Consider the following 144,179-nt stretch of genomic DNA (forward strand, 5'->3'; position numbering starts at 1 on the left):
AACCCTCGAAACCACTAGAATGGACTATGGACTGTCAAGCCGCTTTCGAAAAATTGAAACGGCTGTTTGCGACTGAACCTGTGCTCAAACACCCCGACATGGAACAACCTTTTGTAGTACAAGCTGATGCCAGCGACGTAGCTGTAGGAGCAATACTCTTGCAAAAGAATGAAAACGGGATCTTACAACCCTGTCCTTACACGTCCTGTAAACTATCAGATACAGAAAGGAGATGGGCCATATGGGAGAAGGAGGCGTTTGCAGTTAGATGGGCGCTGTTAACATGAAGACAATTCTTAGAAGGGGTGAAACACCCTTTCGAGGTGTGGACTGATCATAAGAATCTAGAAGCATTAAAAACACCACGCAAACTATCACCAAAACAGGCTCGTTGGGCCCAACATTTCAAGTGTTTCAATTTCACTTTACGTTACCTTCCTGGTGGAAAAAATTTCATGGCGGACGCACTTTCCAGATTGCCGCAGTACAACAGCATCAAGAAGTGGTTCAACCAATGATCCCCTTGACACAATTGGCAACACCTGTCACTACCAGAGCGCAGAGTAAAACCGAACCAGAACTCTCGGGGGATTTGCTCGAAAAATTACGAGAAGCACTAAAAACTGATGAGTGGTTTAAGAACCACTCGAATGAATGCACACTTCGTGACGGACTAGCTTGGGTTGGATCGAAATTGTATGTTCCAACCACATTAAGGACAACCGTATTGAAATATGCTCATGATGCCAAGGCCACAGGACACTTTGCGTTTGTCAAGACTCTACATCTTGTTAAGAGAGAATTTTGGTGGCCTGCACTTAAAAAGGACATAGAGGCATATGTGGCTGAGTCTGGGTTTTTCTTTCATGGATATTGAAGGAAGCATACCTGACATTTTATTTTTTTTATTCCATTTTAAAACTTTATTGTGCATACATTTTTTCTGCTTTCTTCTTAATTGCACTGAAAATTTTTCAAAACACATAAAATATATCCCTTTGCTAAACATTTTTGTTCTTAAATTACAAAAAGTTTGACATTTCACAGTCACAATGTTAAGTACATTAATCTAAATCATTTTTATCCATCAAATTCTTTTCATCATTTAGAATGCTGAGCCTAGAAAATAATATATTCCATAAATATAATCACTATACCACTAAAATAATGGGTAGCAGTTGAATTAAAATAAAATACAGTGGAAAAAATAAAGCAGAGATTGAAAGGGAAAGGGTTTTTTCAAGTAAAATACTGGTATAATTTGGCAGAATGATTGTAGAGGTATTGGTCATTGCCTGCAACATCTCTATAAGTAAACAAAATAAATTGAGAATGTGCAAATGTTTGTAAAATGCAAACTGCAACAGTGAATGAACAAAGGGCAAAAGTACCAAAATGGACTTGGTAGGGTTGTAGTGCTTCATTATCAAAAATAAGAATCAAACCTCAGAGAAAATACATACAATGACTACTTTACTTTCAGCAATTTGACAGTTCTTGATACAAAACCATTTCAATATTGCTTGGAGTCCAAGATCACTTCTCAATTTTAAATTTAGTTACAATTTTAAATTGTAACTAAAATGAATCCTTTTCCATGGGCATTGGTAAGTAATGAAACAACATCTTAGATAATTTGAATTGGAATATTTCATTAAAAATATTACAATTGTTAGCTACAATTGGAAATAAGTTGTTAGAAGAATCACCCCCAAAATATTGCTTAATTCGGTAAAGGAAATTTTAGACTACACAGTTGTTAAACTTAAACCTAATAATGCAATTAATACATCTCTTGGAATTTTGAAAGATCCATGTTGTTGACTTATTACCAGGCAAATAACTTGGATAATTTAAATTGCTCTATTAGCAACAATTTTTCTTCTGAATTTTACCTGAATTTGTATTTTCCTAGAAATGTTTTCAGTTAGATTTTAACTGAGACAGTCTTTTTTGTTGTTGTTGTTGTTAAAGAACAAGTTTCCTCGGTTGGGTATGAGTGAAGGGGTGAGGTTGGGCATTCGGTTTTGTTTAACAACACTCCTTCAAGATCTTTAATATATAATAACAAAGTTACAATCTGGTTCATTTTCAATATTTTGATGTCTACCACAGGGGTAAAATGCTCTGAAGTCTAATACTGGTTCACTTTGCTACTGGTTTGCTGCATGCGCGCATGCACAGTGCGTGCCAAATGTGCGCTTTATGCACATGCACACTGCAGGCACTAGCGCGCAGTGCTGAAAAAGGATTAAGAAGCCTTTTCTAAGGTAAGTAGAACAGCGAGAGAGGGAACAGCTGTGCCGCGCGATTTAGATTCGCTAGAAAGTGCGGCACAGCTGATCGTTGGAAATACTGGTCCGGCCAAACCTGTAGCATTTTTTTTTTATTACCAGTTCACCCGAACCGGTAGCATTTCACCCCTAGTATAGCATCATTACTTTTAAGGTAGTCTTCCTCAGCTTGTTTTGTTCCATATGTGCTGGACAAGTCTTCCAAAGCCCCAAATGACCAAAATTCAAAGTAACCCAAATACTAATTTGGTAAATATAGACTAGTATATCTGAAGAAACATGCTCTAAATAATAATAAACTCTATAATAGAATTAATTATTGGAGTATTATTTCACATGCATTCATCTAGAAGGGATGTTATGTAAGTCTTAGCTAGGTTTTGCTAACACAGTGGAATTTTCTCAAGTAAAAAAGAGAGATACCATTTGATGCCTCTCTGTTGATATTGGCAAGATTTCATTTGTAATCTAATAACACAAGGCATGAAATCCACTCCAACTCTATCATATGCAGAAATTGCAGGAACTGATACACTTCCTTCAATAGTATATTGTTCTAGAAGACCAAATTCTTTGCAAAGGTTTATAAATAGCTGCCACTTAAATTCATCTGGATATTACTCAAAGACATATATAAAATACACTTCTTGGGGTGGGGGAGAGAACCATTGTTGACTCAAAGCAATCTTGAACAAGATCAAAACTTTGAAGAAGCTCTGCAGCAATAGAGATGGAAGGAAACTTAAGTGTCAACTTAAATTTCTGAATTTAGTTAAGTGAGTCAATGTTGCTTGGTTTGCATTAGATTGACATGACTACATTTTTTTTAATTGTCCTGACTAGGAGTTTTGGTATTTCCAGGAAGTATTTGGTAGCCATTACAATATTAAGACAGATCTATTACAAAGATATGTATAATTGGCTTCCATATGTTATTTTTATATAAGGATGTCACTGCTCCTGGAAAAACACAAGGCAGTCAATTTTAAGACTACTTTTGAAGATATTGCTAATGGATATATTATTGTGGGGAGGGTGTCAAGGGATGGACTGACAAAAGCAATATTACACTGTCATGATGCAAACCCTATCCCTTTTATACATATGGCATAAGATCACATCTACTTCCAAAAGAGGTGGATTTTGTGGTACAATTGCATGATGTTGCTTTCATAACTGATGAAAAACAGGAAGCTTCTACAGATACCCATGTTTTTCTTTATGCAAATTAAGTAGCAACTGCAAAGAACTAATGTAAAATCACAACACTGGAATTGAATCTGTATTGTCTAGTATTAGATTACTGTAAAACTAGTGATATCCTTTCTAAGGTAGGTAAATTGAGGACCCAGTTTGTGGGGGCAATAAGCTGACTTTGTATAAAATATACAAAAGTATGAAGGCTATTGCTTAATGCATTGTAAGCTGCCCTGAGTCTCCGGAGAAGGGCGGCATATAAATCAAATTTTAAAAAAAAAATTATAGAAAAAGAGTAAAAAGGAGTAACTGCACAGATAATGTATTAGTGGTGAATACATACAATTCTGCTACTGACTGTTCTGACCCATTTTTATGCCCAGGTGTCTAATAAGGCTATAATAAAATACAATGTGTCCATATGGTAGAGCAGTGGTCCCAACCTTTCCAGCTCCATGGACCAGCAGCGGCAGTAGCGGCAGGCGAAGAGGGGATGGTTTCACGTATATAACCTAGTTCCTGTGCATGTGCAAATGAAACTTCGCACGTTTGCCCACCGTTTGTGTGGCCTAGTTCCCAATGGGCCACAGACCAATACCGGTCTACAGCCTGGGGATTGGGGACCCTGTGGTAGAGCAATATAAAAACTAAACCTGTACTTTTAATTACCTAGTGAGACAATTTGCATCTAAAGAGGGTTTAAGTGGTGGAAGTGAGGAATATGTTAAAGCAAAACGAAGACAAACAACACAACAGCACATTTTTGCATACACATGCTACATTAGAAAGTGATGATGAACCAGTGACAGTATTTTACCCAGAAAACACTGATTTCACATATGTGAATGAAATGAAACATCAATAGTGACCCACATTAAGAATTACTTGAACTGAAAAATACATACTGTGAATGCAGAAATACATTCTGTGTAATAGCCACTTCCCGATTTCTATATGCAGTTGAAAAGACTATATACTATGAAATGTTGTTTATAACAGTTTCATGAAGCCTACTATAAAATACATTATTGCATACATATTTAGAGATGTCATAGATTATCTTTTTAACTGTTCAGTTATAGATTCAAACTTATTTACAGTAGCACTATCCTACTGAGGGAAACGTTTGTATTGATGCAAAGACAGTATATGAAATGCCTGTCCCACAAAAAATATCAACATAATACTATGAAGATGGGAAAATGTTAAAGAAAAATGGTATGGAAACAAATAGAACCATTTTCTTGTTATGCTAAAAGCTTCTTTTTTGGAAAATATTTGAGATCTCTCAAAAGTTGATCTCTTATTTTCCAGCCATATCGTTTACTTTTTAAATGGCATAGAATGTGCTACTGGATTTCTTGATTGAGATTATACCTGAGGAATCCAACTCAAGCATCTAATTCCAGAAGAGGTGGCTTGCATTATGTATGTATAATTATGAATACTTTGCTTGAGTAAGTTTCTTACTGGAATATTTATTCCTATCTATTTTGATATTTTATTAATATTGACAATTACAAACGAACTAATGAAGCTTGTTCTTCAGAAATTCTTGCTATACTACATGGATTTATAATTTACATTTTACCTACTACATCCTGGCAATGGAATACAATAGAAGCAGTAAAAGAAATTAATGCTCAAAGAGTACAGTAGGAAAATGGGAGAAGCTTATTGTTCTAAAGGAATGTTCTAATATTCACTAGCATTAAATAGCTAAAGAAAAAAATAAGACAAACATTTATCCAGTACATCCAAATCAACAGTATTTGTAGGGAAATTCTTTCAATAGGAATACCATATCCTATTGAAAGAGGAGACCAAAGTATCTAAAGCATGAAAAATCTGATAACAAATAAATATTAACTAAAATAACCTCCCAGTCTGCTACATCATAGCTACACACTCGACAAAAAGTTAACACAAAAATAGATTTACCACCCAACATTTCTCTATTCTCTTAGGCAATTTTAATAACAGCTGCTAGACTGAAACCAGAAAAAAGCTAATTTCACCACCCAAGCACATAGAAAAACTATACATTTTTCATTACAGTGAAGAGGGAAAAAATCTTGAATTAATATGCATAAACAAAATTCTAGAACCTCTCCACTGAAACATCACTACCTTCAGCAAACAATACCTAAGTAGATACCAGCTTTTCTAACTTTAGTAATTATAAATTACTTCTAACTTAAAGTCAGCTAGCACAGAAATTGGGGAAATAAAGGCTGCCTATCCAGTTTCAATTATGGTCTTCCCAATTCACATCTCATTTAGCATTCTAGGCTACATTAAACTGGGAAAAATAAATTCAATTAGATCACAACAGTGTCCTCACCAGGAGGGACATTAAAAAGAAAGCACTAAATATACTAGCAGCACTGAAGTTCTGGTCCTGATATGTACCAATAATATAAATTTAGGGAAGCTGCAACCTCTAAGAGATTATGTGCAAATCAGCCCTAGCTTTCAAGTACAAAGAGATCAGGTTACCCAAGCTTAAGAGAATGTTTGAACCACTACTTTCATTTATCAGAAGACTGTCTTTTCCAAAGGACCTGTTAATAATCAAACATTTCCTGTTACTAGCACTGATGCTGCTTTTACAAGAGTTTATTTCCATGTATTAAAGGGATGACGTAGACTGAAATGTCATCTCCTGAGCCCAGTCGGTCATTGGATATCCTCCAGCCTCTGTCCTTCAGCACTCCCCTAGCTCGCATTACCAAATCCTGAGCTGCTAGTGTGTACCTGTGGGCAAAGAAGGAAAAGCCAATATTGAAAACTGCTGTTAAAAAGATTCTTTATTGTTTGGTAGATGGGCCATATTAATCACCATAAATTTGCTTTATCAACATTCAGATTTCACTACCTTATTCATAGTCTTCAGCCAGGACCAAATGTTCTGACTATTTTGAAAAAAGTTATAAACTCAACAGATGAAAACATAGTTTGCACACAATTTCCAATGTGAAAGGAAAAAGTATTCCAATCTAAACATTGCAAAGCTATTATCCTTGGGATCTTAGGCAAGGTAGGATAAGTCTGACTACGCACTAGGAAACTTAATTATGATTACATGAGGCAAAGCTGCAAACCTGAAGTCCCAAGATTTTTTCCAAGAGGAGCAGGAAAAGAGCATTTATCCTCCATCATATAGCAGAAGACCAAAGTATAATTTACACAGGCCAAGAGGCAACTAATCTGTCATAAACAACCACAGATATATATGCAACAACATACTGATATATATATAGCAGAGTATTCATCTATTTCAGATATTCTGGGCTTTATTTCCCACACTTTCTATTCTTGCCCATACTAGTTGAAGCTAACAAATTCAAAGCATCAGAAACACGGGCCTGGTGGCTCAGCAGACTGATAGCATTGTGATTAACACCAGTTGTCTGCAATTACTGTAAATTCAAATCTCACCAGGTTCAAGGTTGACTCAGCCTTCCATCCTTTCTAAGGTAGGTAAATTGAGGACCCAGTTTGTGGGGGCAATAAACTGACTTTGTATAAATATACAAAAGTATGAAGGCTATTACTTAACGCATTGTAAGCCACCCTGAGTCTCAGGAGAAGGGCGGCATATAAATTAAAGCAAAAAAAACCCCAAAAAACCCAAACCAAGTTGACTATTTGTGATCTAGAGTAAGTATAACCAGTACAGTGGAACTACCAGTAGAAAAGGCTTGTAATCTTTCATCCTTTAAATATGGCTGCTTTAAGTATAGTGAAAATTAAGGAACATAGGGGACTTCTGGTTGACGTCGCAGCGGGAACAGACTGGAAAATAGTGGGCTCTGATGAGCTGCATGAAATCTAGCCAGATGAACCGCTGCCGGGAGGCTTTTGAGCCATAGCCATCCTGTAGGGATGATGAAGAAAGGAGAGGCATTTCATGGACCATGAGGAATTGGCAATTTCCTCGCTGGAACAGAAACAGCTCTCCAGAAGCAGCAGCGGGAGTGGCGGCCATCTTAAGGTGGCCACCTTGAAGCTGGGACAACCAAACCAAAGAATTGTGCAGGAGTAGCGTTTGGACAGAGTGTTAGAACTGGGTGAGATAAATGCCAAATTATACTAAGAAAAGTTGAAATTGAAGTTTTAAAAGAATTCCGGAGCTTGGACTAGCGGCTATCTGGCATTATGGGGGGGGGGAATCACACATGCAAAACAAAGACAAAGCGTGAACTGTAATATAAAGAATCTAAGAGAAAGTCTTGGATTTGGAAAATTGGGAAAAGCAAGATTTTAAAAGAGAAAAAAATGATTTTCGGAAGATAACAATAATTCACAAGAGAACTTTAAAAAATTACTGGATAAACAATTGGTAACAGAGTAGAAATGGAGAGTGCCATCTGCTGGAGGAAAAAAAAAGTACTGTAATTTTCTATTCAAATAAATAAAACAGAAGAAATAGCAGCTGGAAATTTCGACCTTGGCCATATAGAAGAAGATAAATTGGACATTGTGAGAATATTTAAGGAATGACTGTGTTTTATATCTGGGTGGTTGTTTTATTTTCCTTCTCTTCTGGAAGATAGCTTCATAATTGGATTTGACTGTTGCTGAATTTGGATAATAATTAATAATTGAGAAGAACATTTTAATTTTAACGAACAAAACGAATAATTGAAGAAGGAAAGAAGAAAAGAAGCAGAGATACAAGAAAATTATATAGACTTTAAATTCTGGTCAAGTGCATAGAGATATAATTGGGGAGGTATTAAATTGTTATAAAATGGAGTTGCAGATGTATGAAGAGTACTTTTGATGTTTAAAAGCATGCGCGAATCTTTAATAGGCAAAAAAGAAATAGAAAATTCATTTAAAAATACAGAAAAAGAAAAGGAAGAAGAGTTGGAAGAGGGAAACTTAAATGAGAAACAAGAAATTAACAATGTTGAAAAGAAAGTATCAAAAAATAGAAATCAAATATTACAGAAATGTTTGGGAATGTTAAAAGAGCAGAGAAGCAAGGGGGAAAATCCCCTCTAAAAAAGAAACAGATAAAAGGGAAAAGGGGGAATATCTGGAAGAGACAATGGAAAACTTTGTAGTGAGGGATGTTCAAACAATTCAACAAAATAAGATAAAAGGATGCAGAAGATGAAATGTAACATATGTAAAAAGAAAAAAAGAGAATTGAGAAATTAGAGTGAGATAAAGGGTCGTGCAAAAAACCATTAGACAAGGGAATGCTAAAAAGATTTCGAGATGATGGTTAAAGATGAAGGATGATGAGGTAACATTAGCAAATATACATAAAATAGATTAATAAATGGGAATGGGAAAGTAGACAATACAATAATAGTAGTGTTTTTGATAGCTTTTTAAATTAGAATGAAATTTTAATTGTTATAGTAGTGGTAAGAGAGGATTTTTGCAAAGAAGAAGAAATAGAACATGTTTGTGATAAACCACAGCACATGGAAAGATGAAAATAAGTATTTAATATTTAAATTTTGATAACAATGCAAATTAAGATGAATGTTTGACTGTTAATGATTGGGAAAAAGGAATTAGAGAGACACCTCCAGAAATGAAGAAAGATTGTAAACAACTGGAGCAATTGTAATTGAAAAGAAATATAAGGCGTAAAGTGATGTTATTCGAATATAAAATTGAAAATAATAAAAAATAATGGGGGGGAAATTAATATGGCAGAAGTTGAAATAATAAGATATGGAGAAAAATGATAAATTTGTGATAAAGGATTACACAAAAGATTATTTCCAAAATATTGGAAAAAATGGGAAGATTAAGAAGTATTATAATGATGATTTTGATTATATATAAAATGTATAAGATGTGACCCGGTCAACACTCTGTTCATAAAATATGGATGATGAAAGAAATTTTTTAAAATAAAATTTGTCTAAAAAAGAAAAAAAGAAAATTAAGGAACATAGTATTAGAGATTTTCAATAATTAAAATAAAAATATACAGGTATTACAAAAGAAACTAAAATGCTAAAATTATACAAGAGCAGGCAAATGGAAGTAAAAAATATGATAGAAAATATATAAAGCATGTAAATAATGAAGACTGCTTTTCTTTCTTGAGCAGTACATAAGCAAGATGTTCCAAGTAATCTGAGGATTAATATCAATAACATTACATCATGCTTTCTCCTCTAATGTAGTGAATTTGAGATGCAACTTTTAAAGCAACTTTACAAAATTGCTGAAGTATCTTTCAAGCAATCAGTCGTCCCTAATGAAGTACCTAATTGGTATAGCACTTCAGAATATACATTTGCTTCTCCCTGAAACGTATTGATCGTGGAACTACTGCAAAGACAACAAAAGGCACTTTGGGCAAGCAATCTGAACTGTCAATTTTTATTTACTACATTGAAAAAGAAACACTGCAAACAATAATATGGAAAGAGCAGAAAGAAAAATGAGACACAGCTCTCATTTGAACTCTCCTTAAGATCTACTCCTATAATATCACTAATAAATAACAATATATGAGTGGATCTTAAGGACAATTTAAGAAAAAAATTGATCAAAAGATGTACTCAAATTTCAAATATCTTGAGCAAGGTTGTTGCTTTATTGAGACCTAGGATATCTTCTACTAAATAAGATTGTGGACCTCATCAAGTGTGTTTGTGCACATGAACACATCTATGTGTTTATGCATGCATGCATAGGTACAGACAATATTGACAAGAATATCGTTTAAGAAATAGTTTGTCAGAAATAACTGTGTTTTATTTCATGAAATAAAAGAAGTTCGTAAATCTAAAAGAATGCATGTGAACAAGTGATCTAGTTGAAAAGTTGCAGAAATACCTCTTATATCTAAACATTTTCTTGTTTTCAAATCTAATAACTGCCTTGAGGTACAGTAACTTGCTTAGGGTCTAGGTCAGTGATGGTGAACCTTTTCGGCACCGAGTGCCGAAACCAGAATGTGTGTGTGCACTGGAGTGCCAAAAACCCGAAGACCAGCTGGCCAGCGCACGCACCTTGTTTTCAGGTTTCTGGCGCGTACATGCATGCTGGCCAGCTGGTCTTTGCGCATGCCAGAGCACTGGAAACCCGAAGACCCGAAGACTTTCCAGCGCTCCGCCACACACAAAGACCAGCTGGCTGGCATGCATGTACGCGCCAGAAACCAGAAGAGCAGCTGGCAATAGTGCGCATGCCCACAGAAAGGGCTCTGCATGCCACCTCTGGCACACGTGCCATAGGTTCGCCATCACGGGCTAGGTAGTGTATTAAAGCTAGATGTTTACTAGGAATTAAGTTGAATTGTGCATTGCAGTACAAAGTCTACAAAACAGAACTTGCACAATTTATTCATTTTGATATAGATTAGGATTACGAAAGTGCTCAACTGTCAGTATACCTTTTTAAGATCTGCAGTTCTGAATCAATTCAGATATTACTTCCTGTTTAATAACTCTTTCCTACCCAAACTGACAGTTATTACAAATTCACATACTAGAACTATTAGCAAGATGTTTGTCCATATTCCAGGATTTCTGTTTGCTTGCATTTTTCAGAATATGACCATACAATCAGTCCATCAATCACTGCCATATGCAGGCATTCATCTTTGTCTTTACAAAGTGAGTGAATATCAGAGATGGAAAGCAGATCAGCTTAAATGTTTTTAAAAATGATCTTCTTCCCTACAGGTCATAGAATAGCTTTGGTCAGCTTTTAAGCAATAGCTGAACTTCCTAAATCTATACTTCACAAAAGCGCATCTCTTAAATGCAGCATATGCAGACAGTAATAAATAATTTATTTTGTTGTTTAACTTTTCAGAATTCAGTAAAATTTGCTTTGGTGCAAACTGAACTGATTCCATCACATTTTTGTTTACAATCACTTTTTTATTTGTATATATTTGTATTCACTTTAAAATTTTAGAACTAAAATTAGCCTCTTCTGAAATACAGCACGAAAACCATGCTGAAAAATGCTTTTTGTTCTAAGTGGTAAGCAAATGTTATAACAAAATACCCTCAGGACCCTGAGGATCCTGTTATCCTCAGAAAAAAGCAGGACAATTTCAAAGATAGCCTACAGAAGAGAGGTTACATGCCTGTGTGGATCATCAGGGTCACAGTTTGGCAGGAAATTAGTGATGGCTTCTGCTACTTCTTCATTTAATAGTACATCCCAGAGTCCATCAGTAGCTAAGATAAGCACATCATCTGGTCCATGTTCATACTGGAGAAGATTATAAACTCTTACCTGAAAAATAATCCATGGAAAGGAAAAAGAGAAGAGCTTTTAGGGAATTGCCATTATGTTTACCTGTTTCTAGAAATAGTGCTTTATTCCACTATCAATAAATGAAAATTTGGGCATATAATTCTCTTCCAAAATTCTAAGCTGTCCCCAGTCTGTTCCAATTTACTTTCCTCTGGATGTTTTGTAGGTCTAATCCTTGTAATTTCAGCCTTTGACCAAGTTGACTTTGGGGGGGGGGGAGGGAGTAGTCAAAATCAAAAAGGAAAACACAGTTCTTCACAGAAGAATGGAAGAAAGAATTCAGGGACTAGAATCTGTTTTTTTAAAAAAAAAAATTTCCACCTCAAAAATAAATTTATCAGAACATTACAAAGTTTAGATTACACATACATGTTGAAAAAATAGAGATTCTTTTAAAATTATTCTCACATGCAGATTATATTCTATGTTTTTCAGTTGTCTGTTTTGTAAAATACTAGTTTTTAATTGCCTAGACATACTCCTTCATTGTCAAATCATCTGGTTCCTTGATTTAAAAAAAATCACTGAATTATCAAGGATTTTAATTACTTCATCACTGACTATTTTTAAAGAAGTGAAGTAACCTTATCACAGCAAGTAATAGGAATACTTCCTAGACCAGGATTCAGAAAAACATGCACCTGGTCTGTAATATTACATTAACCTTGTAGTTGACAACTGGCGGCTTGGGATATATTTTGACAATGCAAGAAAAGAGCTATTCATCATATTTTGTGTTTTTTACATATTTGTAATCGAGGATAGAAAAACAGAACTTCAACATTTTAAGAAATTTGGTTTCAATACTTACTTTTTGTTTTCCTGTTAAATAACCCCAAATAGAGTTTAAAAGAATTGTCATTTTAATTTGATTTGCTGAAATGGGAAAATCAATAAAGGATTTAAATGCTGATGAACTAAAGGTAAAAGTTTCCCTGTCAGTCGTATCCTAGGCACAATGCTCATCTCTGTTTCTTGGCTGAGGGAGCCAGCATTGTCCAAAAACAATTTCCGTAGTCATGTGACCAACATATGCCAAAAGTGCATGGAATGCTGTTATCTTCCACCGAAGTGATACCTATTAATCTACTCTATATCAGTGGTGGGATCCTTCCAGTTTAACAGCCGGTTCGGTGATTGCACGCTTTGTGCACACCCGCACCAGATGCGCGCTATGTGCACATGCACAATTCAACTAAAAATCACCTTTTGCGTTAGTGCTAGGGAATTAAAACAGCGGCAATCTGCTCTGCCGCACTAATCAGCTGCGAAGATAAAGGTAAGTAAAGCGCAGGGCCAGGCGGGTGGGCCCAGCTGACTGTCGGAGCGAATGGTTCCCTCCCAGCTGATCGTCGGAGCTACCGGTTTGTCCGAACCAGTAGAATCCAACCCCTGCTCTACATGCATATAATTATTCAATCCTCATTAAAAATATCAAAAGGTAGAACTATAATCCAGAAGTTGGAAAGCTCAGTACTAACACACATAACTTGTATCTTTTCTCCCCTTCAAGAATCTACTTAGTTTCCTAGAACCCAGAGAGACACCATATTGAGGGCATATTTGCTTTAGCCTTTTCATAGCAGTATAGTGTAATATGCTGACTAATGCAAAATTGGTCAAGAACCCTCATTTCAATTCAAGGTTTTTATTTAAAGGATGTATGAAATTTGAACATAGGAAAACAAAACCAAACACAAACCAGGAAAGTGAAGGCATCTAATAATGTGATTAAGCTGCAACATCTTGGAGAATTGTATTACAGCTTTGGGCTTTCTAATTAACCCTGGCATAAATAGTGTATATGCAATATCTAAATGCTAGTCTGCAAGGCAAAATATGAAGTGAATTAAGAGGTCAAAATGAATACCAAATATTCAACTCATTTAAATACCGTGTTTCCTCAAAAATAAGCCCTCCCCTGAAAATAAGCCCTCCCCGAAAATATTTAAATGCATGCACAGCTGGTCCCTGCCGTATAGAGAAGAGAAAGAAGAAGCCACTTACACTGATGGCCTGCTTTTGATAATCTAGTAGGCAATTGGGAGTATTGTGTCTTAGCGGCAAAAAACTGTAATATATTTCTTTACTATTTCATTGATTCTAGGTCACTCTTGGCAGAAAACAATTCATAAAAATAGAAGTTTTTCATCTTATGCCCACCCTTTCAACCTTAAAACATCAGTTTCAATAGCCTGAAGGAATAGAAAAAGCTATGATGTCTATGACTAGCCTTCTATACTATGTGTACAGTATGTCAGAGCCTTTCAAGGCATTTAGCTCCATTTTTTAAAAAAAGAAATGGGCTTTCTAAATGACTTCATATCTATTTACTTACATATATATATATCTTCCTTTTCAATTGGAAAGGCTCATAAAGATTTTTATGAGCCTTGGTAGTACAGTGGTTTAAAGCACCCTGTTATTAACATAGCTGCCTGCAATTACTGCAGGTTCGAATCTTACCAGGCTCAAGGTTGACTCAGCCTTCCATCCTTTCTAAGGTAGGTTAAATGAGGACCCAGTTTGTGGGGGCAATAAGCTGACTTTGTATAAAATATACAAAAGTATGAAGGCTATTGCTTAACGCATTGTAAGCCGCCCTGAGTCTCCGGAGAAGGGCGGCATATAAATCAAATTTTAAAAAAAACAAAAAAAACCCCACCAATATAATTTTTTTTTTTAAAAAAAGAGAGAGATTAAGCTGGCAGATTTACAATAAAAAAAGATGTGACTCGCTTACTTGCTCTTAATAGTTTTAGGTTAAAAAACCTACACTATATAAGTCCCACTAAATACTTGGTTTGATCATTTGTTTCTTAAATAATAATATTTCTTAACTCAAGTATTTTTCATGTGGACTCACTTTAAATATTTTACACGCACAATAATAATACAAAGGAAGCTTATACATGTTTCATTGGTTTTTAAAGAAAATATTGGTTTAATTCATGTTCCCCTATAACAGATATATGAATGTTCTACCTCTGGTGAGGAGGACAAAAAAGGTTTGATGTAGATGTTCGAGTCATGCACCTTCAGGTCATGATCTCCAAGTCCTCTTGTAACCCCAATAGTTGCCATGACACGAGCCTAGGAAGAGATAAAAACCATAAAAGCATGGGGATACTGGAGAAGACTAGGGGGAAAAAAGGTTGCAGAAATACTGTTGAAAAAACAAAATTCTCATCAAAACATACAGGTAAGCTGCAGCAGAACTGACCAGAGCAGCCAGACCAACATAGAAGTTCATATGATTAATTGAAATAAGCAATCAAGCCACTAGAGAATGTGATGAGGAAGCAAAAGCAATCTTGAGATCACAGAGTCCTCACATCTTCAGAATTGTAGGGGTCAGTGCTAATAATTTATTTTCTAATTCTGTATTTGGCAATCAGTTGCTATTTTGACAAAATTATTTCTCAGTCTCTGATTCACATCCCTGAATGAACTGTGAACGCAGCTAAAAAAGAAAAACCCTAGTAACTAGAAATCCAGCAGGCATCCTTATTGCCTTAAACTTATTTGATCTCCACAACTGTTCAAAACTGCACAAATCCAAAAAAGTTTTTCATTTTTCCCAGTTTAAAAGATCACGTATAACAGTACAATCAAACTGCAGAACTGCCTATCCAAACTTTTTTTTTCTTTCCAAAATCTCTCCATCCTAACTGCCTTCAAATATATATTTATATAAAGCAAACAAAAATCAAAATAAGACAGTTCAGCAATAAAAGTAATGAAACTGCTTTTCTCTGAAACGGCCTTGTTTGTCATGGAACCTAGGAACTGAATTATTAGAGACCAAATATTCTTTTAAGTTGTCAGAAAAATAAAATAAAGTGAAGAAAGTAGAAAACCCCAAAAAATTTAGGGCTAACTTGAGTAGTAATTATGATGCAGCACTCAGGTTCCTTTCACACAAGGCTTATTCCCACCTTCTTTCCTTCTCCATATATAAGGGGAAACTTCAAATCATCCTCTTCAATGGTTTTGTATGCCCTGAGGAAGGAATAAAGTAACTTTATAAAACTTGGACTCAATTATCAATCCAGTCCTTTACCACAGTTTTCTCCCTGTTCTTTCTCTGCGTATTTATTTGCTTCAACTTTGCAACATATTCCCACGTTTTTCTCTCCTCTTTTGAGCCCCCGCCCCGCAGCTTATACTGCTTCTACAAATTATAAGAAGCATGATGAATATTTTACAAATAAATATACAAATATACATATATATAAATATACTTATATAATAATATAAATATTATATAAATAAATAATAAATATTTGGTAAAATAAAAGATGGGAAACTAAGTGGGATCCCTTCCTATTATCCCAACTGCTGGCCCAGCATCCCTCAATCAGTAATACAAACGCATAAAAGATGAAGATCAAAGAGGGTGATGAAAAAAGTTAGCAAGAGACTGAAGTAACAGCAGAAACAGGAGGAGGATGAAGGCAAAGAAAAAGCAAGAGAGAGTTCAAGAGGCCAAAAAAATATATTTTAGCGTTAAACTGGTTAAATGGCCACAAATGTGTAGTCAGTTAGTAATCCTTCTTAATATGATTATGAAAAAGAACAAGAAATAATCCCGGAGTTCTCATTTGGGGAGCTGTTACCCATTTTTTTTACCAACTTCCTCATCCAAGTAGAGTCTGTTTTTCACCAATCCAGTCTGGCTTTCTAAATAGGTGAAATGATAGATTTATCACTGACAAATTCCTTGCAGCCCTTTAGGATGTTATCAGTTACGTTTTCCTCCAAATTACAATTGTTTTAACTGGGATTGTCTGTTCTGCTCAATCCATAAAAGAAAGAAAGCAAAAGAAGCTGTGAATAAGCATCTAGATAGCATGATAGATCTCCCCTGCAATAGTACAGCAACCCAAAGAAACACGAATCTTTCTATGTTTGATCTATGTAACTATAATAATTAGATTTTAAACCACAATAGTACAGCCTATCTATCCTTTCTACTTCTTTACAGGATGAGCTTTTCTATAAAACATAGTCCTACTACCACCTAATTAGCAAGTCAGACAAACACAAGAAGGTTCTTTTAAAAGATGACAGCAGGACCCCTTAGGAAAGATTGATTTAATCCCTCTGGCATTTTTTTACCTATTGGCAAACTACCCCAAGGTGTTCAGCTTAATGAGAAACACATCACTATTCTTCATTAGCATGAAGGTAATTCTTTTAGTTATAGGCAACTCAAACCTAGTGTTATTCAAGATCTATTGAAGTTCATGTTTTAATAAAGGATTAGAAACTAGTCTATTCTCATTATATTTTCTTAGGGAAACATTGTACAAACTGATGTAAAATATTAAATATTAAATAAAATACAACTTACAAAATATATTAAAAATAAGATCAGAGAGCGAAGAACAGACTCCTCTGCATAATTTTTCTACTCTTTGCTCCAACAGTTTCTGCATATCCTCTAAACTTGTTCTCTGCACTCAATTTTGAAATAGGGCATGTAAGAGGAAATACTACTACTTCCCCATTCTATAAGGAAATCATCAAAATTTCTCATAAATGTAGAAACTGAAGTGTTGATTCCCAATGTAATCATATCAATGAAATATTTTCTTTCCCCCCACACTTTGTAGAGCAGAGAGATTACAGAGAAAGGAATTGCAAGGAAGTAAGCTGTTTCTTCTTCTTTACATCGAAAGCAATATATAATTTTTTTTTTATCTGCGCATGCCCAAGATGGCGACTTCCCTGTGATCCCGGTGATCTTGGGGGGTGGGGGTGATTATGGCTCCAGGGGGCCTTTGGAGGGCTGAATTTCGATCGTTGCAGCCCTGGCCCAGCTGGAGGAGTGTCGGAGCTCTCTTTTGAGGGGTCTCTGGCTTCTCACGATGTCCTCGAGGCTCGTGGAGGCTCGCGGAGGCTCGCGGAGATCGTAGGACGGCGAGAGCGGCCCGAAGGAGGAGGGGCGGCGGCTGACTCTCTATTGCGAAGGCGGCAGAGCCAGGATGACAGCGTCAGCGCCGCAGTGGTGGCGGCGGTGCGGCACCCTCGTCGGGATCCTCGCCAGCCCAATCCGCCCTGGACATGTACTAGGGGCAGAGGGGGGGGGGCGAGGTGAGGACGGGAAGGCTGGCGGCGGCGGTGGCGGCAATGCTGGCGGCGTGGAAATGGGGGCTGCCGGGACAAGGAAGGAGCCGCCGCAGTTTGATGTATGGGAATGTCAGAGATGTTAGCAGCTGCTCGCTTGCTGTGTTGGACCTCCTGGGTGATCGTGGGGCGTTGTTTGACCCCTTGGTCGTCCCAGAGACCTCCATGAGGATTTATGGAGGCTGGGCGAGGCAAGCAGCATGGTCATAAAGAAGATCTGGGAGGGGCTGGGGAGAGCTGGACCATGACTGAGGGGTTTCCCCCCTGTGGCGTTTGTTGCCTCTGCTCTCCTTTTTCACCTCCCATTCCCCTGAATGTGGTGATACCATGCTGCGCATGCTTGCTGGACAATCATCTCCTGGTGTAGGTGTCATTCTTGACCTCCCCGGAGTTATGACTGTTATGATCTCCGCCGACTTGAACCTGTTTTTGGACTATGTGGACTGACCTGATCCCATTCTTTCCCTCTACTGAATTGAGGTTTACATCTGGGGACTCAAGTCTTGGTGGAGTGGGTCTACAGCTGCTGTCTCAATTCCGGCTTTTTGGACGATCGTGGTTGACCAGCCGCCGTGAGAGGGGGGCTGGGTCACCCTTTACCGAATCAAAACAGCATTTTACTCCCGCCATTGCCATGAGAGGGCAATGAGGTCCCACGTGTTCCATTGGAATTCTATTGAAGTCCGGCATTTCAGTCCTTCTGACTGTGATAACATCAAATTGTCCCCTGGCTATTGGCCATGGGTTATTACCTCCCCTTGATGTCCAGATGTACTCGGTGAATGAACTTTGTGCCCTGCGAGATTCCCCCCTCTCGCAGGTTTGGCCCTCTTCGTTATCGAGGGCCTATCTTGATGACGGGCTTTGGAGCCCCGAGAGATGGCATGCGGCAAAGAAGAGTTTGAGGGGTTTTTTAAGTGGGTTTTTTAGTGGGTTTTTAACAAAAATTTTAAGGGGTTCGGGGGGGATCAGGGTGGGTTCTGGGGGAAATCCACCGGGTTCAAGACCAGCCTCAGCGAAGGGCTGCAACATTAGAGACGTAGAACCGGAGGTCGGGGAGGGGGTTGGAGTTCGATGCAAAGAGGGCTGTTCCATCAGTATAGTGAGTGGGAGGGGCAGATATGGCGGAAGCTGGGGACCACATCATGTTCGGGGAATGCGCACTCGCTATCTTAGAGCAATTGCGCACTCCGGTCCCCAATGCTTTTTTCGTTCCCCAGGCTGTTCAGATTCTCAGGGCCAGAGCCTTCGGCTGATGTTATGCAATGCCAGGTCCATTGTTAATAAAGCCCCCCTCATTCACGATCTTATTCAGGAAGGGGAGGCAGACCTAGCGGGCATTACGGAGACCTGGTTGGGCCAGGAGGGGGGAGATCCCGTCGTGGATATATGCCCACCAGGCTTCCGTGCATTTCATCAGCCGAGGGCTCAGGGTAGGGGCAAGGGGGTGGCGGTTATTATAAAGGAAGGTCTGGATCCAAAGGCAACCACTGTTCCACAGATAGCTGGATGTGAGTCCCTCTTTGTGAAGTGGAGTCGTGGAGTACAGATGGGCTTGTTGGTCACGTACCTGGCTCCCTGCCACGTGGCAACGGCCCTGCCCGAGCTGCTTAACATTATAGCCGAGGTGGCGGTTGATACCCCCAGACTTGCTGTCATGGGGGATTTCAACCTGCCATCTATCGGTGAAACGTCTGAGGTGGCTCGAGAGTTCATGGCTTCCATGACGGCCATGGACCTTACTCAGTTAATTCATGACCCCACTCACATAGGTGGACACACTCTGGACTTAGTTTTTGTCTCTGGTCAGTGGTTGAGTGGTCTTGATAAGGGGATATAGCCATCGAACCCTTGTCATGGTCTGACCACTCGCTCCTTCGACTGGACTTTCTAACCGCTGGATCCCGCCGCAGGGAGGCGGGACCGACCAGGTGGTTCCGCCCCAGGCGCCTGATGGACCCTGATAGGTTCCAGATGGAGCTTGGGCCATTTCCTGAGTCTCTGACTCATGACTCGGCTGAAGACCTGATGGCCGCCTGGGATAGTGCGGCCGCCGGGGCCTTGGACCGTGTCGTGCCTTTGCGGCCTCTGACCCGGCACCAAACTCACCTAGCTCCTTGGTTCTCCGAGGAGCTGAGGGAGATGAAGCGCCGGAAAAGACGCTTGGAGAGTAGTTGGAGGACCAGCCGCTCCGAATCCGACCGAACACGGGTGAGGTCTCATATTAAGACTTACCTAGTGGCGATAAAAGCGGCGAAATCTAGCTATTTTGCCGCTCTTATTGCGTCATCAGATAATCGCCCGGCCGCCTTGTTTAGGGTGACCCGCTCCCTCCTCCATTTGGAAGTGCGGGATGACCCCTTGCAGGGCCGAGCCGAGGATTTTGTGCAGTATCTGTATGACAAAATCGCTCAGATTCGGGAAGGGCTGGCCTCTGACTGGGTATGTCCGGACGGGATGACTGAGGCAGGTCTTGAGAGTGTTATCTGGGAGGAGTTCGATCCTGTGGCTCCCGAGGACATGGATAGGATCCTGGGACGGCTGAACGCGACCACATGTTTATTGGACCCGTGTCCCTCCTGGTTGGTAGTGGCTTCCCGGGAGGTGACACGAGGCTGGCTCCAGAGAATTGTTAATGCTTCTCTGAGTGAGGGGGTCCTGCCGGCCGCTTTGAAAGAAGCGGTGGTGAGGCCCCTCCTCAAGAAGCCCTCTCTGGATCTGGCTGTTTTGGCTAACTATAGTCCAGTCTCCAACCTTCGCTTTGTTGCGAAGGTTGTTGAGAGTGTGGTGGCGCAGCAGCTTCCCCGGTACCTGGATGAAGCTGTCTATCTAGACCCGCTACAGTCCGGCTTCCGGCCTGGGTACAGCACGGAAATGGCATTGGTCGCGTTGGTGGATGATCTCTGGAGGGCTCGGGATAGGGGTTGCTCCTCTATCCTGGTCCTGTTAGACCTCTCAGCGGCTTTTGATACCATCGACCATGGTATCATGTTGCGCCGATTGGAGGGGCTGGGGATGGGGGGCACCATTCTGCGGTGGTTCTCCTCCTACCTCTCTGACCGGTCGCAATCTGTGTTGACAGGGGGGCAGCAGTCAACCCCGAGGCACCTTGCTTGTGGGGTGCCACAAGGGTCGGTCCTCTCGCCCCTTCTGTTCAACATTTATGTAAAGCCACTGGGTGAGATCATCCGTGGCTTTGGGGTGGAGTTCCATCAGTATGCTGATGACACCCAGCTGTACATCTCCACCCCAGGCCACCCCAACCATGCCCTTGAAGTGATGTCCCGGTGTCTGTAGGCCGTGCAGATCTGGATGGGGAGGAACAGGCTCAGGCTCAACCCATCCAAGACCGAGCGCTCCATGGCTTAGGGCCAGGGTATTTACGAGACCGCCTTCTGCCACCAATAGCCTCCCACCGGCCAGTACGCTTGCACAGAGTGGGCCTCCTCAGGGTGCCATCCGCCAGACAGTGTCGGCTGGCGACCCCCAGGGGGAGAGCCTTCTCTGTGGCGGCGCCCACCCTCTGGAACAACCTCCCCTCAGAGATACGTACAATAACAGACCTCCGGATTTTTCGTCGGGCCCTGAAAACTTATTATTTCAACTACCTGGGCTGGCTTGATCCCACAGTTTTGAGTTAAATTTTAACTGATTTTAAATTGGGTTGTTTTAAATTACGGCCAAAAAAAATATTTAATCATTTTAAACTGCTTTTAAATTTTGTATGTTCTGTTTTTATTTCGGCTGTTCACCGCCCTGAGTCCTATTGGAGAAGGGCGGTATATAAATGGAAACAAATAAATAAATAAATAAAATAAAAATATTCAGCAGTAAAAGAGGACAGGGAAAAAATAGTCTCTAAGCCATGAGGAATTGTAGCAAGACAGAGGTATGATACAGATAGTCCTCGACTTATAACCACAATTGAGCCTAAAATATCTATTGCTAAACAAGACAGTAAGTGAGTGAGTTAAGTGAGTTTTGCCCCATTTTAAAACCTTTCTTGCTTGAATCACTGCAATAGTCAAATTAGTAACACAATTGTTAGAGGAATCCGGCTTCCCCACTGACTTTGCTTGTCAGAAGGTCGCAAAAGGTGATCTTGTGACTCTGAGACACTGCAACTGTCATAAATACATGCCAGTTGTCAAGCGTCCAAATTCTGATCACTTGACCATGGGGGTGATGCAACAGTCTTAAGTGTAAAAAACAGTCATAAGTCACTTTTTTCAGTGACGTTATAACTTCAAACAGTCACTAAATAAATGGTTGTAAATTGAGGAACGCGACCACATGTTTATTGGACTCGTGCCCCTCCTGCTTAGTGCTGGCTTCCCGGGAGGTGACGCGAGGCTGACTCCAGGGGATTATAAATGCTTCGTTGGGTGAGGGTGACTTCCCCGCCGCCTTGAAAGAGGCGGTGGTGAGGCCTCTCCTCAAGAAGCCTTTCCTGGACCCGGCAGTGTTGGCTAATTATCGTCCGGTCTCCAACCTTCGTTTTGTTGCGAAGGTTGTTGAGAGTGTGGTTGCGCGACAGCTCCCCCAGTACCTGGATGAAACTACATATCTGGATCCATTCCAGTTGGGCTTCAGGCCTTGGTACAGCACGGAAACGGCATTGGTCACGCTGGTTGATGATCTCTGGAGGGCTCGGGACAGGGGTTGCTCCTCTGTCCTGGTCCTATTAGACCTCTCAGCGGCTTTTGATACCATCGACCATGGTATCATGCTGCACCGGTTGGAAGAGTTAGGGTTGGGGGGCACTGTATTACGGTGGTTCTCCTCCTTTCTCTCCGACCGGTTGCAGTCTGTGTTGGCAGGGGGCAGAGGTCGACCCCGAGGCCCCTCATATGTGGGGTGCCACAAAGGTTGGTCCTCTCGCCCCTTTTGTTCAACATTTATGTAAAGCCGCTGGGTGAGATCATCCGTGGTTTCGGGGTGAAGTACCATCAGTACGTTGATGACACCCAGCTGTACATCTCCACCCCGGACCACCCCAACGATGCCCTTGAAGTGATGTCCCGGTGTCTGGAGGCCGTGCAGATCTGGATGGGGAGGAACAGGCTCAGGCTCAACCCATCCAAGACCGAGTGGCTGTGGTTTCCGACGTCCCGATATAGACAGTTGACGCCATCGCTGACTATTGGGGGCGAATCGCTGGCCCCCACAGAGAGGGCTCGCAACTTGGGTGTCCTCCTGGATTTACGGCTGTCTTTAGAAGAGCACTTGACGGCCATGAACAGGAGGATTTTTCATCAGGTTCGCCTGATTCGTCAGTTGCGTCCCTTTCTGGATCAGGACTCCCTACACTCAGTCACTCATGCCCTCGTCACTTCCTGCCTGGACTACTGCAACACTCTCTACATGGGGCTCCCCTTGAGGAGCACCCGGAGGCTCCAACTGGCGCAGAGTGCGGCCGCGCGGGTGGTTATGGGAGCAACATGGCGCTCCCGTGTGACACCTCTCCTGCGCGAGCTGCACTGGCTCCCGGTGGTCTTCCGGGTGCGCTTCAAGGTTTTGGTTACCACCTTTAGAGCGCTCCATGGCTTAGGACCTGGTTATTACAGGACCGCCTAGTACCACAAGCAGCCTCCCACCGGCCGGTACACTCTCATAGAGAGGGGCTCCTCCGGGTGCCGTCAGCTAAACAATGTCGACTGGCGGCCCCCAGGGGGAGGGCCTTCTCTGTGGGGGCACCCACTATCTGGAACGAGCTCCCCCCAGAGATATGGAGGATCCCGGATCTATGCACTTTCCGCCGTGCTCTTAAGATTCTTCTATTCCACAAGCCGGCCTGGCCTAATTTTCTCCCCTGTTTTAAAATTCTTTTAAATTGAAATTTTAATCTGTTTTAAATTATTGGGATTTTTTAATTGTCTCGGGCTAAATTATTTAATCTGGTTTTAATTATATCTTTTAACTTTTGTATCTATGTATTTTATTTTGTGCCTGTTCACCGCTCTGAGTCCTTCGGGAGTAGGGCGGTATATAAATCTAATAAAAGAAAGAAAAGAAAGAAGAAAGGTAGGAATTATTTAAAAAAAATAGAAAAAGAATATAGCATAGAGGTACCTCTTTAATGAGATAGATAAAAGAGGGCAGGAACAAAACCAATCAGCTACTTCACTGAATGAGAATCTGAATCTGTTTTTTCCAGCTGCTCAGCCTAGCTATGGCATTACACTGATCTCCAAAAAAAATAAGCAGAGATTGACAGTGCATTTCAAAGGCAAAACCGAAATATGTAAAAAAAAAAAAGATTCCATGCCCTAAAACAACTTGGAAGTAAAAGCAAAATCTTTCATGATGAAGCAATGCAAGGACCCAAACAGGAAGTATTGTATAGCTCCAATCTAGGCATAGCCAGATAGCCACCTTAGTGTTTTCTTGCAGTCTTGGGCATGGCAGCCTAAATTTTGTGCTCCCCTCATTGCTAATCCCTGTTTTGTCTCAAGACCTGCAAGTGTCCTGTCCTTATGTTTTTTAATGTGAGACAAGTTAAGGGAAGTGAATTTCCACAACTTCATCCTCAGCTAATCCCACAAGGAAATAACATCATGTCTAACAACTCATGGAAGCAACCAAAAGATAGCCAAAAAATGGAGAAGGAGTAGAAAAAAAGAGGACATTCATACCCACTCAAAGTAACAAATAGCATGGCCATGTAAAACCTTGCTGGAGACATAGCCAGCAACATCTAGCTGACAGGAACCATCACTGGCTCCAGGTTTAAATCAAATTTCCAAACAGGATGTTGTTTTTTAAACATTTAGTCTCATTCTTTCAAAAGAGACTAAACTCTAATGTTAAATTAATATACAGTAAGGATGCTCCATTAAAACTGGAAAGGGCTTCAGAAGGCACCAGGCTGCCATACCAGGGCCAGGTGCTTCTGCTCAAGTGAGGCTCTATCCCCAGCTGAAATGGTCATGGACAGCAGCAGCAGCAGCAGCAGCAGCAGCAGCAGCAGCAGCAGCAACCATGGGAATGGAGCCTCAAATAGACATTTGGGCTTGGAAGTTGCTTGAGCTGCGGGTCAGGGATGAGTGTAGATGTGATCATGAACTCATAGAAAAAAGTATTACGTATTCATGCCAGTTTGGCAGGATGGTGGTGAAGTTGAGCCCTAAATTTTAAACGATTAACTTGTTCCTCATCAATTGAGGGAGGTATCTGTGAGGTTTGTTGTTTTTTTCCAGCTCATCCTGCCCAAATGCCACTGTTTCTGTTCCTCTGCCATATGTGCAATTACAGAAAACAAGCTCATTTGTCACTGCCAAGAGATGTGCAGAATACACAGCAGGTCAAATCCCCCTCCTTGTTTTTATTGGAGCCACGGCTGCAAATCTTGAGCAAAATGCAGAAAATGCATGTTGTACGAACCCATTTATCATCACTAAACCAGGCTCCAAAAAAATCCATGAAGCTCTATGCCACCTGCATACATAGTCAGAAATCAAAAAAGACCTGGAGCCCAATTATCTCCATATAACCTAATATTTCTGGGGAGGTTATTTCTCTGTTTGTTTGCCAGTTGGTGGAAGCTGTAGCTACATTACATTAAAAAAAATCATCCAATTACACGTTTGTCTAAGAGGGAAGTTCAGCTGTCCACCTAAATAGCTTTTTAAAAAGGGAACTACAGGTAGTTCTCGACTTACAACCATAATTGAGCTCAAAATTTCTGTTGCTAAGTGAGACACTTGTTAAGTGAGTTTTGCCCCATTTGATGACCTTTTTTACCACTGTTGTTAAGTGGAGTTGTTAAGTTAGTAACATGGTTGATAAGTGAATGGCTTTCCCATTGACTTTGCTTGTCAGAAGGTTGCAAAAGGTGATCATGTGACTCCTGGACACTGCAACTGTCATAAATATGAGTCAGTTGCCAAGTGTTTGAATTCTGATCATATGACCATGGGGATGCTGCAAGGATTGTAACGGTGAAAAACTGTCATGGGTCACTTTTTCCAGTGCCACTGTAACTTTGAATGCTCACTAAATTAACTGTTGTAAGTTGAGGACTAGCTGTACATGGATAAAATTGTATGCATAACTGAAGAGAAAGGTTTAGTTACATCATTAAGAGAAAATCACTGCTCTTTTGCAGACTTCTAAGAGAGTATGCTGGCTGGGAAATTCTGGGAGTTGAAGTCTATGCATCTTAGTTGCTGATGTTGAGAAACATCAGTCTAATACACACCCATGCATTATATATTATCTGGGTGACTGAACCACAGTTCATATTGGGAACTGATGTGGATTTGGAAACAAAGCACAGCTCAATAAGTGAAAACAGAACACAGACAACCGCTCAGTAGTCTTTATAGCTGACACTCTTTTCAATCTAGCAGGAAAGACCATTGCCCTTAATAGGGCAAAGCAACAACTAATGAAGTCCCTTGTTATAGACTGAAGATAAATCCAGGCCAGGGAAAGGGACGCTGCCACTTTAAATTTTATTTTGGTATTTGTGGCAAAACTAATAGTGGAGTCTCTTTTATTAGATGACTCTCAAGATGAAGTGGAGTCAGTGGAGTCTCTTTTATTAGATGACTCTCAAGATAAAGCCTAATAGGACTTTAATGCTTGACTCTATAAAGCTATTTATATCAGAGGACTGGAAAGGACAAGATTGGCCTTGCCTTCATCTACCATTCCCCTTATCTCCTTGTGAGCCACACACAACATTCTGTGGAACTATGAAAGCTGAAGGCCTACAGTAACTATATTTGCAAAGCAGTTTCTAAATTACACAAAGGAAAAGCTCCATCAGGTGTCATATTCAGCAGGCATGTTAGGAAAACCAACTTGATTAAAATATAATGTTTCCAGAGAAAAGTAAGCACCACCTCAATTTAAAAAAAAAAAATCAGAAAAAAATAAAGATTTAGAGGGAGATGTAAACAAAGTGCTAATTTGTCACTTACGTTTTAAGACTTAAGTCTTAAAAAGACAGGTCTTTTTACAGTTACCAAAAGCTACTTATGATCCAAAGTTACAGCCATTACAGCACCCCTTATGGTCCTTCACCCTTATGACTGGCCCCAGGGATGCTGCAGCGCCCCCACACCTATCAACCCCCCCATCCTCCCCCACCAGGGAAAAAAATTACAAGACTGAACTTTTGTTTTCACCCGCTCTCCCACGTTTTGACACAACCAGTTTTCCACATCTGGGTTCCAATATAGTCTCTTTAGTTTTGTAACTGAAATGTATATTATTATCATACCCTTATATTTCTAGATGTTGTATATGTACGACCACATCTGTAGGGAAGTTTTTAAAACATATTTTTCATTTTTCCAAAAAGGGGTATGTACCTACCAGCCAATCATGCTGAAATCTCGATAAAGCATTCTTTTCCCAACTTCCTTCCGCTGAACTCTCCTTGGAAATTCCAAGTGTGTAAATTCATTTCCCAGCAAATGGGGTTGCATATATGCCTGTAAATTAAAAGAGGACATTGACTGGGCAATCATCCCAGAAATCTCACATCCTTGTCTCGTCAAACGATCCCAAAACCCCTGTTACACCTTTTAATTGTTGAGCTTGCACAATTGCTGCACTTTCTTCTAGCATTTATAATCGGGAGAAGTTGCTTATACATTTGATCCTATACTGAGCTAGGGCAGAGCGTCACAATTTAGTAATATTAATTTGTATTTTCTCATCTTACATAAGAGCTGTTGGCAGACTGCTAGACTAATAGATTGCCAATACCCTCAGCTTTTCTTGGAAGATGAAACTATTGGGGAAAGTGATATCTAGACTCAGTCTCACTTGACTGCCCAAACAGAAGAGTCTCATTGCCAACAATCTGTATCAGCCAATCTCAAATACCAACTTTCTTTAATAAAACTGAATGAACAATTTAAAAAGCATACAAATCATTTGCTTAATTAGTGGAAAATCCATAGATTCATAAACTTAGCAGACAATAGATTTCTGCCTAAAACAAATTTTTAAAGAAATTAATGAGAGAGCTGTTCATAAACTGCTGTATCAAAACTTTCATCTTCCTCTTTCTGAGTGCTGCTGTTTTTACTCTCACAAATCTGGTAAGGCAGTTACATTTTTCTGGTCTTCAAAATTGTTTCTTTTACAAAAGAACAAAGTAGAAGACCTATTTTGTAAAAATATATATGCTACTGATGCTGAAATCTGACATGGTTTCAGTGCATGTTCATTATAAATTTAGTAGCATGTAGCTAATATCCCTAAAACAAAAACAAAACTGCTGGGTTTTTTTGGGGGGGGGGACTGCATGTGTCATCCCAACATCTTGTGGTAAGCAGCATTAAGACTGGGGAACAAAAAGATTAAGTACTGTATAACGTGACATTTCTTCTCATTACATACAGTACAGTATAACTTCCATCGCTTTTGAAACTCTCTCTAATGCAATTTCACCTTTATTATACATTTGCTACATATGGAAACGAACTAAATACATACGTTTTAGGGAAATAACAGAAGCATTTTAAGTCCAATCAGAAAAAAAGGAAGTAATGTTATGATTCTGGTTCCTTCAGGTAAGATCATATTCTAAAAATGCCACAGAACTTCCTTGATTTTAAAGGCACACAAATTATTTAAATGACAGAGGCATGAATGTTCATGATATTTGCTTTGCAATTGTTGTTGTAAACCTGCATACTCTTAAAGTAGTTCTATCTTCCAAAACGTTTAAAACACTTGTGAAAAACAGTCCGCTCTTCCTATGTCCTTCATTCCTGCTTTTACAGCCAGCAACCTATGTTCTGAAGAGCAAGTATTTGTAAAAAGGAAAAGCCATCTGGTCTCTCAAACCTGCCCCAATCAGTCTCAGTGGGAGGAAAGGCCACTAAAATGATGGTGCACTAGAGACTACAGGAGAAAGCAAGGGACACAAGGGAGGAAGGGGGGAGAAATAAATCTATGTGTAGCATTTGCTTGAGGTGTTAGCTAATTTTTCTGGAAATTTATATAAAAGCCACACTTGGCAGACCTGATAAAGAAATGGCTCTTCTTGCCTTAAGAAATGGATATAGGAAGAACAGAAATCGCCATCAATATTCTCATAACTACGAAGACACAGAGGGAATAATATATCAGACCACTCTGAATTTGACAAATAAAAATATAGTAGTATTTAGTGTAATGCAGGGATAGTACATGAATGTTTTATTATACTGGTCTGTTAGTGATTAATGTCACAGATTCTCTATTGCTTTGCAGTATGTTCTGCCATAGATCTTGACTGCAATGAGGGTCGAGTGATGATGATTGCTTTGTAAGTTTTGCCACGTTGGAGAAGAGTCCTAAGAATACCACGAACATCCAAGAAAATAAACAAATGTATTATCAAACAAATTAACCCAGGGTTTACACTCAAAGCACAAATGATTAGGCTAAAATTATCCTACTTCAGATACATTAGGCAAAGAACTAGCTCTAATACTGGGAAAGGTGGAAGGAAGGGGAAGAAGAACAGTAAGATGGATGGACTCAGTTATAGTGGCATGAGGGGTATTGTTAGAAGACCTGAAAGGCCAGGTTAGGACAGATTGTCATAGAGAAAATCTATCTATATGATCACTAAGAGAGGACACCAATTTGATGGCACATAGTGTTGTGCAACAGCTTTTTTAGGAACTGGACATGTTTCTAAAGTCAGGGAACTTTAGAGCCGAGGTAGCACAGTGGTTAGAGTGCCGTACTGCAGCTACTTCAGCTGACTGCTAGTTCAGCAGATCAGCAGATCAAATCTCACCGGCTCAAGGTTGACTCAGCCTTCCATCCTTCCGAGGTGGGTAAAATGAGGACCCAGATTGTTGGGGGCAATATGCTAATGCTAATGCAATATGCTAATATGCAATATGCAATATGCAATATGCTATATGCTAACTTTGTAAACCGCTTAGAGAGGGTTGTAAAGCACTATGAAGCGGTATAGAAGTCTAAACAACAACAACAACAACAACAATAATAATAACAACTTCAGCAGTTAGTATGCATAGTCTTCACGTATTTAATCATCTCCAGATATATTAAAAAGCAATAATTTGGCAACAATTCTGGGCTTTGGGGAGTTTGCAGTCCTGGAATTTGAAGTTGTTTACCTTGGTTTAAAAAATCCATTCTTATCATCTTCTAATATAAGGATTTAGGCCTCTTACCAGATACTGAAGCCGCTGACGCTCTGTTTCTGGTGTGAATTCTGAAGACATTGGAATGACCTCTCCATTTCTAATTATTATGGCTCTGAAAAATCCAAACACATAGTAAGAGTGTGGAGAGCAGTCCCTAAAAAAAGATGGCTTTCTTTAAGAAACCATAGTGTTGATTTGTTCTATGTATTGAATCAAAAAATAAAAGAAGCACATTTTCCTATGCCACAGGAAACATATAGCACAACTCACACTGTTGAACAGCTCTCTGCAGGCTAGGATCTCATATGAGGATTGAGGGGTCTTCAATCTCTGGCTCCACATGACTTATACAAATAGATTACTTATTCAGAATGCACATGTCATTTCAGGAAAAAAACATTTTACCAGAAATTAATGCATGCTTAGCAGAAACAACGCCATGTTTAGACAAAAAAAAAAAAAAAACTAACTAGATTTCTGCTAACAGAAAGAATGAGTGCATACTGCTTAATATGTAATGTTATAGTTAAAACCGCTTAGAGAAGTTGTAAAGCACTAAGTGCTATTGCTATTGCTATCTCTTCCCTTCTCTGCACTTTTGGCCCCCGCCATTCCACAGCCCCTCCCACCCTACTCTCTGTTATCCCCAACTGACCTTTGCCAATTTCTGGCTGCCATTGTTGATGAAGCAAACTAGGCTTGGTCCTTCAGAATGCAGATGCAGGCCTTCGTCCTGAGGTAACACACAGCAGTTTCCTTGTGAGACCTTGAGAAGAAAGCTTTGTGTGGCTAGTAGCTGCCTTGCAAAAGACAGGCAAACCTCAGCAGCAGTGGGAACAAGAAGATGGCAAAGATCAGCTAGGTAGCAGAGTGCAATACGACAGGAGCCTCAGACTCTAACGTGAATGGGGCAGGGATGTTGCACCACAGTGCCATTCTAGGGCTTTGGGGGCACCTGGGATGGGGCACCTGCAGTTTTGTGCTGGGCTACTAGGCTAGCTAAGGTTGCCTGGGGACTCATGGTAGTCTGCAGCTCAGGCTTCTTAAGAGTAGTGCAGCTCTGAGGCTACCCATGGATCCCAAACTGACTAGTTCAAGTTTGCAACTGTCATATCTTGAGCAAGCACCTTAGATGCAGAGAGCACAAAGTTGAACTCCCCATCAGGCATTAATGTGCTGGTGATAATAACATATACATTGTGTGCACAATTATTAGGCAAGTTGTATTTTGGAGGATTAATTTTATTATTGAACAACTACAGTGCTCTTGGTCAATCCAAAATGTTAATAAACTTCAAACCTGAATATTTAAGAAAGTAAAAGAGAGGTTTTGGCTTTCTTAGGAGAATATCTGTGTCCATAATTATTGGGCAACTATTAGTGTGAAGAATTATTATGCAACTAAACATAAAATGAAAAATTTGCCCATCTCACTCATTTATTTGCATCTGTTAAAGTGAGAATAATAAACAAACAACTAAAATGGACAAATAAGCATTTCTGACATTTCAAAAAAAAAAAAAAATCAGTAACCAATATAGCCACCCTTCTTTTCAGTAACAGTCATAAGCCTTCTATTCATGGAGTCTGTCAGTTTCCTGATCTGCTGACAATCAACTTTTTGTGCAGCAACAACCACAGCACCACAGACACTGTTCAGAGAGGTGTACTGTTTTCCTTCACCGTAAATCTCCCATTTAAGAAGGACCCACAAGTTCTCAATAGGGTTTAGGTCAGGTGAAGAAGGGGGCCATGTCATTATTCTTTCATCTTTAAGGCCTTTACTGGTTAGGTCCGCAGTGGAGTACTTCAATGCATGCGATGGAGCATTGTCCAGCATAAAAATCATGGTCTTCTTGAAAGATGCAGACTTTTTCCTGTATCACTGTTTGAAGAAAGTGTCTCCTAAACACTGGTAGTAGGTTTGGGAGTTGATTTTGAGTCCATCTTCAACCCAAGAAGGTCCAACTAGTTCATCTTCAATTATACCAGCCCATACCAGAACCACACTTCCACCTTGTTGGTGTCTGAGTCGAAGTGGAGCTCTGTGCCCATTACCAATTCAACCATGGGCCCATCCATCTGGTCCATCAAGGGTCATTCTCATCTCATTAGTCCATAAAACCTTTGAAAAATCTGTCTTCGGATATTTCTTGGCTCAGTCTTGCCATTTCAATTTATGTGTTTTGTTCAGTGGTGGTAGGATTTCAGCCTTCCTTACCTTGGCCATGTCTCTGAGCACTGAGCACTGAACACCTTGTACTTCTGGGCACTGCAGTATAGGGTTATTACAATGCTCATCCGTATGGTTTTTGGAACTGTGGTTACATGAAATTGCAAACATCAGCAATTCTCATCTTTGAGCAGTGTTTCTAGCATGTACAAGGACACAGGGTGAAACAATGTATAACCTGAAACATTTGCTGCTTTCAGTATATCTTTCATTGTGTGTGAATACATGCATATTCTCATGAAAACCAATGATGTAATTACTAACCAATTACTGTACCTTGGAGATTTGTTAACCAATAATGAAATAACACGTATAGTAGATGAGAACTGAGAAACTGAGAAACTATATGAACTATGTCTGATGCTCAATAAAGTTGCTGTTGATTCTGCTATCCGTGGATGTTTTTCTTTCACTCATCTCACTCATCTTCAGCCTCCGGGAAACAAATGCAACACCGCAGGTAGGTTGCAGTTCTGGAATATGACAGCAGCGGAGGATAATGGGTCACTGGTAGCTTCACGTTTGATTCTTCTCAAATCTTTGGCAAATCTTTCTCAAATGGGTGTCTTTTTTTCTCAACACGTTTCTTGCGACCCTGTTGACTATTTGCAACAATACGTTTGATGGTTCTGTGATCAAACCCCAATATCCTAGCAATTTCAAGAATGCTGCATCCCTCTAACTTTTTACAATTTTTGACTTTTCAGAGTCAGTGGGTCCCTGCTGGCTGGCTGGCCCCGCCCCTCGACCTCCCCTCCCAATCACTCCTCATGTAGTCTGAGAAGGTAAGAGTGACGGCGGGGATGGAGACTCGCTCCATATTCCAGAGCAGGAGGGAAGCGCCCCTGTACTTACCTCTGATCTTGCGGGCACTTCTTCCGGCGCTTCTTGGTGCTGCATGCACCTCAGTCGCCTAGGGAGACACACGACTTTCTCTCTGCCCTGAGACACTGGCCCAGCCTGGCTATGGCCGATGCTCCGCATCGTAATGGGCTCCAGGAGGAGGAGGGACGCCGTCTCCACTATTGTGAAATGCACTAAATTTAAGGGTGCTTAACCCCAGGCAACCAAGGTGCGTGCAGCACTAAGCACCGGAAGAAGCAATCACGAGATGAGAGGGAAATACAGGGGCACCTCCTGCTTTGGAACATGGAGCGAGTCTCCATCCCCGCTGTCGCCCTTACCTTCTCAGGTCATGCGAAGAGTGACTGGGAGGATGAGGGGAGGGGCCAGCCTGCCAACAGGGAGCCACAGCAGGGGGACGAAAGAGCTTCATTTATCTGGGAACCTGAAATGACTCTTGATTTAAATCATATAGTAAAACGCACCCAAAGAAGAAGAAAAAACATCAGCAAAAAAAAAAGAGAAAAGAACCAACCCTCGCCTGTTTTTGGAAATGATTCAAGAGGGAACAAATGCACGAGAGAAAGAGAGGGGGGAAAGAGAGAGATGAGAGAGAGAAAAGAGGGAAAAGAGAGAGAGAGAGAAATGAGAAAATGATGGAGGGAGAGAATGAGAGAGAGGAAAAAGAGAAACAAATGAGAGAGAAAGAGGGAGGAAGAGGGACACAGAAATGAGAGAGCTAGAGGGAGAAAACAAGGGGGAAAAGAGGGAAATGAGAGAGAGAGAAGGGGAGAGAAAGAAAGAAAGAAAAGAAAGAGAGGAAGGAGGGAGAGGGAGAGGAAAAAGAGAAAAGCAAGAGAGAGGGAGGGAGGGAGGGAGGGAGGGAGGGAGGGAGGGAGGAAGAGAGAGAGACCCATTTCCCACAGAAAACCCCTGGAGACACAAAACCTGGTTAGGCATGGCTGGGGGGGTCATGTGACCAGTGGGAGTGGTTGAGTTGGCCACGCCCACCCAGATTTTGTGATTTACAGTGTTTTCTTTTCTGTGGGAAACGGGTCCAAATGGCTCTTTGAGTGTTTAAGGTTGCAGACCCGATATAGGGTGTTGATCTCCATAGGCCACACCCTCATTACACAAATACATATCACCTGATATACTTATATCCACTAAACATTCAAGTTTATACAGCTTGGAAGTAGAAAACAGCATAAAAATGATTATATGGTCAAAATACTCATTTGCCTGATAAATGTGCAGACGGTGTATTAGAGGGAGGCATGAAGAGAACACTTCCAAGTGTTTTTACATGTATAACAGGGGTGGGTTCTACTTACCTTTACTATCAGTGTGCAATGGGGCCACGCGTGCACTCGCTTTGCTCGCGCACATGCTCTTCTGCACATGCGCAGAAACATTTTCATGATGTCAGGGTCAGTGGGTGGAGCCTCTTGCCGGTTTTACTACCGGTTCTATAGAACTGGTGCGAACCGGGGGCAACCCACCACTGATGTATACCATATACGATGAAACATTCCATCTATGTCATGGCATTTCCAAGGTATATGGTTTGACCATCTTAAATATTATTAATGAAGTTGTATAGCATCTGTAAAACATTTTGTATCAATTTTCTTAGTTATGATAGTGTAAATGTTAGAGATTTAGTTCATAGTTTATCCCATTGTTATAATTTAATTGCTTCTTTGAAATACTGCATCTGAAGTGAGATTGTCTGAAATTAGCCACCAATGGAGGAATTCTCTAACTCAAGGCAGAATTGAGAGAAAGGGTTGTCTTATGTCCATGCTGGAGAAATGAAACAGAAGTAAAAGGAGTATAAGGAACACATTCAAAGACAAGAGTGGGAAACAACAGATGTCATAGCCACCATGTGGTCCAGTAATTGAAGAAAAATGCAGGCCTGACTCTTATTAGAGAGATCTTGTGTACAAGTAGCTGAAGTGCAGGGTGTCATGGCAACAGTAGGAAAGCAATTCCTAAGATGTTATCTATTTTTGTACTATAAATTTGATGCACAAGGTTTATTCAAGAAAGAAAGAATTCTTATACTGAAATAGAGACCAAGATGCTGAAGAAACAAAAGGAGTTGAACAATATGGCAAGAAAACTTGGTATATTATATGCAATTAGGAGCCAGTTCTTTAGTTAAACACATAATATGGGCGTTGTACTTACCTGATATGCCCCTTCTCTGTTCCACTGTCACGGCAGTCATGCATGGGTATGTTGTCCTATAGGACCGAGTCTACTAGAAGTTTAAGCACTGCCTCCTCCTGCTTGGCTCCAGTTTTGAGGCGAAGGTATACAGTAGACTGGCATGTCTATAGAGATAAAATGGTAGAAGTGAAAGGACCTCCCGCCCCGGGAAACTCCCCTGTTACCGACCAGGGTGGGGCTGACTGCCGTGACAGCGGAACAGAGGAGGGGCGTATCAGGTAAGTACAACGCCCATTCTCCTATTGGCTGTCATGGCAGTCATGCATGGGACATACCAAAGCTCTTGTCCTATAGGGTGGGTTTCGGTCGGACCCTTTGCAGCACTCTCCTGCCGAAGGCGGCGTCAGCGGAAGCGTAAGTGTCCAGGTGGTAATGCCAGATAAACAGGGTCACCGAAGTCCACGTAGCCGCCCGACAGACCTCCTCCAGTAGAGCCTGGGTAGCCCATGCAGCGGAAGTGGCCGCACTTCTGGTGGAGTGTGCCGTGATACGACGTGGAACAGGTAAGGACTGCGACTCATACGCTGTAGCAATTGTAGCCCGTAACCAAGAACCTACTGTGGAAGCCGAGATACGAGCACCCATGGTCAATGGCTGGAAAGAGATGAAGAGGGCTTCGGTCCTCCGGAACGAAGAAGTACGGGATAAGTATATTTTCAGAGCCCTGCGCACGTCCAGGGTGTGCCAGACTTTTTCCAAGTGGTGACTGGGTTGAGGACAAAAGTTGGGCAGGATGAGCTCCTGAGATCTATGAAAGGTGGAATTAATCTTCGGGATGAAGGCGGGATCCAAGCGGAGCACCACCCTGTCCTTGTGGAAGATGCAGAGGTCAGAGCAAACTGAAAGGGATGCCAATTCCAATATACGTCGTGCGGAGGTAATAGCCACCAAAAAAGAAACCTTGAAGGACAGAAATTTCAGATTGACCTCCCGGAGGGGTTCGAAGGGAGGTTTTGTGAGAGCAGTGAGAACCTTGTTAAGGTCCCAGGTGGAACCTGTGGATTACCGGAGGGCGTAGATTGGTGGCACCTCACAAGAAGGCACTGATTAGAGGCTCCTTGGAGAGAGGAACTTCAGGCCCGAAGGACAGAATGGATGACAATGCTGCCACCTGGCAGCACAGAGTGTTGGGCGAAAGGCCCGAGGCAAAACCTTCCTGTAGAAAATCCACCAGTTGGGCCACGGAAACTGATGAAGGGTCCAAATGATGTCTAGAACTCCAACGAAGGAAGGATTTCCACGTGGAGTCATAAATACGAGCGGTTGAAGGTCTGCAAGCTGCCAGGATGATCGAGATGGCGGCAGGAGACACGTTGGAATTAATTATATGTTGCCACTCAACCTCCAGGCGGTCAGATGATAAGCCTGAGGGTCCGGGTGGATGAGGTCGCCTTGTTGCAGCACGATCTGATTGTCCGGAATCTGCCATGGCGGTGTTACGGAAAGGGATACGAGATTCGCAAACCATGGTCTGCAGGGCCAGTGAGGAGCTAGGAGGATGAGCTCCGCCCGTTCTTGCAACAGCTTGCGAACCACCTTGGCCACCAGAGGAAAGGGAGGGAACGCATAAAGCAGCAGACCCTGAGGCCAAGGGCTGCGAAGAGCGTCTACTGCTTCTGCTCCCGCCGAGGGAAAACGAGAGTAGAAACGAGGCAGGAGGTGGTTTCTGCTGGAAGCAAATAGGTCACCTGAGGTATGCCGAACCGAGGAGACAGTTGTTTGAAGAGACGATGAGGAATGCTCCATTCTGTGTGATCTCTCCGATAGCGGCTGAGAGCGTCGGCCTGGATGTTGTCCTTCCCAGCAATGTAATCCGCCAGAAGAGAGCTCAGGTGAAATTCAGCCCACAGCCCCAGGTGAAGAGCCTCCTTCATCAGTGTCTTTGAGCGAGTTCCGCCCAGTCTGTTTATATGAGGCTTGGCCGAGATGTTGTCCGTGTGGACCAACACATCCCGGCCTCGGACATAAGACTCGAAGCTCCGGAGGGCCAGGTAGACTGCTCGCAGCTCGAGAACGTTGATGCTGAGGGATCATTCACGCGTGGACCACAGACCCTGCGCCGAGCGAGACTCGAGATGAGCTCCCCAGCCGAGGAGACTTGCATCGATAGTTATGACCATCCTCCAAGGCTCGAAGAATTTGCAGCCCTTGGATACCGCCGGCGAGGTCCACCAAAGGAGGGAGGTGACCACAGGAGGAGGGAGCTGTATCGTCCGGAAGGTTGGCGTGGGGAAACTCCATTGAAAGGGGAGCAACAGCCACTGAAGCTCCCCGCTGTGGAGGCGAGACCAAGGGACGATCCCATAAACCGACACCATTTTCCCCAGCAAGGTGGAAAGATCCGCCAAAGATGCCGACCTTCGGCGTCGGACACAGTCCGCTAAGGCGGTCAGACTGGTCTTGGGACAAGGAAATCTCCACTGTGACTGTGTTTATGACTGCCCCCAAATGCTGAATGCGGGTAGAAGGCGCTAAATGGCTCTTCGCCCAATTTATGGAAAAGCCATGGGATTGCAATATGTGGACGGTACTGTTGACATCTAGGAGAGCCTGGTCAGGGGAGCGGGAGAGGATGATGATATCATCCAAGTAAAACATGGCTCGGATAGGGATGGAACAGATATGTGCCATAAGGGCAGCCATCACCTTAGTGAAAACCCTAGAGGCGGAGGACAAACCAAAGGGGAGTGTTGTGTATTGAAAATGGCATCCATTGTGACAAAACCGGAGGAATTTGCGGTGGGCCAGCCGAATTGGGATGTGGAGGTAGGCCTCCATTAAATCTATCGATGCCATGTAGTCCCCTTGTCTAATACCCAGCAGAATAGTCTGAAGTGACTGCATCTTAAACCGGCGATAGACTATGTGCCGGTTTAAGGATTTTAAGTCAAGTATGGCCCTCCACCCCCCGAGGACTTGGGAACTAGAAAGAGACGGGAGTAGAACCCCTGAGCCCACTCGGAGAGGGGGACAGGCTCAATGGCCTTAATATCTAAGAGGTGTTGGATGGCCGAATTGATGCGAGCAGTCTTGACGCGATCCCAAGAGGTAGGGCATCACAGAAAAAAATTTTGGGGAGTGGATCGGAACTCCAAGGAGAGACCGAAACGAATGGTAGACCTGACCCAGACATCTGAGACAGTAGTGTCCCATTGATCAGAGAATCGGGCAATTGATTGATCAAGGGAAGACCTATCGGGCCCTACGGAAGGGATAACCCCTACCCCCTCGAAAGGGCCGCTTGAAGCCAAATCTGGCCCTGTGCCTAACCTGGTTGTCCTGATGGGCCGATCCTCTGGAGGAGAAGGTACGTTGAGATTGCTGGGCTGCGAAGGACGACTCCGGGCTGCGAAAGGAAGACGAACCAAAAAAGGGTTGAGCCCTGTTATCAGGGCGATGATTAAGGGAAGGAAGTACCTTGCGGTGATCTTTAGTTTCAACGAGGAGCGGATCCAGTTGCGAACCAAAAAGCTTCTCGCCGGAAAACGGGGAAGATGCCAGACGCCACTTGCTTCTGATGTCAGCTTGCCAGTTACAGAGCCATAAGAGGCGACGTGAGATGACCGAAGATCCTATGGCCTTGGCAGAGAAGCGGGCTGCACTGAGGATGGCATCGGCAGAAAATTCCACCACTGCTAAAATCTTATTCAGATCCTGATGAGAACGATGATCTGAAGAGGGTAAGCGAGCTTGCAGTTGCATCAGCCAGAGGATGGTCGCTCTATTAAAAAATGACGCTGCAGAAGAGGCCTGCACCGACCAGGCCGAGGCCTGGTGCCCCTTAATCAAGGTTCATTCGGCCTTCTTTTCCTCCAGGTGCAAACACTCTTCAGGAGGACCTGTGAGAGGAGAGGGAGAAGACAGCGCCAAAACAAGAGAGTCAACTGAAGGAATCTGCAATAGATGAGAGAAATCAGGGGCCATGTTATAAAAGCATTTGTCCAGATTATTGGGGACAGGTCCAGAACCTGGAAAAGACCATTGCCTGAGAACCACATCCGAAAACAATTTTGGAGCAGGAACCACTTCCTTCTGAACTGAAGGTTCCTGGAATAGCGAATTGGCCGGATCCATGGAAGTAGAAGTAGCAGCATCTGCAGAAGAAGAAGAGGAAGCCACCCCAAGACCAGTGACATTTTGGGCCTTGTGAAGTAACGAACGAAACATTTGTGGCCGGAAGAGGCCAATGAATGCGGGTTGGTCAGGTTCCAGGCCCTCATCATCTGAGAGGTCTTGATCAGCCACAATTTCGCCCTCTGAAAGGGAATCTTGGTTAACTGAATCATCAGCATCACAAGCCTCAGTGACACCCTCCACTTCATCCTGGCAGGATAGACCTCCAGAGTGATGATGCTGACTGGAATGAGCAGAAGCCTCAGAGGGTGTGACATATTTTTGTTGAAGCCCTTGAGAAATGCCCTGGCGAATGGCTTCTGAAATTATTGCAGCTAATGCAGGTGGGATATCAGGTAAGGATTGAGAAACCTGATTAGGAACCTGAGCAGGAGGACTCTGTGAAACCTGAATCTCAGGCCCAGGAGAAGGAGAAGCCTCATGGGTCACAGGAAAAACAGAAGCTGTTTCTGTATCGCAAGCAGTGTCTCCAATAACTGATCTGTCTGGGGATAAGGCTGGAGTAGGCCTCTGCAGAGGTGGATTGGAAGAAGCCTTGTCAGAGGGAGGCACGTTGGTAAGGGCCTCAGCCTGGTTAGGGTTGCCCTGTAGGCCAGAGGCTGCTTGGGCCTTGTGGAAGGCTTTTTCAATGGCCTTAAGGCGCCTCTCCTCTTCCCGCGACGGCTTGGACGAACTAGACCGGGAAGAGGTCCCTGCGCTAACGGCCCTGGACTTGCTGGGGCGACCTTTAGAAGTCCCCTCTTCAGGATCCTCCACCTGGGGTCTCTTTCCCCTGTTGCGGGCCTGGCAGGAAGAACGAGATTTAGAGGCATCCGCCATCTTGGATTACTAGCCACGCAGTTCAAAGGGGCCTACTTAGAAGTTTTAGGAATCCCCGGTACTTGCAATTGAGAAGGTCGATCCTTGAAGCAGAGACCTTGGAGGAGTCGCTAGCCTGATGGCTGAAAAGCGCGACTTGCGGCTTGAAAAGGGCAAGCATTGAAAACCGCTTGAGATGCGAAGGAAAACTCGCACCGAAAATAGCTGCAGAGCTGAAAGCACCGCCGCCGCTGTCAAAGCCAAAATTGCCCGGAACAGACCCCAATATAATATTGAAGGGGTCTGCAATTAGGACCTCCGCAATTCAATTCACCTTGCGGGAAAGCCGGGAAGCGTGACAGAGCTAGCTCGTGCTCGCGCCTAAATTAGCTGCCAGACGGCAGCACAGCCAGAATATTAGCGAACAATCCAGAGGAGCAAACAAAGAGAAATCAGTCCGTTCCGAGTCAAAAAGCCAAGTTAAATAATTAGAAAGAAGAGAACTCTATAGACACGACTTGTCCTGACAGACCGAGTCGAAAAACTGGAGCCAAGCAGAAGGAGGCGGTGCTTAAACTTCCAGTAGACTCGGTCCTATAGGACAACAACTGATGTCATACCCATGCATGACTGCCGTGACAGCCAATAGGAGAAAATGGCAAGAAAACTTGGTATATTATATGCAATTAGGAGCCAGTTCTTTAGTTAAACACATAATATGATGATGTTCTGCCTTAATAAAGCATTCTATTTTTTATCTCTGGCTTTTTTATGATGTTTTCATTCTCATACATGTTCTAAAGGTTGAATTTGCTTTCCAGAAACCACAAATTTTTGACACTAGCCTTTTGGTACTTTTCTCTACTTCAGTGTTTGTTTATTTATTATGAAATTTATTTGATGCCCATCTTGAATAAATTATTTCATGTATATGTTTAAGAAATGACAGAATTTGTACATATTGAAATCAGTTTATCATCTTCTTCTGCAACAATTCCACCTATTCATAGTACCTAACAGAATTTTATTTTTTTTTCTTAGATCACATGTACTCAAAATGTTGGGCAATGTTACCAAGCATCATATCTAATTCTTTAATTCACCTTTAATCAGATATATAAGTACTCAGTAATCTATAGGCTCCGATTGTACTTTCATATGCATTTATATCAACCTAGATGACACTTCTTCTGACATACCTGTTAGCAATAGCTATGTCATTCATAATTAAAACTACACTTTATTTCTCAGCATATATTGAACTCTATTCCACAAGACCAGATTACTTGTCTTTTTAAAAAAAAAAAAACTTTTATTTCATAGTCAACATACATCTTAAACAAAAAATCAATCATATATATATATATATATATATATATATATATATATATATATATATATATATATATATATTTCCCCCCCTCCCTTCCCCCCTCCCATCCCAACCCCCAACCCGGACTTCCCAGAACAAGTACAGGGTAAAAACATTTAACAAACCTTAATGAAAAACCCCACAAACTAACTATCTATAGATTTATCTATCACTTGTACTTTAACTCTCCTTGTTCAAAACAAAATATAACTTTTCTTGCTTAAAGGTAGTTAATCCCAATTAATTCAACAATAAACAAACAATTTAAAGCCCTTGAAAATATATTGAAAAATCTATAGCCTTGAATTTAACATCCCCCCAAAAAATTCTCATTTAATCCATTACTTAAAATAATGTTTAGATATAATCCATCCAATCATAACCAAAGAGATCATATCCTTGTTCATGTTTATATAACAGTTGAAACATCCAGTCATTTAACATCCAAAAGAAAATTTCTTTTTTAAAAAATCCGTTTTTATAACAGTTGAAACACCCAGTCATAAGTAAAGAAAAAAAAAATTTCAACCAAACAAATCATATCCTTAATAAAAATCTTAAATACCAATACAATCATTCACCATGTTATCCTGCCTAACAAAGAGGAATAAAATTCTTCCACTTCCATTTCCCCCTGGTTTTTTTCTGAGCCTTCTTCTTCCGCTTTATTCCACCATCTTTTATTTTTACAAGCTTTTGTGTATTCAACTGTAATTTTATCTTCCAATCCTGTGCAGCTCGCAAAGTAATTCCTTTTAAGCAACACACCTCTTTAAATAGGATTAAAAGTCCATTTTTGTAAAGAAATTGTAATGTTCCATTTCTAATCCTTCTTGATATCTTGAAAATCCAAGCTTCTCCCAGCACTTTTCCTCTCATCTGCGTCAGAACCTCTGGATAGATCTCTCTCCATATCTCCGGATTAACCTCCTTCAAGCCCGTCAGTTTATTCATAGTTTGAAAAACATCCCTTCCATGTTCTTCAGCCGCTTTTTGTTCTTCCTCCTCTTTCAACATTGCAACTTTGTTAGCAATTTGAGTAATAAACTTCTCAAAGATCTCATCCAGTCTTTCCATAAATGATTTTTGCCATGCATCCACAAAATCCACTGTCAGTATTTGTACACTTGTTGAATTATCTGCTGAAAAACCTCCATTCTCTTCAAAAATCTTTACTTCTGCCATCTTTTCTTATGCTGCAAACTTCATTCAGCAAAGCTTCAAAGTACTGACAGCTATAACGACCTTAACAAGCGCAAACAAGCTTTAACAATCACTTTCCTCTTAAGCTTCCGTCCTCAATCAGCGCCATTTTGGATCACTTTAAAGCTTTCATTCAAATCTGAAAGGACTCATTATTCATCAGAGTTAAAGAAAGAAAAATACTCGCGAGAAGCTCTCCTGTTTTGTTCTGCCTGCGTGAAAATCAATCCTTGAAATCACTTGTTTCACAGGGATGGTCGCGACGCCTTAATCTGTCAAAGACAGAATCCCGAGTCTGGAGCTGCTTTCCAGGCGTTTGGAGAGCCCTCACCCTCTGCGCCTCCAGGGTTAATCCTGGAGGTTCTGGGGGGCTCTACCCTATACACCTGAGCACTCACCCCCCCCTCTTTGCCCGAGGGGGAAGTTCCAGCCGCCAAACCAGTTGATTTACACTGTTTTGGCGGTTTTACAGATCCCGGGAGTAGCAGCTCGCAAAGGAGCTGCAGCAGCGCCGGCGGTGCCAGCGGAAGTCCCAGATTACTTGTCTTCAGATTTGCTATATTCTTTCTTTATTCTTCAATTCAGAGACATACAATATGTCTATTTTTCTTTCTTTAATTTCATTTGTTAAATTAAACTCTTCATAATGTACTTCCCTAATATACTAAACCCAATTTTCCACAGACCTACAGATACTAACTTTAATTTCATTACTTTAATCAATCAAGTCTATCATATAATGCTTTTTAGTAAAACACAGGAGTAGACTCAATTTGGAGACTTAAGTCATATCCAGGCTACATGAAGAATTCTCTGATAATAAAAGCTAAGAAATCACACTTTGTCTAGTATGCCAAAACTATAATCCAAATCCAATTTTTCCCAGGGCACCTTCATAAGAAAGGTAAGGAAAAAATCTGTATTCTAGCATACCTTGGTTCATAAACCATCAAATAGGAAAGTTACATGCAGGGTACTAAAACACTAAAGATATTTTAGCAGCTCTGTGATATAGCTTAGATTTCAAGCTTCTTGTAAAGAGGGAAAGCTGAAATCCAAATACTATAGGAGAAAGTCATCCTGCTTAAGCTGCAGAGCAAATACTACCATGCTGCAGAGTTGAAAGAGTAATTTCATTACTACAAGGTCATCTGGCATTTGAATGCTCTAAGGCAGGGCTGTCAAACTCGAGGCCTGTAGGTTGGATGCATCACATGCTGGCCACACCCAGTTTAGCGAAGAGGGAGAAAGTTGCGATACGGCACATGATGCCGCCGAGTTTAACACTCCTGCTCTAAAGGAAAAAGAAAAGCACTCTCTTCCTGCTATGAAAAAGTATTCATAGGATGCCCTGATTCTATTACATACTTTTCAACCAGAAATTATTTGAAACACAGCAATAAACTGCATATCTCTATAACGGATTCAACAATCTGCTAAGAAATGACGCAGAGAAATCATTTACCAACTCCTTTTTGACAGTTGTTAGGAATTTGAAACCACAGGAAGTATGTGCTCATTTTATCAAAAGGTTCCAGACATTAGGAATTTCACATAGGTGAGGCAGAAACATATGCATGTTTGAAGAAGTATTTTGAATGTGATATAGGCAGAGACGGGACAGATACAATGAACAAACAAGAGTTTACTATATCCTCAGCAAGAAGTTATTTATTAAATGGATCAGAAAGCAGCAACAGTAGGAAAGGAACAAAGGAAAAGAAATTGTATAAGTATGATTCTTCCCCATTGACTCCTACAATTAAATACACTAGTTCTAGTGCATCTATTAACTGTTTGCATAAATAGCTAAACATAATGTTAGTATTTTCTAGAAATGGCTTAAAAATAATTATGTAGTAAATATGTACATTTCTAATATGACTAGTACCAGTCATAATATGTACACCTACAGAAGTTCTGGGCTGGATTTCTTTTTTAAAAATTGTTTTATTTGGATTTACTGACTATTGCTGCTATGCCTGGCCACTTCCCTATTAGCATCTGGATTGCTCTAACATTGCAGTTACTGAAATAATTTTCTTATACAGACATAGAAGGTCTAGTCATTTTCATAATAGTCTAGTATGTTAGGCTCAGATGAATAAATCAGTCAAAGAAGTTTTATTCTTATATTCTTCTGAAGAAATTCTTATAAAAGAAACGATTATGGAGTTAAAAGTAAAATTTATATATTGATCCATACAAATCTTTGGCTGAGAATTTTGCTGTAAATTCTGTATTATCAGAATAGTTTTAGAGATTGGCAGCCAATGCACTTGATATGCATTATGCTTAATGCATTGTATTTATGTTGTAATGTACTGCTGAAACATTAGCAGAACTAATAAAAATGCTATTGCACAACAGCAATGGAACCTTGTGCAAACAATGCTAAAATCCGCGCTTTAAAAAAAGGAATTTAAAAAAAAAATCATTAAAAATTAGAGTATACAAACCACAACAGAGAGAGAAGTATAGAAGTATTGTTCAAGTGGGGATGGGGAATTGGCCTGGCCTTCACACAAGGACTTGATCCCATTTTAAGGACACTTTAACATATGAATTTGCCAAATGAATCAAAGTTTTATTTTCAAGGTAAAAAAAAAAAAATAATTACAAGTTATTTCAGTACTTCAGATTAATGCATTCACTCTGGATTGCTAGCCTATTTGCTTCAACTGACAAAAAAAAAAAAGACGAACACTGAAACATGTTTAACTTGTGATGCAGCAAGAAGAAATGGTAGAGCATTAAAAGGAAGGGGAAGAAAAATTTCAGAGATTCTCCCAGAAACTTCAAGTCAGCTAAGACACTGGCAGAAGAAAAGATTTAGCATCAGAAAGTGGCAAAGAACATAACTTCATTCAGAATTAGTTAATTTTTGTGAAAACTGAAATTCATGAAAGAGGATAGAAATACATTTTATGTTTTAGTTGAACACACACAAATGTAAATATTAAAAAACTTTGCTTACAATTTTCCAGCCAAATGACAAATTTAGCTTACCTGCTATCACCTGCATTTGCCACATAGAGTTTCCCCAGTAAATACACCACCACAAGAGCTGTACAACCACCAGATATATTGAAGGCAGTTCTCTCACGTTCTATCTGCAAATCCTGAGGGGGGAGGGGAAATTACATCATAATTTAGAAAGTAATTTCAACATGTACAATAAATCTGAGTGATGCTTGGATTGAAAAGTAGGTTTTTTTCTTCTGCCTTTGGCACACTAGGAGAATAAAAATTAATGAATGCTTAACTCTTGAGCAGAAAAAGCAACTGATTAAGGAAGGTAGCAAGAAAGCAAAGTACTATTTAAAAATTATTTCAAACATACACCATGTAATCAGAGTTAACAGCATGGACTGTAATAATGTCAGCGTTCCAAGTAACACATCCGCAAAAAGCACAACCCTGAGGCAGGTAGATTCCTCAAAGAACATGTTTATTGGATACATCATATCGACACAGCTAGTGAAAAACAACTCTAAAAGTTCCTGCGGTTTTCCCTCTAATTAAAAAAGCAAATATTTTCCTCCCCAGATGTCACCAGTCACATTGTCCAATGAAAGTAGCTGGCAGGCTGCTTGGTCACTCCTCTCCTCCTTCAACTGCCAACTGTTGGGATGACCTTGGTTCCCACAAGAAAAACTTTTTGTTTTGACTGTTAGCTGGTCTATCTACTTCCCCCTCCCTTCCCCTTTTCACTGTTCACATTTTGATTCAACAATTTTTCACTAGCAGAAATAAAGAAAACTGTTGTTAACTCTTGCCCCTCAACATAACACTATACAAACTAAAACATACAGTAGCACTATTTAGCATGGTGGTAAAATGGACTATACTGATTGACTGACTGATTTGGAAGAGTTATATGAATCCTCAACTCTGGTGATCATATTTGCAGGTGGCGTAATCAATAAAACTAGAAGAAAACCCAAATTACAATTAAAACAACAAATATACCATTATGATCTTGGTATAATGTCCAGGGGGGAAAAGAGATCAGTTTTAAAGCCTTTCTAAAGGCTATCAGAGTTAGGGCCAACCACATTTTAGGAAGAGACTGTTCCAAAAATAAGCACTACAACAGAAAAGAATGGTAGATGCAGTAATATATTATTTTCAAACAAAAATCTGACAGCCAGAAAGCAGAATACAATAGTCCTCAACTTACGATCACAATTGAGCCCAAAATTTCTGTTGCTAAATGAGACAGTTGCTCAATGAGTTTTGCCCCGTTTTATGACCTTTCTTGCCACAGTTGTTACTGCAGTTATTAAATTAGTAACATAGCTGTAAAATGAATTTGGCTTCCATATTGACTTTGCTTGTCAAAAAGTCACAAAGGTGACTCCACATGATCCCTGGACTCTGCTCCCATCATAAATATGAACCAGTTACCAAGCATCTGAATTTTGTCACTGATCATGGGGATGCTGCAAGGGATGTAAGTGTGAAAAACAATGATAAATGTCTTTATTCAGTGCCGACGTAACTTTGAACGGTCACTAAAAGAATGGCTGTAAATCGAGGACTACCTGTATCCACTGTTAGAGTATACTAACAGTTTCCTTGTTGTTTCTGTTCTTTCTGTTTTGCAGCAAACTGAACAGCCTGAAATGAAAATCATCTCACTTTACCAATATAAAGAACAGGAATTGCTTTTTAAAAGACCATTTTTATATTATTTTTTCTGCTTCCAAAATCTGACAATACAAGAGTTCTGGGAGCCATCTTGACACAAACTAAGTTTGTGACTCATAAATCCTAGGCCTACATGTTGAGCACCTTTGATTAAAGTCTTTTATTAATCTGAAATCCAGAAATCCAGAGTTTTAAATCACATGGAGCAATGTACAAAGTAGAGTGGATTCCCCACTGCAGAAATGTCCATTCCAAGGTACAGAAGACTGCAGAGTAGACAACATCTATGCACATGGGATTAAAGAGAAGAATGGGGCATGCCGTGTGTGTGTGTGTGTGTGTGTGTGTGTGTGTGTGTGTGTGTGTATTTGTATATGTGTTCAGAAAAGCTGAATGTCAAACAGGCCCATGCTTCATCTACTTCCAATTCCTACAAATACACCCCTTGTACAAAAACTTGTATGAAATGCCTGTAAAAAGGTTCCCATTCAGCTTTTCCATATTCTTACACTTGAAATACAAGATTAGTGTTTCAGAAGGTCCTCGCAGTACTCTTAAAGATGATTAAAACAGAGTACAGTTGTAGTGAAAATAGCATTTCTCAAAAATAAGATCCAGCACTATTCAACACAGATGGCTTAATAGCACTTAATCAGTTACAGCTTTATGACAGTAAATGCTACACTACACAATGAGGCCACCTCCTGACTCATGTATGAACTGTGTACTTTTTGATGAAGCCAAAATATCAAGGACCAAAAGTTTCAGAGACATCTATAGTGCATTCAGAAAGTATTCAGATCCCCTTTACTTTTGTCAATCTTGTTATGCTGTAGTCCAGGGGTGGTATTCACTTACCTTCGCTACTAGTTCGCAAATGTGAGAGCATGTGCTTCCTCCACACATGTGCAGAGCCCATGCAGCGCAAAGGGTCAAAAAAGGGATGTGTTGACGTCTGGGCGGGTGAGCGGAGCCTCCCACCACCAGCGCTACCAGATCGCGCAATCCAGGATAGAGCCGGCTGAATTTTACCACTGCTGCAGTCTGATTCTACAATTGCTGAAATTCATTTTTTCTCATTAATCTACACTCAGTACCCCATATTGACAAAGTGAAAACAGAAATTTAGAAATATTGGTAAATTTATTGAAAAGAAAAAACTGAAATATCATATTGGCATAAGTATTCAGACCGTTCACTCAGTACTTTGTTTTTTGTTTTTTGTTTTTTTGTTTAATTTGATTTATATGCCGCCCTTCTCCAGAGACTCAGGGCGGCTTACAATGCGTTAAGCAATAGCCTTCATACTTTTGTATATTTTATACAAAGTCAGCTTATTGCCCCCACAATCTGGGTCCTCATTTTACCTAGTTTAGAAAGGATGGAAGGCTGAGTCAACCAAAGGTGTTGAAGCACCTTTGGCAGCAATTACAGTCTCGAGTCTTTTTGGGTATGATGCAACATGCTATGCACACCTGGATTGGGGGATTTTCTGTCATTCTTCCTTGCAAATCCTGTCAAGTTTAGTCAGGTTGGATGGCGACCATCAGTGGACAGACATTTTCAGGTCCCTCCAGAGATGTTCAATGGGGGGCTCTGGCTGGGCCACTCTGGGCCACTCACAAAGTTGTACCTAGGCCACTCCTGTATTGTTTTGGCTGTGTGCTTAGGATCATTGTCATGTTGGAAAGTGAACCTTCGGCCAGTCTGAGGTCCTGACCACTGTGGAACAGATTTTCATTGAACATATCCCTGTACTTTGCTCCATTCAGCTTTCCCTCAACCCTGACCAGGCTTCCAGTCCGTGCTGCTGAAAAGCACCCCCACAACATGATGCTGCCACCACCATGCTTCACTGTTGAGATGATGATGGGCAGGTGATGAGTGGTGCCCATTACCCTCTAGACATAACATTTAGAACCGAAGCCAAACAGTTCAATCTTGGTTTCATGGGACCAGAAAATCTTGTTCCTCATGGTCTCAGAGTCCTTCAGATGCTTTTTTGCAAACCCCAAGCAGGCTTTCATGTGTTTTGCACTGAGGAGTGGCTTCCGTCAAACCACTCTGCAATAAAGCCCAGATCCGTGGAGGTTGCAGTGATTGTTGTCCTTCTAGAATTCTGTCCCACCTCCACACAGGATCTGTGGAACTCAGTCAGTGTGACCATCAGATTATTGGTACCTTTCTTACTAAGGCCCCCGATTGCTCAGTTTGACTGGGTGACCAGCTCTTGGAAAAGTCCTGATTGTGCCAAACGTTTTCTATTTGAGAATTATGGAGGCCATTGTGCTTTTAGGAACCTTCAGTGCAGCAGAAATTATATTGTAGCCTTCCCTCCATTTGCACTTTGCAATAATCCTGTGTCTGAACTCTGCTGAAAGTTCATTTGACCTCATGGCTTTTGCTCTGCTACAGTATGCATTGTCAGCTGTGAGGCCTTCTATAGAGAGGTGTATGCCTTTCCAAATCATGACCAATCAATTTACTTTACCTAACCTAATTTACCCAATCAAGATGTGGGAACATGTCAGAAAGTATTAAGAGAAATGGAGGGCACCAGAGCTAAATTTCAAGTGTTGTTGCACTGGATCTGAATACTAATGCCAATGTGATATTTCAGTTTTTTCTTTTTAATAAATTTACAGACATTTCTAAAATTCTGTTTTCACTGTCATTATGGGGTACTAATGAGAAAAAATGATTATGATTCAAGTGAAATTTGACAAATTCTAATAAATAAAAGAAAAATAAATTTATATACACACACACCTATACATACATGCATACATACATAAATATGTATCTCCATCCTAATTGGATGCAGTTATTTTTAGTTTATATTCTGCAGCAGTGGGGGGGGGGGGTGAATAATCTAATCTATGTTGATTTTTATTTTATTTTATTTTATTTTGAATTTGTATACTGCCCTTCTCCCTGAGGACTCAGGGCGGTGAACAGCCAAATAAAAACATCAAATACAAATATTAAATACAGTTAAAAATATATATAGATTTGGCCCCATTAATTAAAACGATAAACTCTTCTAATTATAAAACAAATTCAGGTCCTAATTATTGGAAGTCATGCGATGATTAAAGGACAAAAGAGGAAGAGTTTTACAAAATCTATAAAGAGTTGACCTCCTTTTTCTCTGTAACATATATATCCCATTCCATATATATCTTCATTGGAACGCCGCTCAAAATTCTATTATGAATTTTTGTCCCGATTTTGAAGGGTGGGAGGGAAAGAAACTGGCAACAGATATATCAAATTTAAGGAAAAGAGACGTTTTCAACCTTAAAATTATTGAACCATTTCCTGAAATGTTCTAACCATAGTAGTGCCAATCCACAGAGACTTCAGCATGAGTGTATATAATAGATGAAGATGTTGATAAAGATTGGTGATAGTAATGGAATAGAATAGGAAGGTGCAAAGAGTTTTGAAACTTTTTCAATTTGAAACACTCCATTTTGAGTGCAAAATGATTGCCTGAAGTACCAAACTATACTTACCATTTCCCTGAATGCAGTTTCAATAGCTCCCATGACAAGGCATTCCTGCGAGATCTTCTTTTCTGTAAAGAAGCGAGTAGGTGGAGTGCCAGGTGAACCTAGAGCCCCAACACTTCCTCTCAATGAGGCTGCCCGGGTTAGAGTTCTGCTGTTGGCATTCATGCTTTCTGGCTCTTCTCCCAGGCAGGTTGGGGGTGGAACAGCAGAGTTTTTCAGGATGTCCACAATCTCCTGCAATTGCTCTACAATATGATGCTGCAGCAACTTGGAGGCTACCACAGCTGCTCCAGATCCAGCATGGCCATCAAATAATGACCAATAATGAAAAGAGATGCTATCTGATTCCTGTTTAAGGAAAGAATTATTTTTTAGGAAATATTTCATTGTGACTCTCCCATTAGTAGAATAAAAGTAGGTTCATACATTTCCCCAAATCATTGAGATAGTTTTGAGGGAGGAGAATATATGGGGAGAATCTAAGCATAACATACATCTTGATCTAGCTCTACAATCTACTTTGTTTTCTGCATGTACAAGAAGATTTTGTGAACAAACTCTGAAAAACATTTGAAATTGTTCTTATCCACAAGGGCAGTTTATTTTGCATAGATATAAATATGTCTATATATGATTTGGAGATTTAATCTTAAACTGTCAAATCAGCTCAACTCATCTGTTCAAGTTGAATCAGCAATTGCATTTGGTTCACATCCAATTCATATAGGTTTGTCAAGAATCCAGCACAATCTTTTCCTTAAAAACTCATTAAGCTTTTAAGGAACGTTCACTAATACGTCTAAACACCACATCTAGAATGTCTCACGTGTATTGCTACATGTTAATACAGCACACAGGAAGATCTTTAGCACACAGATAAAACAAATGCTTTAGAGTGGAGGGACTCTCACCTCCAGCAACATGTAATTGTGCATTATTATACTTTTAGTATAGTAATAATTATGCTATAATTACTTTATTCAGTTTCATCATTCCATACTTATAGTATGGACTAAAAAACAAAATGCTTGAACTTGCAGAGTAACAGTGCCCTCTAGTAGTATGTTTCACAGCAGTATTGCTCACATTTTAGGAAAGAAGATAAACTTGTTAAGAAAACACAAGGGGTGTGTATGCGTGTGTGTGTTCTTGTACCAAAATGTTTATAGGTGAACCAACTGTATTGCTGAATCACTGAGAAGATACTGAGACTTACTGAATTCTCTTTCAACTGCAATCCTTCCCCATTGGGCAATGATGATCTCCGCTTACTAGAGGAATTTCTGTTTGGTGTTGAATTAGTTGTCCCAATTTTCTTCTTCACCATAAGCACTTCGCAACTTGCTTGGTCCTCATTATGTGTACTTTTCCCTGCATTGATCACTCTATGAAGAAAAAGGAACAATCAAAAAAATATTTAAAAAAACCTAATTTGTTGTTTGTATGTATTTAACTCCTTGGAATTTAAATGCCCCCTTGAACAAAACTGCAATTTACAAAATTTGTAAGACATGAAAGAAATAGCATTTTAGGATTTACAGTAAATTCCTGGGCAAGGGAACTCAGATTTGAGAGAGACCCACTTAGCTGCAATTTGGCATTCATAAGGAGCTCTTTTTAAAACAAAAATTTCATCCAATGCTTGAGAAATCAGATCTGCAAGATTACTTCAAGTGTGACTCCCTCAAACATTAACAAGCCATTCAGAAATTCTAAAGAACGGAATGAAAATGTATCCAAAACTTATGAAAAATTTGAGATACCATTTTACAACTGTAAATTATACCTGCAGTCCCAGATATGAACACTAAAATAAAAATTTAAATGCCAGAAACTGTTAAAAATGCCAAACTTTATACACAATTAGGATTCCCCTCTAATATCTTACAAGATTTCAGCGGAGGATTTCAAATTCTAGTGATGTTTGATAATTAATTTTGTCCATTTGATACTTTTAATTGCATTATAATGAACACATAGATAGATGTTTAGACCCACCATATTAGGCCCAACTAATTTTTTCAAAATTTTAAATATGCCCCCGGTCCAAAAAATTACTATTTCAAATATGATTATGATTCAAGTATTTGTTTATTAAAACCTGACACATGAAGCTTGATAATCCACAAACTTTCTTAATAACTTACTTTAAAATATGCATTTAAATGTTTTCTTGTTTGTTTTTTTAATTCATCATTTAATCATAACAATTCATAAATACTCTATCAGAAGGCAAACTTGTGATATTGTCCACTGCTACCCTTTCTAGGTCTGTACTCTCTAACAGCCCAAGAAGTATTCTGAGTCCTATCTTTATATATTGTAATGGTACCTTCCATGGTCCCTTTTCAGATTATAATTAGATGTCACACTGTGCTATTAACCTTTCACTATCTTTGCTATGTTACTTAATATGGATTACCCTTTTGGCAACATTTCTTTTTAAAAAAACCCATATCTGTTAGTTGTATATTAATTGGTATGAGCATATCTATTTGTACAGTACTTTTTTTTACTCATTGTCCATTGTTCATAAGTAGCTTAAGTAAGGTAAAAAATAAATATTCACAGAACCTATTCTTTCTTTTATGTCATATTTAACCTACCTTGTCATACAATGGCACCACGGACTACAATGGCCAAAGCTTCTCAAGAGACTTCACATGTGGTACTTTGATTGTCTTTTTAAAACCAATAGTTACTGTATAACTTCATAGGAATGGTTCCAAATACCACCAACTATTTCTTCTTTGATATTTTTAGCATACCAAACTAGAAATACAATGATCTTTTTCTTCTAGCCACAAATTTCTTTGTATGCCTCACGTAAAAGCACCAACTACACCTACTAATTTTTTCTATACTTATGCATCAATTCTTCAGACTATACTACAATTGTCACAATTTAGCCACTAATTTCCCAAAGGTATCCAGCACAGTGTGAACATGGAAAAATATTTAGAAGTCATTTGCTCTGAACGCAAATGTTAGCTTCCAATTAACATTTTCACACAACACTTAAGTATTCCCCTCAATTTTATACTTCATGCATTCTACTTTGTTTATATTTTTCAAAGGCTAATGTAAAAAGTAATTTTTAAAAATTAACTTAAAAGTTTTGTTTTGCTTAATTCTTACAAAAATGTAGATTCCAAATACAGTAAGAAATTGCTTAACGCACTGCAAGCCGCCCTGAGTCTCCGGAGAAGGGCGGCATATAAATCAAATTAAAAAAAAAAAAAAAATAGGAATTAGTTATGCTGCACCATTTCAAATGTTCTTTTGATTTTTTTCTTCTTAAAAGCAAAGCTAGATATATTTTTTTAGAAACTGGTAATCTGATTTTTTCTTGGTGTGGATAGGTGTCTTTCAGTTTGTTAAAGTTATGCAACGAGAAGTATTTTTTGAAAACAACTTACTTTAAGTCACTTCATTAAAGCATAGGTAGGTAACTTGATGCCTCCCTGACAATTTAAACCAGCTTCCAAAGTACTTGTCATTGACAGTGATTGATGCCTACCCAGGGGTGGGTTTCAAAACCTGTCGCTATCAGTTTCCTCGTGGGTGCACGCACGACGCTTCTGCACATGCACGGAAGCTTCTGCGTATGCATGGAAGCGTCAGGGTGGGTGGGCGGAGCCTCCTGCCACCGCCGCTACCGGTTCGCCCGATCTGGTGTGAACCAGTAGCAACCCACCACTGCGCCTACCCCATTGCTCATAGCACTCACAATCTTATGTACATGATAAAAATAAACCTAATGCAGACAATTCTTGTGCACCTGAAAACATACTAAATCCTATACAGTATTAAAAACAAAAGGTTGCAAAACATCTTGCATGTAAATGATGTTGGAAGTTAAATCTGATCCGTATCTTATTTCAAGCCAGGAGAGAAACACAGACCAATAAAAACTCTGAAGCAGGCTGCAATTGGAAAGGAGGTTTATTGGCCCAGAGACAGCAATGACAACAGCAAGCATTTCTGGGGGCAGCTGGAAAACTGGTCTGATCAGTAGAAGAGTTTTTATATATTTTGGGAGCTTTGTAATTGAGATGTCTGGGTCTGTTTGTCATTTATTATTTAATTGTGTTGCGAGATTTCTATTATGATCTGCAAGGTCGTGACCGGCCCTAAAGGTAATGGGAAAAAGTGAGCTTTGCTCCATTTTACAACTTTTCTTGCAACCATTGTTAAGCGAATCCCTCCAGTGGTTATGTTAGGAACAACACTGTTAAGTGAATCTGGGTTCCCTGTTGACTATGCTTGTAAGAAGGTAACAAAAGGGGATCACATAACCCTGAGACACTGCAACCATCATAAATAGGAATCAATTGCCAAGCATCTGAATTTTAATCACGTGGCCAAGGGGATGCTGCAACGGTTATTAGTGTGAAAAACAGGCATAAGTGCAAGTCCTAGTTCTTTGTCTCCCTGATCTAGTGTCAAGCCCGACATCAGCTCGACATATTTGCCGGAGGGAGAGGTATCCAATGGCGTCCAGCGAATCCACATAAAGAAAGAGGGGGACGCTTACCAAACACTTGGGTTAGCAGTGGTGACGGGTTCGGTTACTTCTGGTGGTGGTGGTCGCTATAAGTTGTGCTTAGGCTGCGGGTCAGGTTCGCATGTGGACAGATACTCATCTGCAACACCTGAACATGGAAGTCCGAGGGCGGAGCAAACCGCGGGCTACTGCTGCTCTGGAACAAGGATCAGCTGGGAAAGAAGAATGCATGTGGGTGGGGCGTGGGCACGGTCAGCGCGCTGCTTTCAAAAAGCGCTGACGAAACTCAACATTCAGCGCTGACTTTGTACCCTCGTACTTGATTCTTCCTGATGCCTGGTTGTTGCAGATTAAACATTGATTGCCTAAACCTGGTTTTTGTTTGGTGCTTCAACGGAAGACCGCCCAGGCGAGGATCAGAAGAGCCAAGATCTAGTCCTGTCAGCCTAATCTTGTCAGTTTCCACTCTTGGTCTATTCTGCCATCTATTTGGAGATGCTTTAGCCAAATCCGGTTTTACAATGTACAACGTAGTTTCCTTAAGCTTTGCCTGCAAGTTGGTTTAGTGGAGGAAACATTGGGACTGCTTTCTGCTTCTGTTAAGGAGATTTTACGGGAAATATTATATTATATTTCTTTTCTTATTCTTTGAAATATGTTATTCTGGGGGGGGAGGGCTTCCTACAATAATATTTATTACAAATGAGGAAACTGTCTCACTCAACTAAACATGTATCTGTGTGTACTGTTCTGTATTCATACAATGTAACATAAGATGCACCAGGGAACACTTCTTGAAAAATATACACAATGGTGTCCTTTCAATATTTTATGCCTTTCAATATTTTATGCCTTTCAATATTTATCTAAATTCTAATTTCTATATTGCGTCAAATTCTTTTCTATAACTTTTGAATTGACTTCGAATTTACATTTTAAATGCAATGTTAATCCAAAAAAAACATATTTTCTGATAGTAACTCACACTTGATGAATGGGACCTATTTCAAATAATATTAATAACTAGTAATATTAAGAGATTTCAGGAGCCTAAAATAAGAAACATTCAAATCATTAGTTTCATATTTTATCTTAACAATAATTATGCATAGAATTGGTCTGAACTCATTAAGCATCATAATAATGATTACAAGACATTGGCCTAGTTCCCTCCCCTATAAAAAAAAACTTTTGATGAAGAAGCATTACTTCCATTCACCTAAATAAATTGTGTGTTCTTTCAGATATTTTCTTTGGACCTGTTCTGCCCCAGCTACGGATCACAAAGAACGCAGCACACACAAAGGCCATACAAACCTTAGCTTACTAATTAAGGACTACTAATGAGCTTTTTTAGTACAAGTACTACGTTTAGTACTAAGTACTAAATACAAGTACAGTTTAAATCAGTCTTTTCTGAACAAAGGCTGTTTTCATTAACAGCCGACAAGAGTCCAATGAATAACAACTCAATTCTGAAGCACAGTCTTTCAGATAACCGTAAGCTTACTGTGGTTGGCAGAATGCCCAGAAGCAATTTGCAGGAAAAATGACAAGAGAGAAGCAAGAGCCGATCAGACATTTCTGGAGTCAATACGCGAAGGAATATGAACGAAGTTGTTTTCTGCAAATTGCCTCAGTCATCGTCATTTCTTAAATAGGCTAGGGGAGTGGCCAATTAGCCCCAAGCCTTACTCTCGAGGAGACCTCCTCCTGAGGAGCCATTCCTGCCTTTTGGCAGCTCTGCGCGCCCGTGCATTGAGAAGAGGCTCCTCCTCTTCTTCCTCTTCACTTATGGGAGCTTCTGGAGATTCTGAAGGCCCTGACTGAATCCCCACCTCTGGCACCAAATCTTCTCCAGCCTCCTCATTGTCTGCTCCAGTCTCCAGTCTCCTCATTTTGCAGGCTGCTGCAAATCACCACACTAGCATCCTCGCTGTCGGAATCAGCTACCAGCTGCACAGGCCGCTGGTGGGCCACAACACTATCCCTCACCACAGGGCCCTTCCCCCGAGTCTGTCGGTCCAGATGTGGTCGGGATGGGAATTGCTCGTGAAAGGCACGTACAAAATCTGGAGCATGAACAGAGGTCGCATCCTCCCATGTGAAATCCTCCGGCCCATACCCCGTCCACTCGATGGGGTATTGGAACTGGCTCTTCATCCACCGGGAATCTCGAATGCTAGCAACCTCATACTCGGGCGGTTCATCTCCGTCACGGGGCGCCAGCTGGGGACAATCAAGTTGGCGGAGCGGACAGGTGGGCGGAAACCAGGAGGGATCGATGAAACACAGGGTGTATCTTCAAAGACCGAGGCACAGTCAGGGAGTAGGCCACTGGATTGATGACTACCTCCACAGGGAAAGGACCAATGTAACAATGGTCCAGTTTTCTGACTGGCCGGTCTGAGGGGAGATGCTTCATCGACAGCCACACGATCCCCCACAGCCAACGGTGGTGTGCCCGCCGAGAGCAGTCCGCCACCCTTTTATAATCTTCCTTGGCCTTGTCAAGATATCGTTTCACCAATTGGTGAACAGCCTGTAACTCAGTCAAGAATTCATCCGCTGCTGGAACCGGGGAGTCAAGGGGCATGAGCGGGAAGAAATGTGGATGATAGCCCAGATTGACTAGGAAATGGGTTGTTTGAGTGGAGGTGTGCTGGGAATTATTAAAAGCAAACTCCGCAACTGCTAAGTGCTCTGTCCAATTGTCCTGTTGCTGATTGACAAAGCAGCGCAGGTATTGCTCTAATATTCCAATGACTTTTTCAGTCCCGCCATCAGTTTCGGGATGATGAGCCGACAACAGGCAGATCTTGACATCTAAGGCCGTCATCAGCCCTTTCCAAAACTGGATGGTGAACTGGGCCCCTCTGTCCGACATGACCCTATCCGGTGGGCCGTGTAGCCAAAAGACATGTTGGATGAACATGCGGGCAGTGGCACAAGCTGTCGGCAATCCTCGACAGGGAATGAAATGTGCCATCTTCGTCAACATATCCACCACCACGAACACGGTCGTGAAGCCCAAAGACGGGGGCAAGTCCGTTAGAAAATCCATTGAGATGACACCCCAGGGTCTCTCTGGTGTCGGCAAGGGCTGAAGCAGTCCTGGGGGAGCTATCGCGGCCGACTTGGTCTGTCGACAACTGACGCAGGATGTCACGTCTGGACATCGTGACAGAGTCGAGGCCACCAGAAGGTCCGCGACACTAGGTTAAGGGTTTTAAACAGACCGAAATGTCCCACCACGGGGTTGTCGTGGCACTGGGACAATATAAGACCCCAAAGCGGCCCCGATGGTACATAAAGTCTCTCCCGGTACCTCAAGAGATTGTCAGTAAATGTCCAGGGAGAATTGTGCCCTACTTCACACTTCCGGAGATTGACATAGGCATCCTGCCGCTATGCCTCCCGGATCTGAACCTGTAAGTCAACAGGTTCCTGGATGGCAGCAAACGACTCAACTGGAAGAATTGTCCGAGGCGGAAGTGGGTCCTAAACTTGGGCATATTCGGGTTTCCTCGAGAGCACATCCACTTGTTGATTGCGGCTACTCGGGGTGTATGTCACCTTGAAGTTGAAGCAGGTAAAAAAGAAGGACCACCGGATCTGTCATTGATTGAGTTTCCATGCGGTCTGCAGAAACACCAGATTCTTGTGGTCCGTCCGGACTTCCACTTGATGTCAGACCCCCTCGAAGTGATGTCTCCAGGTCTCAAACGCGGTCTTAATGGCCAGTAGCTCTTTTTCCCAGATGGTGTAATTGCGCTCGGAAGGATTCAATTTCTGGGAATAGTATGCGCAAGGAAAAAGAGTACCGCCAGCCGCGTGAGCCTGGAGTAACACCACTCTGACCACAATATCCGATGCGTCTGCTTCCACCACAAATGGACGGTGAGGGTCAGGATGCTTCAGAATCAGCTCTTTCATGAAGGCCTGCTTTAAGGTCAGGAACGCCTGCTGCTTGGGGGTGCCCCACCGGAATGGGACTTTCTTCTGCAGGAGCCGAGTGAGGGGCGCGGTCAAAGTGGCGAAGCTAGGGATGAATGTCCGGTAGTAATTGGCGAACCCAAGGAGTCGCTGGACATCTTTCACCCGATGGGGAGGTTGCCAACTTCTCAATGCTTCGACCTTGCTCCGATCCATCACTATGCCCTCGGATGAAATGTGATGGCCCAAGAAGTTGATGGCCATCAGGTTGAATTGGCATTTTTCGAGCTTCGTATATAACTGGTGTTCCGAAGCCGTTGCAAGACCAGGCGGAGATGTTGGAGATGACTTTTCCGGGATGTTGAGTAAGTCAAGATGTCATCTAGATAGACCTCGACAAGCTGGTCCAAAATATCCCGGAAAATGCCATTCATGAAATGCTGGAAGACAGCGGGAGCATTGGTTAATCCAAACGGCATGACCGTGTATTCAAAATGGCCATACCTGGTGCCAAACGATGTCTTCCACTCATCCCCTTCTCGGACCCAAACCAGATTGTAAGAGCCGCGCAGGTCCAACTTGGTAAACACGGTAGCCACCCAAAGTCTCTCTAAGAGTTCAGGGATCAAGGGCAAAGGATACCGATTACGCACCGTAATGGCATTCAGTTTATGGTAATCACAGCATAGACGCAAGTCTCCGGTTTTCTTCTTAACAAAGAGGACCGGAGCGGACAAGGGCGATGACGAGGGCCGGATAAAACCCCGGGCCAGGTTTTTGTCCACAAAGTCCCGTAACGCGGCCAACAGGCCCTCCTGGAATGCATCCAAAACTGCTGCCTCATTCCAGGCCGAGTCCTGGCTTAGCAAACGGAATTCGCTAATGTATTCCTGTATGGGTAGCCGGCCTTGCTTCAAGGACTTTAAACATCTGGTGGATGTTTGTGCTTTGATAGGGTCCTCGTACATTTGCTGCAAGTGCTCACAGAACCCCCGAAAATCATTAAGCAATGGACTGTTCTGGACCAACAGGGGTGTGGTCCAACGAGCTGCAGAGCCAGAGAGCAGGCTGATAATGAATACAACCTTATCCGGTCATTGGGAAAGTCCTCAGCTCGCAAACTCATGAATCAATTGCATTGTCCAAGGAAAGCCGGGAACATTTCTAAATTACCAGCAAACTTATCTGGCACAGCTACCAGACAGTTTCTCCGATGAAGAGGAGGAGGAGGAGGAGCAGGTGAAGCCATCTGGGCTTGAAGCTGAGCCAGTTGGCCAGCCATCAAAGCTAACTGCTGCTGAAGCCGCGCGTTCTCTTCACGCAGCTGCTCCATCCTAATCAAGGTTTGTGTGTGTGTGTTTTGGCAGAAAACAAACTGTTCTGTCCCAACTACGGACCACAAAGAACGCAGCACACACAAAGGCCATACAAACCTTAGTTTACTAATTAAGGACTACTAATGAGCTTTTTTAGTAGTTGTTTAAACACAAGTACAGTTTAAATCAGTCTTTTCTGAACAAAGGCTGTTAATTTAACTTCATTAACACCCGACAAGAGTCCAAGGAACAATAACCCAGTTCTGAAGCACAGTCTTTCAGATAACCGTAAGCTTACTGTGGTTGGCAGAATTGCCCAGAAGCAATTTGCAGGAAAAATGACAAGAGAGAAGCAAGAGCCGATCAGACGTTTCTGGAGTCAATACGCAAAGGAATATGAACAAAGTTGTTTTCTGCTAATTGCCTCAGTGGTTGTCATTTCTTAAATAGGCTAGGGGAGTGGCCAATTAGCCCCAAGCCTTACTCTCAAGGAAACCTCCTCCTGAGGAGCCATTCCTGCCTTTTGGCAGCTCTGCACGCCCATGCATTGAGAAGAGGCTCCTCCTCTTCTTCCTCTTCACTTATGGGAGCTTCTGGAGGTTCTGAAGGCCCTGGCTGAATACCCGCCTCTGGCACCAAATCTTCTCCAGCCTCCTCATTGTCTGACTCTGGTGCCAGCTGCACAGGCTGCTGGCGAAACACCACACCAGCCTCCTCGCTGTCAGAATCAGATACCAGCTGCACAGGCCACTGGTGGGCCACAACAGGACCTAAAGCAGCTTAATTTGAAATTAGAATATTGAAGGAACTTATACATGAGGGATATAAAATGCAGTCTGACAACTTCTTTTTCAAGCCTCAAAACCTGGCTTTTTTAACATTTTGGAGGCAATTCATAATTTTAAGGAGCAAAATTGGTGTCTTAAGCTTTTGTACCTCTAACATCTCCCCAACTGGGCCAACTTTGGGCCCTGAGTCAACTCATTTGCAAGAAACACTGTTAAAACAGGACTCATCTTGAGGCAGAAGAAAGATACATTCCTGTTCTACATACTATTTTGTCTCATTCACTCCTTGTTACTTAACACAGTACTTTAAATAATATGCCCATGCATATTAGATGCACTAATAGAAATTTCAAGATAATTTTCTACAACCTGAAACAGTACTAAGATATAATTCACAATTTGCTTTGAGACAAAGTGAGTATGTACTTTATAATACTGTAGAACACTATGGTTTAAAAGACTTTGAAAGACCCAGTTCTGCATCTCTTACCTGAAAAGCCTATCAAGGGGGACGCAGTAAAACATTTGGGAGATCTGTTTTTAGTTGCTCACTCAAGGAAGTTCCAAAACACACCAAGCAACCTTTTCCTTAGACAGTATTTCTCAATGCAGCTTTGCAAATTATTCAAGAACAGATGTTACAGAAACCTATTGGTATGGATAAAGCATTTTTTTTCAAAAACATTAAAGTAGTAGGAGCCTTCTGAAGGCTCACATGGCTGCTTTGAAAGATGTTCCTACTTGTGCACACATGTGCCTGCACTAAAACACTTCTGCCACTACTCTCAGTGAAATGAAAGTACATGCATACATACCAGGGGTGGGTTTTCCTTACTTTTTTTTTTTTTTATTGCAAAAGTTTTACAATTACATTTTCACCCCTTTTTTCACCCCCCCCACCTCCCTCCCCAAACCCTCCCTAACCCTCCCTAACCCTCCCCCCCCCAGACTTCCCTATTATGTACTCATAACTAGTAACACTAATATATAAGCTTGAACCCATCCCTCCCCCTGTATAATTTTTCCTCTTTGTCTCTTTACATTAAAATATTTCTAATACATTATTTTCAAATAAAAGCTATTTGATACTTTCTAGTTTGGTATTTGCTCTGAACATATTCTATCCACCTTTTCCATTCCCATTCATAAGTCTCTTGTGAACAGTCTTTTAAATATGCTGAAATCTTCGCCATCTCTGCAAAACTAGCCATCTTCAAAGTCCATTCCTCGATAGTGGGTAAAGCTTCATTCTTCCAATATTTACCTATCAACAATCTTGCTGCTGTTATCATATACAATATCAGTTTTATCTCACCCCGTGTAAAACCCTTAACTATACCCAATAAAAACAACTGTGGAGAAAATTGAATTTTTTTCCTCAAAACATTCTGTATGACCCACCAAATTTTTATCCAAAAAGCCTTAACTTTCCTGCAGGTCCACCAAACATGATAATACGTAGCATCTAAACATTCACATCTCCAACATTTTGGCTGAACATTAGGGTACATACATGACAACTTTTTAGGATCTAAATGCCATCTATAAAACATTTTATAAAAATTTTCTCTCAGGTTTTGCAACTGTGTAAATTTAACATTCTGAACCCAAATTTTTTCCCAAGTTTCCAGCATCACTGGTTCTTCAAAATTCTGTGCCCACTTAATCATACAATCTTTAACTAATTCCGTTTCTGAATCTCTTTCTAACAATACATTATAAAGCCTTTTAATATGCATTGGACCTTTCTCTCTTATATGTCTAACCAATTCTTCCTCATGCAACATAATACCAGTTTTTTGGTCCTCTTTCCATCTCAGTTGTAATTGATTATATTGTAACCAAGTTAAATTAAACCCTTCATCCAACAGTGTCTGTAATGTCTTCAGCTGCCATCTGCCCGCATCTGTGAAAAGAACCTCTTTATATAAAAACCCCCCGAGTGACATTATATTTGTATTCCACAAAGTATGACCAAGATCCATCCATAGCGGTATTTTATAATCCCATTTGAATCGGTGCTTCTTCCAAACTCTCATCAAAGAGTCTCTAAGTATATGACTTTTAAATACTTTATCTACTTTGTCGTCATAAAATAAATAAGCATGCCATCCAAATTCAAGATCAAAACTTTCTGCATTCAATATTCCAGTCTTTTTACTTCCAAACCAATCACTTGTTAAAGTTAAAGCTGCTGCATCATAATATAACTGTAGGTTTGGGAGTTTAAGACCTCCTCTTTCTGGAACATCTTGCATAATTTTCAATTTCACTCTCGGCTTCTTCTCGTTCCAGACAAACTTATTCACACCAGACTGCCAAACTTTCAGTTGTTTATCACTTTTAAGCACCGGAATCATTTGAAACAAAAACAGAAATCTTGGCAAAATGTTCATCTTAACTGCTGCTATTCTTCCAAGTAAAGACAGTTGCAGCTTTTTCCAAGTCTCCATGTCTTTCTGAACCTCTCGCCACAACACCTCATAATTATTTTGAAACAATTTCATGTTTGATTCTGCAACCTGAACTCCAAGATATTTTACCTTAGGTACAATTTCAAAACCTGCCCTCCTTTCAAGCTCATGTTTACGATCTTGTGCCATATTTTTAACTATCATTTTAGTCTTTTTTGAATTCAATCTAAAACCTGAAACTCTACCATAGTCTTGTATAATGTCCTTCATCAGGATTGTTGATTCCATTGGTTGTGATAGGGTAACAACCAGATCATCTGCAAATGCCTTTATTCTATAATCCTCTTGCCTTATCATTATGCCTTTCAAAATTTTAGAGTCCCGTATTGTGTTTAGCAAGACTTCCAATGTTAAAATAAATAAAAGTGGGGACAACGGACATCCCTGTCTTGTTCCTTTTTCAATTTTAAACTCTGTCGTCAGACTTCCATTAATAATAATCTGTGCCTTTTGCTCTTGATAAATTGCTGAAATCGCCTGTATAAATTGGTCCCCAAAGTCCATCTTTTTTAAAGTCTTTAGTAGAAAATTCCAATCCACTCTATCAAAGGCCTTCTCTGCATCCAAAAAAACCAGCACTGCAGGAATCTGTTTATTCTTATCAAGATATTCCAATAAATCTATTACTTGCCTTACATTGTCCTTCATATACCTGCCCTCAATAAATCCCGCTTGATCCTCATGAATCACCTTTTGGATTACTGGCATCAACCTGTTGGCTAATACTTTCGCATAGATTTTATAGTCTGTATTCAAAAGAGATATTGGTCTATAATTCTCTGGTTTTTTAGGACCAACTTGTTCTTTTGGTATCAAAGATATATAAGCAGTTGTCCATGATGGGGGTATTTTACCCCCTTGTTGAATATTGCAAAATAAATCTCTAAGTTGTCCCACCATTTCAGCTTGTAAAGTTTTGTAATACACTGCGGTCAAACCATCCGTGCCAGGAGCTTTGGCTGTTTTTAACTGTTTAATTGCTGCTATTATCTCCTCCTCTGTTATAGGATAATTCATTCTTTCCTTTTGTTGATCAGTAATTTTTGTAACTCTCTTATCATTTAAATATTTTTCTATAAGTCCATTCTGCACCTCCTCTTTGGCATATAGTTTGGTATAATAGTCCACAAAAGCTTCTTTAATTAATTTTTGTTGAAAAATTTCTTTCCCTCCAATATCAATACTATCAATAGTCCGTATACTTTGTTTTTTCCTCAATGTGTAAGCCAACCATCTGCCCGGTTTGTTAGCGTTGCAAAATGTATTATGCTTCGCATATTGTAAATTTGTTGCAACTTGTTCCGCCATAAGCATTTGAAATTGGTCTTTCAAAAGTTTTATAGCATTTCGTATTCTTTCATCTGTTGGATTTTTAATAAATAACTGTTCTTTATTCTTTATTTCCGTTTCCAATTCAGATCTTTTCTTTTGTCGGAACAGTCTATGTTTAGAGTTCATGTAGATAAGTACCCCTCTCATATAAGCTTTACTTGCGTCCCAAACAATTTCAATTGGGGTACCTTTATTCAAATTTATTTCAAAAAATTCTTTCAAATGCTTTTTAAGTTCTATTATATTTTTTTCATATCTAAACAAGTTCTCATTTAATCTCCAAGAACGTCTCTCAACCTTATCCATCTCAATTTCTATCCATACAGGGCTATGGTCAGTCAAAGTTCTTGGAAAAATCCTTGTTCTTTTTGTCTTAACAAGTAGATCATTTGACAACAGGATAAAATCAATCCTAGAAAAAGATCTATGTCTATCAGAAAAGAAAGTGTAATCCAATTCTTTTGGGTTATGTATTCTCCAAACATCTTTTAGTTCCATATCTTCTTTCATATCAAAAAAAGTCTGTGGTAGTCTAATTCTAGACTTTGCCAAACTCTTTTTATCTAGTTTAGAATCAATTACTCCGTTCCAGTCTCCCATAATTAAAATAGATCTATAGTCCCATTGCAATATTTTAGTATATAACATCTTGTAAAAATAGTCCTGTTGTTGATTGGGCGCATAAATTCCAATCAAAAGAATTTGGCCTTTTACTGTAAACAGTTCAATTGCTACAAACCTACCATCTTGATCTACTTCTATAACTTTAGCTGTTAACTTTTTATTTACATAAATAACCACACCATTCTTTTTCTGCGAAGTTGAAGATATAAAATGTGCTCCTAGTTTTGAGTTTATCAAATATTTTTGATCTTGAGTTGTGATATGCGTTTCTTGTAAACATATTATATCATTATTAAATTGTTTCAAATATGTAAATATTTTCTTCCTTTTCTGTGCTGAATTCAACCCATTGACATTCCAAGATAAACACTTAAAGGTCATCAGCCTCTTTCTGGAGCACAGAGCAAAATACTTGAAGATCATCCGAAAGCTTCGATCTCGCTCCTCCCATAGCTCCACTCTCTTGTACGGTACTCTTAACTGCCTTCTTGTCTTGTCTTTCCTGTTGTTGTTGTTGCTTTTGTTTAAGTAGCTTAGATTGAGCTCTGGTTATACGTTGATCTTTAACTTCAGTCAACTGAATCAAGTCCAAAATTGGAGAAGAATCAAACAAGGGCTCACTCAGAAAACCTCCTTCTGCACCTTGCACTACTTCTGATTCCTGCTTGGACTGTTCTTGCAATTGCCTTTCTTCACTCTCTTTAATCTCCAAAACTGTAGATGTACGTGGAGATGGTGTTCTTTCCTTAAGAATAGTAGTGTAAAAGTGTTGTGCCTTCTCCACGGTATTCAACCGATATCCTTCTCCCTTATATCTGAAAATTATCCCAGCTGGTGCGTCCCACCGGAAGGGTATCTGTAGATTTTTCAATTCCTTAACAAGAAAACCAAATTCTTTTCTGGCTTTCAACATTTTAGGAGGTAATTCTTTAAAAATTTCGAGTCGTGAACCCCCCACTTGTACAGAAGTATGAAAAGATTTTTGCAGGATATCATTTCTAATTTCTCTCTCTGTAAAGTATATGACCACATCTCTAGGCAGTTGTCTTTGTCTGGCCACCCAAGAGTTCACTCTGTAGATTTTATCTATTTTGTGAAATACCACATCAGGATTAACTTGTAGAATCTTGGCCAAGGCTTCAGAACAAACTTGTCTCAAATCCTGTCTCTCCCCCTCTCGAATTCCCCGAAGCCGTATGGCGAATTCCATCGCCCGGAATTGTATCATAACAATCTCATCTTCAATTCTCTGCATTTTATTGTCAACTTCATCAATTTTATAATCATTGTCTTTCATCTTGACATTAACTTCTGATTTAAATTCTTCAACTTTAAAATCAACTTTCCCAATAAATTCTGCCAGGCCAGACGCCACTTCTGATATTTTTTTGGTCACCTTATTTTGATTCTGTTTCACCATATCTTTAACTTCATTAATTTCCTGCATAAATTCCTGATGTGATTTTTGAAGTTTGTCATCTATCTCCTGTTGAGATTTTAAAAATTTATCATCCAGAGTTTTAGAAATAAATTGTTTTAAATCTCCCACATCAAATTCTTTTTTCTGGGTCTGTAACTGCTGTGCAGAGGGAAGCTGCGTTTCTTGTTTATGTGTGGGGGATCCCCCCCCTGCTGCCTTCCCTTCCTGCTTCTTTGAAGCCATCCTGCCACGTAATCTGGATTTTCTAAAAAGGGAAGTTCCTTTTCCTTTCCCTCCTGCACAAAGACTTCTAAAAAAGTCCCCCAGATTTAATCAATTAAAAGCTAAAGTAGAACAAAGTCCAATATTAGAAAGGGAAAAATTTTCCACTTGCTTCTCTTATAGCAAACAAGGCAACTTTGCAACAACTTGGAAACTTGTAACACAAAATAACTTCACCAATCCACACTCATTGGCTCGTTAACTTTAAGGCTAAGCGCCATGTTTTTTTCAAAGCACTTTCACTCACTCAAATTTGTCTCAGTTTGAAAAATCAACAAAGCGCTGATACTTGCGTTTCCAAATTTCAGGGTTCAGATAGGTTCGCTGTTTGTTAAAGCTGATTCTTTTCAAATTACGTTTCCTGCAGCCGGCTTGTTTTGCGGAAGCAAAATCGTCCCACGTCGCCCGGAGTTTCCGCAGGTTGGGAGGGAGCCACACCCATTCTCTCCCCAGAAACAATTCCCTGGGGGACAACGGGGGCTCAACCTGTACCCTGCGATCTCTACTTCTTCAATCCTTCGGATTTTGAAGCTTTCAAGCCGCTTTCAAGCCGCTTCTAAGTAGCGAAGCGGCTCTACGGGCGGCGGGGCTGGCGGAGCTCCGAAAGGCACCGCCGTCGCCGAAGGCAGAGAAACCGGAAGTCGGTTTTCCTTACTTTTATTATCGGTTCACAACAGGAGCACGCGTGCACATGCGCAGAAGCTTCTGCACATGCGCAGATTGTCCATTATGACTTCTGGGCAGGTAGGTGGAACCTCCCGCCGCTTTTACTACTTGTTCGCAAGAACCAGACAGAACCAGGAGCAACCCACCACTGATACATACCAATATGTAGAAAGCCATACTTCTCAGAAAAACTAAAGGTGTCCTGGTTTTGTTTCTGGAATTGGGCTTTGTGGAAGAGGACCCAGAAATTCAGAAGGCATCAGAATTAGTGAAATCTGCAAATCAGAAAGTTCTGTTCTGCTTTATGCAACAACTTTGATCTCTTTTTGTTCCTTTTTAGAAGTCACTATTTCAATCCTTTGCTATTTTATCATCACATTATATGTCACTCTAAGATTAAAAGGTGGGTTTCAGAGGTGGGTTTCAGCAGGTTCTGACCAGTTCTGGAGAACCGGTAGCGGAAATTTTGAGTGGTTCGGAAAACCGGTAAATACCACCTCTGACTGGCCCATCTATTCTCTGCCTCCCGAGTCCCAGCTAATTGGGAGGAAATGGGGATTTTGCAGTAATCTTCCCCTGGAGTAGGGTGGGAATGGAGATTTTACAGTATCCTTCCCCTGCCATGCCAACCAACCCATGCCATGCCCACCAAGCCACACCCACAGAACCGGTAGTAAAAAAATTTTGAAACCCACCACTGGTACTGTATGTTTATGAGTATATATGAACAAGATTTATCCACATGTACCTTATTTTGTGTACGATTGTTGTAAAAATACATTCTGTTGTTCAATTGGGAAAATATCAGCCATGTAGTGCAATTATATGTGTGTCTACAGAGAATCAAAGCACATTAATTTCAGTGAGACTTATTTCCCAGATAAGCTGCAATCAGTCCAAGCAAGCACATTTATTTAGCTAGAAAAAACATGAAAACTAACAATAAACTTTTCTTTACAGACTAATATACAGTGGGGCAAAAAAGTATTTAGTCAGCCACCAATTGTGCAAGTTCTCCCACTTAAAAAGATGAGAGAGGCCTGTAATTTACATCATAGGTAGACCTCAACTATGAGAGACAAAATGAGAAAACAAATCCAGACAATCACATTGTCTGATTTGGAAAAAATTTATTTGCAAATTATGATGGAAAATAACTATTTGGTCACCTACAAATAAGCAAGATTTCCGGCTCTCACAGACCTGTAACTTCTTCTTTAAGAGGCTCCTCTGTCCTCCACTCATTACCTGTATTAATGGCACCTGTTTGAACTTGTCATCAGTATAAAAGACACCTGTCCACAACCTCAAACAGTCACACTCCAAACTCCACTATGGTGAAGACCAAAGAGCTGTCGAAGGACACCAGAAACAAAATTGTAGACCTGCACCAGGCTGGAAAGACTGAATCTGCAATAGGCAAGCAGCTTGGTGTGAAGAAATCAACTGTGGGAGCAATAATTAGAAAATGGAAGACATACAAGACCACTGATAATCTCCCTCGATCTGGGGCTCCATGCAAGATCTCACCCCGTGGGGTCAAAATGATCACAAGAACGGTGAGCAAAAATCCCAGAACCACACGGGGGGACCTAGTGAATGACCTGCAGAGAGCTGGGACCAATGTAACAAAGGCTACCATCAGTAACACACTACGCCGCCAGGGACTCAGATCCTGCAGTGCCAGACATGTCCTCCTGCTTAAGCCAGCACATGTCCGGGCCTGTCTGAAGTTTGCTAGAGAGCATTTGGATGATCCAGGTAGAAGATTGGGAGAATGTCATATGGTCAGATGAAACCAAAGTAGAACTGTTTGGTAGAAACACAACTCGTCATGTTTGGAGGAGAGAGAATGCTGAGTTGCATCCAAAGAACACCATACCTACTGTGAAGCATGGGGGTGGCAACATCATGCTTTGGGGCTGTTTCTCTGCAAAGGGATCAGGACGACTGATCCATGTACAGGAAAGAATGAATGGGGCCATGTATCGTGAGATTTTGAGTGCAAGCCTCCTTCCATCAGCAAGGGCATTGAAGATGAAACGTGGCTGGGTCTTTCAGCATGACAATGATCCCAAACACACTGCCCGGGCAACGAATGAGTGGCTTCGTAAGAAGCATTTCAAGGTCCTGGAGTGGCCTAGCCAGCCTCCAGATCTCAACCCCATAGAAAACCTTTGGAGGGAGTTGAAAGTCCGTGTTGCCCAGCGACAGCCCCAAAATATCACTGCTCTAGAGGAGATCTGCATGGAGGAATGGGCCAACATACCAGCAACAGTGTGTGCCAACCTTGTGAAGACTTACAGAAAACGTTTGACCTCTGTCATTGCCAACAAAGGATATATAACAAAGTATTGAGATGAACTTTTGATATTGACCAAATACTTATTTTCCACCATAATTTGCAAATAAATTCTTTCCAAATCAGACAACGTGATTGTCTGGATTTGTTTTCTCATTTTGTCTCTCATAGTTGAGGTCTACCTATGATGTCAATTACAAGCCTCTCTCATCTTTTTAAGTGGAAGAACTTGCACAATTGGTGGCTGACTAAATACTTTTTTGCCCCACTGTATATACTGCAGTTAATCACTAAAGTGCCCAAATGATAATTTGATATCATTCATATGGGGAAACAGGAATGACCGTGGTCATTGTGAAACTTTTTTTTAAGGCTATATCAAGTCCAGGTATAAGGTTCAATTTTGTAATATTAAGTTATGCGGTGAGATTTATAGCATAGGAAAAGAAATCTGAAGTTTAGCTGTAAGTATATGTACTACTTTCTATAGTCAATTTACATAACAAATTAACATAATTTGTTAATTCTCGTTGCTTTCCATTTAATGCTTTGAAAGTCTGCTCCCATCTCTTTAGTGAATTGCCTATAGCACAATTCTGCTTTATAACAAAAGATCTGGCACTGGTAGTTATGCAAGAATAAATGAGATGAGCAACAATGAAACCATGAAACCTAAATAGGCTATGAAACAACATTCCCAAACGGAACAAAAGGGCTGAGTTTGATCTCCTAGTATACTTCAGTAATGCATTATAAATAATGATGCATAATTTTTTATCCTGGACAAATTTCTAAATCAGTCTGTGTTCATTATCTTATTTTTAATACACTGCATGTACTGCCACATGAGTGGGATGAGCACAAAAATGGCTTGCAAGACATTTTCTAAATTTGAGATCCAATTCTGCAAAGAGCAGAGAGCGCATGTTAGGAATAAAACTGGATTTCAGTTGTACTTGTGGCCAAACTATGCATTAGTGACCTATACTGGGCTCACTTTAGCAGTGAATAATGTATGTCATTGATGGCAAACCTATCACATACCATGCCATTTTGATGACACGCCAGCCCTCTACAGCCTCTGGAAGTTGGACGGGAAGACCTTGCTCTTGCGCAACCTGAGGCACCTGAAAATCATGAGAGCATACTTGCACTATTTTCTAGGGCTCCGGAGCACACACTCCCCCACAAGAGTAGTATCTCTCGTAGGACTTCCAGAGGGTCTAGAGAGGTGAGTCTGGAAGAGAGGAAAAGACAGTCAGAGAAACCGCTTTTCTTCAGGGTGGGCAGGGTGAATGTAACATACCAGCAGAGTCAAGGCACGCGTTTCCTGAATTTCTGCCAAGCCCCAAAGGTTCAGCATCGTTTCTTTTTTCTTTTTTTAATTTTTTTATTATGCATTTTCCTTTGTTATACATAACGTTTACATTTCTGCAACAGCAGTGTACTGTCTGTATCAAATCTCTTTTAAATACATCTAGTTTTATACACACCATCATTATAACCATTTTTCTCATAATATATACAATGTAATCTTCCCTTCTAATCACCCTGTACAATTTAAACTATGATCAAATGTAATCCAGTGATAATGGTTCACACCAGTTCACAAGAACCGGTAGTAAAAATTTGTAATAGTTCGGAGAACCGGTAATAACATTGGCTGGCCACGCCCCCCAACCAGCCCCCTGCCCAGTTGCCACTCGCTTACCCCGCCCACCTCATCAGAGGCTTTTTTTTTTTTTTTTACTTTTAAAAGCATTTTTTCTACAACCTCTTCGGCCTTTAAAAGCCTTTGGAAATCCCAGCTGAGTTGCCTGATCGTTAGAGGCTTCTAAAAGCATTTTTTTCTGCAACCTTTTTGGCCGAAGAGGTTGTAGGAAAAAAAATGCCTTTAAAAGCCTTTGGTGATCCCAGCTGAGTTGCCTGATCGTCAGAGGCTTCTAAAAGCATTTTTTTCTGCAACCTCTTAAGGTTGTAGAAAAAATGCTTTTAAAGGTAAAAAAAAAAAAAAAAAAAAGTCACATTACCCCAAGCCACACCCACAAAATAAGCCACACCCACAGAACAGGTAGTAAAAAAATTTAGAACTCACCCAATATAGATAGATAGATAGATAGATAGATAGATAGATAGATAGATAGATATAAATTGATCGTCCTTAATTATAAATTACTAACTTCTGCTTCTATTTTCTAACCATTTATAAAGTAGGTCCCAAGTTAAATAGTACTCTGTTTCCTCTTTATCCCTAATTTCCATTGTTAACCTGTCCATTTCGGCACAGTCTAATATTTTCTTTATTATATTTTCATCTATAGATATATTTTCATTTTTCCAATTTTGTGCGTACATAATTCTTGCTGCCGTTATCACATGTAATATTAAATATGTAATTCTTTTATTATATTTTCCCGGTAATATACCTAGCAAGGACAATTCTGGTTTTAAATCTATTTGTTGTGTTATCATTTCTTTTAACCACCTTTTTATCTTAAACCAATATTTTTTCGCCATTGGACAGGTCCACCACATATGGTAATAGGAACCCAGTATCTGTTTACATTTCCAGTACTGTAGATTTGTCCATTTTTCCAAGTCTGTCTTTATTTGTTGTACTAATTTAATGTAGTTGTCTTCTTTAATGGTTATACATCTTACTGTTAACCAGATTCCCAAATATTTAACTTTTTTAGTTATCTGCATGTCCATCTTTTCTGTCAGTTCATTTTTCTGTTTATTTGTGAGATTCTTTGTCAACATCTTAGTCTTTTCCTTGTTTATTTTTAGTCCTGCTACCTCACCAAACTCTTCTATTCTTTTTATTAGTTTGGGTCTCATTTCTAGGGATTCCTCCAGAATGAATACTAAGTCATCTGCAAATGCTTGTACTTTGTACTTTTCTTTTTTTATTTCCAAGCCTTTTATTCCCGGATCTTGTCTGATCTTTCTAAGCAAGACTTCCAAAGTTAGTATGAATAATAAAGGGGATAATGGACATCCTTGTCTTGTGCCCTTGCTTATGTTAAAATTTTCTGTTATATCCCCATTTACTATCACATTCGCCATTTGATTGGAATATATTGCTTGGATCACATTTGCGAAGTTTTTGCCAAAATCCATATATTTTAGTTGTAGTATCATGAATTGCCAGTTCATATTATCAAAGGCTTTTTGTGCATCCAAGAAGATCAGCGCTGTTTTTCAGAATGAGCTTCATAATATTCCAATGCATTCACAATAATCCTCATATATAATACTTATATCTGTTATCCAATACATGCTTGATGAAATAAATAAATGAACAAACAAATAAATAAAATATTATTTTTTAAGTTGTCTTTTAGGTAGGAAACCATTCTGATCAGGGTGTGTAAATTTGTTTAGAAATCTTTTTAATCTCTCTGAAATTATAGATGCATATATTTTATAGTTACATTTAATAAGGATATTGGTCTGTAATTTTTTATTTCGTGGGGATCTGAATCTTCCTTTGGTATTAAAGTAATGTATGTTTCTGTCCATGTTTTAGGGAGTTTGGCCTTTAATAGCACTTCATTATAGACCTCCAGCATTGACAACCCTAGTGCCTCTTGTAGATTTTTATAGAGTTCTGCCGGAAGCCCGTGAGGTCCAGGTGTTTTATTGTGGTTCTTTTGCCTTTTAATTGCTTCTGTTATTTCCATTGTCGTTATTCTTTCATTTAGTATTACTCTCACTGTGCCTGATATTTTAGGCAGACCTGCTTTTTCCAAATATTGTTTTATTGTCTCTTCTAACATTTTTTCTTGGCTGTAAAGTTTCCTAAAAGATTCCTGGATTATTTTCTTTTTACCTTCATTCTGATGATGGAGAGTCCCCTTCTCATCTATCAGTTTGTATATCACTTTCTTCTATTTCTCTTTTTTCAACTTGTATGATAGCCATCTACCTGGCTTATTTGCATTTTCAAAAAAGTTTTCTTTCGCTATTTTAATTTTTTGTGCCATTTCATCTTGTACTATTAGGTTTAGTTTATGTTTATTTTTATTTTTTATCTTATTTTTTTGTGGATCATTCTGTAATTCTATTTCCAGTTTTTTAAAGTTCTTGTATGTATTTTGCTGTTGTTTCTTTTTCTTACTTTTTCTTGCTATATATGTCATTGCTAATCCTCACATGTAAGCTTTTGCCCTGCCCCAAACAGTTTGCAGTGATGTTTCTTCTTTTCTATTTTCTTTAAAGAAAAATTCCATTTCTTTTTCCATCGTTTGTGTAAACTCCTTATCTTTTAGAATAGTTTGATTCAGTGCCATCTCGGTTTTTTCCTTTGTCCCTTCCATGTAATTTTAATGGATTGTGGTCTGCTCATATATTCACTTCTATATCTACCTCCTGGATGTCTATTCTCATTTCTGACGACATCCATGCCATATCTATTCTCAACTATGATTGATGTCTATTCGAATAGAATGTATATTGGTCTGTCTTTGGGTTTAGCTCTCTCCATATATCCTGTAAGCCTAATTCTTGTGTCATTTCAAAAAAGGATTTTGGGAGTGTCCTTATTTTTTTAACTTTTTTTACTGCTTCTGTAATCTATTTTGGCATCCGCAATTGCATTGAAGTCCCCTATCATATATATGTTTTCATAGTCCATTTTGGTTATCTTTTTGTGGAGTTTTTTATAAAATTCTTCCTGCTTATTGTTTGTAGTGTATATTGTAATCAAAAGAATCTGTTTATGGTTTATTAATTAACTTTGACCATTTAAGGTCTCCCGACAGGCAAAATCAGGCGGAAATAACGGGAGCCCGTTTCCCCAGTCCGCTTCACTGTGATGTCGCTACCCAAAGTCCAGCATCATTTTTATATGTGATATAGACTGGTAACCTCTGGTAACAACCATAGTATATGGAAGATAAGACTGAAATGAAAGAGGAATAAATGGTGTAGTACGGATCAAATGAAATGAACAAAACACAGTTTCATATTAGTGAAGCTATGAGAAAATGGATTGATGTGAAAAAGAGTTCTGAAAAAAAATACTCTTGTTTTCTGTAATGGAACTGATAAATACAGATAGAAAAGTAAGCATATAGGTTTAATTAGAAATTAAGTGGCTAAAATATATGAAAGTATGTATTGGCGTCATAATGTGGTTATTGAAAGTAGGAATCAATAATTAGAGATTGCTGAATATTATATATACACCAGAGAACTGTAATAATGGAAACACTAGAGGCGGATTTGGGTGAAAATTATGCAAAATTATGATTGAATGCAATCCAAGGAAAATTATTATTCTCTTACACAATATGAACAGATGGCAACCAGTTTTGTAGCAATTTGATCTATATATTAGTTTTCAGGATGGATTTTGCCAATTGTTCATTTTATTATTTAAACATGCAAGATAATGATTAATATCTAGGTAATAATATATTCAGGACTACTGGTCATGAATGGTTTGCATTTTATTAATAATAATCTCTCATGCTGTATGTAAATACATGGTCAAAGCCACATATAAACCTCAAGTAAATGATTCCATTTACACCAAAGATGGAAAAATGTGCTGCATTCCTTTAGGAGTAATCTATCAGAAATTTCACTGGAGGGATGGCAAAAACAATATTGGACAAGGACAAAAAAGAGGCAGATCATATAGCCCTTATTTCTCTTACAGAACAAACATACCCTTTCTTTTGTATTTATTTTCTTATTCTTTATCAAAGGATCAGCTGCTTGGTAATATAAAACCACTGTTACCGAAGGAATGTAATTTTGAAATTAAGCAGAAGTCTACACTACCCACAAGGCTGTTCCCCCTCAGTCTACCTACAGCAGCGATTCTCAACCTGGGGGTCGCGACCCCTTTGGGGGTCGAACGGCCATTTCACAGGGGTCGCCAAAGCCCTCTCTCTCCCCCCCCCACGCCTTCACTCACCCTCTACCTCTGTTGGATCGCCCGGTAGCCGTTCGCTTACCCCGCCCACTTCCAATCTATTGCTGCCTCCGGAGTCCCAGCTGATGGCTAGAGGGAAAAAAAACTTTAAATTCTTGCCGCGGGGCTGCAAAGAGGTAAATTCCTGGAGCAAATTTTTTTCCCCCTACATATGCTGAAAAGCGAAATTGAAACTAAAGAAGGGTCTTTTCTGTAACGTGACAAAATGAGGCAGAGAGATTTCTTTTTCCTCACCAAAAAAGGTAGGTGCAAAACTGCAAACAATGGGAAATTTAGAGCAAGAGGAGGTTCAAGATTTTAAAACACAAAAGAAAAAAAGCTCTATTTCAGCGGTTCTCAACCTGGGGGTCGCGACCCCTTTGGGGGTCGAACGGCCATTTCCCAGGGGTCGCCAAAGCCCTCTCTCCCCCCCCTCGCCTTCACTCACCCTCTGCCTCTGCTGGATCGCCCGGTCGCCGTTCGCTTACCCCGCCCACTCCCAATCTATTGCTGCTCCGGAGTCCCAGCTGGTGGCTAGAGGGAAAAAAAACTTTAAATTCTTGCCGCGGGGCTTCAAAGAGCTAGCTGCAAAGAGGTAAATTCCTGGAGCAAGTTTTTTTCCCCCTAGCTATACTGAAAAGAGAAAGCGAAAGCAGGGTCTTAGCTGCAACGTGACAAAATGAGGCAGAGAGGTTTCTTTTTCTTTTTCCTCACCAAAAAAGGTAGGTACAAAACTGCAAACAATGGGAAATTTAGGGCAAGAGGAGGTTCAAGATTTTAAAACACAAAAGAAAAAAAGCTCTATTTAACTAGGGAATTGTAATAATTGAGATACTATTAATTGTATATTGTGTTGAAAGCAGAAATGGTTAAGTTGTGGTTTGGAGGAATATATGGGGGAAATTATTTGGTTTATTATTATTGGTAAATATAATTAATGGATTTGTAAGAAATTGGATTGCATGGAAATAATTGGAATATTCATGTTCATATTGATAAATATACAAAAAAGATAGTTATATAACTAATTGATTTATATTAAAATGTTGAATTTGTATTAAACAACTGTATTACATAATTAACCAATATGAGGAAGGATATAAAAATAGATGACAATGCAAAGGGGTATAATATAGAATAGAAGGGAAAAATTGAATTTGATTAAGATTAGAGATGCGGATGAAGAGTAATATTGTTTTTTTTAAAAAAAATAGTTGAGGAATAAATATGATAAAAAGGAAATATAGAAATTGTAAATTTAATTGAAATGACTAAATACTGTGTTGGAAGAAATATCCTTCTGGGTTCTGCTCCAAGTGGGGAAAAAGACACTGGAAACATGGAGACTGTTTGGAAAGATGTTTTAATAGTGGACAGGATCACATGGCTTGATGGGGCCCATTGTGTTAGTTTCTATTGCTATTGTGTTGCAAATGTCCTTTGACAAAGGATTGACTTTCTGCCTCTGGCCCATTAACAAAGGGGGGGGGCAGGAAGGTGGGAGCTGCTTTGTCTGTAAAATATGCTTCTCCATTTCTCATCCAGGGAAATATAATATTCTGCCTTTTTAATATTTCCCAAAATATTTCATTCTTCTAGGAAAGGGGTGGGTGCTAACCTCCTACAACTGTTTAAATTTGTGGACCTGCCAAATACTCTATTCAAAGAAAATACGTTGTATGTTTGTATGTGTGTTTCTAATTATTGCTATTTATTCCTATTTGTTCTCTTTTATTCTTTAAAGTTTAACAATTCATTCTTTATCTTTTTTTTTTTTTTTAATTTGATTTATATGCCGCCCTTCTCCGGAGACTCAGGGCAGCTTACAATGCATTAAGCAATAGCCTTCATACTTTTGTATATTTATACAAAGTCAGCTTATTGCCCCCACAAACTGGGTCCTCATTTCACCTACCTTAGAAAGGATGGAAGGCTGAGTCGACCTTGAGCCTGGTAAGATTCGAACCTGCAGAAATTGCAGGCAGCTGTGTTAATAACAGGGTGCATTAAACCACTGTACTACCAAGGCTCCTGTATCTTAATATCTTTATATTTGTTTGGGGTTGGCTTTCTTCCCTTTCATCTTTTTTATTGTACAGCAATCTTTCTCCTCAAACCTACCACCTCTGACTTTTCTTTCCTTCTTACTTTCTCTTCCCCCCCTTCTTCTTCTCCCTACTTCCTCTTCCTTTCTCCTTCCCCTCCTCTCTTCCTCCCTCTCTTACCCTCACTCCTACTCTAAATTCCCTTCCCTTCCTTCATCCCTCTCTATTGCTGTATCCTTTTATGCATATGGACTACTCAGAGGGCTGAAAAAGTTATTTCTGACTGGTCCTTGCACTTTTGACCAGTCCTCGAACTTACGGCTGTCCTCACAATTTATGTTTTTGCCCTATCTTGTCACCATGGTGAAGAGAAGCAGTTGTGAAATGAGTGACACGGTTGTTAAGAATGGTACAATGGGCATAAATGATGACCAGTCATAACTGCGAAGACCGGTCAAAAGTGTGAGGACCTGTCAGAAATCACATTTTTCAGCCCTCTGGGTAGTCCTTTTGTGCACAGGGACTACTCAGAGGGCTGAAAAAGTTATTTTTGACTGGTCCTCGCACTTTTGACCAGTCCTCGAATTTACGACTGTCCTCACATTTTACGTTTTTTGCCCTATCTTATACCATGTTGAAGAGAAGCAGTTGTGAAATGAGTGACATGGTTGTTAAGAATGCTGCACAGGCATAAATGTGAGGATGGTCATAAGTGTGAGGACCAGTCAAAAGTGCGAGGACCTGTCAGAAATGACTTTTTTTCAGCCCTCTGAGTAGTCCCTATACACATAGCCATGGCCACCCGGTCACATGACCAGCTAGCCACGCCCACTCGGTCACATGACCTCCAAGCCACGCCCACAAAATAAGCCACGCCCACAGAACCGGTAGTAAAAAAAATTTAGAACCCACCCCTGGTTGGGGGTCACCACAACATGAGGAACTGTATTAAAGGGTCGCGGCATTAGGAAGGTTGAGAACCACTGCTCTATTTAACTAGGGAATTGTAATAATTGAGATACTATTAATTGTATATTGTGTTGAAAGCAGAAACGGTTAAGTTGTGGTTTGGAGGAATACATGGGGGAAATTATTTGGTTTATTATTATTGGTAAATATAATTAATTGATTTGTAAGAAATTGGATTGCATGGAAATAATTGGAATATTCATGTTCATATTGATTAATATACAAAAAAAGATAGTTATATAACTAATTGATTTATATTAAAATGTTGAATTTGTATTAAACAACTGTATTACATAATTAACCAATGTGAGGATGGATATGAAAATAGATGACAATGTGAAGGGGTATAATATAGAAGGGAAAAATTGAATTTGATTAAGATTAGAGATGACGATGAAGGGTAATATTGTTTTTTTTTTAAAATAGATGAGGAATAAATATGGTAAAAAGGAAATATAGAAATTGTAAATTTAATTGAAATGACTAAATACTGTGTTGGAAGAAATATCCTTCTGGGTTCTGCTCCAAGTGGGAAAAAGACACTGGAAACATGGAGACTGTTTGGAAAGATGTTTTAATGGTGGACAGGATCACATGGCTTGATGGGGCCCACTGTGTTAGTTTCTGTTGCTATAAGTGTTGCAAATGTCCTTTGACAAAGGACTGACTTTCTGCCTCTGGCCCATTAACAAAGGGTGGGGGGCAGGAAGGTGGGAGCTGCTTTGTCTGTAAAATATGCTTCTCCATTTCTCATCCAGGGAAATATAATATTCTGCCTTTTTAATATTTCCCAAAATATTTCATTCTTCTAGGAAAGGGGTGGGTGCTAACCTCCTACAACTGTTTAAATTTGTGGACCTGCCAAATACTCTATTCAAAGAAAATACGTTGTATGTTTGTATGTGTGTTTCTAATTATTGCTATTTATTCCTATTTGTTCTCTTTTATTCTTTAAAGTTTAACAATTCACTCTTTATCTTTATATCTTTATATTTGTTTGGAGTTGGCTTTCTTTCCTTTCATCTTTTTTATTGTACAGCAATCTTTCTCCTCAAACCTACCACCTCTGTCTTTTCTTTCCTTCTTACTTTCTCTTCCCCCCCTTCTTCTTCTCCCTACTTCCTCTTCCTTTCTCCTTCCCCTCCTCTCTTCCTCCCTCTCTTACCCTCACTCCTACTCTAATTTCCCTTCCCTTCCTTCATCCCTCTCTATTGCTGTATCCTTTTATGCATATGGACTACTCAGAGGGCTGAAAAAGTTATTTCTGACTGGTCCTTGCACTTTTGACCAGTCCTCGAACTTACGGCTGTCCTCACAATTTATGTTTTTGCCCTATCTTGTCACCATGGTGAAGAGAAGCAGTTGTGAAATGAGTGACACGGTTGTTAAGAATGGTACAATGGGCATAAATGATGACCAGTCATAACTGCGAAGACCGGTCAAAAGTGTGAGGACCTGTCAGAAATCACATTTTTCAGCCCTCTGGGTAGTCCTTTTGTGCACAGGGACTACTCAGAGGGCTGAAAAAGTTATTTTTGACTGGTCCTCGCACTTTTGACCAGTCCTCGAATTTACGACTGTCCTCACATTTTACGTTTTTTGCCCTATCTTATACCATGTTGAAGAGAAGCAGTTGTGAAATGAGTGACATGGTTGTTAAGAATGCTGCACAGGCATAAATGTGAGGATGGTCATAAGTGCGAGGACCTGTCAGAAATGACTTTTTTCAGCCCTCTGAGTAGTCCCTATACACTTAGCCATGGCCACCTGGTCACATGACCAGCTAGCCATGCCCACCCAGTCACATGACCTCCAAGCCACGCCCACAAAATAAGCCACGCCCACAGAACCAGTAGTAAAAAAAAATTAGAACCCACCCCTGGTTGGGGGTCACCACAACATGAGGAACTGTATTAAAGGGTCGCGGCATTAGGAAGGTTGAGAACCACTGACCTACAGTTAACAGTTGAAACTGAAGCAGTAAAATTGAAGGTTTGTAAGAAATAAGCATGCTAAGCTCCATTTTTAACACTTATAAATGAAAGTACTGTACTTTTCAGAGTATATGACACACTTTTCCCGCCTCCCCAAAAGAGGGTGGAAATGTTATTGTGTCTTATACACCGAATATAGCCATTTTTGGCCTCCTGAAACCCCACCCCACGCGTCCCATTTTTGCAAAAATGGGCCTGTTTTTTGCAAAAACAGGGCCTGCAGAAGGTTTGGGAGACCTGCAGACTGCTCTTGGGGGCTGGGGAGGACAAAAACGTGATGTAGGAGGTTTGGGAGGCCAAAACAGGCCCATTTTTCATGAATGGGCCTGTTTTTTGAAAACAATGGGGCCTGCAGAAGGTTTGGGGGCCAAGGAGAGCAAAAACTTTTTTTTTTTTCTTGTTTACCTCTTTGAAATCTTGGTGCATCTTATACTCCGGTGCGTCTTATAGTCCAAAAAATACAGTAATTATACAGAAAGAAAAGCCATCAGTAATTATTCAAAATTCCAATTTTTGTAGGACTTAAAAACTTTTTTTTAGATAAAACCCATTTACCGTATAAAGGTGAGATGAATTTATAAATATCCATTATCATAAAAAATTGATAATCAAATGACCTAACCTCTTTGAGAGGTGATTATCATGTGGACTTTTAAATGAAATCCTACCATTACTTTTCTAAGATTGCATTTATTGCAGGAAAAAGGCCATGATCAACTGTAACAATAGATACCACAAAACGTAAAAAGAGAGAGATGTTATTCTTTGGGATTTGTAAACAACCAAGCTTGTCATCACCCAAGTCTTCTGATCTCACAATAAAATAAAACACAACGTTTGAGGAGGCACATTCAATTATTTATCATTAAAACAGAACTCTAATCAGCATACCTAAGTTTTTTTCAAATCTACAATATTCACAGGAACCCAATAATCACTTATAATTTTTCCTTCCTTGTCTAAAGATGAACAAAAATGTGGCCCAATCAATTACTGTTTTTCTGCAGCCATCAAGGGTTATCTCAACTTGTGCCTTTTAAAGGATTTTCTGTCTCATGATAGCAATTCAGCAAATCATATCTGCTGCGCTACTTTTTAGATGCTTATTCTAATGTTGATATTCAGCTGTAGCATCAGGGATACTAATAACTGAGAAGCAGGCAAACGGACATTGCTTACCTGAACGTCCCTTCTCGGCGCGCTGATGGAGAATCCAAAGCGTGGGTTGTTCACGGTGAGTTTGTCAGAGACTGAGTGTGTATTCCTTTCAATTTTCTGCCTCGGTTCCATCTCCTCTGCTCGGCTGATGTCAATTTAGTTCACGAAGAAAAAGGGAAAGAGCAGACGGTAGACCATAGTCCGAGCAACCGGACCTGAATCCATTAGAAAAGAGATGGGTTGGATTCTCCATCAGTGCGCCGAGAAAGGACGTTCAGGTAAGCAACGTCCGTTCTCCAGCGCGCTGCTTGGAGAATCCAAAGCTTGGGATATACCCAAGCAAGTTCCTCAGGGGGGGCCATCGGACAGGTCCAGGGTAGACACGGAGGCAGCGACCGATTGCAACACTCGGCGACCAAAGGAGGCGTCAGCCGCAGCAAAGGAGTCAATTTTATAATGCCTAATGAATGGAGACAAGGTCGTCCATGTGGTCGCTCTGCATATTTCAGAAACCGAGGCCTGAGCTGCCCACGCAGCAGACGTAGAAGCACTTCTAGTGGAATGTGGTAGGACGTTGCCTGGGAGAGGTTTGCCCAACAAAGTAAAGGCTTTACATATGCAGGCTTTCAACCATCGTCCTATAGTAGTAGCGGAAACCTTCTGGCCAAGAGACGCCGGAAGAAACGAGACAAACAGAACTTCTGAACGACGGAAGGTCGAAGTTAGCTTGCTGTATCGACATAGGGCCCTCCAAACGTCAAGGGTATGCCACTGGCCCTCCAACGGGTGTTTTGGATCTGGGCAAAAATCCGGAAGGACCAGCTCCTGCGCAAGATGGAATATCGAATTGCCTTTCGGCAGAAAGGAAGGGTCCAGCCGGAGGACGACTCGATTAGAGTGGAAAACGCACAAATCGTCCCGTACAGACAGGGCTGCCAATTCCGAAATTCGTCGTGCCGATGTTATTGCGACTAGAAATACGACTTTGAGGGTAAGGAGGCGTAATCCAATAGATCCCAAGGGTTCAAAGGGAGGGGACATAAGGGCTTGGAGGACAAGCGGAAGGTCCCAGGTAGGGTAGCGATGAACACTGGGAGGGCGGAGATTAGACGCACCCTCAGGAAGGACCTAATCCACGGGTTGCGAGAAAGGGGGACGTCAAAGCCGTCGGAAAGAACGGTGTCCAAGGCAGCCACATGCCTGCGGAGCGTGCTCACCACGAGGCCCTTAACAAAACCAGCGTGCAGGAATTCCAAGACATCGGATGCTGAGGCCGAAGTGGGATCGGAGTGCCTAGAGGCGCACCAAGAGCAGAATGAACGCCAGGTGGCGTTGTAAATCCTTGTCGTAGAAGGCCGTCTGGAGGCCTGGATGATGGAGATAACCCCTCCTGAAAGGTTGTCCTTGGTCAGGCGGATCCTCTCAAGTGCCAGACGGTCAACTGCAACCATTGGGGCTCTGGATGCAGTATGAACCCCTGGCTGAGAGAGATTTTGTGGTCCGGGATCCGCCATGGAGGGGCAACTGAGAGGCTCATCAGGTCGGCGAACCACGATCTGCGCGGCCAGCGTGGAGCGACCAGGAGGACGTCTGCTTGTTCCGGAAGAATCTTCCGGATCACCCTCGGCAGGAGCGGGAGGGGGGAAGGCGTATAACAGGCCCTGGGGCCAGGGACAGAGGAGAGCGTCAATGCCTTCTGCCGTGGGACACTGGAACCAGGAGAAGAATCTCGGTAGTTGAGCATTGGCTGGATGCACAAACAGGTCACGTACGGGCCGGCCGAACCTGGCGGACAGCTCGCGGAAGAGGGACGGATGGAGGCGCCATTCTGCGTGGTCGTTTTGCTGTCGGCTCAGCCAATCCGCTTGACGGTTGTCAGTCCCGGAAATAGGGTCCACCGTCAACGACCAAGTGTGGAGCTCTGCCCAAGCCAGAAGTCTGGTCGCCTCCGTCATCAATGGCGCAGAGCGCGTTCCTCCCTCATGATTTACATGCGCCTTCGCTGTCACGTTGTCCGTGAGGATCCGGATGTGTTGGCCCTCCACGAGAGCTTGGAAGTGAAGGAGGGCGAGTCTGATCGCACGAAGCTTGAGTCAATTGATGTCGTTGACCGCTTCTGTCGGAGACCAGCGGCCCTGCGTGACATGGGTCCAAAGGTGAGCGCCCCAGCCCATCAGGCTCACGTCCATGGTGACCGTCACTCGGGGCAGGCCTTGAAACAGACACCCGGAGAGCACGGATGGCGAGGTCCACCAGAGTAGGGAATCACGCACCCCAGGCAACCGGACCCGGGATCTGGAGTTGCTGCGACGTGTTTTCTGAAACGGCAAGAGGTACCATTGCAGAGGCCGGGAATGAAATCTGGCCCATGGGACGATGGATATACATGATATCATTTTCCCCAATAGAGTTGATAGAAGCAGCAATGGTACACGCGGGAGTGACAATATCTGGGACACCAAGGAGCAAATACTGAGATGACGGTCTTCCGACAGAAACACCATGCCCAGCTGAGAGTCCAGGACCGCCCCCAGGTGAAGAATCCGGGTGGTCAGATGGAGATGACTCTTCTCGAGGTTCAGCGTGAAGCCATGCGACCGAAGAGAGGATGTCACCGCCTCAAGATCCATTACTGCCTGGGCAGGTGACGACAAAAGGATGAGAATGTCGTCCAGGTAGCAGTAAAGTCGTACAGGGAGCAGCCGGAGGGAAGCGGCCACAGCAGCCAACATCTTTGTAAAAGTCCGGCGGGGAGACGAGAGACCAAACGGCATGGCCCGGTACTGGAAATGCCGATTGTCGTAGGTGAACCGGAGGAAGCGACAATGCGCCGCATGGATGGGAATGTGCAGGTAGGCTTCCTTCAGGTCGATGGAAGTCATCAGGTCTCCCGGACGAATACAATCCAATATCGACCGCAGCGTTTGCATTTTGAACTGATGGTACTTTATAAACTTGTTGAGCGCCTTTAAATCCAGAATCCCTCTTCATCCCCCGGAACTTTTGGCCACCAGGAAAAAAACGGAGTAGAATCCGGTCCCCGGTGTCGTAGAGGGACCGACTCTATGGCCAGGATGTCCAGGAGATGTTGGATCTCCGCCTCCATTAAGCTCCGCTTTTCCGGATTGGATGGGACGGGACACCGGATGAATCTGGGAGGAGGGAGTGAGCTGAATTCCAGCGTAAGTCCGAGATACACGGGCTGCCGGACCCACGCATCCGTAGTGGTTAGCTCCCATTGGGCCCTGAAAAGATGTAGCCGATCGCCAATGGGAGCCGAATGGGGGTAGTCACTTCCCCCTCCGGAAGGGACGGTTGCCCGAACCCCGGAAAGGTCTCTTGAAGGAAGGCTGGCGACGACCCCTGTCCCAAAAGCTGGATCTGTTGGATGGTCTGTAAAACCTTTGAGTGGTCGGACGGTACTGATAGGACCTGCTGGGTTCGGATCCGCCCGAAAGGGCGGCTGCTGCAGATATGGTGAATAACGACGATCCCGTCTATAAGAAGTCGGCATCACTTTCCGCTTGTCTTTATCCTCGACTAGGATGGGATCAAGCGCTGCACCAAACAGGTTCGCCCCCTTGAATGGGACGGAGGCCAGCTGCCATTTAGACTTATTGTCCGCCCTCCACTGGCGTAGCCACAGGAGACGGCGGGAGGCGACGGTGGCAGCGAGGGATCGGGAGGCGAACTTAGCCACGTCTAAGGACGCATCGGCGAAGTATTCAGCAGCCGCCACCAACTTGTTGATGTGTTGGTGTAGTCGCTTGTCGTCCGGAAGGAGGCGATCCTGTAACTGGCGGAGCCAGATGAGGGAGGCGCGATTGAAAAAGGACGCCGATGTTGCTGCCCTGATCACCCAAGCGGCTGCTTGATGGTTCTTGTGCAGAAGGACCTCCGCCCTCCTGTCCTCTGTTCACAACCTATCCGCGACATCACTAGTCAGAACCGAGGACACCGTCAGCTGAGCCATGGGAGCGTCTACAGATGGCAGCTGCAGCATATTCTGGAGGTTAGGTGCCGAACAGTACAATTTCTTATCCAGGCCGTTTGGAGCTGGCAAGGAAGCTTGCAGGCCCCATGGCCTTTGAATGACCTCCGAGAAAAGCTGGGGGCAGGGAATAAAGTCCTGAGCCGCAGCCTGAACATTGAAGAGGCCATCGGAAGGGAGGACGTAGATGCGGCCTGTTGGTCGGAGGGATCCGCCAAATTAGTGGAGACCTTGGCCTTATGGAGCAGTGATTTAAACAAGGCTGGGCGGAAAAGCCTGGTGAGCGGAGGTCTGTCCGGTAGGAGGCCTTCATCCTCCAAAAATTCCGATTCCCTATGGTCCTCGTACTCCCAGTTAGTGACCTCACTATGGATAAAGTCCTGGTAGCATTCGTAATCGAGGTAGTGACCAGAAGCGTTCGCTGCTGGAGACTGAGGAAGTGGCTGAGAACTCGGGGCGGCAGCAGACCAGGTGCCTGATGCCAGGAGATTGGATATTGTGGCTGCCACAATGGTTTGGACATCCAAAGGCAGATCAGGACAGGAACCCTCTCTTTGTCGGAGACCAGCAGCTATGGGGGTATAGGTCGCTGAAGGGGCAGCATGGCCGGAGGGCCGACGGGGAGCAGGCCCCGCTACAGGTTGAAGGCCACGGAAGCAGTCCCGGCCGAACCAGAAAGTGAAACGGTCTTCTCCGAACTGGGTTGAGGACCCGATTCTAGCAGGGGCTAAGCGGCCGGCGCAGGTCTGAAGACTGCGGGCAACAGTTTGGGTTCAGCGGCCAAGGCCTTTTGCTGGGCCAGACGAAATTGACGCTCCAATGCACAATGCCGCCGTTGCTCATCCTTACTTTTAGAAGGGCCGCTGGTGGTGGTCTGAGCGGAGGAAGATGGAGGAGCAGAAGCCGCACGCGAGGCACGTGCCCTTGACTTAGTAGATTTTGTGGCAGGGACTGGGTCATTGACAGACTGCCCGTCAAGAGAGGTCGAGGTCGGAGGACAGCTCCGGGTCCACCATAGGGAATGGCTCAGCAGTAACGAGGTAAGTAACTTGTAATAGTTTTGTTTGTTTTTTTTTGTTGTTGTTTTTTAAATATCACCAACAAATATGAGGCTATAGGGCAAGGGACAGCCGGTAACTGAAGGCACTAAGGAAGAGTCCGTACAAAAGGAGATGACAGAAAAGTTGCCAAAGGAAGCTCTCCGCAGCAAAAATGAGAACCACGCCGCTCTCAGTAGAAGCCCTGATGAAGCTTAACCGTCCAGGGATGACAGCTGGTGTCCGCAGGAAATTATTAGCGACTATAGCAGGCCCAAACCAGCGATCCGGCCAAAGTTTGAAAATGGCGCGAGGCAGAGGAGGGGAGGCTCCTGCGCCTGTGCTGAAGATTAGAACAGGGGCGGCCATGTGTGGGGCGGCGATCCGCAAAGCCGGCGCCTCCGCTGCCCAAAGGGACCCTCAGGAAGACGCAGATCCAGCGACGCACGGATGAAATTCCAAGGGGAGGCAATCAGCTCGTAAAAGTGGCGCAGGCCAGAAGGAAAATGGTATCCGTTCAACCGCCGCTCCCCAAAGGCTAGGATCCAAAATGGCGGCGGGCGGGAAAAAAAATGCCTCAGCTCCGCGGCGGCAATGACGGGGCAAGCAGCCAGGGCAGGTCTATCGAGGCGATGCCTCTGCGGGTCGATCAGCTGCCGAGACAATTATGGGAGGCACAATCCGGCGGTCGCGCAAGCGATTCCGCTCAGAAAGCCCAAATCCGACAGAAATTAGCCGCAAGACTCGCTAGCAAGGCACAAGAGCTTCAAGCTAAGCGGTCATAAAGTTAAGCTGCTGAGTTTGCTCCAGCCAGTAGCAGGGACTCAGAGGACACCAATCCAATCCAAGCCAGTAAGGGGGAGAGGTGGTAGTGGGAGGACCGCCAGCCAGCAATCGACACACCACCGGTGGCAAAAAAAACTTGCAGCGACGACCCTACTAGGAACAGAGCTCCAGAGGGGTTGCTGACTGATAACAAGTTTCCAAGGCGGGCCAAGGCCCCGGGAGGACTCACCACCCCTCGTAAAGTGTCAATCAGTCCAAAGTCAAGGCAGGCAAGCAGTCCAGAAAAACAAAAGGAAAGGGAGAGAAAATCCAAAGCATCCGAAGTTCAGTCTCTTCCATTCGACTGAGTGAACTAAACTGACATCAGCCGAGCAGAGGAGGTGGAACCGAGGCAGAAAATTTAAAGGAATACACACTCAGTCTCTGACAAACTCACCGTGAACAACCCACACTTTGGATTCTCCAAGCAGTGCACTGGAGAACCTCCTGTCCCAGAAGTCCTCTGAATCTTTATACCTTAGATACATTTACCTGTTTGATAACAATTTAGTAGTTTCTGCTGCCAACATCTGTCTTCCAGAGGGTGCTTCACTGGCATTCACCTGACACTAGTATATGTGAGAAGTAGCGTTGTAATAATATGTGCTGCCTTTCTGGTAGTTGAAAGGTGAAAATACAAACAATGAAATAATGTTTATAATATAATATCTTGGTCTTGTAATATACAGGAATGTAACTAAATCATTCAGCTTTTCCCTCTCGCCATAGAAGACAAGCCAAACTCAACAGACATATTCATTCAATCAATCAATCAATCACTCAATCACTCAATCAGAATAGAGCTGAGAGGGACCTTAAAGATCTTCTAGTCCAACCCCCTGCTCAAGCAGATCCTGGCCTATACTATTTCAGACAGGTGACTGTCCAGTCACTTTCTCAAGACTAGCCAAACCCAAATTCTGTAACTATTCTTCATATGTTTTAGTTTCCAGTCCTTTAATCATCTTAGTTGCTCTTCTTTGCACTATTTCCAAAGTCTCAACATTTTTTTTTGTACTGTGGTGACCAAAACTGGATGCAGTATTCCAGGTGTGGCTTTACTAAGGCTTTATAAAGTGATACTAATATTTCATTTGATTTTGATTCTATGCCTCTGTTTATACAACCAAAGATTGTATTAGCTTTTTTGGCTGCTGCCGCACACTACTAACTCATGTTTAACTGATCCAAGGTCCCTCTTACAGTTACTGTTTTTGAGCAAGGTTTCACTAATCTGTACTTGTACCTTTGGTTTTCCATGCCTAAGTATAAGTATATAAATAAAGTTCATAAATAAAATGAAACTTTGTTTTAAAAAGATAAAACACAAGCTTCTAACTTCACATATTAAAAATGCAAATATTCAATGCTGAAAAAGATAAACTATAGAATTCTCAAACTCATGATTGGAGAACAGAATTCTCAAACTGACAACTTAAGGAAATAGGTAATATCTAAATAAAATCCAATTCTCCAAGCAGACCAAAATATTGGTTACCTCTTTTACTAATTTTTTGAATAGAATGGAATGGAATGGAATGGAATGGAATGGAATGGAATGGAATGGAACGGAACGGAACGGAACGGAACGGAACGGAACAGAACAGAACAGAACTGAATTGAATTCTTTATTGGCCAAGTGTGATTGGACACACAAGGAATGTGTCTTGGTGCATATGTTCTCGGTGTACATAAAAGAAAAGATACATTCGTCAAGAATTATAAGGTATAACACTTAGTGATAATCATAGGGAAACAGTCAATACAAATTTTAAGGATACCAGCAACAAGGTTACAATCATACAATCATAAGTGGGAAGAAATGGGTGCTAGGAATGATGAGAAGATTAATAGTAATGCAGACTTAGTAACTAGTTGATAGTGTTGAGGGAATTATTTGTTTAGCAGAGTGATAGCATTCAGGAAAAAACTGTTCTTGTGTCTAGTTGTTCTGGTGTGCAGTGCTCTATAGCGTCATTTTGAGGGTAGGAGTTGAAACAGTTTATGTCCAGGATGCGAGGAGTCTGTAAATATTTTCACAGCCCTCTTTTTGATTCGTGCAGTATACAGGTCCTCAATGGAAGGCAGGTTGGTAGTAATTGTTTTTTCTGAAGTTCTAATTATCCTCTGAAGTCTGTGTCTGTCTTGTTGGGTTGCACAACCAAACCAGACAGTTATAGAGGTGCAGATGACAGATTCAATAATTCCTCTGTAGAACTGTATCAGCAGCTCCTTGGGCAGTTTGAGCTTTCTGAGTTGGCGCAGAAGAACATTCTTTGTTGTGCTTTTTTTATGATGTTTTTGATGTTGGGTGTCCATTTTAGGTTAATGTTAATGTTAATGATATTAATTTTAATTAATAATCTAAGAACAACTGGACAGATTCAAATACAGTTTTAACTGAGAAACTATTATCGCTTAGATTAAGCCAAATCAGACATCAGTAGACACATAGAGATAAACCATATTTACCCACCATTCAAAAGAGACAATAAAAAACTAGGAAAGAAACAAATCAACTAGAACACAGCCCCTCCAGCAACCAACACTCAAATAAACATGGATCAGCACCAGGCAAACATCAGGTAGAAAACAATAATCAAGGAACCACCAAAGAGGAAACTATACCCTAACCAAAATTGAGAAGGCAAACTACTGCATGTATATAGGCAGAAAATTCCATACTCCTTTACACTGATGAATAATGAATTATCTGCAAGCAAACAACCAAGCTCAGAGAGCACCAAGAACTCCACAAATTAATATTACATTTTCTAGAGTATGAATAAAAACAAATGCCTAACTTGCATAGAAAGATAGAGAATTAGATCTAAACCAACACACAAATCACACGTGGTTTAAGTTTAAGTTTAACTTTATTGTCATTGTACGTATATGCACAGTATACCCATTCAACGAAATTCACTTAACACCCAAAGACCAGGCCCAACACACATAACAATCCCCAAACACACCCCCACTCACCACAAATTCCCTGCCCAAACCACCCAAACATCCACACAACATACCAAGTAATGCTGTCCAACAGCTCACTGATGGTGGCCCTTTAGTTCATTGTTGAGTGCAATTATAGCTCTGGGATAAAAACTATTCAGAAAATGTGTGGTCCGAGTTTAATTAATTAATTTAATTAATTTATTGCCAGATACAGGATTAATATTTTCATGCCATTTTATTTGCTATTATCCTGTCCTAATTTATTCCACAATTAATTTAAAGAGAGAAAAGCCTTACCAAAGAAACAAAGAAAATAATGATTGAGCCAAGAATTAAACTCAGATTCAGCATGGAACACAGAAGTCTTCTTTCAAGCAAAAAAGGGAACAGTTTATTTCTTTTTTTCCTATGAGAATAAAATGCTAATGATCAAAGGCATACAGTTCAGCTATTTATGCAAACACTTGAACAGAACATACAGTTTGTATTTCTGTAAAATATTAAAAAGCAAGAAATATTACTGCTTTTTATGTTTAAAAAATGCAGTTAGGACCAAATCACACAGAACATAAACTATGTGTAGGATTAAATATATATATTCTCTAATTCAGAAGCATTCCTAGAGGCTACAATACTCTTTGCAAGACTCAGTAGTTCAATCGACTGTCCAGTGGTATCAGCTATACAAACTATAATTAAGGTAGAAGAAAAACATTGAAACAAATCTGGATTTGGGGCCTTTCAAATATTTGGGAAAGAATTAGATCAGACAGTGTTGATTAGTGTAGGGCACATGCATTTTCAACTCTCAGTATCTTCAATTATTCATAAGAAGCACCATAACTGAAAATTACTGAGTTTTCAGAACTGAGGCTACTTAATCAAAAAAAGAAGCCCAAAGTAGAGAGGTATAGGCAAAAGCAAAGGAAGCTGAGATCAAACCCAATTAACTGATATCCACAAAGAACTTAGAATAGAGGTAGTCCTCAGTTAAGGATAGTAATTGGGACTGGAAATTTTGTGACTTAGCAACACAGTTGTAAAACAAATGTCCTGTGGCCATGGTGACCTATGACAGCAGTACCAGTTGTCCCAATTGTCAGTTGTCATTGTTAGATAAATCCTGCACAAATGATGATCAAATGCTACATTGGCCACAACTCCAAGGATCAGCCATAAATCTCTTGATTCAGTGAAGTCATAATTTCAAATAGTTATTGAATAAATGGTTGTTAATCCAGGACTACTTATATATAAATTATATAATATTATATTACTTAGAACAGGGGTGTCAAACTCAAGGCCCGCAGGGTGCTTAGATCTGACCCATGTGGCTACCCTGGAAACAGTGGGCCCCATTTTCGCTGGCAGAGGGCTGCAAGAGGCCGTCCCAGCCAAAAATGGGGCCCAGGGGCTACACACAGGCCCCCCCAAGATCCATTTTCACTGGCAGAGGGCTTCAAGAGGCCGTTGTGGCCGAAAACAGGACCTGGGCAGGCCACGCACAACCCAACAACCCCCCTCCCAGGCTCCATTTTCGCTGGCAGAGGGCTAGCAAAACAAACTAAAAGCAAAACAAAAGGATAAATGTTTCCCTTTTTTCATTTGAGCATCCAAGAAGGGACAGGAAAGGAGAAAGGAAAAGAGGAAAGAAAAAGAAAGGAAGATGGGAAGAGAGCACGGAAGGAAAAAGAAGGAAACAGGGGCAGGAAGAAGAAAGGAGAATGAAGAGGGAGGGAAAAAGAAGAGGGAGGGAGGGAGGGAGGGAGGGAGGGAGGGAGGGAGGAAGGAAGGAAGGAAGGAAGGAAGGAAGGAAGGAAGGAATCCTGTCTCCTCCTCCTGACCTCTCCTGGTGGTCTTCCATCCTATCGCTGAGGATGCTTTGGTTACAAAGCCGGGTCTCCTTCCATGGAGAGGGAATGGGCTTCCCTCTAACCCACACACTTTGCCCTCCCACACACAACATGAGCAACCTGGCCAAGGAGAGCGAGAACAGCAGCAGCCTCAAGGAAGAGGTAAGTGCAGCCGGGCACCTCCTCTGGGAAGTGGGGCTGTGAGGGCTGTGGGGTTCCAGTGCCCTGATAGCTCGAGGGGCAGGCTGGGCACTTGCCCTCTGCTGCCTAGGGCTCTAGACAGCCTGCGCCACTGTCCAGGGGTCCTCCGCGTGGCCTGGGAGGGACAGCAAGGCTCCTCTGGTGGACAAGGATTTGGCGCTCTCCCTGGTCTTGCCTGGTCTTGCCTTCCTCCACTGGAGACAATGGATTACCCCCAGTCCATCAGAGGTACTCCCGATACCAGTGACATCGAGTTGGCCATGCCCACCCAGCCATGCCCTCCTGCCCGTCAACCCTGTTGACCTGATGATGAGAAGAGTGACAATGATGGAAATTTTCTTAAACTTGCAGTTAGTCACAAATCATGAGCCCAATATCCTGTATAAAATAGGTTGTTTACAAATAGCATGGAAACAAAATTTCTAAGAGATACCACAAGTTATGTTCATTATTTCATCATCGTACATCTATAAAAATATAATTGTTGCAAATTTCTTTGCTGTTTGTGTATCAACTTTGTGTGTTCATGTTTCATTGAACTGCAAGCAGAAACTAGGGCCAAATTATTGAACAAACTGGTATATTTTGTTTGGTACAGTGGTTAAGGCACCAAGTGGAAAGGAGCATTGGTCCTACCTGACACGTTCCTTCTCGTTGAGTGGAGACAGCAGCCAGTGTGGGTAGTGCTCGTCCAATCAGACTGAAGGACTGAGTCTGCCAATAATTATTAGTCCCGCCCTTGTTGCCGGGCAGGCCAGCTTTTGGCGAAGACTTGAAGACAGACTCGGCATGTGGGATAAGAAGGAAGCACAGGAAAGTAGAAAGTACAGTAAACAGTAAGGACCAGCCCAAGAAAGGGAGGGTCTGGCTGCTGTCTCCACTCAACGAGAAGGAATGTGTCAGGTAGGACCAATGCTCCTTCTCCATTGAGTGTGGAGACAGCAGCCAGTGTGGGACATACCCAAGTTCACTGTCCCGAAGTCAGGGGGGGACCAGGCTGGTCCGCAACACCCTCCCCGGCAACGACCCTTTGAAGAACCCGTCCAAACGCGGCCTCTGCCGATGCAAACTGGTCCAGTTTATAGTGCAGTATGAAAGGAACAGACAAAGTCCATGTGGCCACTCTACAGATTTCAAACAAAGGAGCCTGGGTTGCCCACGCTGCCGTCGTAACCACACTGCGGGTGGAATAAGCAGTCAATCGCGACGGACGTGGAAGTGACCGAAGTTCGTAGGCCGAGGCAATAGTCTGTCAAATCCAGCGATCAATGGTAGATGAGACTTTACATCTTTGGGAGACAGGCAAGAAAGAGAGAAACAGCAATTCCAAACGGCAGAAGGAAGCCGTCCTCTTAAGGTAGATCCGTAATGCCCGTCTGACATCCAGGGTGTGCCAACGTCACTCCCGTGGGTGAGAAGGCCAGGGGCAGAAATTAGGTAGTATAAGATCCTGTGAACAGTGAAAAACAGAATTGACCTTTGGCATAAAGGTAGGGTCCAAGCGGAGGACAACGAGGTCCGTGTGAAATATACAAAGATCAGAACGGGTGGACAAAGCCGCAATTTCTGAAATGCGGCGGGCCAAAGTTATGGCTACCAAGAAGGCAACCTTACAGGAGAGAAGCCTGAGACTAGTAGTCCATAACGGCTCGTATGGAGGACCCATAAGTGACTCCAACACCAGTGGAAGATCCCAAGTAGGGTATCTATGCAGCACGGGAGAGCACAAGTTCGTGGCACCACAGAGAAAACGGCAGATCAAAGGATGCTGGGCCAAGGACGACAAGGAACCGCAGGCAAGCACAGAAGACAACGCGGCCACCTGCCAACGTAAGGTGTTAGGGGAGAGACCTTGGGACAGACCCTCTTGCAAAAACATAAGAATGTTCAAAATGGAAGGTTGAAGAGAGGGCATGCCGTTCCAGAAACACAAGGTGCAGAAGGTCCTCCAGGTGGCAAAATAAATACAGTCCGTAGAAGGACGGCGGGAGGCCTGTAATGTTCGAATAACATCCGCCGGGATGTTTGCCACCCTCAACGTGCTCCGCTCAACCTCCAAGCGGTCAGGTTGAGCCAGGCCAGATCTGGATGAGTCAGAGCACCCTGGGAGAGGGTGTCGTTCTTGAGAGGAATGCGCCACGATGGGGTCACCGAGAGGGACACGAGGTCAGCAAACCAGGGCCTCCAGGGCCAATGAGGAGCCACAAGGATCACTTCCGCCCGTTCGAATAAGATCTTGTGGATGACCCTGGGAAGGAGGGACGTCGGGGGAAAGGCATACAGGAGGCCTGTCGGCCACGGAATCTGTAGAGCGTCAACGCTGGCCACATGAGGATCCGGATACCGGGCGAAAAACTGCAGAAGTTGAGCATTCTCGTGGGTTGCAAAGAGGTCGACTAATGGAGTGCCAAACCAAAGCGACAGGTTCTGGAAGATGCGTGGGTTGAGGCGCCACTCCGCATTGTCTACCCGACGGCGACTCAGCCAATCCGCCTGGACATTCTGCACACCAGAAATGTGCCCGAAGGGAACAGAAGTGGCACTCCGCCCAGAGTCCCAACTTCATTGCCACCGCGAGGAGGGATTTCAACCTGGTGCCCCCCAACTTGTTCAGGTGCGCTTTGGCGGCAATATTGTCCATCAGGACGAGAACGTGAGCTCCGGAAACAAGGTGATGAAACACCTTCAGGGCGAAGAAGACAGCCTGCAGTTCCAGCCAATTGATTGGATAACGAGACTCCGCGGAAGTCCATGTCCCTTGAGCCAGATGGCCCTGGCAGTGGGCTCCTCAGCCAAGGAGGCTGGCGTCTGTCATCACCACCACCCTCAGGGGTTCGAGGAAGAAGCAACCCGCAGCGAGCGCAGGGGAACGCCACCACCGAAGGGACCAGCATACCATAGGAGGGACCGGAATCGGCCTTGATGAAGTGCCTCTGCCCGCCTTCTGCAATGGCAAGAGAAACCATTGAAGTTCCCGGGAGTGCAGCTGTGCCCAGGGAACTATGGATATGGCAGATATCATCTTCCCCAAAAGTTGCGACAAGACATAGGGAGAAACGACCCAACACCCCTCAATCTGGGCGACTAACTTCCGCAGGCTGTCCTGCCTATCGGGGGAGAGAAAAACCTTGCCCTGGAGTGAGTCAATCAGGGACCCTAAATGAACTAAACTAGTGGAGGGAGAGAGGTGGCTCTTTTCCAAATTAATTGAAAAACCATGAGCCCCTAGAGTCTCAACAGTAAGACGAACATCTAGAGCGGCTTGCTGGGCAGAGGGAGACAACACTAGAATATCATCAAGGTAACACAAAAGTCTAACTGAACGGAGTCGAAGAAAAGCCGCCAAGGCAGCTAATACCTTCATAAAGGTACGGGGGGAGGGGGGGCGGAGGATAGGCCAAAGGGCAGAGCCCTATATTGGTAATGCACCCCACCATAACAAAACCTCAAAAACTGTCTATGGGGAGGATAGGGATGTGTAAATAGGCCTCTGTAAGGTCAATGGAAGAGAGGAAATCGCCCCTCCGGACACCTTCTAGGATAGACTTTAAGGATTGCATTTTAAATTTACGGTACACCACATACCTGTTCAATCATTTAAGGTCCAGAATAGGTCGCCACCCCCCAAAGACTTAGGAACAAGAAACAACTGGAAATAGAACCCCGTGTGCTCCTGACCAGGCGGTACCAATTGAATAGCCTTGATGGCCAGGAGATGCTAAACCGCTGCGTCCATATGGGACCTCCATTCGGGGTTACGAGAAAGAGGACAGCAGACAAAGGTGTTTGGAGGAGTGGAAACAAATTCAATGGCCAGCCCTGATTGAAAGGTGGCCTGGACCCACTTGTCTGAGGTGGACCGCTCCCAAATGGCGGCAAAGAGGGCCAATCTACCACCTATGAGAGGGCTGGGAATGCAATCAACGACGGCGCCAATAGGAACGACCCTCTCCCCCTCAAAAGGGCCGTCTAGAAACAAATGGCTTTCCCCGTAAGGACCTATCCTGAGAACCCCTTTGCCTGTTAAATTGATTAAACAGTCTAGGGGAAGAAAAGGAAGCGGACCCCCCAGTGTCAGGACCTCGAAGCTGTGAGCGAGGCGGATAAGGGGAGAAGTGAGACTCCCCCCTACGGTACACCGTAGCCAACACCTTCCTCTTGTCCTTGGTTTCAGTAAGGAAGGGGTCTAAAGCGTCACCAAAGAGACGGGACCCCCCGAAAGGGATAGATGCGAGACGCCACTTATGACGGGCATCTGCCTGCCAGTGGCGGAGCCAGACTAAACGGCGAGCCGCAATGGAAGAAGCCAGATCCTTGGAAGCAAAACGGGCGGCATTCAGGGTGGAATCCGCCGAAAACTGCAATGCGGCCACGATCTTGTTCAAGTCCTGTCTGGCACAGGAGTCCCCGGGAGACAACTTGTCCTGCAGTTGACGCAACCACAAGAGGGTTGTGCGATTGAAGGACGCTGTGGTTGCCGCCCTAATCGCCCAAGCTGAACTCAGATGAAGAACCAAGTCCAACCGTCTGAAGAACCAAGTCCAACCGTCATTCCTCAGGTCGAAGACCCTCCTCCGGATCCCTGGGAACACCGGCGTTAGGCAACAAGGCGGCGACAGGAGGGTCTACTGACGGGATTCGCGGAAGAGAATCTAAGTCCTAGGCCACCTGAAAGTTCTTACGATCATTAGAGAACGGGAGCGGTGCAGATCCCGGAGAAGTCCACTGTCGTTTCACTACATCCAGGAAGAGGGGAGGAGTAGGGATTGAAGTCATTGGCCTTGAAGGCTCTGCAAACATGGGCTCTAAGGTCACAGAAGCAGAAGAGGAAGAGGAAGAGGCAGGGGCCGGGTCAGCGTTAGGCGAAGACAAACGGACTGTATTAACGGCCTTGAAAAGCAAGGACCTAAACAACGACTGTGGAAAGAGTCCGGTGAAGGCTGGTTGATCCGGTGAAAGATTATCATCTTCCGACAGCCCAGAATCACTGTAATCTGCCTCCGTTAGAACCGATGGGCGGCTTGAGTGAGAACAAGTAGGAGAGTCGGGTGCCCGGTCCAACTGTGCACACTCCTGGACTTCCCGCTCCAGAGAAACTGAAGTGACCGAACGAGTCGAACCAAGCCCATCAGAAGAACGGCACGCTGCCGCCAAGGATTTTTGCACCGCTGCCTCAATAAGTTGCTGAAGTTGTTCCAGGAGGAGTTGGTAAGTCACCGCAGAGAAATCCGAGTCAAACACCAAATTCCAAAACGCAGGAGAATATATAAGTAGAAAAAAGCACAGAGCTAAGACCCGCACGCCCGTCCACTGAAGGACTGAGTCAAAAGCTGGCCTGCCCGGCAACAAGGGCGAGACTAATAATTATTGGCAGACTCAGTCCTTCAGTCTGATTGGACGAGCACTACCCACACTAGCTGCTGTCTCCATTCTCAATGGAGAATCAGGAGATTGTGAGTTCTATTCCAGTTTTAGGCATGAAAGCCAGGTGGGTGACTTTGAGGTAATTATTCTCTCTCTGCCCAATTCAGCTCACAAGGTTGTTGTTGTGGAGGAAATAGGAGAAAGGAGTGTTTGCCTCCCTGAGTAATTTATAAAAATAATAAAAGCAGGATATAAATAAATTAATCAACACTTTAATGCAACTGCTCATACATGAAATTAGCAATGAATCAAATTCTGCAGTAAATATAAAGGCAAGGGTATTCTAAAATCGGATAGATATTGCTTTATGTTCCATATAGTACTTTTATTATACCAAATGTAAAAGAGGTCTATGATTGCAGTTGCAGATTGTTGCTGGAGAAGAGCTATGTTAGTCCATGTTGGCAAAAATTAGGAGAAGTTTGATAGCACCTTTCAACTAATCAATTTTATTAAACAGCATAAGCATTGTTAAAAAGCATAAGCTATGCAATTTGCTTCAACAGATGTGCAGGTGATGACTGATGTAAGACTGATGTTTACATTGGGTTCAGGTGAGGAAGAAGGGAAGGGTGTTATGCAGATGAAGGTTACATATGAGACAAATTACTAGTACCTCACCAATTAATAGTTGTAATGTACTAAGAAACTATTGGGTTTGTTGTGATTTCCTGAGATTGTCTGTTGATTCTCACTCAGGGTTACTCTTGAATTTCTGCTTTTCCAACACAGTCACTAAAGATATGCCAGAGTATCCTGGCAAGCTGAAATATTTTGAAAAATGGAGTTAATAAATACCGATAACTAATGACATTAAACGTATTTGCCTTCTGTGGACAATGAATGTAAAAGTAACAAACCAAAATTGTCTGAACATGACAGTGGAAAGCAGCTCAAAGAAAATATATAGAAATCTTTGGGCTTACAACAAAGTTTTATCGAATAGTTTTGCAAATTAAATATTTCCAGTTTCAAAATAATTAATTTTAAGAAGGAAAGTACATAAACATGTGATATTTTAAACCAAGGCTTCTGCTTTCTGTTTTGTCTGTGACTTTTTAATGAAGTGCTTCCTGGACTTAGAGTGGTATCAAACTACCTATAGAGTTCAAGGTTGCTTCCTCATTAACTCTGCCAAAAAACAGTGATTGTGAGGAGAAGTTCAACAAAATTTATAATATAAAGACTACTGCTGAACAAAATTTATTCAAAATGCAAGGGAGGAAGGGGGGAAGAAAGAATCTGTTAAATTCCCCAAAATTCAACATTAAATTCTTGCTGAACACAGAGAAAATATATTCCAAAAACAGAAGTTAAAATGAACAACAGAAGTTTTTATTTATTTATTTATTTATTTATTTATTTATTTATTTATTAAATTTTTATACCGCCCCCTCTCCCGAAGGACTCGGGGCGGTGAACAGCCAGAATTAAAAACACACAATACGAATATTAAAATACATTAAAACAAAATTAAATTATCTTAGGCTTAACATGCATTTAAAGAACAATTTACAGACAAATCTCATGTTTTAAATGGATCAATGGATCCAATCCATTGATGTTTCTTTCTTAATTCAGAAAAACTCTAATTTGCAAGATGGACCAATAATGATGGATAGATCTGAAGCACAATTGTCTATTTTAGGGTAGCAAATAAGAGAGAAGTAAAAAGTGTCACAATGAATCAATTTATTGTAATAACTGAAAATATATTTCAATCAATATACTGAATTTAATTTAATTCAAGTGAACTGAATTATGACCTATTACTGTTGCCAACTGCCATCAACTTCAGGCTCTGAGTGGATAATTTCGTGCCAAATTAAGACCTAGCTAGATGCATCTAAATAGCACTGCTATACTCTCTAGAGCCCTTCTTTGACCTTGAAGCAGTGGTTAATCACTTTGCAGAACTGCAAAAGGATCAGCAGATTCAACTTCTGTAGACTGGATAAACAACAGCAACTCTTAGCTCTCTTATCTGGACAGAAATCATCTTCTTTTAATTTGTTCTGTATCCTCTTACTGACAGCCAGTTTATTCATGGATATGTCTGAACTAGCTCAAAAATAATCAAATGTATTTTTAAAGAAATCTATTCTTGTCTAACTTGTACATAAAATATCTGAATAACATTTTTGTCTGGAAACAATTTTGGGGAGGTTTTTCTTTACTATAATTTGAATTCTACTTCTTGTATGAAAAGTAAACTGCCATGCTGCCCAATATTATTTTGATCAGCAGAATTTATTTCAAAGGATGTACATTTAGGATGTACATTTAGTTTTTGCTTACTCTGAAATTCACTGTGGCCCAAGACCCCCATCAGATATAATTAAAGTTACAGTAACAGCAACAAATTGTCTTAAAGGGGATTCAATGAACATACAGATAAAGTTATCAATGGTAACTTCAAGAAAGACTATTGTACTGTTTGTGATACTCCAGGATTACATGCAATGATAAAAGGCTACTGTATTCATCACCTGCACGCTCTATAAACATCTTATTTACCATCATGGAAACAGGTTAGTGACTTAGGAAAGTCCCAAGTTTGATTAGGAGGAGTTCCTTTTATTAGATTTCTCTCTTTTCTGTCAACTATCAACAACCCTGATTTCTAATAGTACACCTGCATAACAAACATCCCTATTAAAAATGTTAATTAGAATCATGCTTTAGTGTGAAGAGAAGCTCTTCATACTTAAGATCTTCATCTTAAATAGGGCTTTTGACCCAACAGGTGCTGTTTTGTAAACTCTAGTGGGTAGACTTTAAAAGCAGATTTAGTTTCCAGATCCCTAGCTTGGTAAAATAGCAGCTGTTATTTTTTTTTTCAACAACCATCTAGGATGAAAAAAGAAAGGCATAATGCTAAGCTCTTAAACAGCATGGATTTAACTTTATAAAACAAATGAGAAAGCTCTCTTAAGCTTCCCTTGACAATAACACCTCAATAAGAGATGTCAGATTATTTTTTAAAATATGCTAGTCTCAAAAGATAATGTCTCATTTGGCTGTAATTTTGTTTACGGTGACAAATCATGTAACTCAGCAATCATTAGCAACACAGAGAAGTAGCAATAATTAATATCAAAGTTATGAATCTATAATGACAACTGGAGCATATAGTATAAGCAATATCATTGAGGAGGGAGAAAAGAAAGGTTAAAGCATGCTGACAGTGGGACAGAAATAAAAATATTACAGGAAGGTAAGGTAGAAATGAATTTTCTTTCTTGTACTGCACATCAAGATAAAGCAGCCTTCATAATTCTAAAAAGCTCAACAAACAGAACGTTGCTAAAAGATCCTGTGCAAGATGCAATGCCCAGACTAGTTCCACATCTGTGGAATTGCCAAGAATCATCATCCTAACAAAAACAATTCTGCAACACAAAGCACACATAATAAAATGCCATCTATTCTTTTTATGTAACTTTAGGAATGTTTACAGAACTTCTTGATTCAGGAGATTTTTCTGGCAATTTAAATATATTAAATATGATATAAAGATTATTCTGAAGAAATTATTCATTACATTGTAAGTTTCTGAGTTTTTTTAATCCATAGATTTAAAAACAAAAATAAAAATGGCATTATGGGAAAAAAAGGTATAAAATGATATGGGCTGAAATATATCTGACCACTTATAGACGACCAAACTTCTCCAGCATGGTCAACTCACAGATCATGAGAATTAATCTTCAACCTATCTGGAAAACAACACATTGAGGAAATCTCTTAAAGATAGATTATAAGACACTTTAGACAGCACCAACAATACAGCCAATTAAACAATGCAGTATGTGTAACAAAACCAAAGAATAATCTTATATAATAATAATTATTATAGGAGCAGCATTTGCACCTGGAACCAATAGAAAGTCAAATTCCAAAGACTTATTAGAACAGTAAAGTTTTTATAAAATACCTGGTGGTCATGAAAATGGGGGGCACCTTTGTTGTTTCAGAGAAGAGAAGCCACCACAGAAAATGCCCATTTTCAGGTGCCCTCCCCTCTTATCTCTTAGTAGCTGGAGATCATCAACAGACATTTTCTGTTCACTCAGTGTCAACAGGCAAAGCTTATCTTGGCTAGATGGTCTCATAGATACCCAGGCATTGAGTGAGATAGAACTTTATAGGCAATAAACAACACTTTGAATTGTACATGGAAGCATATCAACAGTCAATGCAGCCCCTACAACAAAATTTTGACAGTAAGGAAACTGTCCAATAGAGACACATAATTTTGTTTAATCTTCAAGGACAGCTCCAAGTATAAAGAGGTCTTGTGTGTAAAACAAACATGCTATCTAGGAAAGAACCAGGTTCTGGTAAAATACAAATTATATATGCTAAAGCTTTTCACAAAGAGTATGTATAATACTCTTTGTATAATACTCATGTATAATCAATGAGAGTAAAATGATGGAAACTATAAATTATCCAGAAAATACATAGTTTTCCTTGGAAAGGGCTCAAGGTAGTGTAGTGGTTGAGATGATGAATTAGGACTATAGAGACTCAGGATAAGTCCACATTCAGCCATGGAAACTTACACATGAGGTTGGTTGCTATAATGATAAAATAAATATTTCCATAAAAGTCATGGTGAGCTTTTGGAGGAAATGCAAAAAATAAAGACAATAACAATGAAATTCCTTTGACAATCTAAAAACTATCATGATTGGCAAACAAAAAACATGCACCAAAGATTCTGTGTTTAGTTTTTTTTTAACAAACTTGATTAAATTACTGTACTTATACAGAGGTTTTTAACAATGGTGTACAGGAAATTGTATCCAAGTAGATTATACAGTGGAAAAAATGTGTTTCTGCTGTCAAAGATATAGATTTACATTAATACATGTCCAAATTCTTCAAAATTATTTATTAAGTACTGAAACGGGTTGTGTAACTCCTTTAAGAATCCCTTAAATAATAAAGCCAGAAAAAGTTCTAAAACCCACTTAATTAAATTAACCATATATTTGTGTCAAAAATCTGTCTCCAATTAGATAAATTATTTGGTTATTACACCTAAAATGATACTTCAACAATTATACTGCATCTATTCACAAACTATGTATCTTTTGGAAGATATGAAGCCAAACCAATATGGTCAAGTACATGAAGAGAATACAAGTCTCAAATCAACCATGGTTTAACAGTTTAGTCATCGTTAGTTGCTAACTCCCCAAGCAACTTAGTGTGCATGAATTCTATACTTTCCCCAGATCTGTGCATAAAATGGATTAACTTTACAACAGAAAATAAAGGCTATTCTGAATTGTCTGTTGTTTTATTATTGTAAAATTCTCTAAAGCCAAATGTTTGTTGGCAAATCCAGGAAGAACCCTTACTAAGCAAGCTGTTTTGTCAAACAGGTTCTTAGCAAACAATCACCCATTGTAAGCATCAGTTTTATATATAAACACTACAATTTATGGCTGAATCTCTTACTACCCATTCTTAAAACGCAATACTTTCAAGGAAGCTGCATCCTTCTTCCTATGATTTACATTGATTACTTCTTGTCCTATCCTTAGTGATATGGCATTAAATTGGTTTTCTTAGCATTTTGGAAAACAGCCAATTAAAAGCCGTTCTGAGTGCACCAAATTCACCAACTGCACTTACATAAACTCTTCCATTCTCAACAGATGGAAGATCTAGCCATATGTGAACAACTCACAGTTCAGTTCAGCTTAGTGCAAAGCAACGTAGTCCCCTCAGTGGACTACTAAACAAACCTTTAAAAACACACAAACAATTTGGGCAGATTTTAATGTCTCATTATGGTAAACAAAAAACATATCCTGAACCAATTAGAGCATAAATCATAGTATATAAGAGGATCACTTATAAAAATGCATATATTTCAAATCTTTATAGTTAAAATCAGTTTAAACATCAGTATTAAAGACAAAAATAAAGAAAAGGGAGCGGGCATTAGCTCTCCTGCTTAATGCAACAAGGTTTTTTAAAAGTGAAGCAAAGTAGCCCTATCTTAATAGTCCTAATCAAAACATTACCTCCCAAAAACAGAATGCACTTGCCCATGAATTCCCCTAAAAATAAGTCACCTCTAATTTCAATGACATCATAAAGTTTTCAGCCTCAGAAAATATGGTGAAAAAAAAGAGCTGCCTGTGACAGCTGCCTGTCGCAAGTCCACATTTCTGGTATGTCAGCAAATGTGATTAAACAATTGATTCCTTACTGTTATCCATGGCAAAGCAAATAATCCAGCTGCCTTCTACATTTTAAAAATAAAATGCAGAGAAATTAGGTGTATTTGATGAGGGAGAAAACATGACATAAGAAAAGCACAATTAAAGAGCTTCATTGTCCAAATAACAATAATATCATTCTCCAGATGTGGTTGGATACAATTCTTATCACCCTCAACCAATACAGTCAATAATGGGAGTTGTAGCTAAGCAGCAGATGAGAATCAGAGTTTGACAATACACAGTCTAGATTCTAGAAAAACTTAAGAATGGTTGGATTCTTCTTCTTCTGATATTTCTTCTGATTCTTCTAAATCAGCGGTTCTCAACCTGGGGGTCGCGACCCCTTTGGGGGTCGAACGGCCATTTCACAGGGGTCGCCAAAGCCCTCTCTCACCCCCCCACGCCTTCACTAACCCTCTTCTCTGCTCTGTTGGATCGCCGGCCGTTCGCTTACTCCGCCCACTCCCAATCTATTGCTGCCTCCTGAGTCCCAGCTGATGGCTAGAGGAAAAAAAACTGTTTAAATTCTTGCCGCAGGGCTTTGTTAAATCGCTGGCTCGCCCGCCCCTCTGCACCACTATTTATTGCCAATAAATAGTGGTGGGTGAGGGGCGGGCGAGCCAGCAATTTAACAAATGGTTCGGTGTTTTTTTGTAATTTTATTGGCCCACGGAGCTTCAGCATAGGCTAATTAGCCCTTGATTAGATCGGCTCCTGACCCTCAGCTGATTTGCTCTCAGCTGTTTTGCTCAGGGCTTGCTGCTTGCTGGAGCAGATTTTTTTTTCCCCTAGCTATGCTGAAAAACGAAACTGAAACTGCTTTGCTGTTGCTGCAACGTTGGAAAATTAAGGCAGGCAGATTTCTTTTCTTTTTCCTCACCAAAAAAGGTAGGTGCAAACAATGGGAAATTTAGGGCAAAAGAGGAGAGTTCAAGATTTTAAAACACAAAAGAAAAAAAGCTCTATTTAACTAGGGAATTGTAATAATTGAGATACTATTAATTGTATATTGTGTTGAAAGCAGAAATGGTTAAGTTGTGGTTTGGAGGAATATATGGGGGAAATTATTTGGTTTATTATTATTGGTAAATATAATTAATTGATTTGTAAGAAATTGGATTGCATGGAAATAATTGAAATATTCATCTTCATATTGATTAATATACAAAAAAGATAGTTATATAACTGATTTATATTAAAATGTTGAATTTATATTAAACAACTGTAATATTACATAATTAATCAATATGAGGATGGATATAAAAATAGATGACAATGGGAAGGGGTATAATATAGAATAGAAGGGAAAAATTGAATTTGATTAAGATTAGAGATGAGGATGAAGGGTAATATTGTTTTTTTACAAAAATAGATGAGGAATAAATATGGCAAAAAGGAAATATAGAAATTGTAAATTTAATTGAAATGACTAAACACTGTTTAAATTTGTGAACCGGCCAAATACTCTGTTCAAAGAAAATACATTGTATGTTTGTATGTGTGTTTCTAATTATTGTTATTTATTCATATTTGTTCTCTTTTATTCTTTAAAGTTTAACAATTCATTCTTTATCTTAGTATCTTTATATTTGTTTGGGGTTGGCTTTCTTCCCTTTCATCTTTTTTATTGTACAGCAATCTTTCTCCTCAAACCTACCACCTCTCTTCTTTTCTTTCCTTCTTACTTTCTCTTCCTCCTCCCCCTCTTCTTCTCCTCCCTACTTCCTCTTCCTTTCTCCTTCTCTTCCTCTCTTCCTCCCTCTCTTACCCTCACTCCTACTCTAATTTCCCTTCCCTTCCTTCATCCCTCTCTATTGCTGTATCCTTTTATGCATATGGACTACTCAGAGGGCTGAAAAAGTTATTTCTGACTGGTCCTCACACTTTTGACCAGTCCTCGAACTTACGACTGTCCTCACATTTTACGTTTTTGCCCTATCTTGTCACCATGGCGAAGAGAAGCAGTTGTGAAATGAGTGACATGGTTGTTAAGAATGCTACAATGGGCATAAATGATGACCAGTCATAAGTGTGAAGACCGGTCAAAAGTGTGAGGACCTGTCAGAAATCACTTTTTTCAGCCCTCTGGGTAGTCCTTTTGTGCATATGGACTACTCAGAGGGCTGAAAAAGTTATTTTTGACTGGTCCTCGCACTTTTGGCCAGTCCTCGAACTTACGACTGTCCTCACATTTTATGTTTTTGCCCTATCTTGTCACCATGGTGAAGAGAAGCAGTTGTGAAATGAGTGACATGGTTGTTAAGAATGCTGCACAGGCATAAATGTGAGGATGGTCATAAGTGTGAGGACCAGTCAAAAGTACGAGAACCTGTGAGAAATGACTTTTTTCAGCTCTCTGAGTAGTCCCTATACACATAGCCATGGCCACCCGGTCACATGACCAGCTAGCCACGCCCACTCTGTCACATGACCTCCAAGCCACGCCCACAAAATCAGCCACACCTACAGAACCGGTAGTAAAAAAATTTAGAACCCACCCCTGGTTGGGGGTCACCACAACATGAGGAACTGTATTAAAGGGTCGTGGCATTAGGAAGGTTGAGAACCACTGTTCTAAATTCTTCTGATTGTAAGAGAAGGATGACATTACTAGTATGAATCTACTAATACCGAATGAAATTTATACCTGAGGAGGCAATAAATAAAATAGGGGTTGTGCTTCCACAAAAATATTAATGAGAAATTCAATATTTATATTGACTACATGATGAAATGTAGCTTTAAAATGTTATGTCTTTGAATGAAAGCAATTGACTTTTTTTCCTGTAACAATACTCATCTGTTACAGAACTGGCAGCTTATCTTGTACATACCGTACAAGTAGTGCAGACTCTAAAGAGATATATATTTTCATTTCATGTATACCTTTGGTGGGTGACTTTGGGCCAGTCACTCTCTCAGCCCAACCCACCTCACAAGTAGTTGTTGCAGAGAAAATAGGAAGATGTGTTGGATATATTCACCTCTTTGAGTTATTTGTAAAAATAATAAAAGCAGAATTAAACATTTTTGTGTTCTGTGGACAATAAATGTGAATAGACCGAAAATGCCAGAAAATTACAGTGGAACACACAAAATAAAAAAACTAGAAATCTTTGGGCAATTTTATCAAACAGCTGTGTAATCAAAATAAATGTTGCCAATTTTTAAAGAATTCACTTTAAGATGAAGAAAGAACAGAACATCCATTTGCTATAATTGCTGAGCCGGAGACTGCATAAAATAGATATAGAGAACTATTAATAGCCCTCAAATTATAAGAGCTATTAAAAATGGAAGTTTGACAGTAATACAGAGGATACAATACAGTAGAAAATCATCTTTCTTAAAAGCTGGAACTATGTGCTGTGAGGAGCAACAATAAAGCAGTAATAGACAAAATGGATGCATTTGCTGACAATAATGAATGTGGCTTTTCACTCATAGAAACATGGTGAGTACGTGCATTAGGTTTTCTGAACAATGGTTCTCTGGATATAGAGTTAGCCTATTATGTATGTATTTGTTCAGAATTCTGTGCTTACTTTTGAGTATATGTAGAGGAAATGTTTCCATTTTACACATTTCTATTGCAGAATCTATTATAATATGCAAAGAAATAAGTTCAAAAGGAACACTCACTGAACATAAATCTGCACAATAATAAACAGAATTATAATGAGTTCTGTCTTCAAGCAGTCAACAAGTACAGAACTCTTTCAGATGCCTGAATATGCAAGAAAGAAAGAGTAAAGGGGCAAAATTAGTATGCCTATTCCTTAGCTCTAATTGTTTAGGCAAATACCTGAAGAAATCGCTCAGAACACCAATATCCATATTAATACAATTTCAAGAGCTATCACTAACTGGGTCAAATAGAGCCATTCCTTGCATATATGTCAAGGATATGGATGAAGGAATTTTTCCACTGAATGAACAGTTAGATTCCCTCATAAAAATGCCCTCACATCTGCCTGTACTTTTTTTCTTTGTCAAACATCTTGAACAGCTTTATCTGTGATAAGAGGGAGCCCTCTGCCTCAAGTTACTCATTCATTGGTGATCTTTGAAGGTAAGCCTCTAAAACTATATCAACACTACAATGTAAGAAATCGTGTTTAAAAGAATGTGCTTGAAAAGTTCCTGAACTTTTCATTCTGCACTATTATAGTCCGAGAAAAAATGATTACTATATTTTATTACAAATTACGTATGTTACTCTTATATTAGCCACTGAGAAAGTATGATCTTTTCTACTAATTTAGCACTCCAAATTTTCAACAAAAGACACCATGCACATACAGCACATCAAATGGATCAGATTTGGTAACCATGAAATTCGAAACTATCTGCCTCTTCCTTGTGTCTTTCCTTGACTGAACTTTCAGAAATCTCTAAAGCCCCAGAAATGAAACCAGTAGACTTTCAAGGCATTTGCTACCAGTTGAAAAGCTGCATCTCATTCTCATCATATTAAAACAATTGCAATAACTTAGAACTTTAATTTTAAGGAAAGGTTATAATCAATTGAAGTCATAATTTTACAAGAATGTAGTAGAAAGGTGAAGAATGGAGAAAAGGAAAACCAGCAAAGGACTGTAGTCTCCTTCATTCCACCTTTGGAGGACACCTTCCACAGTGACAAGGGATTGTGTGAGGGAAGATGGAAAATTTTGAGAATGAAAGGGATCAATGGCAAACACTCTGGACATCATCATTGCAGCACAGGCATGAAAAGGGGATTGGAGGCTTGTTTTAGCTAAATACCATTTTGCTATTATCGAAACAGAAAACAAAGCTATATTAAATCATCCTACAAACACACAATACTCAGAACATCTTATCCACCCATAACAATTCAGGAGCTTGCACATACACCAACTGCTGGACTAAATGCTATTCTACAAAAGCAAAGGCAAAACAGTGGGCACTGCTCTATGATGTAGTTTTATAAAAATGAACCGTCTAATGACAAGATTTTTTGTTTTTGGTTCACTTTTCCCCTAATTGTATTTTCCCTCTTTAAGGGTTCCAGTAATATTACTATAATAAGTTGTACATTTGCTTGGCACATATGTGCAAAAACAACTACCCACCACATGCCAAAAGTAAGCATTTTAATGTATTACATATGCTTCTTAAGAATGTAAGAATGAGGCTTGCTTCCATGCAAGAATAGATACAGAACTGAATATCAAGGTTGCAAGACTACACACAGGTAAAGGGGCTTGCTTCAAAAGGATGAATCAAAGCCAGGAGAGCACTGCAGTGATTGATGTACCAGCTATGCTTCACACTGACTGAAGGAGAAATAAACAAAGATACAATAGCTACTCCATGACTTGTGGGGAAGGAAATTTCAACTGAACCTGATATTTAGTAAATGGGCTTGGTATATTACGCAGGTTTTTCCTAGATCTTTTGCAAGATTCTTTTTCCAAGCCGCTCTGAGCGCTTCTCATTTGAAAAGTTAAGCATTGCCTTTAGTTCAGAAAAGTAGCGCCCCGCCCCCCTTTGCTTCCAGCCCTCTTCCCACCAAGCCGGTGACCGGGCCGTCGCCTTTTCCCCCCTTCTGCTGCTGCAGCGTCCTCGCTGCCCGGAAGACGACATGCACGGGGCGCCTCCCGTAAGCCCTACTATGGCAAACCGAGGGCCCAGGGGAGCGTCTCTGCCTTCAGACACCCCCACCCGGCCCGGCCCGGCCCGGCCCACCCCCAGCGGCTACTCACTCGGCGTATCCCGTGGTCCAGGGCAAGCGCTTGGTCTCCTTGTTGAGAATGAGGATGGGTCGGGCGATGTGATCAGCGGAGCACTCGACCTCGTCCTGAGAGAGCCCCAGGAACTCGGGTCTGCCGTAAGGAAAGCGGGGAGGCAAATCCAAGCCCCCGCCGGGCTCCGAGCCCGAACTGCCAGACATGATGCCTCCCACCAAATTGGCCATGGCAGACCTCATCCGAGTGAGCATATTAGTCCCGCCGCCGCGGCACCCACGGGGCCAGGAGAAGCACCATCCAAAGCGGGCAGGCGCGCAAGGCGACGGCAAGGCAGGTCTCACGCTGCTACCGTCGTCCCTGGAGCAGAAACGCTTCCGCCGTGGAGGGGCTGCATGGAACGGATGGCGAGGAAGTCACCCGCCGTGGCCGCCGAGCCGAGGAGGAGGAGAGGCCACCGTCCACCGTGGCGCGGGCATAACAACAGCGGCGGCCACCCCGCTTGCCTCTTCCGCGGCGGGCGCCGATGCTCGAAGTCGAGCCGGCTTGCGCGGCTCCACGCGCTGCGTCATGTGACGACAGCCTGCCCTGGCTCGGTGGGCCACGGGAACTTCCTGCTCCTTGGGCTGCGGCAGCGCGCTCGCCGCCAGTGCGGTGCAGCCCCGGAGATCTTGCGGCGGTGGCCGGCCTGGTTTCGGGTAGCGAGCGTCGCCTCGCGTCGGAACTGCCAGTGGAGTAGGGAAAGCCGAGGGGGCGGGGAGGCAGAAGGAAAAACCGAAGGGAATTGGCTTAAGGGCAAACGGCGACTCCATGTCGCTTCCCGAGTAGAACGTTGCCACGCATTTCTACCTCAGCTTGGAAGTAGGCCCGCTTAAATTGAACCGCTCCCTGGAGGTGAGTGTGGGTTGCAGCCTCAGGCTTCAATATTTTAAGGAGCAGGGCAGTTTTCAAGTTGGGAGTATTTTTTAAAAAAAACCTATTTTGTAACCAGGCCTCTTCTTACTCTGTGTCGTCGTATGAGTTTTTCGTTAAACGGGCTTTATTAATAAAAGAGTTCAGTTTTACAGGCGGCGTGGTTCTTCCGGGTTACACCTACTACTACACCTATCCATTCAATGCAAAGTGCTCCAAGATGCAGGAGGGGATGCATACAGAACATCTGATCTGCTCTCTCTCTTACATTAAGTCCTGTGCTGTCCTTTTTATTATATTTATTGACCTGTGGTTGACCTCTCAGCACATATGAATTCCAAGTTAGTTTGCATATAAAAAGACAATACTTTTTAAAGAGTCGGAATGAAGTACTGCAGATGCATAAAGCACCCATCTTACTCCTAAAAGTTCCATCCCAAAGTTTGGGCCCACTCCTAGTGTGCCATCTTTGACAGCCACACAGAACCAAGCACTTGTCCAGAGTCCAATAAAAGATGCACCTGCCCAACAAATCAGCACAAAGCACAAAGCTTTGTGCTGATTTGTGCTTTGTGCTGTTCAGCACATCGGCACAAAGCTTGACAAAGAAGGAAAATCTTGAGAAGTCTGCAAAGAGAACCTCCACCAAGGCTTAGGATTGTACAGGGAAAGGGAAATATCGTGCTTTGGATCTGGGGAAATACAAAGTATGTTTTTATTATAAAAATTTAAGCAGCAAATTATTGTGAATACATGGCTTATCAGAATCTTTAATAGCCAATAACAAGGACTAGGTAATGAAAGAGAGGAAGTGTAAATTCTAAACAAGCTAGATAAGAATTATTCCAGTTTTTAAATACTAAAGCTTTAGAAAAATAAAAGTACCGGTATGTAGCATTACACACTAGATACCTGTTCTGATCACTAAGGCCTCATCTTCGTAGACTTAGAATCTTAAAACTGAAGAAGCCGTGTAGTCATAGGGTTTGTTCTTTTGTCCAATGCGAGCACCCAAATTAAATAGTGCCTTAACTAATGACTGATGGCTTCTGTTTGAATGCATCCAGTAAAGAGAAGTCTGCCAGTTCTCTGGGTAATTCCATTATCAGATTGCTCCTAATATAAAGAAAAAGTTTTCAAATGTTCTATCATAACCTACCTTCTAATAGAATAAATCCATTATTGATCATCTCTGTTTTGGAAAATAAAAACAGGTCTGACATTCTTCTGTAGCCAATCATAAACTTGAAAAGTGCTTTATCTATTAAGACTAAACATTTCTAATTTCTCCCATTTCTTTTCATGAAACCTGGTTTTCAGACCCACTTATTGCCTATCTCTTAATCTATTCCAGCTCTTAATCTATTGACTAAAAACTTTTGTGATGTTTAGAAGTAGACACAATGTTGAGGTAGAATATAGCCATCACAAATCATACTTCTCATGAATTGGATATTATGCTTGTATTGAAGCAGCCAATTTTTTTATTTTGCAGCAATATTACTTTGCTCACTCATTCTATTTGCCATAAGTACAACTGCAAGGTATTTTTCAATCCTGTCGTGAATTTGCCATTTCTGTCTCTAGTCATACTTAAGAGCTATTCTATCTCAAAGAGCAACGGTAAGCAGAAAATGCTGCTGCAACCCAATTATTGTTATCTGGTAATTTATTCCCATCAGTTTCACAGAACAGATGTGTGCTACTAGATAAGTTCTCAAATGCAATTTTAGTGGCCAACATAATATTAATACAACTTCATCCAGTGTGAACTATTACATAATGAATATTATAGGAAAGATAAAGGCTAATAAAATGAAGTATAGTAGCCAGGAGTGTTTTCTATTGCTAAAAGGTACAACAGTTCTTCCTTTTGGTAGATCAAGATAACTTAACTTTTATCTAATGAGAATGTAAGGCTCCTAATTAAGGTCAGTATTTCCTAGTGCTGTCCAATGGGCTTGCATCTGACAAAAAGTGTACAATCTGGAGGTATCCTTGGATGCACAGCTTCTGGTTGTGCATTTGGTTGCATCTGTTCCTGGACCAGAGGTCCTGCTCATACTTATTCATTTGCTAGATACCTTTTGACTACTACAGCATACTCTACATTTTTAGCTTTACGGACCAGCAGGAGGAGAGGGGATGATTCCGTATGAGTGACGGGCAAGTCCATGCACACAGCTCCATTTGCGTAGACAAATGGAGACAAAGCAGCAGACACGCATGCCCCCCACTCACACAAATGCAGCTGCGCACACTCCCCCGCCTCCCTGCTATGCACGCATGTGAAACTATGCATTGGTGCAAGCATGCCCGCCACTTCTGTGGCCCAGTTCCGAACAGGCCACTGACCAGTAGTGAGCTGCAGCCCGGGGTTTGGGGACCACTGCTCTACATGGGATTGCTCTTGAAAAGCATTTAGAAACTTCAGCTGATACAGAATGTGGTGACACAGACAGTTATTGGCACCTGTTATTTGGCACGTTTGATACTATTGTTCCACAAGTATGCTACCAGGTGCAATTCAAGGTTTGGTACTCGACTTGAAGCATTATGAATAGTTTTTAAGAGTGGGCTCTGTTAACCATCTTTCCTATACTGCATTTAATAGCTCTAGAAACTGGATAAAAGTGATAAAAAGTGATAAAAGCCTACCTTGTCAATGTCTTTGCAACCAGAGATTTTTCCAATACCTCTACAATAAGGCACAAAATGGGGAGAGGAAGAGATATTTGACAATTAAGATATAAGAGAAAATGTTGCCTTTTAGAAGATCTTATCTAAGATCTGGGCAGACCTGCAGCACTGCCAAAAACACTAAACTTTTATTCAATTCAAATATACCAAAGCAGAGCATGAAGAAAACAATTCAGAGGTTGAAAGTGGCTACCATTATGCTATCCCAGAGATCCAGAATGAGTTAAATTAAATCCAAATATCTTTTAAAGACAATTTTAAATTATTTGAGTAATAACGTAATTGATGTAAATGCATGTTATTTGCAATATAACCTTAATGAACAATCCCTCAAAGTTTGTGTATCACATTATCCTGGCAGGCATTAACCAAACAAACTTGTCATGGATTATTTTATAAGATCCAGCATGTTAAAACCCATAGGTATGTTTTTATTCTGCAAGAATAAAAAACTAAAGAGAAAGGATTGGAAATAACTTCAGAAATTCATATCCATTGTGCCAAATTTTGCAAGAAGGTATTTGTCAGGTACAGAGGCTGCAAATTGTAATTTTGTGATTTTCTCTACCACACAAATTAAGGAGTGTTTACCCAAATGTTTATGTTTGCTTCCATAAACTTTTTAATATAAAGTTAAATCATTAAATATGTTCCAATTATATTACAATTCTTCTATTAAACTAGATGGCTAGGGGAATCTGAGAATTGGTCCATACATCTTTTCCTAGTTTAAAAAGCATTGTTCTAAACAATACAGTACCAAAAGACTCACTCAGTAACTCTGGGCAACTTAAAGAAGAATATGTATGAATTCTTTCAAAGAATGTTGTTGCTGTTTTTTTTTTTTTATTATTGTATCAGAGTTCTTAACATAAGAAGAATTTCAATCTGGAAGAATGAATTCACTGGCCATGTTATGAACTATATTGATCACAGAGAATCCTGCCTTAACAATAATTTCTTTTTTTTTTTAATTGAAAAAGTTTTTCAAATACAAATTTTTCCCCTTTCCTTCTGCAAGATGAAATCCAAATTAATACCACATTATATAATACTTTACCACCCTTTTACACCACCCCCTATGTGCTAAACATTTCTTTCTAACATTATTATTATTATGTCCCCCGTATACTATACAATTCAAAACAGCATTCGGCTATAAAACTATATAATAAATCCTAATTTGACATTTATTCTACTCATAATCTACCCATTTCCTCCACCCCCATACATATATCTCTTAATTCGAATCTTTTAAGTATATTAATATCTAAACATAACATCCCTTTTCCTAAACTAAGCAATCAGTAACGTTACCTATCACCTTGTACCATATCAATTTTGTTTCACCCACTTTCCTACAGGTCTACCATACATAATATATTTAATATCTTTATTCTTCTGCCCGTATCACTAAAAGATATTTCCATATATAAATAAAATCCTCAAATGACTTTAAATTTGTATTCCATATAGTATCTTCTGTAATGTCTTTCAACTAGATTGTTAATTCCATCGACCATGTTAGGGTAACATCAAGTCCTGCTTCCAACCGTATATTCAGTATCTTCAATTACCATCTGCCCCCATCATTAATAAGTATTTCTGTATATATAAAAAAAACCCGAGTGACTTTATATTTATATTCCATATGGTATCTTCTGTAATGTCTTTTGTCTAGATTATTAATTCCAACAACCACGTTAGGGTAACAGCCAGATCATCTGCATGCCCCAATTCCATAGTTCTCTTGCCTTATAGCTCAACATATACGTAATCCATTTTTCAGAGAGTCCAAAATAGAAAGTTCCAATCCGCTCAATCACAGGCCATCTTCCACATCCCAAAAACACCAGCACTGCAGAGATCTGTTACTCTTCTCAAAATAGTATAAGTCTGTAATTTGCCTCAGCTATATTTTCATGTATCAGCCTTCTATAAATCCTGCTTATTATATTTAATCGTCTCTTAAATAACTGGCATTAATCTGTTGGCTAAAAAAGAATTGTAATTTAAAAATTTTTAGTTTTGTAGAACCTGCTTCTTCTTTTCTTAACTTGTTGTGGTTTAGATCTCCACCCTGGTTGTCTTTCTAGGACTTGTATATCAGCTGATTGAATTACATGCTGGTTTTTAACTTGATAAGACATCAAATCGAGATCCAAAGCCATCTCTCTTGTATTTATAGGTGATCCAGCTATAGCCTCTGAAGGAGAATCCAAAAGTGGCTCATCCAAAAAACCCTCTATAACTTGTCGTTTTTCCATTACCTCCATCTCCATCTGCTTGGCCTGAGTTTCAATCTCTTGTTCATTTTGCTTTTCTTTATCCCCCTCCTGTATTCCTAAGACTGATGACATACGTGGAGATGTTGGGCCCATTTTAAAAACCTTGTAGTAAAATTCTTCCGCTTTTTCAACAGTGTTTAATTGATATCTTTCTCCTTGATATCTCAATATTATACCAACTGGAGCATCCCACCTAAATGGGATGTTTTGTTTCTTTAGCTCAGTCACCAAAAATCCAAAGTCCTTTCTATCTTTTAATATCTTGGACGGCAGCTCTTTATATATCCAGATCTTCATTCCATTCATTTCAAGAGTGGAGTTAAAAGACTTTTGCATAATATCATTTCTTATTCCTTTATCAGTAAAATAAATCACCACATCTCTAGGCAATTTGCTTTGCCACCCAAGAATTTACTCTGTAGACCTTATCAATCTTACAGAATACTTCTTCAGAGCTGACCTTTAAAATCACAGCCAGAACTTCAGCAGACATCTTTCTCAAGTCCTCTCTGTTATTTTCCTGTATTCCCCTCATTCTGATCGCAAATTCCATGGATCTGAATTGCATCATTGTAACTTCATTTTCAAACCTTTGCTTTATATTATCTACATTGTAAATCTTGTGATCAGCTTCCTTTATTTTAGACTCTACTTCTGAGCCATTTTCTTGAATCATTGTCAAATCATTTTCAATTCTTTGTATTTTATTATCCAGATTATGAATCTTATAATCAGCTTCCTTCATTTTAGACTCTATTTCTAAATTGATATCTTTATCCATCTGTACAATTACTTCTGAAGAGCTTTTCAAAGCTGTTACAATATAGCGCTTCAGGTTATCATACTTTTGTTGAACCAACTCTTTAATTTCCTGTCTAAATTTTTCAAGATTCTGTTTCACAATCTTGTCATGTCTTGCCAACTCCTCCACAACAAATTCCTTTAAATCTTTAAAACCATTCTTCTGCATCTGCAAGCTCAAGAATTGCTCTTGTGATTTATAAATGGGGGAGGCCCCCCCCAGAGCTTGATTGTCTTGCTTTGTCAGTTTTAACGCCATCCTGCCACACAAACAGACTCTTTTTTAAAAAAAAAGTCTTCTCTCCACACAATATCAATATCAAGTTTCTAAGAAGGAAGAAGCATGAAACAGAAATTTTTCTCTTCTCTTGTAGCCAGCGCTATTGCTTCAAATACTTTGTAACATATTAAGCCATTCAAACGGAAAGACTTTCGCTTTCAGCTTTCTTCTCAAGCCTCAGCCAGCCGCCATTTTAAACTTTTTTTTTCCCTTTTCACTCTTTCTTCGTTCTTAAAATCAATCATAGGGTTGTTACAAATACTTGCAATTTAGAGTCCCAAATCCAGATTTCATCCTGCTTATTCAAGCAATGTGTTAGTTTTCGCTGAATAGGTTGGTCACATCGTCTAGCTCTGCAAAGCACAGAGTTCTCCCGAAGCCCGAAGCAGCAGTGAGCTGGATAGGGAACCTCATCCTGCTTCCTCCCCAAGAGTAAAAAAAAAACTCTGGGGACTTCGCAGAGGCTCTACCTGCTCTCACCGGCTCTCCTCACATTTCCTTAAAGAAACGGAGTTTTTCGAGCCGCCTCTCAGCTGTAAAGGCGGCTCTTTATGGGCGGCGGGGGTGGTGGTCCCAAAAGACCGTCTAGCGACGACGGAAGCCAAACCGGAAGCCCAACAATAATTTCTTTTGTTGTCCATATCATATCTAACCTGGACCAAGATGAATGCCTGTTAGAGTAAAAAGTATATTGTCTATTCTTCCCATTTCTGTCTCTCCATACATCTTTCAAGTTTGTTTCCTCTATCATTTTAAGAAAAGAGTTCGGAAGTGTCTTTCTATTGTGTCTTCCTGTTTTTAGTGTTTTATAATCCAATTTTTCATCTACTATTCCATTAAAATCTCCCATCATACATATATTATCATAGTCCATTTCAATTATTTTTATATGTAAATTTCGATAAAAGTCACTTTGATTGTTATTTGGCGCATATATTGCTACTAATAGTATCTTCATATTATAATCAATTATTTCCACCATCAAAATTCTGCCCTCCAAGTCTGCATATATTTGTTCCGCCTTTATTTAATTTTTAATGTACAGTGCCTACTTTACTTTACCTCTGGGGTAAAGCCCTGCATTGAACTTTATTGATTCAATATGTTAAGATAATGCTCCAACTATCTAGAATGAAACAGAACTTTCTGGAATGAGACTTAATTCCAACTTTTTTCGTATGGCAAAACAAATCTATGTCAATTATGATTAATAATATATATCTGCTTTATTAATTATAAAATTGTCTTTGGAGGCAGTGATACAGGCAGATCAGTTCACAATTAAGGTATCAATTGTGCTGTTGTACTGTGCTACTGAATCTCCATTAATTACTTGTGGCTTTTCCGATCAAATAATTGAGAGTATAGCATATAGAATACAAAGATGCATCAATTAGAGCAGTATTTTTCAAGCTTGGCAACTCTAAGTTGTGTGGACTTCAAGAATTCCCCAGCCAGTCTGTTGCAAGTTTGAAAAGTATTGATACAAAGCATGGATCCTCATATGGGCCACCTATCCTTCATTACTAGTAGGGAACATATTTGGGATAAGAATAGATATACATTTTTCATACATTTTTTTACACGCAAATGGTTAACAGACAGGGTAAGTATGAAAAACTATTGAATCATTCCTACCTTGTTTTCCCCAAAATAAAACATCCCCTGAAAATAAGTCCAATCGGACTTTTTAGTGCATGGCAATAAGGCCAAGCGTTTATTTCAGGGTTCAAAAAAATGTAAGACAGGGTCTTATTTTCGGGGAAACACGGTATTAGTAGTGATCATCACTGATCATGATTCTGCAAAGACAGCAGAAAAGGAAGGAAACAACTGTCTGGGAAAGAATATTAATATTTGCTCTGGTGTAGGAAAATCAGATATAGTAAGGTAGGTGCTGAGTTGCACCTTAATATTAAAATGTGTGCTTTAAAATATAGGTACAATTGACTTTTGGATAAGTATATTTCTGAATACTCTGACATATATGAAAGTCTAATCAGGTTTTGCTGCTAAGAAAGCTATTATGTGTACATATTGTATGGCTTAGCAACATTAAATGATTGCCTTACTGTGTTTTAGATGGTTTATCTATCTGCTGCAGATGCTTATTTATAGAAAGTCCTAAATAAACCTGGCAGCCATAAAAAAAACTTACTGGAAATAGCTCCTTTATAAAACCTCAAATCTTTAATCTGAACTCAACTGATGTGGCATTTAATGTATTGTGTTACAATAGTTGTATCAGTGATGATCACTACAAAATCTATCCTTATTTTACAAAAATTATGGGTGCATTTCATTTACACAAAATATATTTTATATCATATCAAGAAGTTAAAATTAAGTCTTTCTTCAAGTTTTGACATTGTGATGTTTAGAATATGTGATAAGAAGGCACATTTCAGAATATAGTGCCACATACAGAACAACTGTTATAAGTTATGAAAATGTAACTATTTCTACATTTTTCTTTCTTTCCTCTTTTTTCCAAACACACATCTCGTCTGGCAACAGGGCCATAGTATGGTGCCTGCCTCCCAAAATTCACATTTGCATTGTCATTGTATTGTTTCATACCTTCTCTCATATATGCCTAGTATTCTAAAAAGTAAAGAGCTGTTCTGTAAGGAAAATTTCAGTTTATTTTCTATTCTCCATAGTTATGAACAGGGAAAGCTTCTCTGCTGTGTTCATTGAAGAGTGGCAATGTTTGAAAGTTCTAAGATATAAAAAGTGTGTTTATCCTGAAGCAAAATATACTTTTACAAAGATAATCATTAGCAATGTGTTGTATAATACATAAATATTAAATACTGATGTCTAATTTGGTCTTTGGAGCTCAGAGTCTGTCTCTGCCTTAGATTTATATGTCCTAACTCAAAATGCAAATACAAATACATCAACTAAAACAAATATAAAAAATAAGAAAAACATAAAATGTCCATTGTATAAAAATAATAAAATATTAATAGCAACAACTCAATTTGTGCCCCCAAACTTGCCATTAGCTACTAGGTGGTATTTTATAGGAACATCTAAAAAAGAACCAGTAGAGTAATGTTTCAAAAGTGTTTAATTTAGTTTACAAACACACTCAGACTTGCATGGGATTGAATAAAGACCGTCCAGTCTGTCATGTTGTATTGGAGAATAAGATACAATAAAAAAAAACTCTTGAGTTATTGAAATTTTTATAACCCTAAAGATCATTCAGTTTCTCAATTCTTATTATCATCTTGAGTCTGCTAACTTTATAAGAGTAGCAATTTGTGAACCGACAACTTGCAAGGTAAATATATTAGAAGTTTGCTTATCTCTGAGAGCATACGGGAGCGGGGGGGGGGGGGGGGAATTGTAGAAACTTTTTCAATTTTATTCCATTTTGAAATGGTCAGAAAAGAGGATTCATAGGAGATAAGCTATTTCAGTCTACAAAAACCTTTCATAGTTATTACATACACAGTCAAAATGCTGGCTTGGTAACTATTTGTGTCATCTTTTGATTTTTTTAAAATTTAAAATACCTATTTTCTGTGGTCCCTGATTTTGTGTACAATAAAAAAATTTGCAGACTAGTAAAGTATATTTCAATTACTTAAGAAAACTTATTAAGCATCAATTTTAGAAGGGATGTGTCATATTACATTTAAATTAAGTTTGAATTTTAAAGCACCAGAAAATCTAATCAATGCAGGTGATAGTTCTGGGAACGATAAGAGAGATACCACCAATTTATGAGAATAAGCAGCTAATATAAATAAGTGGTATCTTAAATTTGCACCTAAGAAACTAAAAGAGCCAGAGCCAAAACAGCCTCCAGTGAGGTGGGGGATTGGCTAACTGTGAAAGTATTAGAGAAAGAACTGAGAAAGCTTATCTATATGGAAGAGGAACCTGTGCTCTTTCATATATTTCATTCCCAAGACAAGTCATAAACAGCACCCTATTCTGATTATCGGTAATTTTATATAATATTTTGAAGTGAGTCATTGAACAGGTTTGAATTTCCTCTGGAAAGGGTTCTGATGATGGAGAATACTTGGCCTCCTCAGATCATCACCTTAACTATTATTACTGTTAATGTATCAATTTTGAAATGAAGTTCCATCAAGATCCAGATGACTCCTGCTCTGCCATTATTTAGAAAAGGCATGAAAACCTTCATCCGGGACTTTGGCAATAAAAAGTGAGACCCATCGCTTCATTACATGTCTTTTCTTATTTTTATCTTTCATTGATGTTATTATAATTTCTTCTTTTTCTGCTGTCCAGAGTTGAGAGTCAGGTGACATTATTATAAATAATAATTCAATTTTGTTCTCACATGTACAAAAGACAAGATCAAATGTCAAAGGTGCACATAAAAAAAGAAGAGGGAAAATGTCTAGAATATAAAAAATTTGGTCAAACATTTGTTTTGTTGGCAGAGAAAAAGAAGAGGGGGGTGGTAATCTATGTAAAAAAAGGAATTGAAGTAGAGCAAAAGTTTAAAGATACAAAGGGCAGAATTCTCATGATTGAAATTAAGAGAGGGAATTCCAAGGTATTATTAGTGGGCATATATGCTCCAAACAAAAAAACGGAGAATTTTTCAAGAAACTTCATGAACAAATAGTAAAAATGGCATATAATGAAATCTGTATAATAGGGGATTTTAATGGCATTGTGGATTCGGAGAAGGACCACAAGACTAATAAAGTAAAAAAAAATAAAAGGACAAATTTACCGAGAGCTTTTTTTGATTTAGTTGATGAATTAGACCTAATTGGTATTTGGCGTACCCTGCACCCAAACGATAGGCAATACACTTTCTTCTCAAATGCACAAAAATCGTGGTCTAGAATTGACATGGCATGGGTCAGCAGGAGTCTGGGGTTAGAAATTGGAACGGCTGTAATTAACCCGAATGACTGGGCAGACCACAATCCAATAGAAATTAGATGGAAGTCTGTACAGAGGAAGTACCAACGGAGGTGGAGGTTTAATGCTAAACTACTGGGCGATAGAGATTGTATACAAAAACTCAAAGAAGAAGTGAATTTCTTTTTCAAGGAAAATGAAAACAAGGGCACACCCCGCGCAATAGTATGGGATACAATGAAGGCCTACTTGAGAGGAGTCGTGATTTCATATACCGTACATAAAAATAAAGAAAAAAAGAAGATCCTGGAAGACTATTTAAATCATTTAGGAGAATCAAAGAAAACTCCAAGATAATCCAGAAGATGAAACAGCCAAAGAAAATTGGATGATGTGGAAGCACAAAGTAAATATCATGGAGCAAGAAGAGCTAGCGCAAAAAATGAAAAGAACGAAACAATATCTTTTTGAGAATACTAACAAATCGGGCAGGTGGTTGGCCTATAAATTAAAAAAGGAAAATGAAAAGGGGATAATTCACATCTTAGAAGACTCTAAGGGCAAGCCATTGACTAAAGAGGAAGAAAAATTGGATAGAGCAAGAGAATACTATGAATCTCTATATAAAGAAGAGGAGGTACCAGATGACAAAATGGAGCAATATTTGACAAATGCAGAGCTCCCACAAATAACAGAAGAAGAGAGAGAAATGCTTAATAGGAAGATTACAATTGAAGAACTAAAAATAGCCCTCTCCAAACTGAAAAATAACAAAGTGCCAGGACCCGATGGATTCCCAGGGGAAATATATAAAAAATTAGAAGAAATACTACAACCGAAATTGGTAGAAATTTTTAATTATGCACTGACAGGCTATAAAATCCCAGAGTCATGGAAGGAAGCGCATGTCACACTTGTGCCGAAAGAAGGTGCCGACCTAAAACAAATTCAAAATTACAGACCAATTTCGCTCCTAAATACTGACTATTATTCATGGGCATAATGGCAGAAAGAATGAAAAAGATACTTAATAATTGGATATATAAAGATCAGAACGGATTCCTCCCGGGGAGGCAAATTAAAGACAATTTGAGAATTGTGCTAGACACCCTAGAGTACTATGAAGAACACCCCAGAAAACAGATGGCCCTAATCTTTGTTGATGTCCAAAAGGCATTCGACAATCTAAATTGGAAATTTATGACCAAACAAATTGAGATTATGAAATTTGGAACAAACTTTGAAATGATGATCAAATCTATTTATGATAATCAAAAGGCGAGTATTCTGGTGAATGGAGATAGGACTAAAACATTCCAAATTAGTAAGGGAGTAAGGCAAGGTTGCCCCCTATCTCCATTATTGTTTATTCTGGCCTTAGAAGTTCTTTTACGGAAAATTAGAATCAATGAGGAAATAAAAGTTCTGAAGATTAGGAAGGAGATTTACAAGACGCAAGCATTTGCAGACGACGTAGCCTTAATCCTTGAGGACCCCATAGAATCGGGACCAAAAGTGCTAGAGGAATTAAGCAAATATGGAGAGGTGGTAGGCTTCATACTGAACAAAACCAAAACCAAAGTATTGATTAAGAATACAACTGAGAGCCAGAAAAATGAGATAGAAGAAGTATTAGGACTACAGGTTGCCAAAAAAATTAATTACCTAGGAATTTGGATTACATCAAGATGTTCGACCTTAAAAGATGACAACTATAACCCCCTAATTAGAAAGATGAAACAAGACCTTGACAGATGGAAGAAAATAAGATTATCACTTTTGGGCAAGATAGCCGCAATTAAGATGAATATTCTTCCCAGAATATTATTCTTATTCCAAAACATACCGGTGAATTTAGATAAAAAGTTTTTTTTAGAATTAGACAAAATTATCAGAGAATTTATATGGGAGGGGAAGAAACCAAGGTTTTCTATTAAAATTTTAAGGGGCAAAAGAGAGATAGGTGGATTTGGACTCCCCGATTGGGAAATATATTACAGGGCAGCTAAGCTAGTCTGGATAAGAGATTGGATTACCCTGGAAAATGAGAGGATCCTTACCCTAGAAGGCCACGATTTGCAAAAAGGGTGGCATGCCCACATTTGGGATGTAGAGAAGAAAAGGAAGACATATTTCCATAGACATAAAATTAGAGACTCATTGATACAAACATGGACCCTGATTAGGCAAAGATATTATAAAAAAATTCCAAGTTGGCTCTCAACGATGGAGGCCCTGATTCACCCCAATAGATGGGGAATGGAGAAAATGGGCAGGTACAAAGATATCTTAGACGAAGGAGGGAATCTTAAATCAAATGATACTTTACGAGAGCAAGGAATAACTCTAGATTGGTGGACCTATTCACAAATAAAATCTAGATATCAGAAAGACAAAGAACAATACGGTGTAGAACTTGGATCAAATGGATTGGATAAAGTCCTGACGGGAACAGGTAAAAAGATTCTGGCTAAACTATACAACTATTTATTAGGTGATGACAGGTCCGAAGATATCACAAAGAATCAAATAAATGCATGGGAGAAAAATATTGGGCGTGATATAAATTTTGGGGAATGGGAGGAGGCATGGAATAGGAACCTTAAATTGACTAGAGCGGCGACATACAAGGAAAACCATTACAAAATGCTCCATAGATGGTATTTAGCCCCGGTCAGACTAGCAAAGATATACCCTAATATACATCCCAACTGTTGGAAATGTGGCCACGGTCAAGGCACCTTCTTTCACATGTGGTGGACATGCCCGGAAGCGAAAGGATATTGGAATAAGGTCAGGAGATGGTTATATGAAATAATTGACAAAGATATTGAATTAACACCAGAGATATTTCTCCTGGGAATAGTAAAGAAGCCATATGGAAAGGAAAAGATTCATTTAATGATTCATATAATTACAGCCTCCAGATTGGCATACGCACAGTATTGGAAAGAGAAAACCCAACCACCAGAAGAGCTTACAATTAGGAAAATATTGGAGTGCGCAGAGATGACTAAATTAACTCATTAATTAAACGATGAGAAGTCAGATTATTATATTGTGTGGGAAAGGTGGTATAAGTGGATGTATGATAAAATGAAAGAAAGACCAAAAGGTGTGTTAAATAACGGTAAAAAGTGATTTGAAATATCACCAAGTATTATTTTTGTATATAGTTAAAACACTGCACATCCGATATTAAATGAAAATGTCAGTACATTTATGTTTTTTTTTTAAAATCTCAATAAAGTTTTTCTAAAAAAAAAAAAAGATCAAATGTCAAAGTTAAGAGTATTAATCAGGTATTTTATATACTCCTGCTGGCTGCCTTAATTTGGATTGCATTCCAATGCTAAAGGTCATTTTATATATATATATATATAATAGCCTCATCTCATACATCAGCCTTTTCAATTTTTTTTCCAAAATCTCTAGAATGTGGGAGTTACAGTCCCACTCCCACATCTGAAAAGAAACCATATGGAAATGACTACAGTAGATGATCAGATAGTGACCACAATTTTTTGTATCACATCCTTTCATATTTATAAATATAAATATTCAAAACTCTAAATACATTGTTAAGCCTGATTATTCATGAAATTCATCCATAAGAATTAAAATGATGATTTCAGTCTATTTTTAATAACACTGTTTCCAAAATAGCCATCTTTTCCCCACTGTAATCTTCACTTTGTAATACTTCAACAGATAATTATTAAATGCAACAGAAATGGTTATTGAGAACATCCCATTAGTTCTAGTAATTATCAGCTGCAAAGTGGGCTTAATTTTGGGCCAAAGTGGGCCAAGAAGTTTTGAATGGTTCCATAATGAAAAGTTTAATACAAAGTTAAGCCTGCATCCTGCTATTTGATCTGTCAAGAAAATAGTTGTAGAATATATAATCTGAACCAGACACAATATATTTAAATATAGAAAGAGAGAAATTCCTTCTAACTGAGGAAGAAATCATTTCAAAAAATAAAAAAGACTTTTCCTAAGTAATTTAAGAGGAATTGCTTATAATTAAAACTGAATAGGAGTGTTCTAAGAAAACATTCTAGGAGTCCTAGGAATGCTTAAATAATTTGCATTTCCTCCTCTTGAGGGGTAGGAAATCTTCTGACCTTGAAAAGCCAAAGCCAAAATCTTCCTCTGCCAGCCTTTCTGGCTTTTCCTATTGGTAGGTGTAATTTTATATTCAGATGAATATGTAATTGCTTTATTAAAGTCATATAAGAGTTCCAGTTGGCTGTACATGCAGTAGCAAATAAATAAATAAATAAATCTCATATCATAATGAATTATGATAAATTCATCTTCAAGGATCATGTCAATATTGTCCTGCTGATAAATGTCATTTTGATTTTCCTGACAGAGTATTGGAGTTAGCATTTTCTTCTTCAGTAGATTATTTCTGATCTGTTCATGATCTTTCTGAGAATATATACTCCCCGTCATACAGTTCATAAAGTACAGTTCATTGGGATGTACAAGCCTCTTTACCATTGGAAGGTAATGATCCATAGAGGTAATATCTGTTAATATCCACTCTATAATGATGGTGATGACAGGAAAAGAGCAATGGTAGAGGGGATGATTGGAAAAAAAAAATAACTACAAGGTTTCCAAAGCTACATGGAAAGAACTTAATCATCATTGTCATCAGACCACTCAGCCTAACAACAATAACTGGGAAGATACTGGAAAAAATAATGAAAAAACAGATCTATGAACATCTAAAAACAAATGAAGTTATAACCAGTAGCCAACATAGGTTTGTTAAAAACAGATGATGCCAAACCAATCTTATTTCATTCTTTGACAAAGGGACTAAATTAGTAGACCATGAAATGCTATGGACATAGTATACTTAGACTTCAGCAAGGCATTTGACAAAGTAGACCACAACGTACTTCTTGGCAAACTAGAAAAATGGGATAGACAGCAGTATTACCAGATGGATTTGTAACTGGCTGACAAACCATATTCAATGAGTAGCCCTTAATGGTACTATATCTACATGGAGGGAAGTAAGATGCGGGGTACCACAAGGTTCCGTCTTAGGCCCATACTCTTTAATATCTTCATAAATTACTCAGATGAGGGAATAGAAGAGGAACTTATCAAATTTGCAGATGACACTAAGCTGTTAGGAATAGCCAACACCACAGAAGACAAACTCATTATCCAAAAAGATCTTGACAGACTTGAACAATGGGCCCTATCCAACAACATGAAATTTGATGTAGAGAAAAACAAGGTTTTACACCTAGGCAGGAAAAACCGAAGGCACAAATACAGAGAAGGTGAAATTTGTCTCAAAAACAGTAACTGTGAGAGGGACCTTGGAGTCCTAGTGGATGGTCACTTAAACATGAGCCAGCAGTGTGTGACAGCAGCCAAAAAAGCTAATACAATCCTAGGTGGTATAAACAGAGGCATAGAATCAAAACAACGTGAAATATTAGTATCACTTTATAAAGCCTTAGTAAGGCCTCACTTGGAATACTGCATCTAGTTTTGGTCACCACATTACAAAAAAGATATTGAGACTTTAGGAAAAAGTTCAAAGAAGCGCAGCTAAGATGATTAAAGCCCTGGAAACAAAAACATGAAGAACAGTTGCAGGAATTGGGTATGGCCAGGCTAGATAAAATAAAGACTGGGGTGACATGATAGTAGTATTCTAGTATTGAGGGGCTGCCACAAAGAGGAGGGGCTCAACTTATTTTCCAAAGCACCAGAAGGCAAGACAAGAAACAATGGTTGGAAACTAACCAAAGCGAAAAGCAACCTGGAATTAAGGAGAAACTTCCTAACAGTGAGGACAATTAACCAGTGGAAAACCTTGCCTTCAGAGATTGTGGGTGCTTCATCACTGGACATTTTTAAGAAAAGACTGGACAGCCACCTGTCTGAAATGGTAGAGAGTCTCCTGCTTGAGCAAGGGGTTGGACTAGAAGACCTCCAAGGCCCCTTCCAGCTCAATTCTGATTGATTGAATACAGATCGTAGTGAAAGAAAGCATATTACTTTGTAGAGATAGAATTTGAATGTATTATTTCCTAATGCAAATCATAATATATTCTCCTTAAAATAGTTACAAAAACCCAGTTTGATGTTCTCAAGCACACCCTTCAAGGGTTCTGCAACAATATTTTTCATCTTACAGAAGATACTCATATGATTCTAACGACATTCATACCAGTTTTTACAATTTGTTTATATGCATTTTGATAGAAAACAAATTGAATTTAAAACAATTGATTGAAAGAAATTGCCTTAAGTTTAAATGGTTGGAGGCTTTTTAATTTTTTTAAAATCTGTTAAATTTACTGCCTGCTCTGCCATAAATGAAATTTAAAAATTGGATGACCTTAAACTGATTTATTTTGGAGGCTTCTGAAAATAGTACTCTTACAGCATTGTTGTGTATGATATGATATGGTATGAAATGTAAGTACAGCAATATTTACCAATACCTTGCCAAACAGGTGTGTCCTATTCAACAAATGTTCCATGTTTCTTAAATTAACACATAACTGAAAACTAGTTTCTAAGCAATAACCTGAACAATGATAAGAATTTTTCTCTTAACAATGTAGCTTAACCACTTGAGGTATCTAGACCAGAGGTGGTATTCAGTAGGTTCTGACCAGTTCTGGAGAACTGGTAGCAGGAATTTTGAGTAGTTTGGAGAACCGGTAAATACTGCCTCTGACTGACCCCGCCCCCATCTATTCTCTGCCTCCAGAGTCCCAGCTGATCAGGAGGAAATGGGAATTTTGCAGTAACCTTCCCCTGGAGTGGGGTAGGAATAGAGATTTTACAGTATCCTTTCCCTGCCATGCCCACCAAGCCATGCCCATCAAGCCATGCCACGCCCACCAAGCCACACCCACGGAACCGATAATAAAAAAATTTGAATTCCACCACTGATCTAGACAGTATCCTTGCACTTACAATCTTCACATGTCTCTAAAGCAAAGGAAAACTGAAGTAAGATCATAAGTTTATGGGCTTTTGGTGGACAGGATGTGGCAATAAAATCCTATATTTGAATTCAGTCCTTCTGTCTTGCTCTTCTGACAATATTATTAACAAAGAACTCTCCATTTTTTGCACCTAAAATCATGGTTGATAACAGAACGTTTTTCATGTCTGTAGGTCTCTAGATGTTACTAAAAACAGTCTCCAATAGCTGTAATCTTCATAACTACCGATTTTTTTCACCTCTGCGCCAATGAAACTCAATTAAATAAAGCCCAGAAAGCAAAATACATGATGGGATTTGTGATGGCTTCCTGTATCTAGTAACTATGTTAACAACATTCAAGAGTTTAATCAAGTAGGCATAATTAAAGGGATGATAGGATGTAATAATTCCCATTTATTCTTGTTATACAGATGGAAGGATGTTAAAAAATAGTAGCTCGCCTTTTCACCAGAGCATCCATTACTGCCCTACCTTTATGCTGCAAATGTTACAAAAATAACATCAAACTAATTTATGGTCTGTATTTAAAGAAATTAAACGTGCTAGACATAATGAGATTCAATTTTGTATTATAACTATTGATATGCCATTGATTACTGTGAACAACTAATACTTTTTAACATTAACTGAAAACAGCTTATAAAAAAACTATTGATAAAAATATGAAGTCCATACAATAAGAAATGGAAGAGATTCATTATTCATTGGAAACTTTCATAGCCATCTGGATTCAGGAGGTAGTGGTTAAGTTCTTGCACTAGCCCTTCCTCAACCATGAAAATTTGGGTAATGGGTAATACCTGACACAGTTCTTGTGGAAAAGGAGGAATGCTACACATACCATCTTAAGCTCCTGAATGAAAGGAGGGATATGACTCAACTCAATAAACAGATTTCTCAGTTCCTTCATAGAATAAAGTCCTAAATGTGAAAAAACTGAGTTCTATGCAGTGGTGAAATCCAAATATTTATGCTACCGGTTCTGTGGGCATGGCTTGATAGGTGTGGTGTGGCTTGGTGGGCATGGCTTGGTGGGCGTGGCAGGGGAAGGATACTGCAAAACCTTCATTCCCACCCCATTCTGGGGCCAGCCAGAGATGGTATTTGCTGGTTCTCCGAACTACTCAAAATTTCTGCTACCGGTTCTCTGAACTGCTCAAAATTTCCGCTACCGGTTCTCCAGAACCTGTCAGAACCTGCTGGATTTCACCCCTGGTTCTATGTGATTTTAATATATGTTGTCAGAATTGCAGTGCAAGGGCAATGATACTTCAATAATTCCAAATTTTCTGGAAATATCTTTGCAATAAAATTAATATCCACAAGGTGGTAGTGGTGCTTTATTTTTTAAATAACCGTTCTCTCATAATTTAACAGCCTTTTTCAACTTAGTGGAGAAAATCATGCTGACTACACAGTATGGCTCCTGAGCATGTGCCTATTGTGTGAAACTTATTATATAGTCATATAGGACTATATGTATGCATATAAATGTATAGTCATAAGGACTTTATTATGTCATTATGTGATTGATTATGTCTCATCCCTGAAACAATGGAACCTGATCTGGTTATTTTGAACTGTAGGACAAATTAGAATGGGGTAAATATTCCTACTTTCTCCAAAATAATGAGGTGAACATATAGTTTTTCTGCACAGCATATTATCTTCTTTGTTAAGGTATACAGAAATAATTGTATGCAGTTATGTCACAAAGTCCATCCCATCATTCAGCTACTTTCCTGTAAGAAAGAAGCTGTGAAATCCTTTATGAGACCTGTAACCTCAGAAGCAATAGAAAAACCACTGAACCTGTGAAGCACTTCAAACAGCTACAAAATACTCAGAAGCCACAGGCTTGATTTGATTTGATTTGATTTGATTTGATTTGATTTGATTTGATTTGATTTGATTTGATTTGATTTGATGTTTCAAAGTCCTTCAATTTGCCAGTTTGTTTCCATGGTGTGATCTGATCAAAGCTTAATTAAAATGAAGGAATTCTCTGAAGCTAGCCAATCTGCAGTTCAATATTTTCAAAACGAAGATATGGCAAAAGGCAATGCCAACTCAATATCAACAGATGGAAAAGAAGTTGAAGGATTCTGCCCCGACTCAATTATTCAGATGGGCAGCTATAAAAATCAAATAAATAAAAAAAATAAATAGTTTTATTTTTTATTTTTTACTCTACTGTCACACACTGGGTACAACACATCCAGCAATCATCTGTTTAAGAATGAATTCCTTTGAGCTAATGGCAGAAATTCCAGGAGTTTATGGGCCTTTTAACTTTATAGCCAAAGCAGAGAATATGGTCATCCCAGGTCAAAGTTCTGCCGAAGCCTCTTAGGCTGGTTCTTCACAGGGGTGGAACTCTGAAGCCAGAAAGTAGCAAAGCAAAGTTGCCATGATGGGATCACAACATTTAAATCTCTTTTCTCTCCAAACATTTTCCAATCAACTGGCACCAACTTACACCTACAGCACAATAACATAGCCTCATATTCTTCCCATTATTAAATGAAAGGAAAATAGTTTTTAAGAGGGAGATAAATGAGAGCCACAAAGAAAGAATGAAAAAATAATTGCCTTTCCCCCCTTCTTTTTGTCACTCTGAAATAATCTTTGTGTGCTATGGATAAAAACAGTGCAATGTTGATAATCATATCTATTACCAGCAATGTCCAGCAACAGCCGTGAGGGACAATCAAGATAGGTAAGATGGTTCACTCAGTGTCACAATGAGAACCCTGACCCATTTGTGTAGTTATGAATACATATGTAAAAGGGAGCAGGTTTGCATGACAAAATCGTGTCTGTAATCTCACTCATTTTGACACATGCACAGACTCCAGAGACTGTTTTCTCCACTCCGCTTTTTTACATTTTCTACTCTGCAGTGTCCTACCCTAAGCAAAACAAAGGATTCTAGTTAATGTTATGCTGTCTTCAAAATCTACTGATATTTTGGGGGATCATGAGTAGTGGTGAGTTGCTACCAGTTCTCCCCGGATCTTGCGAACCGGTAGTGGAAATTTTGAGTAGTTCAGAGAACCGGTAAATACCACCTCTGCCTGGCCCCGCCCCCAATCTATTCGCTGCCTCCCAAGTCCCAGCTGATCAGCTAGAAGAAAAAAATCAGGGCTCACTTGAGAAAGAAGAGGAAAAAAAACCAAGACACCTTAGCTTTAAATTGAGAAGCCAAGAAGCCTCCCAACTGATCGGCTAGAACCAATCTCTCCTTGTAAACCGCTCAGTGGTGGTGGATTGGCAATTGAGGCCAAGCTGCCTGAAAGCGGTTTCTGATGCTCTCGGTGGTGGCAGAGCGGTAAAAAACTGTTTAAACTCTTGCTGCGGTGCTTCAAAGGGCCATCCTACAGCTGATCAGCGGTAAAAGGCAGTGTGGTGGTAGACCTGTGCACTCCAAAAACAAATGGGTAGACTGGTACGGCTCTGCAAGCAGTTAAAAGCCTGGTAGACCAGTATCTCTGCTAAATCCTAAAGAATTGTTTGTCACATGACTATCAAACCACACCCACAAAATAAGCCACACCCACAGAACTGGTAGTAAAAAATTTTAGAACCCATCCTTGATCCTGAGACTTGGATGCACCAAATGTTTTCTCCCAACTGGTTGAACAGTAGTCTGGATGGAGGCAATAGGATCATCTCAAAGTACAAGCTCATTTCTCAATTCTCATTTCTTGGTTTGCTTATCATATAATTTGCATGCCAATATCCAAGGGAAGAGAGTGTACAAATACATCAGTGTTTCATGTGTGCAGTGGAAAATATTGAGACTAATGAACAGAATAATGAACAAAAAAGGGAAGAAAGGTTATAAACATTCTAGTGTTGCTCTTTTATATTGTGGGTAATGAATGAGCACTATAAGTTGGTAAGAACAATAAAATTCTTTCAAGAAGTCAAATGTTCTCTGGTTAATAGACACAGTCTATTTGCATTCACTTACATATGTTTCCCCTTCCTTTTTCTATCCACCATATAGTTTCATTTCTTCAAAATTTTAGTATCCCAATTTATATTGTGCCTTTGTATTACATAAGAAATCATATGATAAGAGAACTTGCGGTTCTGAAAGCTATTGAATCACCCATTCCCATCAATGTTACAGCCCGAGCTAGCAGGTCACTGTACAGTATCTGATGTATGACTGGTTTCCATTTTCAAAAAGGCTGCCCTAACTCTTCCTATTTTTATGTGGAATAAAACATTTCATGTACAAGTAAGTCCCATGAGTGTTGTTAACTTGATTTCCTTATTCTTTTCCTGCCAGACTTTTGGAAATGTACACTGTGTCCTTTTCTTTTTATACAAAACATTTTTTACTAGCTTAACTTCCACACACAGTTTCATTATTGGGACATTTGTTTATTATCCATGCATTCTAATTCTAAAACAGTTTCCTTGTCCATTTTTTTGATTTAGTGTTTATGGGATAAGGGATTTTAAATGTTATCCTATTTGTCTAGATCAGAGGTCTTCAAACGTGGCAGCTTTAAGACTTGTGGACTTCAACTCCAGCATAACTGGCTGGAGAATTCTGGGAGTTGAAGTCCACACGTCTTAAAGCTGCCACGTTTGAGGACCCTTGGTCTAAACTTTATCAGTCATAAATCTCACAGGTATTGAAAACAGTATTTTAAAGAAATAATGAAGAAAAGCATCTTAGCAATGCAGAGCTTAGAAAAGTTACTGCATCTGACTGAACCTTTCAGTGAAAAGGAAACAGTCCGTGCATGGTTTTTCTTCATTCATTTTTTTTCATTCATTATTTACAACAGATAGAGTTCGTCCTTTCATTAAATATTTTATTTACAAAAGAAATAAGCACTATTTCAGTGTTGTTGTAAAAAGCACTCTCCAGCCATGAGCCATTCCAAGGATGTGCAAAGATTTGAATGATTCCTTCTTTACCTTACAATTTCTGATGAGTTTCCTATGATAATATGGTGATGAATATGAATTTTGCTTTTATTCTACTTTTTATATCCATCTTTCAAATTAGTAGCGACCTCAAGCATGGGTGCCCCCTTTCATGTTCTTTCTTTCTTTCTTTTATAATGGCATTAGCACAAAATGGGAGGACCAGAACAAATATTCAGATCCTATGATAATTAAAGATGATCATGGAATTAATTTGTTCACAGATGATTTACTTATTTTTTCTTAAGAGCACACACACACATATTTAAATTGGAAATTGAATTAGATAGCTGAATTAAATTGCAGAACTAGAAGTAAATACTGGCAAATCGTCTGTCACATTATTAATAAAGATGTAACATACAGAAGTTATGTCAAGAAAATACTCAGCTGTATATTAGCCCTGGTATATTTAAATACATAGAAATAATTATTTAAAAAGATTGACAAAACATAATTAGGTGTCTTTAGTATGTAAAGTCAGAACTGAATTAAAATTATGGCAACTGCCAATATCATTGCTCACTAATTTATTTAGATAGAGGGAATAATATTGTCTATCTAATTACAAAAAATAGAATTAGATATATCCACTATAAATGAAAGCAAAAGGAATACCAAATCTGAACATTTTTTGTTGTGTATGAATTTAGATAATAAAGTCATGTTAACATGGACATCAATTGAGATGGTATTCAGAAGTATACCATTTATTTTGGATGAAATTGTACTAATAAGAAAGTAGAATATAATAATCATTAGAAATTTGGGTAAAGTTGAAACATTTTGATCACTAATCAAATCTTTTTATCCCTTTTCTCAGCTATCCACCATTCAAATTTGAGAATAAACTTGTTCAGTTCAAGGACTGAAAAAGAGAGGACTTATCAAGTTAAAATAAATCTATCACCTCTGATATATATTGCAGAAAAAAAGGAAACAAGCCCAATTGGATAACCATTTGTCTGAAGTGGTGTAGGGTTTCCTGCATAAGCAGGGGGTTGGACTAGAAGACCTCCAAGGTTCCTTCCAACTCTGTTATTCTATTCTATTCTGTTCTAAATATTGGAATAGTGCTATTTTATTGTGCTATTTTATTGTGAGTTGGACTAAGGAGAAATTTCCTAAGGGTGAGACCAATCAAGTTGGCCATGCCCACCCAGTCACATGACCAACCAGCTGCATCCACCCAGCCAGTCATTAGGGCAGAGAACTGGTTGTTAAATTATTTGAATCCCACCACTGTGTAAGGCATTATGATAATATCTAAAATCGCCATGAAAAGCTTATGGTAAATGAGGACAAGATGCATAAAGCCTTTATTTATGACTTAAAAAACAAAACATTTCCTCTGGCTAGCATCACTCAGGCATGTTAGATATTAATGTCCATTCCCCCCCTCCAGCTGGTTTACTTTGAAGGTGATCCCTACTCCCCCATTTCTCTACATCACAATGATTGTTCTTACAAATAAACACTATGATTCACCTTGCACTGACAGTACAAGCCATGAAAAAAAGTAGGAGCGACAGAGTGGCAGTATAAGGTTAACATGGGTACAGACTGAGGAGAGGCCCCAGTCCCTAAACTACATTTTGGTAATTTAGGAACTTAAATTTTTGCACTGTAATGGGAAGATGGAGGAAGGATGCCAAGAAACAGCTCTGAGAAGGATTTGTATGACTTTAAACTCTTGACCCTTCAAAATCATTGCACTAGGATTGTTCTTCCTTGTTGTTCTGGTTTGAAGGAACAGACCAGAAGAGCAGAACTCTGACGATTGTTATTTCCACGATCACACATCACATTAAATCAGGGATTCTCAAACTTGCAATAAATAATAATTATTGCTGCTCAAGAGGAACACCAGATGTTGATTGTAAACTTGATTTAGACATCTCTTTACTGTCTATATATTTTATGTTGTGATGTGGGAATAACTCAAATGCACTTTGCCCAGTAGCATTAAACACAAAATCAGGGGGTTACCAATAACCATCATAGGGAGGAGCCAGCTGATGTAGGGAGGAACGGGTTAGTGTCGACACGAATGGGTGTGCAAGTGGGATCTCAGTGCAGCACAGCTGGTTTCTGTCCACCCGGGGGGCTCCTTGGAGCCAAAGCCGCCTGTAGGGGTGACAGGAGAGGAAGGGCACTCCATTGATCACAAGCTGATGGCGGTCAGTTTTTCTGGTCAAGAGTAATCCTTCCTGAAAAAGGCTGAGAAGAAGACAGCCATTAATGACCGAACCCAAGCGGTGACAGCTGGTCGGAGCAAGCATTGAGGAAGCAGAAGAAAGGAGTGGATTGGACCTGGAGAAAGTTTTTTCAAAACTCCACCAAAGTGAGTGAATTTCCCTATGCTGATTTAAGAAGAAAGGGGGACTCTAGAGAGAAGGAGGGAAGGGAATTTGTGTGTGTGAAGATTTGGACAGAGGTAATTTTGAACAGAGACAATTTGCAATTATATTGAGTCACCTTCCTGGACGTTGGGTTAAAATAGGGAAAGTAAAATGTCTTCCCCCCCACCCTGCATTGACATTTAAAGTACTATGAGAAGTGAAGAAAGGAGCAAGGAGGACATCTACTGGGCAAAGAGGGTACAAAACTGAAGGATTGTGGAAGTGACAAACACACACACTTCTCTTTTTTTCCCCTTTCTCTTTCTCTTTTCTGGGATATATTATAACCTCGGCTGACCTGTGGTGGATTACAAATAACGTGGACTAAAGGCTAAGTGCTGCCTGTCTCCATCTCTTTGGAATATTGAGGTACTGGAGGTTGGCAATTTAACAGGCCCTGTGGATTATAAATACTCTTGATGAACTCATAATACTATTGGACAGATAAAGCAGAAAGTTAAGGACAAGTATAGCTGTCCATCTTGGATTACAAATTTCCTCTTCTTATCCTGGTCCTATTATTATTATTATTATTATTATTATTATTATTATTATTATTATTATTATTATTATTTTCTCTTCTAATTGCATATAAGACATTGTGGATTACAAAAAGAATAGTCTAAAGGAAGGACTAAAGTGGGATTGGATCTGAAAGACTTTTTTTCTCTATACCTATAGGTTAAGTGAGATTTGGGGTGCTGGAGGGTTATATACATGTTAAAAGATGATTGGAGGTGTTGGATATTAAAAAATTTGAGGTAAAATTGTTGACCATGACAAGCACTACAAACCTAACAAAGATAGGGCTAGGGAGGAAACCTGTCTCCACACCAACATCAGCCACCTCAAGTCCATCCAGTCAGAGGTCAATAGAAGATATATTACAATTGGAGAGATCAAATCTATTTAAGGAATTGCAGGCTATGCTCCAATCGATGCAGGAGAACATGACAAAAAACCATGAAGAGGGAAATAGGAGAAGTGAGAAATGATATGGGAAAATTAAAAGAAAAGATACAAAAAATGGATGAAAAGTTTGAAAATTTCCAGCAATTGGTTACAAAAAACGAACAGAAAATACAGGAAATAGAAGAGAGGATGGAGAAAGAAAAAAAAAAGAGTAGATGAAATAAACAATAGACTAACCCAGGCAAAGAAAGAGTTAGAAATCACAGTAATATTGTTAGAGATAGAAAAAGCAGCTCATTATCTGAAATTCCAGAATATGGAAGAGGAGAAAGGAAGACTTACCAGACGTTATGGCAGAGTTACTAGCAAAGGCATTAGGGACAGAGAAAGAAGAGATGCTGATAGAAATCAATGAAACATACAGAATACATACGAACTAGCAAGGAGACACAAATTACCAAAGGAGGTGCACATAAGATTCATGAAGAAATTGATGAGGGACAAAATGCTCAACAAGACAAGAGATGAGCCAATACAGTATAAAGGGAAAAAACTGGTAGTTCTGAAACAGGTCCCAAGAAGAGTTAAAGAGTTGCAGAAACAGTACCAATTCTTAACTACGTTGTTGATTAAGTATAACGTAAATTTCAGATGGTTGACCCCGGAAGGAATGCTGGTCACATGGCATGAAAAGAGACATAAATTGGACTCATTGGATAAACTGATGGAGTTCTACAATCAGCATTTCTGTACCAAAGAGGAACTAGAGGAGAGGGAAGCAATTGAAGATAGAGATCAAGGAATGCTTGCTACAGAAGAAAAGAAACTGCAGCAAAAGGAAAGTGATAAAGAGAAAAGAGACCAAACAGAGAGCAATGGAGCAAAACCCAAAGAATCGAGAGAAATAAAAGCAACCAGGAGTATAAGACCCAGATATAGATAGAACAATGCAAGAAGAACTTAAGATACTATCATTAAACAACAATGGATTGAACTCACCTATGAAAAGGAAGAAAACCTTCAATAAATTACAAAGATTTATTTATTTATTTATTTATTTTTCATATTTGTATACCGCCCTACTCCCGAAGGACTCAGGGCGGTGAACAGCCATAATAAATACAAATACATATAGAAGTTAAAAACTATTAAGAAACAGATTAAGTAATTTAGGCTCAAAGATTAAAAAACATCCAAATTTATCTAAAGAGGTTTAAAACCCAATTTAAAAGACAGTTTAAAAGCCAATTAAAAAGGGAGAGTTAGGCCAGACCAGCTTGTTGGAATAGAAATGTTTTCAGGGCTCGGCGGAAAATGCGTAAGTCTTGGATGTTTCGTAACTCCGGGGGAAGCCCGTTCCAGATGGTAGGTGCCCCCACAGAAAAGGCTCTCCCCCTGGGGGCCGTCAGTCGACATTGTTTGGCCGACGGCACCCTGAGGAGTCCCTCTCTATGGGAGCGAACTGGTCGGTGAGAGGCTATTGGTGGCAGGAGGCGGTCTCGTAAGTACCCTGGTCCTGAGCCATGGAGCACTCTAAAGATAGTAACCAAAACCTTGAAGCGCACCCGGAAGACCACTGGGAGCCAGTGCAGCTCACGCAGGAGGGGGGTTACATGAGAGCGCCACATTGCTCCCATTACCACCCGCGCGGCCGCATTCTGGACCAGTTGGAGCCTTTGGGTGCTTCTCAAGGGGAGCCCCATGTAGAGAGCATTACAATAATCCAGGCGTGAGGTGACAAGGGCGTGAGTGACCGTGCGTAACGAGTCCCGATCCAGAAAGGGATGCAACTGACGAATCAGGCGAACCTGATAAAAAGTCCTCCTGGCTACAGCCGTCATATGCTCTTCAAAAGACAGCTGTGAGTCCAGGAGGATGCCCAAGTTGCGAACCCCATCTGTGGGGGCCAACGACTCGCCCCCAATAGTCAGAGATGGCGCCAACTGACTATATCGGGATGACGGAAACCACAGCCACTCGGTCTTGGATGGGTTGAGTCTGAGTTTGTTCCTCCCCATCCAGATCCGTACAGCCTCCAGGCACCAGGACATCACCTCGAGGGCATCATTGGGGTGGTCTGGGGTGGAGATGTACAGCTGGGTGTCATCAGCGTACTGATGGTACTTCACCCCAAAACCACGGATGATCTCACCCAGCGGCTTCACATAAATGTTGAATAGAAGGGGCGAGAGGACCGATCCTTGTGGCACCCCACATATAAGGGGCCTCGGGGTTGACCTCTGCCCCCCTGTCAACACAGACTGCGACCGGTCAGAGAGAAAGGAGGAGAACCACTGTAGAACAGTGCCCCCCACCCCCAACCCTTCCAACCGGTGCAGCATGATATCATGATCGATGGTATCAAAAGCCGCTGAGAGGTCTAATAGGACAAGGACTGAGGAGCAACCCCTGTCTCAAGCCCTCCAGAGATTATCAACCAATGCGACCAATGCTGTCTCTGTGCTGTACCCGGGCCTGAATCCCGACTGGAACGGATCTAGATAATTCGATTCATCCAGGTACTGAGGCAGTTGTCGTGCAACCACACTCTCAACAACCTTTGCAACAAAGCGAAGGTTGGAGACAGGACGATAATTTGCTAATACAGCTGGATCCAGGGAGGGCTTCTTGAGGAGGGGCCTCACCACCGTCTCTTTCAAGACGGTGGGAAAGACACCCTCACTCAAAGAAGCATTTATAATCTCCTGGAGCCAGCCTCGTGTCACCTCCCGGGAGGCCAGTACCAACCAGGATGGACACGGGTCCAATAAACATGTGGTCGCCTTTAGTCTGTTCAGTATCCTGTCCACGCTTTCGGGAGTCACAGGATCAAACTCTTCCCAAATAATATTCTCAGGACCTGCCCCTGTCATCTCCTCTGGATCAATCCAGTCAGAGTCTATCTGTTCACGAATCTGAGCAATTTTGTCATACAGATATTGTACAAAATCCTCAGCTCTACCCTCCAAGGGGTCTTCCCGCGTCTCTTGATGGAGCAGAGAGCGGGTCACCCTAAACAGGGCGGCTGGGCGATTATCTGATGACGCAATAAGAGTAGAAAAGTAGTTACTCTTCTCTACTCTTATCGCCACTAGGTAATTCTTAATATGAGATCTTACCAGTGTTCGGTCGGATTCAGAACGACTAGCCCTCCAACTGCTCTCTAGGCGTCTTTTCCGGTGCTTCATCTCCCTCAGCTCCTCAGTATACCAAGGAGCCAGGTGAGACCGGCGCCGGGTCAGAGGCCGCAAAGGCACGACTCGGTCTAAAGCATCAGCCGCCGCCCTATCCCAGGCGGCCACTAAGTCCTCAGCCGAGTCGTGTGCTAGAACCTCAGGAAATGGCCCAAGCTCCATCTGGAATCTCTCAGGATCCATCAGGCGCCTGGGCGGAACCACCTTGAATCTAGATATTGTATAATATCACTACAAGAAGTCCACATAAAAGAAAAACATAACTACTGAAGTATTCTAAATTGGGGAAACTATTTGTGTTGTTATCACAACAAAAGAAGAGAGGAGTGGTGTTATATGTTAAAGAAACAATTCAGGTCAACCAAATATATAATGATGAAGAGGGAAGGATCCTGATTGTGGAAGTAACATTAAATCAAAAGCAGGTACTCCTAGTTGCAATCTATGCACCAAATAGTGGACAAGAACAATTTTATAAAAAACTACATAATACTACGTGTAATATGGAGTGTGATCATCTTTGTCTCCTAGGAGACTTCAATGCAATAATAGACAAAAAACTGGACTATAAGTAACAGAATAAGGACAGGAATAAGAAGGATTCTACCTAGAACTTTTTTAAATGGCAGAAGAGTTAAATATATAAGATGTATGGAGAGAGAGGAACCCAGGAGAAAACCAATACACATTCTATTCTAACAGACATCAATCCTGGTCTAGAATAGGTATGGTATGGATGTCGATGGAATTAATTACTAATGTATATGAGGTAGAAATAGATACAAATCTATGGGCAGATCATAATCCAATGAGAATCAGCTGGAAAAGATGACAGAAAAGTATAAAAAGGACTCTGAATTGATTGATATTAAAAGATATAGAATTCAGGCAGATGTTGGAAAAACAAATGGGATTCTTCTTTAAAGAAAATAGGAAAGAAGAAACGTTACTACAAAACCTATGGTGTAGTGGAATGGAAGGACTAAAAAACATTCCCAGGCCAGTCAGAGACAGTTTATTGCGCAAGGTTCAGAGCCAGATTTGTACCTGAAGCTTTGAACAAAGAAAGAACTCTGATACTATGGTTTTTATACATTTCTAAGACAAAGGATTCAGTGAGATCATACGTTTTCCATATATGGTTAATCATGAGATCATACATCCGATTTTCCTTCTATGGTTACATTCACTGTTAATAAGTTCATCTAATTACTTAAAGCATTAATCTTAGTTTACAAAATTATCTTAGCCACACAACTTTTCTTAAGTGCTCAGAGTCGCTAATGGGAGAGTTACTACTGTCCTTGGGTAAATTCATTGGATTAAGTAACTCTTTGTAACATATAGGTCTTTGTGTCATTCACAGTCAGGTCACTCAGATGTTTTTCCATATAGCAGTCCTTTCCGTGACATCTAGGTATCAGAAGATATATTACCACTTAAAGGGGTTTAATTGTTTGTTAATGTAATTTCCAACAAGCACTTTCCTCTCTTATAATAATGTGAATAGATAGGGTCTCTCAGAGTTCATGTATCCAAGCACGTCTTCCCCTTATAATAATGTGAATAGAGATATGCCCATATATCTGACTCTGTATGATTCCTATTTTATTCACATTATTTCTTTTATCTACATTATTCTTTATTTGCTATTTACCTCATTCCCCCCTGTGGAAGTTTTTCCATGCATAAACTTCCATTACTTCCTACGCAACACTCTATGTCCCTTAATACACAAAGCCAACATATAATATCCCACACATATGACTAATCTAGGCAAGAGATAGGTATTTCTTGATCTTCACCCTAGTAATCCTTGGAGGTACTCCCTCCATTCTTTTCGCAGACCCTATTTCGACATATGTGTCTGTTTCAGAAACTTTTTTTCTTCAAGAAAAGCACTCTGTCAAAACTAATTCCTTCGCAGTCTGTATCTCTTTCACTGCTCTGATAGATAGCTGTTTCAGCACAGGGATTGCACAAGGAATAAAAGCTAGGCCTGCACAAGGAATAAAAGCTAGGCCTGCCACAGCCATATCAACAAGAATAACATTTGTTTAATCCAGCCGGATCCAGGCAACCAAGAAAACCACCTGTCAGTTGTTTGTAACCTCTGACTTATCTTGGATGCCCTATCCTGCAAATCCTTGGCAACTTCTTTGACCACCTGATTTATTCACATAGAAACAACAATCTTCTCATACCTCCTCTCTCTGCGGCCACAAGGTCTAAGGCACGTCGATTTTGTAAGACCACTGCTGCCAATGACTCTATCTGGTCTTGGACTTCCACCAGGGTTCCAGCAATTTGGTTCAGGCTTTCTTCTGATAATTGCTGAAACTGTATTACTGAGTGTGTTACCCCACCTATACCTGTTCCACTGCAGTTCCTATACCCATGATTACTAATAGTGGGACTAGGATTGGAACCCATTTCTGAACATGCCCCATGAGAGGAACAGGGATGGTATGTTCTCCACTGACAACATCTATTTCAGGAAAAAGGAGTACTAGTGTGCATGTTCCGGTCCAATTTGTTGGCAAACATAAATACGCATCCCTTTCACATAAGAAGGTTTACGGAAAAGGCATGTGCTCGGTTGTTCCTTGCATTAGTCCAGACCCCCAAAAGCCCCCACCACAAACATTCCTGTCAGCAGCTCTAATGGGACTTTTAGTGAAGGGTCCTTTTGCTTATCTCCAAGGATTGGACCTTCAAAAAGATACCGGGAGGTAGTATCCCAGGGGGAAAGAAGACACATAAACCTGTGTTGGACCTAATGGAGAACCAGATAGTGAAGTGAGGGGGCTGGAACAGACTAGTGCACCTTTCCTTGGATACCTTCCAGGACCTCTTCCATCCTCCCCATTTTGTGATGATGGCAGTTGGTG

At 40.4% G+C, this 144,179-nt stretch overlaps 1 protein-coding gene across 1 annotated transcript; it reads right to left on the reverse strand.

Moving 5' to 3' along the window:
- Positions 1-5,976: 5,976 nt before the first annotated feature.
- Positions 5,977-111,380, reverse strand: PPM1H (protein phosphatase, Mg2+/Mn2+ dependent 1H). Its single transcript, XM_070946659.1, has 10 exons — positions 111,002-111,380; positions 52,216-52,384; positions 51,003-51,347; positions 45,841-45,953; positions 30,038-30,122; positions 27,204-27,322; positions 15,686-15,749; positions 14,733-14,840; positions 11,557-11,726; positions 5,977-6,248 (listed from the first exon to the last, which is right to left on the reverse strand). The coding sequence occupies exons 1-10, from the start codon at positions 111,235-111,237 to the stop codon at positions 6,101-6,103; spliced, it is 1,557 nt and encodes a 518-aa protein (XP_070802760.1). The 5' UTR covers positions 111,238-111,380; the 3' UTR covers positions 5,977-6,100.
- Between the last annotated feature and the right edge of the window lie 32,799 nt (positions 111,381-144,179).

The sequence above is a fragment of the Pituophis catenifer genome, unplaced genomic scaffold (genome assembly GCF_029215685.1).
Source record: "Pituophis catenifer annectens isolate HBS135680 unplaced genomic scaffold, rPitCat1.0.hap2 SCAF_7, whole genome shotgun sequence".
Lineage (NCBI taxonomy): Eukaryota > Metazoa > Chordata > Lepidosauria > Squamata > Colubridae > Pituophis > Pituophis catenifer.

Coding starts and splice junctions, on each gene's coding strand:
- PPM1H (XM_070946659.1), bottom strand. CDS start 111,237: ATGCTCACTCGGATGAGGTCTGCCATGGCCAATTTGGTGGGAGGCATC. Junction 15,750..27,203: donor GATTTCAGCATGATTGGCTG/GTAGGTACATAC, acceptor TTCCTTCCTCAG/GGCATACAAAACCATTGAAG. Junction 14,841..15,685: donor TATATGGAGAAGGAAAGAAG/GTGGGAATAAGC, acceptor ATCTCTTCCTAG/GCTCGTGTCATGGCAACTAT.